Source organism: Trichosurus vulpecula, chromosome 1 (genome assembly GCF_011100635.1).
Source record: "Trichosurus vulpecula isolate mTriVul1 chromosome 1, mTriVul1.pri, whole genome shotgun sequence".
NCBI classification, from domain to species: Eukaryota; Metazoa; Chordata; class Mammalia; order Diprotodontia; family Phalangeridae; genus Trichosurus; species Trichosurus vulpecula.
The window spans coordinates 64,835,428-64,979,606 of record NC_050573.1 but is presented as its reverse complement, the minus strand read 5'-3'; the positions used below and the strand labels follow the sequence as shown (position 1 = coordinate 64,979,606).

The window sequence follows — 144,179 nt, the reverse complement described above, 5'->3', positions numbered from 1 at the left end:
TGCAATGTTTGCAGGAGTTTTTGTTCTAATGGATATAGCTGCCGTTGTGCAAGATTCCATGCATTTATCAAAGGGGGCAAAAGCTCCAACAGCAACAAAACTGAGGGAGAAAGCTCAGAATTTGGAAGAGAAACTGCAGGAGCTTTCTGAGATCTATGAGACCCTGCAGGAAATGGAGACGCAACTGACAACCTAAAAGCAGTAGGCTGGGGCAGTCTATGGACAATGGATGAGGGTGTCCTAGGAGAAGAATGAAGGAAACCCAATTTTAGATTCAGGTTTTTGAGACCAAATATCTGAATTTAGTCCTGTATCTGTATCATGCTAGCTGAAAGACTCTGAACAAGCCACTTTGGAAGCCAAGGGTTGAGAGTTGAATGGATGCTTACAGGTCAATTCCTCTAACTGCCTTATGTTACAGACCAGTTCAATTACTGTTAACTGCCTGGGGAAGGGAGGGGGCAGGGCAGTGCAGATGGAAGAAGGGAATGATTTGCCCACAATGATACTGTCACTTTATGAGCATTTTAGTTATTTAGAACGAGATTTCCCTTTTTTTAAAATTGCCACTTAGATTTTGCTATTATATCCATTGTAGTTGACTTTTGAGGGTTTGTTTTGTAACTTGCAACTTTGCTAAGAGCTATTGTCTCAATCAGTATCTTTGCTGATTCTTTAGGATTTTCCAAGTATATTGTCATATCTTCAGCAAACTGTGAAAGTTTTATGGTTACATATAAGTATATATGTGTATACATATATAGTCTCACACACATATATACATACATACACACACATACTTTGAGAGCTCTGTCAAGTGATTGTCAGGAGAGTGGGCATCCTCACTTTACTCCTTTATTTCTAGGAAAAGGTTCAAGTGCATCCCTATTACATATGATCCTAGTAGCTCTGGGATGCTCTTCATGGCATTTTTTAAAGGTTCCTCACTGAGTGAAGTGAGCAGAACCAGGAGAACACTGTACACTGTAACAGCCATATTGTTCAATGACTGCCTTTATAGATTTGACTCTTCTCAGCAATGCAAGGATCTAAGACAACTCCAAAGGACTCATGATGGAAAATACTATCCACATCCAGAGAAAGATCTACAGAGTCTGAATGCACATCGAAGCACACTATTTTCTCTCTTTTTGTTCGTTTCTTCTTTCTTGTGGTTTCTCCTGTTGGTTCTAATTCTTCTTTACAACATGACTAACGTGAAAATATGTTTAATATGAATGTATATGTAGAGCCTATATCAGATTGCATGCTGTCTCAGGGAGTTGGGAGGAAAGGGAGGGGGAGAAAATTTAGAACTCAAAACCTTATGGAAGTGAATGCATGTGAATAATTTTTTTTAAACACTTCCGCTATACCTATACTTTGTAGTGTTTTTAGCATGAATTAGTGTTGTACTTTCTCTCAATGGATGCAGAAAAAGCCTTTAACAATCATGTGGTTTTGGATGTTTTGGTTTTTAATATGATTGTTCAATATGGATTGTCTTTCAAATGTTGAACCATCCTGGCATCCCTGGTATAAATTCAACTTGGTCATAATAAATGATTTCTTGGATAAATCTCTGTAGCCTATTTGAGAGGACTTTGTTTAAAAATTTTCAATTATTATTAATGATATTGGCCTGTTATTTTTCTTCTGATCTTTGTCTTTCCTTGGTTTAAGTATTAGGACTATATTTGTCTAATGAAATGTCTTTGTTTTAATAAAATACAGAATTCTTTCTTAATTTTTGATGATAAATTGTGTAGCATGAATACAAAAAAAAGAAATGTATTTATAAAACAAAATCAAAATGAGAGTCTGGAGAAAAATTTGCTTCTGTATCAAATACATTCGCCCCTCCTTCCCCCACTCCCCAAGAGTTTCAGTCAAGCTATCAGGCAAATGATTTCTCATTTCCATTGCACATAGTCAGTCTCAGGGATCCTTCTGTTCCCTCTTTCTTTCTCTGCAGGCCTGTCTGCTTATGCTGCCACCACAACTTTCCCAGTAGCCCCTACCCTGATGCTCAAGTTCCTGGGAAGAGAAAGATGCCGGCTGCCTCAGGCAATCTCATAAGCTCCTGTACGAAAGAAAAGATAAAAACTGGAGGCAGCCCCCTCCTGGGCACAAGTTTGCTTAGGACATGCTGGCTTGTGCCAGGTTATTATGAGCCAGGCACTGGGCTAAGCACTGGGGACACAAAGAAAGGCAAAAAATGTGTCCTTGCCCCCAGGAAGTTTACATTCTTTAAAAAATTTTTTTGATTTTTAATTTATGTAATAAAATAAGCATTTCCATAACATAGTATAAATAAAAAAATTGTTGCATACAAAACTGCACATCTATTATATACAACTTGCTATTCCTCTTAAATATATAATAGTTATCATGTTAATTTCTTTTTTTCTTCCCTCTCCACCTCCCCTGTCCCCCCATGGCTACCATTAGACTCAAATGTATATATGTAAAATCATTCTATACATACTTCTATTTATCAGCTGTTTCTCTGAATGCATTTAGGATCTTCCTTCATATGTCCTTGGTAGTTAATTTGGGTATTTATAATAGTCAAAATGACTTATTCGCTCAAAACATTCTAACGGGGGAGGTATGATGTAAATAGCTAGTTATATATAACTCATTCTAAAAGGCAAGCCTTTTTACCCCTGCCTCACCACACATTAGAAGTAGACAGGAAATTCGTTGTCCTCTAAAGGCTCAAGCAATGAATCACCATGTCCTTGGAATCCTGGGAAGATTCGAGGGACCCTTCCTGGTATGGCCTCCATAGGTCCATTCAGCTTTGTTGCACCAGTATAGAGTTCATATCTCACTCTCTCGGACTCCATGCCAGTCACCCTTGCTAACGATTTTCTCTTGTGGGTGAGTTCATGTGACCTGGCCTCGTTAAGCCCATGATTTGTCTATTCATCTGACCGCATTGACCTATATGTTGCTTAGACCAAGGTCTGAGGTCACTTACTCATTAATGAATCATGTAGTCCCACAGTTAGGAAGACCTGTTACTGGGTCTTTGCCTCAAATACAGTGATGAGGAGGGTATGTTGAAGCTCGCAGGTCTGTACACTTGATCAGTCATTGTATTAAAAGGCAACAACAGTCAGGGAAGCATCTTCCCTGCTGGGAAGCTGTGATATTGGGAAGTCACCAGGGGGCAGGAGTGTCCCAGAACCTTTCACTGGAGAGGATGCCCTAGGGACACTGGGCTCAGTGCAGCTGCGCATGCTTGGAATCACATCTTGAGGAGAGGGTGGGAAAGCTGGGGTGCGAGTTTCAATAAGGCTGTAGAGTACAGGACAGGACTGGGCATGGGAGATCAGCCAAAGTAGGCTTCCTGCCTTCCCCCACCTTCACCTAGGGGTCCAATAAGATGGTGTTGGAGTTGGGGATGGGGATGAGGATGGGGATGGGGATGGGGATGGGAATGGGGATGGGGATGGGGATAAGGGTGGGTAGAGGATTGCTGGTTGACAACCTGAGCATATTAAAAAGAGTCTTAACGCCTACCCTCTGATGGAGGGGGAAGCCAGTCACTGCAAGCATTCTTGCTGGCATCAGTGGGAAGGTAGCCACGGGAGGGCTGTTGTAGGGACAGAGAAGCACGTTAATACCTGAGAGCTCCCTCTTTAGAGGAGGAAGGCAATGAGTGAAGGTGGGAGGAGGGCGTGTTAGGGCGTATTCAGTGAAAACAGTGGTTGGTGGAATTTAGGGAGAGTGTGGTAAGAGGAGTGGGGATGCGAACTTAGGGTGTGAGGCAGAGATCCAAGGGCTGGTATTCAGGTGATGAGGGGTGGGGCAAGGTGCCTAATGGGGAGAAGTCAGGGCTGGGTTGGGAGAAGCACAGATATAATAATAATAATAATAATAATAAGCCTCATTTTTAATACCTTACTGTTTATAAAGCACCTTCCTCATAATCCTTAGAGGTAAGTAGCGTAGACATTTTTACAAGTCCCATTTTACAATAAGTGTCTGAGCTGGAATTTGAACCCAAGCTCTCCAAAACTCTAAATCTGGGGTACTTTCCACTCTTTTGATGTACTTCTTCTGATACCAGAAAGTAGTTCATTTTGAGGCAGAAGAATGTGACCTAGAAAAGGCTTTTTCTTTCTGGGGAGCAGAGTCAGGTTGAGATGATGCCCATTTGTAATCCTGGCCAAGGAAGCTGGGGTGGGAGTCAATCCTAGCGAGGCAGGTTGTGGGTGTGTCCTTCAGGGGAAGGTGTGCCCTAGGTGAGCAGACTTGGGGGTGGCTGCGTAGGTTGGTGACACAGCATGGTGAGTGGAGGGGTTATAGCCTGGGGTTTGCAGTCCCAATGCTCAGTGCCCAAGTCACTGCTAGGTGGAGCAGGCAGCTTCCTAGAGCACCTTCTGACATCTCTAAAAACCCAGTCTGTCAGTTCTCCTGTGGCAGAAGGGGTGCAAGCAGGAGTTTGGTGCATTGCTGAAGAAAGAGGGGTGAGTAGGGGGAACTCTCAGAAACTAGGTGGCAGGGCTGGAGGGTAGAGATGGAGGGTGAGTCTGAGGAAGAAGGTGGCTGTGTGTGTGGAGGGAGAGGTCCAAGGCTTCCCTTCAAATGGCTTCCCCCATCCTCCAGCACACGCGTGCACACACACACACACACACACACACACACACACACACACCTCTCTACCCCTTAGTTCTCTTTCCCTTGTTGACCTGACTTTAAAGGACCAGTATCCATCCAATCTCTCACCTCCAGTCCACTAGAGATTATCCCTCAGAGGAGTGCTTCTGTAAAATCCTTTGGTGATTGGAGACAAAGGGACAGTGGGAGGAAGAGAGAGTGAAAGGACAAAGGAGGAGAAATGGGGAAAGAGAGAAAGAACTCTCCCGGTCTTGCTATGACATGTAATCTGAGAGATCTCAAGGAACCCAGGTATCACTTGTAATCAGAGAGATCTCACAGGACTCAAATATCCGCCCCCCCGCCCCCGAATCAGCTGTATCTGTACTGCAGGCCCTCTGGGCAATGGGGGTGGCCCAAGCCAAGCTAGCTGCAGGTGTCTTATGTTTGGGGTGGCTGTCTGGTGGCTGATCCAGTGATGAGGCTTGAGTGTTGAATGTGTGAGTGGATGGAATACTTACTAATGGGGGTGAGGAATGAAGGAAGGGTTGCTCAGATTGAGGAGCATACAGTCTCCTGTACTGTGGAGAAGAGGTGACCCTCTGTGACATGCATGTGGCTGGGGCTTGGGCTAGTCAGCTGATCAGTTTCAGAGAGTGAGATTTTTCCAAGTCTCTTGGGGTTCAGCCCAGACATTAACTATTAAAACCTGGCTTTAATAGCCACCAGTTAATCCAGATAGGTCAAAGTATAACTTGGTGTCCCATTCACCATGGTGGCCTCTAGAGATGCTTGTCAACTAGGGCCTATCCATTTCCTGGATAATAATAACTTACACTTCCATAGTACATTAAGGTTATGAAGCACTTTCCTCAGAACAGCCTTGTGAGGTGGGTAATATGAGTATTGTTCTCTGTTCTACATAGAAAGAAAGTGAGTCTCAGAGGACTGCACAGCTAGTATGTCTCGGAGTCAACACCCAGACTTGAACTCACACTGAGAGCCAGAGCATTGTAGCAGTTAGATGTTAGACTTGGGAGTTGGGAAGACCCCGGTTCAAATCCTGTCTCAGACACTTAGCTGTGTGATGGTGGCCAAGTCACTTAACCTCTCTGTGTCTCAGTTTCTTCAACTGTAAACTAAAGGTGTTAGGCTTGATTGCCTCTAAGGTCCCTTACATCCATGTTCCTATGTCTCTTGATTTCAAAGTTATCACTCTTTTCATTATATGACACTGCCCCTTGGTAGATTCTGCAGCCTAGCACTGGTCAGAGTGGGCCTGGAAGGTCTGAGATTGTCTTCTACCTGTTTGTATGCACCTCATTTTGGTGACTCTTGGAGAGAAGTTTGTGGGTTAAAGGAGAGGTAGTAGGAAGAGCTGCCAATGTGGATTGCACAAAGAGGCACCCCTTGGGGGCTCCAGAGAGCAGAATCTATCCATTTGGGCCATGGGATTTGATACAACTTTGGATGGTGGAGAATTGTGTCAGGGCTGGCTGGTGATCCTAAACCCCATCCCACTTCCTCTACCCATGCTACAGAGTTCAAGCCAGAGAGATTGGTTCTAGCTGGTGCCTTTGCTTATTCTCAAGGCGTATTACCTGTCTTTCTGTTGTAATACAATCATTTATGGTCTGCTGTGTGCAGATACAAGGGGAGATATGAGGTTCAGATAAGACATGACCTTGGTTCCTGCCCTCAAGGAACTTACAATCCAGTAGGATAGTAGATTTAGAATAGGATGAGATTGTAGTGCTCATTTAGCCCAACTCCTCATTTTATAGATGAAGTAACTAAAGTCCAGAGAGGTTTGATTACTTACCCAGCGTCACAGAGGTAGTATCTGAAGCAGAGTTTTGAACCTAGGTCCTCTTGACTCCAGGGCCAGTACTCTTTCCATTGTACCACAAAATAAGAGGAAGTCTTGGAGAAAGACCTTATCAACCTCAGGAGATCCATTAAAGCTTCCTAAAGAAGGTAACATTTAAGTTGGGCTTTAAATGATGGGTAAGAAGAAGCCAACACAGAGAGAAGAGGAGATTCCAGGCATAAGGAGTAGGCTTATGACATGGAATGAATGAATAAATGCTTGTAGAATGAATGAATAAATATTTGTCGAATGAATGAGTAAAAAGCACATAGCAATTTCAGTGGAAGAGAGTAATCTAGTTTGTTTTCAAGGCAGAATACATGGGGGGAGAATGTTCACTTGTCTAAGTCAGCCAATGTGTACAGAGAGTTTCCTATGTGCTCATCCTGCTGCAAGATACATTCTATGTTCTAAGGTGCCTTCTAGCTTTGACATCCTATGTTCCAAGGAACTGTGCACTTCTGACATTCTATTTTCTAAGGGTCTTATTCTATATTGTAAGGTCTATTCTACCTTTTACTTTCTATAGTGTTAAAGGTGGAGCAGGTTGAGGAGATCAGGCATAATGACAAAAAAAAGTCTAATTAATTAAGTGTCCAGAGGCATGATATAACAGACTGTGTTCAGAGGATCAGACCCCCTTGGGATCTGGCTAATGGGTGGCTAGTCACAGAAGACTTCTTGGAGGAAGAACTACTTGTATAATCTTAGAAGGCCAAGCCTCCAAATGGACCATTCTCCCAGGGCAGATGATAACTTCCCTTGGCTTCCAGACTCTCCCTTTTTCAATCCATCCTCCATACAGCTGCTGAATTTATATTCCTAAAGCTTAGGTATGACTGTACCATTTCCTTCTCAAAAAATCTTCAGTGCCTCCTTTGCCTTTAGGATCAATTACTCTGTTTGATATTTAAGGCCTTACACAATTTGGTTCCAGACTCATTTTCCAGACTTATTTCACATTATTCCTCCTCACATTCCCTGTTTTCCAGCCAAACATGCCCATTTGTCATTTCATCTCCCACCTCCATGCCTTTGCATAGGCTGTCCCCCATGTATGGAATGCACTCCCTCCTCATCTCTGTCTCATTTTAGAATTCCTAGTTTCCTTCTAGACTCATATGCAGTGCCCCCTTTCCTGATTCCCCATTAGTACTGTCCTTCTCCAGAAATTACATTGAATTAATTTTGTATATACTTTGTACTTGCTTGTCTATGTTGTTTCTCCTCTATGGAATGCAAACTTCTTGAGGACAAAGAGTATTTCATTTTTTATCTTTTCATCCCCAGCACCCAACAATGGCTTTCCCATGGTAGGTACTTAATGTTGGTTGAGCCTGGTTGGAGGTTGGATGGATGCCCTTGGTTGTTCTTTTCCACTTCATGTTGGTTCCATGATTGAATACCTCTCATGGGCCATATTTAGCCTTGGGACATGGTATTTACAGTCTTGTTAGAGGGAGGGAGAGAGAGAAAGAGAGAGAGAGACAGACAGACAGACAGAGACAGATAGAGACAGAGACAGAGACAGAGAGAGAGACAGGGAGCAGGCACTCAGCAGCTATATGCAGGAGAAAGAGAGTTGTATGTAGGGTCTAAATATTCACTTTAAATACTCAACTCTGCTGCTTGCAGCTGGTATCACCTTGGCTCGGGTACTTCCTTTCTTGGAATCTCATATTCCTCATCTGTAAAATGGGACTGATACCACCTATCTCAGAGGATTGCTTTAAGCCTTAAGTGAAATAATAAATGCAAAGCATTTTGTAAACCTTAAAGCAAAAGTAAGCTATTACTATCCTTGTTATCCAAAATTTAACCAGCAATACAAGGCAGACAATGATTACTAGCGGGGTTCAGGGAGAGAAGAGATCATGGTTGGCTTGGATTACCATTTATTAATTCACTCATAGAATGCTGGACTTGGAATCAGGAAGACCTGAGTTCAAATCCAGCCTCAGATACCTGTTAGCTGTGGTTCTCCTGGGCAAGTCACTTAACCTCTATCTGCCTTAGTGTCTACATCTATAAAATGAAACTAATAATAGTGTCTACTTCCTGGGGTTCTTGTGAGGATCAAATGAGATAATATTTGTAAAGTGTTTTGCAAACCTTAAATATAAATATAAATTCCAGCTATTGTTAACTATTACTAATCACCAACATTTCGGTATTCAAAAAAAGAACAACAAAAAAGAATTGTATATGAAATGGAATTTCTGTTCTATACAGGTAACAACTATTTATTAAATGGCTTTAGGCCCAAAGCACTGTGCTGGGTTCTGGGAGAGATACAAAGTTTGGGTAAGACGTAGTACACCTGCCCTTAGGGAGCTTACAGTTTGGTAGAGGGTTAAGGCACCAATACATATAATTAGGGCATTATTGGGATTTCCTAGAGGAACTAGGTAGTGCGTCGGGCCTTGAAGGATGGAAAAAGTTCCAATTGTGGAGAAGATGTAGGTAAAAGTATTTTTTAAGTTGGGGAACAAAATGAACAAAGGCTCTTGGAGAACATAAGCTCCTTGAGGACAGGCAGGAATGGCATTTCATCTTGTATCCCTGGTGCCTTGGAAACAGTGGGTGCTTAATAAATTTTTTTTTGTACTGGACTGAATGACTTTGCTATGAGAATGTGCAAGGAACGTATCTGGGAGAGGACCAGAGAAGTCTGATTGGAACAGAGAGGGTTTACTATAAGGCTGGGGCCTTAAATGCAGCGAAGGTTACAGGATCTTAGATCTGGAGCTGGAAGGAATTTCAGAGATCATCTAGCCCCCTTCCCACCCACTCCACCTCCATTTTAAAAATGAGGAAACCAAGAACCAAACTGTGTGTGTGTATGTGTGGTGGTAGGTGGGCGGGGGTGGGGGGAAATTGGCCTACCCAGGGAGACTGAAGTGGAAGAACTGACATTCAATCCCAGAGCTATTTTACACACCTCCTCACTGCCTTTTATTAAATAAGAAATATGCGACTCTGTGCCAGGGGACACAAGAACATTTGGAATTTCTGCTCCTTCACCTGTCTGCGTGGCTCCAAACAGCTTATACAACTGGTGTTCTTACAAGCTAAGGGACCTGACCTGCCAGACCAGATGGATCCCTCTGGGTGTTACCCTGTATCCCTAGCAAGGCTGGGTTGTTTCATCGTGCACCGGCATGCAGAATGGGCTGATAACATCAGATTCTGGGCAGGGCCCAGGGAAGAAAGGGTACTGCTGGCTAGGGGCCACATGATCCACCTAGCTTTCCCTGAGGACCTAGTCATGACAGGCCCATTCCCGGGCTGAGCCAAATGGCTTCCAATTTAGCAGCTCCTTGTAGCAGTGGAGATCTTGGTTTGGAGGTGTGGCAGGGATGGCTTGGCTCTTTGGTAACCAGTTAGTTTTGCCAGGTACCTCTTGATGGGGTGAACTGAGCGAGGGTCCTGGCAACTAAGTTGCTGGAATATTAGATGTGTATTCCAAGGGACTGAAATTCTCATTTTAGATCCCAGCTGTCTATCTACAATACCTGATGAACCCGGCTCTTGTATTTCTAGTAAACTCTCTATCTAAATCACTAATTGTTAAAGAGTTTACATTCTAATAGAAGGTGATAAAGCAAAGGGGAGATGAAAAAGCCAACGTGATAGGGAGGGGGAAAGACCAGGGAAGGAGGCTGGTCCTGGTCGGAAAGAAGACTGAGGTCTGTGAAACTGAATGGGAAAAAATGACATCTGAAGTTCAATACAATTAATTTCTTTTGTAAGCCTCTGTATTTTACTTTATGCATATAAAAGCATTACTTTGGCAAGGGGCCCATAGGCTTTATCAGTCTGCCCAAGGGACCCCTGACACTAAAAAGATTAAGAACCCCTAGTCTGGAGTACCCTGTGGCTCTCATGAGATGAGATGAGATGAAATCATTTTGGCTTTCTTTTCCGACAAACCAGAGTTCATGCCAAGGGATGGGCTCATCCCAACTTGAGGACCTAGAGGGTCACATGTGACCTCAAGACTGAAGGTTCCCCATTCCTGATAGGTACTCTGTTAGAGGGAGGAAACCAAGGCATTGAAAAGAGAGGGAGTTTGTATCTGTATGATTTTAAGATCCTGAAGAATACAGCTGGACAGTATGTGGTGGAGGGAGGCAGTACTCACTCATTGAAAGAGCTCCGGGCTTTTTTTTTTCTTTTTTGAGGAGAGAGGTAAGGCAATTGGGGTTAAGTGACTTGCCCAAGATCACACAGCTAGTAAGTGTCAAGTGTCTGAGGTCATATTTGAACTCAGGTCCTCCTCACTCCAGGGCTGGTGCTCTATCTACTTCGCCACCTAGCTGCCCCTTGAGTTTTTTATCTTAGCTCTGTGCCTACTAGCTGTGTGATATGGGGGCAAATCACTTTCTCTCTCTGAATTTGTTTCCTCTCCTACAAAATTAACATAATAATTCATGTAGACAGGATACAAAGAATTTCCTTATAATATTATTGTGAGGAAAGCATTTTGCAAATTAAGAAGGGCAATATATGCAAATATTGTCTGCTATCATGCATAATTGGGGTGAAGGAAGAAGAAGAAGGAGAAGAAGAAGAAGAAGAAGAAGAAGAAGAAGAAGAAGAAGAAGAAGAAGAAGAAGAAGAAGAAGAAGAAGAAGAAGAAGAAGAAAAGCATTTATAGATGCCTACTATGTGCCAGGCACTAGGGTCAATCCACCTGGCACCTAGGAAGCACTTAGTAATAGTTAATTGAATTAAAAGTTTACATAGCCCAGTTCCTCCCAGTTGCAGAAATGGAAGCCAGGTTTCCCTTAGCAGGGAAGGTTGACTTGGTGGTTAACTGGGGTTGGAGTCAGCATAGGTATGAGGGCCAGCTCTAATCTAAGTATTTTATGGATCCCCACCTAGATCATGGGAATTTGGTGGGCTGGTTGGCCCTGTCCCTGGAGGCTCCATAACTGTGTTCTGGGCAGCACTGCTCAGATTCTTAGGAAGAAGTGCTCGTTTTTGATTCAGCTCCACTCCTCGGAAGCAGGGCCCATGGTGTTTTTCTGGGGCCTTGGAAGCAGAAGGTGATTTCCCTACCAGAGACTGAGTCATACAAACCAAACTTGTTTTTCCAGAAGTTTGCCTGCACATATGCAACCTGCTAAGCTGCACCATTGACTACAAAGGGAACAGGCAGACTACTTGGTCATGCAGAGAGGCACCTGCTAGGGATGTGTTTGTAGGAAGCAAGGAGCAAGGCTTTGATCTTCTCATTTGCTTGCTCAGTTAGGGGTATTGAGTGGGCTTGTTTGCTTTTGACTGGACTTAGTGAATCTGTTTCCTTGTGAGTTTCCTAGAACTGACTCAGAATCACAGTAGTGCCCAATTAGAAGTGTCTTCGGAGGGCTATTTAGTCCAATCTGTGTATGAACAGAAATCTGCTCTACAAAGATCTCAACATTGGTGGGCTTGACATATTCTCCCCAATAGATTGTTTGTTTCTTGAGTGCAGGGACAGTGTTATATTTCATCACTGTGTCCCAGCCAATTAGTATAGTTGCTTAAACATGGTAGATACTTAAATTGAACAAATGCTCATTAAGCACCTACTATGTTCAGAGTGCAGTACATCAGGGGTCTCCGGTGCCAGGTGCTGTGCTTAACTCTGGGGATTCACAATGGAGGCTAGACACAATCCCAGTCCTCAGAGAGTTTGTGCTAGGGGAGGAGGGGTGGATATCCACAAACAGCTCTAAAATAAGGGAGATGACTCTAGTGGTGGGGAACAGAGCTGTAACTAGGATGGAACAATCAGGGATTTGCCCAGAGGTATGAAAATTTAGAGGGTGCTGACAGCACTTGTAATATTTTTTGGCATATAGAAATAATCGAGTTTAGCATGAATAATTAATTAAAACATGAAGCTACCAGATGGGGGGGATGTTAACCATACTCCAAGTAAACTGTCCAGCTGGGTCCTACCTTCTTCCTCCTTCAGGAGCAGTTTGATTGGTAGCAGCCTCTCAATGTTCTGGGGTCTTCACCTGAATGGTATTCTGGGGTCTCTGTTCATTTCACCCACCCCCAAAAGGCAGTATCTTTGGGTCTCTTTCCTCTAGAGAGCTTTGTGATATCCTGCATGCTCATCTGAGATTGCCTTAAAAATTGATTTGAGGGTACTTTTCATACTTCTCACCCTGGATACCTTTGGTCACTCTTGCCTCAAAATGCAGGAATAATTTGCTATGGCTCTGGTGGGAGGGGGCAGTTACATGGCACAGTGGATAGAGTACCAGGCCTGGAGTCAGGAAGACACCTCTTTTTTCTTTCCACTTAACAGTATTTTCTTTTTTCCAGTTACATGCAAAGATAGTTTTCAACATTCACTTTTACAAGATTTTGAGTTCCAATTTTTTTTCTCCCTCCCCTCCACTCTCCTCAAGATGGCATGCAATCTGAGATAGGTTATCCATATACAATCATATTAAACATATTTCCACATTAAGACTCACCTTTCTGAGTTCAAAACTGGTCTCGGACACTTACTTGTTGTGGGACCCTGGGCAAGTCACTTAACCCTATTTGTCTTGGTGTCCGTATGGAAAAGCTCAGGTCTATTCTGGGCCTTGGGCAGGTGAGCCAGAGCACCAAAAAGATATTAAGCCAGAGTCAAAGTTTCAGCAGTGTGGCTACTGGACTGAACTCTTCTGTTTACTTGTGAGGGATGCCAGTGGAATTAAAGGCGAGAACTCTCTAGTCTCTCTCTGGTTATTTATTTTCTGACTCTGCAAAGAGAATTTCTCAAGTTTAGCACCCTGTTTTCAATAAGATGGATATTTATAATATGAGATATTATCAGCTCCTAACAAGGGTTGAAGTCTGGGTTGATGAATCTCCATGGGGTACTCTCATCATCTCTCTGGACTCGGGGTACTCATGAATTAATGTGGTAGAAGATTCAGCCTGGTACAGCAAAAAGAGCATTGGACTTGCAGCTAGGAGACCTAGCTCCAGGTCACCCAGACAGTAAGTGTCACTATCAAAGGCTAGCCCCTCTTTCTCCCTTGCACCATTCTGTCTCTCAGAATAACTAGGGAAGATTAAATTAAATAACTAAGAAAGAAGTCTTGGCTTCTTGGCCAAGAGTTAGGTCCCTAAACTGAGTGGAGTTTGGGTCAGCTTGATGGCAATAGTTGGAGTGTTGAGCCTAGAGTCAGGAAGACTCGTCTTCCTGAGTTCAAATCTGGCTTCAGACACTTACTAGCTGTGTGACCCTGGGCAAGTCACCTAATTCTGTTTCTCTCAGTTTCCTCATCTGTAAAATGATTTGGAGAAGGAAATGGCAAACCACTCCAGTATCTTTGTCAAGAAAACCCCAAATGGGGTCCTGGAAACTTGGACACGACTGAAACGACTCAATAACAACGTGCATATAATAATATAAGAGAAGGGCAAAGGAATGGAAGGTTGTGGCACATTGTGGAGGGCTTTTAATACCAAGTTAAACAGTTTGAACTTTACTTGTGAGGAAATAAGGAACCATTGCTTTTTAAAATTTTTGGACCAATAGTTATTATAATCTGCCAGATGTTTTTGTTTTAAGCTGTCTGCTAGGATATCAGGGACCAGAAAGAAATGTTTTCCATGTAGCATCTTGGCTCAGCAATCTCCAGTTGAAATGACCCTGATGGCCATGGGGATAAGTACCATTTAGATAAGACATTTCTTATCATAATACCTCATGAGAGGCAGTATGGACTAATGGATAGAGAGCAGATTCTGGAATAAGGGAGACTCTAGTTCAAATCGTGCCTTCTACATGAAGTGGCTGATGACACTGGACTGATGACAGTGCTTGAGGAAATCTTTTAAGACTATAAATTACATTAAAGGTGTGGACTTGGGTTGGTAAAAGGAATTTCTCCATCTGGGAGTTCCCTATACCAATAAATCAGAGGTCTAATTCCTCTTCCTAATGACTCTCATTAATATAATGTTTTCTTGTTGTTGAAGAGCGCTTTCTTCCTAACAACCTTGTAAAAACAGCGCAAGTATTATAATCCCCACATAATAGTTGAGGCAACTATGGTCAAGAGAGGGGCTCATTACATTTCATCCTGTTTGGCCTTGGGCAAATTGCCTAACGTTTGGAGGTCCTGAGTAGCACTATAAGACTGTAAGTAGTTTGGAGGGAGGCTCCCCATCCTTAGCCACCAAAGTTCATGAAATCTTGGGTCTAGATGAAAAAGCTAAAAACAAAAAAATATTTTTCCCAATATTCCAGCCTGTTAAGATCTTTTTGGATCCTGACTCTTCATCCAACAGGTTATTGTCATCCATCAATTTGATGAGCATGCCCTGCTAGCTAAAAACCTTGTGATGCAGAGTCATAGATTTTTGGAGCTCAAAGGGACCATAGAAGCCATTGAGTCCAACACCTTCATTTTACAGATGAGGAAAGTGAGGTCTAGACAGGTTGTGTCGCTTGCCCAGGGACACACAGTTAGTAAGTGTTTGGATTTAAACTCAAGTTGCCCTGACCCCAAGTTCAGAATTCTATTGACTGTACCATGAAATTTGTCCTGGTCTTCCATTAAAGGCTTCCTGTAGATCACACATCATGGCACGGCATTGACCTAGGGCTCTTAGGATCATAGATTTAGAGCTGAAAAAGACCTTCTAGTGCAGGGGTTCTTAATCTTTTTTGCGTCATGCTCCCCTTTGGCAATCTAGTGAAACCTATGGACTCTTTCTCAGAATACCATTTTAAAATTTCTAATGGAAAACACATAATATAACTTAGGGATTGCAAAGGAAACCAAAGCTCTGTGAAGGTAAAGATTTTTTTCTTATCCAAGTTCATGGACCCTTTGAAATCTATCATCATAATCCTTGGGGGCCCAGGGTTAAAAACCTTGATTGTGCCTGGTCCCATCATTTCACGAATAAGAAGACTGAGGCCCACATAAGTGGATTGATATGCTCAAGGTCTCACAACTCAAAAGTAGTGGAGGTTATGCCAGTGGGACACAAGCTGTTGCAGGGCCCAGTAGGCAGAGAAGGCTTCAAGTACAGACCTGGAGATGGACTGAATATGTCCATTGTCCTCAGACTTTGACGCTGTGTTTTTCATTTTTGTTTCCTGAATATCTAATATAGTATATTTTTAAAAACATAGTGATTACTTTATGAATGTTGAGGAAATTGACTTGCCTAGTCAAGCATTGGAAGATTTATCACCCTAAAGTTGGCCATGAAGTGACATTTTTGGGTCCATGGCAATTCATGGAATGTGGAAGGAGCATCCAGATGGATGAACTCATGGGTCTTGAGAAACAGTGAAGTACTCACCCACAGTCCGACCTGTCTGGGTGAGGCATACATGGAACCACAGAATATTAGAGCTGGGAGAAACCTTAAATATCCACTTATCTAAGGACTCCTTTCTACAGAGAAGGAATGAAAGCTCGGGGGAGAGGGAAGTGATTTACCTAAGGTCACATAGTAAGTTACTGGAAGAGCCAGAATTGGAACTGGGGTCTCCAGACTTATAGACCAGAGCTCCTTCTCTGTGCTATATCTTTCCTTGACAGAGAAGTTGAGGCAGAGAGAAATTGATGCATGGCCCTCATACAAGTCTTAAATCTCCCCAAAGCAGGAAGGTTCTCTCCTTTCCCACTTGCTTACTGGTAATGCGATCTTTTTTTTTTTAAGTATTTTTTTCCCAGTTACATGTAAAGACAATTTTTGCATTCATTTGAAATAATTTTTGAGTTCAAATTTTTCTTCCCATGCCAAGATGGTAAGCAATTTGATATAGGTTACATATGTGAAATCATGTAAAACATTTCATATTAGTCATGTGAAAAAAAACAGAACAAAAGGAAAAAATTCATGAAAAAATAAAGAAACTAAAAATAGTATATTTTGATCTGCATTCAGGCTTTATCAGTTCTTTCTCTGGTTGTGGATAGCATTTTCCATCGTGAGTTCTTCGGAATTGTCTTGGATCTTTATAATTCCTGAGTAGAGCTAAGTCATTCATAGTTGATCATTGCATAATATTGCTGTTACTGTGTATGATGTTCTCCTGGTTCTGTTTATTTCACTTTACGTATGTTTATGTGAGACTTTCCAGGTTTTTCTGAAATCTGCCTGCTAATCATTTCTTATAACATAAAATATTCATTTCATTCATATAACACAACTTGTTCAGCCATTCCCCAATTGATGGGCATGCCCTCAAGTTCCAATTCTTTGCCACCATAGAAAGATCTGCTATAGATATTTTTATACATATAGGACCTTTTCCCTTTTTTATGAAGGTAGCAGCAATCTTGAGGTGGTAGGTTCTATCCCTGACAATGGGCTGGTGGCATTAGGGCATTAGATGAGAGAGGCAGCTAGGTGTTCCAGCAGATAGAGTTCAGGAAGTCCCGAGTTCAAATCCAACCTTGGACATTTACTAACTTTGTGATTCTAGGTATGTCAATTAACTTCTGACTGCTTCAGTTTCCTCAACTATAAAATGAGATTAGTAATAACACTTAGCTCCTGGGTTATTGTGAGAATCAAATGGATAATATTTTAAATACTTGGCGCATTTCCTGGCACAGTAAATGCTGAGCAAATGCCTATTTCCGTTTCCTACCTATTACAAGGATGCATTATTCTCATTTGAGTGCACAAATGCATGTTTACACTCATGTGTGCAGGTGTGTGTTTATATGGTACCTGTTTAAGTATATACACATGGCCAGAAGTCAATGTGGGTGGCATGAGGGTTGAGTAAAATTCCACTGAGTGGATCCTCTGTTACAGACTCCCTTTGCCCCAATGAAAACAAATCTCTCTTGTTAAACTCTCACCTCAGGCTTTCAGGTCTTAACCATTATTTGGAGTGTCTTCTCACTCCTATCCACTGTTCCCTTTTTTCTTCATTTAGGGTGTCTGCCAGGAAGATTCATCCAGGGCACAGAGAGAGGAATGCTCAGTCATTGAGTTTAGGTCCTGACCTTGACCTACAGGAGAGGGCACTGCCTTCTTTGTAGTGAGGGTATCTTGAAGAAGTCCACTTTCCCAAATTTTATTCTTTGATCTGTGGCCTTTCCTAAGCCCCACAGTAAAAGACAAACTGGGAACTTGGAAGGAGAAATGACAAACGTTGGAAATGGAAGGAATGTGGACGAAGTGGAGAGAAAGAACTGCAGATTCTCAGAGCTGGAAGAAGGCCTCAGAAGTCATCTAGTGTGGTATTTAGGGAAGGGAAAGTGCACTGGTTCTGAAGTCAAAGGACCTGGGTTCAAAGTCCAGCTCTACTGCTTCTTATATGTTGGACCTTGGGCCAGTAACTTAATAGCTCTGGACTTCAGTTTCCCCTATTGCAAAGTGAGGAGTTAGACTAGACGACCTCTGGTGTTCCTTTCAATTCCAGATACATGGTCCTCTTTGTCTAGTCCACATTCCCATCTGAAATACGTCTCTTCTGCAACACAATTGACAAGTCATTTAGTCTACTTCCTGCCATATCTGCCAGTCAACAAACATTTTTTCAGTTGTAAAGACAATGATGAAGTAATCTCTGCCTCCAAGGGGCTTACATTCTAAGAGGGAAAATATGCACATATATAAGTACATAAATAAGTATCTACAAAATGTAGAAGTTGGTTCATTTGAAAGACCTGTAGAAAAGGAGACTGGGGCAGTGGGAAGTATGATAATTTTATTTACCTGGAAGAGGGATTTGATAAGTTCAGTTTGGCCTCAGAGGGCTGTACTAGAAATGAGGTGTCTATTGCCAAGAACTTAATCTAAACTTAATGTAAAAAAACAAAATAAAAACAACCTTGGTAAGTGGAGCCATCCACAAGTCTAAGGAGCTGTTTCATGAGGGAATGGGATCTCCACTGGAAATCTTCAAGTGATGGCTGGATAAGCATTTGTAGAGAGGATTCTTGTCCATGTTTGGGTCAGACGGAATGGCTTCAGACTAACTCTGACATTTCTGTGATCTTGTTTGAAGACTTCTAGTGACAGGGGACTCACTACCTTATAAGCCAGTCTGTTTGACTTCTAGACAGCTCAAATTGATAGGAAATTTCTCCTCATTACAAATTGAGTTGAAATCAGCCCTCCCACAAGTTGCACTACCCTCTGGGGCCAAATCTAATCATCTTGACAGCCCTTCAGATAGTCATCTATGTTTGCCCAGGAGCCCTATACCTAAGAGTTGCTTGTGTAATATTCCTTGCATTGATGTGGAGGTAGTGATCAGAATCCCCTAAAAATGTTCTCTTCTTTAGGTCCAGCATCTTTAGTTTCTTTGACCAGTTTCCATGGAACATGCATTCCTTATTCTGGCTGCTCTCCTCTGAATGCTTTCTAACTCATCCTCCTGAAAATGTGGTTCCTAGAACTGACCACAAAACTCTGGTTCATTATTTTATTGACACCATTAAGTTGAATCCTGTAGTATTGTCTTATAAACTTTTTTTTTTGGCCCAGTTTGAATGCTGTGCATGGGCTCTCTGGAAGTATCTTCCTTCTGTCATCTGTAGAATGGGTATAATATTATTTATACTTGTGAGTTGTTGTGAAGAAAGTTCTTTGTAACCTAGGGGACTAATTCTTACAGTTATCAAAATATTGGAAAAAAAATTTAAAAAGGAAAGAACCAGATTCATAAACCCTAGGTTAAGAACTCCTGGGTGGGAGGAAGATCTTGGTAGGCCTAGACAAATGGGCTGAATTTTTTAACTTTTTCATCCGGTCCTGAGATTTTGTCAATGTCAGAAATTAAGGATATGGAAACTTCTTTCAAACTGTAGTCTTATAGAAGAAAGAAGAGGTTAGGTGACTTGCCCAAGGTCATTCAAAAATAACAAAGCATGATGAGGCAGTATGGTGCGGTGGTGAGACCCCTGAAGCCCTTTCCATCTCTAGATGTATGATCCCATGCTTCTGTGGAGGTCCATGAAACAGTTTCAGTCACCTGATAAAAGTGTAATAAGCACCAACTATGTGCCAGACAGTGTCTTAGAGGTAGGGGAAGATACAAAACAATGAATGACACAATCCCTTCGAACAGTCCCCCTAAAATTAGGAACCAATCTAGTCCAACCTTTTCATTTTACAGGTGAGGAAACTGAGGTTCAGAGAGGTCAAAAGTGACTTTCCCAAGGTCATACAGTTGGGAGAACCAGGACTTGAACCTTGAGCTCTGACCCTACAGCCAGCACCCTTACCAATACACCACACTGCCTACGTATCTATGGAGGTCTCTCTGAGATCAGTTCTGATCACACCACCTAGGCTTAAGAAAGGATGTTAATTGACTCCTGAAACACAAAACCTTTCAAGTTTGCAGAAATCCTTACATATGTCTGGTCTTCACAAAAAACCCTGTGACGTACACATTCCTGGGATTATTTTCCCCGTTTTACAGATGAGGAAATTGACCTCAGAGTGATTAAGTGATTCACCCTTAGGTCACTTATCTAGTAAGAGTCAGAGGTGAAATTCGAACTCAGGTTTTCCTAACTCCAAGTTTCAACACTTTATCCGCTATAGCAGAGTGCAAGTCAGTGTGGGCTGAGTTTCCCACTCCAGAGTGTGCTCTTAGCACCTGTAGGTCAATGATGCTGTTGGTCACAAAGCAGGGATAGGAAGATGACTCATGAAAGCATGTGACTTCTTTTGTGGTATTTCTACTACTAGAAACATTGAGAGTCTATCATTTTGGAGGTGGGCCAGTGTTGCTCCACATTCAGTATGCAAAGGGCAGTATGTTATTGCCTAGGTATATATTGTCCTCTTCCATCTGCTTATTTCCTTATAGGTGTGTCTGTCCTGTGACCCCATTCCATTGAATCCATGCGATGTCTATCTAACCTAGTATAGCCAGTGGGCATGAGTTATTGAGGACAACAGTGAAGGTTATTCTTCTAGATGGGAATAACTGTTCGACTCTATAGAGCTGCCCCAACCAACTCCCCTTTCCAAAACTCTAATCCCCAAGAATCATTGCCTGGGAGTAGTTTGAAATGAGAGGGAGGATGTCATAATGATAGCATCAGAGATTTAGAGCTGGCAAGAACCTCAGAGGCCGTCTAAGTCTATCTTTTCATTTCACAAGAGAGGAAACCTTGTCCCAGAGAAGTTATGAGACTTGACCAATCTTATACAGATAGTGAGTGTCAGAGGTGGGATTTGAACTCGGCTCCTTTGATGACTGGGTTTCCACTGTAGTTCCTGGGATCATGGATTTTGTGTAGGAAGAGACCTCAGAGGCCATCTATTCTAGTCATATCTCATTTTAAAGGCCGAGAAACTAAGGCCTGATGATAACATGCAAACAAATACATACAAACAAGAGATATACAAGTAAATTGGAGATAATCAACAGAGGGGTTGTGCTTTGCCCAGTGTGTTTGAGCCCAGATCCTCTGTTGCCTCTCAAGCACGCAGAATCGTCAAACTCCAGAGCTAGGAAGGACCAGAGAAACCACGAAACAAATGAAGTTCAACTTCATTTCATAGGAGACAAAACTCAGGCCCTGAGAGTGATAGGGACTTTGCCTTAGGTCGCAGGGTTGGTTAGTGGCAGACCCAGAGTCCTTGGGTCCAGCCAGGGCTTTTCCCACTAAATCAGCCCTGTGGTTCCTGCTGACAGGAATATCAGGGTACCCTACATCTCAATCCTTGCTCAGTCTGGGTGGAAAGATGATACAGATGTAGGCAAAATAGGAGAGAACAAGTTGATACTGTGTGTTTGTGTATTTGTGTAGGTGTGTGCCGGCACCTTCAACCCAGGTACTGGAAGAGAGTTTGCAATCTTGTGGATTGAGACACTTAATTCTAAACAGCAGAGCCACTACCTGGGGCATTTTTGCTGAGGGAGTGTCTAAGAGAAAGAAAGTAGGTTGGGGCAGCTAAGTGGGGCAGTGGATGGAGCACCTTGCCTGGAGGCAGGAGGACCCGAGTTCAAACCCACCCTCAGACATTTATTAACTGTGTGACCCTGGGCAAGTCACTTAATCCCAACAGCCTGGAAAAAGAAAGGAAGCAAACCATCTGTTCTATTCTAACTAATTATTCTTGCTAACCAGGTGCTAAGCTCACTTGTTTCCAGGTCTTTGAAGAATTGTAAGTGCGTGGTAGAGCAGGGAGGCGGTGGGATTAGTAATTAGAAATCTCATCATGGTGATGGGCATCATTATTATAGATTTAGAAATGGAATTGATCAACGATCATTCTAGCCCAACCTCTTTATTTTACAGATGAGGAAACTGAGGCCCATGGAGGCCATGTGACTTGCCCTGACCATACAAGTAGTAAGTGCTGTGGGTGGCATTTGAACCCAGTTCCTCTAATGCCAGAGCTTCTCCACCGCAGCACAAAGGACATTGAACTTGAAGTCAGGAGAGACCTGGATTCAGTCAGTCAGTAAAAATTTATTAAGCACCTACTATGTGCCAGGCACTAGGGATATGAATAAAGGCAAAAGATAGTCTCTGATCTTAAGGAGCTCACAGTATAATGGGGCAGGGTGGCGGGGGGAGATAACATGCAAACAAATACATATTAACAAGAGAGATACAGGTAAATTGGAGATGATCAAGAGAGGAGAGGCACCAGCATTAGTGCACTTGACCACTTGCTTGACCATGGACAGGTCACTTATGTTCTCCCTGCCGCAGGTTCTTTATTTGTAAGATGGGGATAATAATTTTATATCTACCTTTTTAAAGGTTGTTGAAAGGATCAAGTAAAATAATGCATGTTTGTAAAACCTTAAAGTGCTATCTATAACTTGTCAGCTTTTATTGGTTTCTGTGGCCAGTGCATGATAGAGGAAGTAAAGGCTTTGAGAATTCCAAAGAAATAATTCACACTTCTTGTTAGGGGGGAGAATTAGTGAAGGAAGAAGGACTGGATCTGAGCTTTGAAGGATGGACCGAACTCTTACAAGGGAAAGGTATTCAGGGGGCAAAGGGTGGGAGTAAGAATAGGTTCATAGGGAGAGCAGGAGATGATGGATTGTTCACATGTGGGAACACCACCATGTCTCCATATCTTGTAGGGCTTGCCATGCTGGCTGTCCTCCCAGGGCCCCCGAGAAATTGGGGGCTGAAGGGGCAGGTCTGTATCCTGCAGAGTTCAGAAAGCAGATGTAGGAGCCTGGGCTTGGCCAGCTGCCAGGCCGTAGTCCAGAGGTTGGACCGTCAGGTTCATACTTTAGAATGATAGGAGCTAAAAGTGGAGAGGTAGACGGGGACCAGAATGTGGGAAGCCTAAAACACTAGGCTAAAGAAGCTGGACCATGTCAATGAAATGAAATTCAGCAAACAGCTATTAAGGGCCTATTATAGGCGGGGTATTGTACTAGGTTCTGAGGACACAAAGAAAACAGCCCCTGCCCACTAAGAACTTAGAGTCTATTGTGAGGGGTTTGGGAAGGATACAAAAGGTACCCAGTCAAGTAAATACAAAATCTAGGGGATACAGGGACTGAATTCTGAGCCTGGATGTGTGATTTCATTGGTCCAGGGCAGTGGTCATCAATCTTATTTGGTCTCAGGATCCCTTTATACTCTTAAAAATCATTGAGGACCTTCCAAAGAGGTTTCAATTATTCAGGTTTTATCTGTTGATATTTACCATATGAGAAATCAAAATGTCTTAGTATTATTCTTAAAAATAGGCTTGACCTTGTGGACCCTACCTGAAAGAGTCTCAAGAACCTCAAGGGCTCTAGACCACATTTTGAGAACTACTGGACTAGGGTACTCCCAGGTGAGGAAACCTTCCGTACCAAGGCAGGGTAGTATTTTCTCTGTGTAGTCTTAAACAATTGCCTGGAGCATTGAGAAGTTGATTAACTTGGCCGGGGTCACACAGTCAGTATGGGTCAAAGGGGAGATGTTAAGCCATGTCTTTCTGGATCTGAGGCCAGATCTCTCTCTAGCTTCTATGCCAGACTTCCTTGAAGTAATCACCAGCTAATTTCTGGAGGAAGAGAGCTCTGTGTGCCCTGGGGAGCCATTGGAAATGTGCTCTAGATAGATTGTTCAGTGCTCTTTGGGGGTGAGGGGAGAGGGAAGGGAGCTGCGGAGATCTCTGAGCCCTCTTCTTGTTCAGGCTTGATCCCAAAGCTGGCTTTCCCTAATGTTGACGCCTGCTAATTCTGTGCATCCCCTGCATTTGCGTGCATCTCTCCTCCAGGATGTTACCCATCACGGATCAAGTACTGAGAGTGCTGAGGCTTGAGAAGACATCCTTCCGCACCTATGTCATCTCTGCACTGCTCCTATCCCTGCTTTTCATCTTCTTCCGCCTCCTCCTGAAGGTCATCCAGGCGTGCTATCGATTTCACATCACCTGCCAACGATTACGATGCTTTCCTCAACCTCCCCGGAGGAACTGGCTCTTGGGCCATTTGGGCATGGTAAGAGTTGGTCTTGGGATAGGGAAAGGGGATGCCCGTCCAAGAAAAATTCCTTTGCAATTTGCCCACATCTTAAGCCAAGCCCCTCCCCAGCCTCCAAATGGTATTGTTTTATTTCTGTGGCACTACCTTGACCTGGTTCAAATGAGTATCTTCATGTTTTATAACTGACCAGTCTAGCCCAGGATGACACTCCCCACCCTCTTTCTTCCCTCTAGCATAAGGGGATGAGTAGAGGTTGGGTTAGAAGATGATAATAGCAGAGTGGAATGAGCATTGGATTTGGAGCCAGAGGAATTGGGTTTCAATCCTGTTTCTCTCCTTTACTACCTTTTGGAAAGTCACTTAATCTCTTTGGACCTCATTTCTTCATTTTTAAAATGATGCAGTTGGACTAGGGGCCTCCCAGGACTCCTTCTAACTATAAATCTATCGTCCTATGACCTTTCATAAGAGGCCGTATGGAGATGGCAAATTCATCTTGGAGTCAGGAAGAGAGAATTGGGGAGAGGATGTGGGTGGGTTTCAAGTGCCACTGCTGACACCTACTGGCTGTATGGCCCCTGGAATGTCTCTCACCCTCTTAATGCCCCAGGGAAACTCTGACAGTTGCTGATATGCATTCCTGTAGAGAAATGTCTCACCCTGAGTTCAGGACCCAGGTGAAATAACAGATTCAGACCACCCCCTTGGAAAAAACCCAATTCCTCCTTTAATTTTATGCTGACCTGTTGTTGGGCAAATCCCTTTCTGTGAGCCTCAGTTTTCTTCCCTGTAAAGTGAGAAGGGGGTTGTACTACATAGTCTTTAAGGTCCCAGCCATGCCTGACATTCTGCGATGCGTGAGAAGTAATTAAGGACCTGTCTTGAAATCCAACCATCCTCCCAGCTGCAAGAACTCTACCTTCATAGATGATTTTTGTTCTCATTCTCTATACATTAGGTAGGTACTTAAACATGTCCATGTTTAAGTTCCTAAAAATAGGGCCTGTTTCATTTTTGTCTCTGTAACTCCAGTGCCCCTCAGCACAGAGTTTGGCACATAGTACATAATTAATGTTTGTTGATTGATCGCTAGGAGACCCAAGCTTTGGTACTAGGCAGAATGAGCTGGAAACATCATGAGCTTTTTATCCCTGAAGGGCCGGCTAAAGGACTAGCTTTGCTGACTGGTCTCAAGGGCCCCAGAGGGAAGGGGACTGAATTGGGGGCTGGTCTGAATCAAGGACGGGAGGCAATCTCCTCTAGGGGAGTTCAGAGAATGGATGCAGGAGACCAGCTCAGGCCTTGCCATGGCCAGCTGCCTGGAAGGGGCTAGGCAGCAGTCCAGAAGGCAGACAGCCAAGGCAAATCATTATTATGTTATTGATATTCATTATAGAGGGCATTTTAATAAAATGTACACGCGCTTTAGTAAGTGATGAATGTGCTAGTGATGAAAGTTATAATGACAGGTTATTAGACCATGGAGCTGTTAACCATTATTTCTCCGTGTTCTGGGGACTAGCGCTACAGGTTGTTGTGCTTCTGAAGTGCCTCTTCCCCCTCCTGGTCAGCGAGGACCCAAGCCCCAAGCTTGATCACATGTTGGCCTTCTCCAGTTACCTGTTTCTGAAAGCCCCTTTGTAAGTGGGTTGCTTGGAATCCCTCTTCTCAGTTCCTCTTCAATTCATCTTTCACTTAACTGCCAGTCTTTTCTTCCTACACTGCTAGACATAGATTGTCATGGCCCTCTTCTGCTCAAAACCCTACAATGCCTCCCTATTATTTACTCTTTACTCTGGCACTCAAGGCATTCTGCAACCTGGCATTACCTTACATTTCTTTTTTTTCTTTCTTCCTTTATAGTATTTTATTTTTTCCAGTTATTTCAATATTCATTTTTAGGAGATTTTTTGAGTTCCAAATTTTTCCTTCCTCCCTCCCCTCTCTTCCTCCCCAAGATGGCTTGCAATCTGATATAGGCTATACATGTACAATCATATTAAATGTATTTCCACATTAGTCATGTTGTGAAAAAGGAATCAGAAGAAAAGGAAAAAACACTAAGAAAAAAAAAAGAGAAAATAGTGTGCTTCAATCTGCATTCAGATGCCATAGTTCTTTCTCTGGAAGTGGATAGCATGTGCCAGCTTGAATCTTCTGGAATTGTCTTAGAACATTGTATTACTTCGAAGAGCAAAGTGTATCAGAGTTGGTTATGACACAGTGTTGCTGTTACTGTGCACAATGTTTTCCTGGTTTTGCCCACCTCACTCAGCATCAGTTCGTGTAAGTCTTTCCAGGTTTTTCTGAAATCTGCCTGCTCATCATTTCTTACAATAGTATTCCATAACATTCATATACCACAGCTTGTTCAGCCAACCCCCAATTGATGGGCATCCTCTCAATTTCCAATGCTTTGCCACCACAAAAAGAGCTGCTATAAATATTTTTATATGTGGGGTTCCTTTTCCCTTTTTTATGATCCATTTGGGATACAGACCTAGTAGTGGTATTTCTGGGTCAAAGGGTATACACAGTTTTATAACCTTTTGAACATAGTTCCGAATTGTTCTCCAGAATGGTTGGATCAGTTCACAACTCCACCAACAGTGCATTAGTGTTCCAATTTTCCCATATCTTCTACAACATTTATCATTTTCTTTTTTTTTCATATTAACCAATCTGATAGATATGAAGTGGTACCTCAGAGTGGTTTTAATTTGCATTTCTCTAATCAATAGTGATTTAGAGAATTTTTCATATGACTACAGGTACCTTTAATTTCTTCATCTGAAAACTGCCTGTTCATATCCTTTGACCATTTATCAATTACTACCTTATATTTCTAACCTCATCTTACCCTGTTCCTCTTCAAAATGTGTTCCTGTAATGCACAGAGATGTACTACCTCTTAAGTTGGGAAGGTATTCCCTCTCTCCTTATCTCTGCTTGTCAAAATCCTTATCTTCTTTCAAAGGTCAGCTTCAGGGGAGACAGCTCCTCCACAAGGTCTGCCCTGACCTCTCCTGGTAGAAGAATCCTCTTCCTTCACATTCTGATAAATGATAACACTTTCCTCTACATATAATAAGAGGTAGAAATGGGGGTAGGAAGGAATTTGATCAACCCTATCCCATTTAGAAAAACTCCATTTTATTGAAACATCCTGTCTAATTCTATTCAGTGGGATTCAATCACACAGATGGTAGGAGGGTGGGAGAGGGTCTTATTCATTTGGTTTTAGCTTTACAGATAAAGAAACTGAGTCACAAGTTTAGTGATTTATCCAAGGATACACATATAAAAAACCTGGAATTCAAACTAACTGTCTGATTCCAAATTCAGCACTGTTTCTTCTACATCATACTTCTTTATGATTTGGGAAAAGGAAGAAGAGTAGATATGAGGAAACCTGTTAGGAGACTATTGGAGGAGAAGATTCTGGGAAGATGGCAGAGTAGGTCAGAAAACTTTTGGTTCTTCAAATATCCTACACAAAAAAAGACAGAACATCACCTCAGAGGGAACATAGAGCAGTGAAAATAAACAAAAGTCATGTTCTCCTAAGACAACTTGAGAAGACTCCCAGGAAAGACCCAACCTCCAGGGGCTGAGGTTTGGCCCAAGTGAAATATATAGTATAAAATACCAGTATAAAATACCTGAGAGTATATCTGCCAAAACAGACACAGAAACTGTATGAACATAAACAAAAACCACTTTTTATACAAATAAACTCATCTAAATAAATGAAATAATATTTATTGTTCATGGGTAGGCAAAGCTAATATAATTAAAAATGATAATCTTACTTCACTAATCTATTTATTTAATGCCATCCCAATTAAATTACTAAAAAAAAATCTTACTGAGTCAGAAAAAAATAATAACAAAGTTCATCTGGAAGAACAGAGATTAGGAACTTCGAAGAAACCAGGGGAAAAAAAGATATAAAGGAGGCAGATTCAGTAGTATCAGACCTTAAACTATATTATAAGATGAAAGCGTTGTTGGAGTACAAAAAGTATAATTTTGATTTACTTTAAATTAAAATTTTCTTGTATAAACAAAACCCACAGCTAGGAATAGAAGGAATGCAGAAAACTGGGGAAAAAAACTTCCATAGAAAATCTCTCAGATAGGATGTGATTGGGTTGGAATATTTGCTGTGGTGTAATTTAGAAAAACATGGAAAGACTTGCATGCTATCTACCTTCAGAGAAACAGATGATAAGTAGAAATAAGTATAGTATGGTCTTACACATATATGTATATGACTATATGTATATATGTGTGTGTGTGTGTGTATTCACAGATATCTATGTATATGTGTATCTACATCTATATCTATATCTATCTATATTTATGCTTAATTGTAGCCCTCTTTGGGGCAAATGGGGGGAGGGAGGAGGAAAATAAAGTAAAAAATGCACAGCAGAGAACAAAAGAACACCTACAAGGAAGGAAAGAAAGGCTTGGTTTTCTTGAAATGGAAATTTATTGTTTTATATTGAATCTTCTCATGTTTTGCTGTGTACATGATGGTGTTTCCCCCTCATTTTTGTATTTAAGTTTAAAATAAAAATATATTTGGTTAATTAAAAAAAGGACACTATTGGAATAGTCCCGGAGACAAGTTGGAAGGAGAATTCAAATTGTTCTGCTTGGCCACAGGGGTGCTAAATAAAGAGGTAAATGGATAAGTTGCAGAGAGGAAGGTTTAGACTGACATGAAGTAGGTGTTCTTAACCTTGTGAACTGGACCCCTTTGGAAGCCCAAAGGCTATGAACCCCTTATTAGAATCATGTTTCTTTTAAAAAAAAAACAAAATTGATGGAAATGCTAAATTTCAGTTGGAGGTTAGTTAAATTACTTTCAGTTAGAGTTATTGAAAAGGAAGATGTAAATTTTTTTTTCCCATACAAGATCATGGACTCACTGAAATCTACCATGGTCCCTTGGTTAAGACCCCTTGACAGAATGGGGAAATTTCCTAACAATAAAAACTATCCAGAAGTGTAATAGGAGGGTGGTGGGCTCCCCCCCTCCCCAGAGACTGATCATTTGGTAGGCATAATGTATAGATAGAGGGGCTTCCCATTCAGGTACAGATACTTTGGGATAGATGCCAAGTCCTTCCAAAGTTGGAAATTCTCTTCCAGTTCTAAGATTCTCCAATTCCTTAATCCTACACATAGAGCAATCTAAAGTCACATCAACACACAGTCCCCACCAACAGTAAGGGAAAGAATCATTTCTTCCCTGAGTCAACGTGGCTCTGGATGAACTTTTGGATCCCAGATCTCACTGACATCTCACTGGGGTTTGGAATTGAGCCTGGTTCACTACAGGCTATGTCAGCAGCTGCCTATGCTCTGGCAGGTCCAAACTTGCCAAATGGTTTTGAGGATTGGGCTGGTGTTGAGCTTGTCACCAGAGGCTTAGTCTAGATAATTGCAGGGACGCTCAGCATCAGAAGGTTGAGCACCAGTTCATGGGTTTGGTCTTTTTTTCCAGCCACAATAACTCACCAAGACCAGCTACTAAGGTGTGAATGGGTTGTTATCAACACAGTTGGAGCAGACTGTCCACACCAATGAAATCCCAGGTCCTTGACATGAAATCTCCAAAGCAATGAACACATGAGATATAAAGGGAGGCAAATTTAGACTTGACACAAAAATGAGCTTTCTAGCAATGGATAGACAGGTTGCTTTGTTGAAGTAGAGGCAATTAGAAGGCACAATAGATAGAGAACTGGGCCTGGAGTCAAGAAGACCAGAGTTCACATGCAGCCTCAGACACTTAACAGCTGTGTGACCCTGGGTAAGTCACTTAATGTCTGCTTGTCTCAGTTTCCTTAACTATAAAATAAGTATATTAACTGTACCTACTTTGCAGGATTTTGTGAGGCTCAAATGAAATAATATTTGTAAAGTGCTTTGCACTGTGCCCGGCATGTAGGAGGGGGTAATCTAAATGTTTATTTCCTTCCTTCCCTCCTTCCTTCCTTCTTTCCTCCCTTCCTCCCTCCCTCTCTCCCTGCTTCCTTCCTTTCTTCTTTCCTTCCTTCCTTCCATTGATCCCTTTGTCACTAGAGGTTCTCAAGCTAGAGACCAGAAGACTGTCCGTCAGGGATACTGTAAGTAAGGACTGTGTATTGAGTGAGAGGCTTTATTAACTAATTTCTAAAGACCTTTTGAATTCTGTGGTTTCTATTGATAAGGGGTCTATTACAGGAAGTACAAGTGGTAGGATGCATAGTATAGTGCCAAGACTCTAGGCTTGAGAGGAGGACCTTGGTTTGGATCCCATCTCAGAGGCTTAATACCTGTATCACCTTGGACAAGTCACTTCATCTCCATCTGTTTCTGTTTCCCTGTCTATAAAATGAGGGAGTTGGCCCAGATGACCTCCGAGGTACCTTCCAGCTCTATGTCTATGATCCTGTGCTATGGGAGGAGAACCTTGTAAACTTTGTGGTAGATATGAATATCTTGATATTATCAATGAAAGTTTCATGCTGGAGATGTAATGTCTGTTGCCTCTTATCTTTCTAATGGTCAGGCACTTTTTTTTCATTCAACAAATTTTTATATACCTTGTGCAAAGTGCTAAGCAAGATGTGGGGGATGCCAAATGTGTAAGATATAGTGTCCTGCCCTCAAAGAACTTATAGTCTAGTAGGCGGTTCCTATTATTATTATTATTATTTCAATATTAAGTGGATGCTAATGATTTTCTCAGGAGCAGATGGGAGTTTTGGTCTTGTGGAGAGAATTCTAATTCAGTTCAATAAAAATTTATTAAACACTTATGTGAAAAATGCCTGACATGTTAATAGGCACTTAATACTTAATAAAAAGTTTTTTATTTAAATAGAAGCTTAAGAAATAGACTGACTATAGGGAACTCTGTTAGGTGCTAGGTGAAACATGACCCAGTCCCTACCCTCATTCCCTCAATGGGTTGAAATGATACATATTCAGATATGACAAAGGGGCTGGACTAGATGAGCTCTGAGACCCCTTCCAGTTATATATCTATGAGCCTCTGAGCCTGTGAATGTAAATTCCCTGAGAGCTGAGACTGTTATGTTTTGTCTCTTGGATCTTGAGAATTAACAAAAGCGACTAATTGTTCATCAATAACTGCCGACCTGTGTGCCTACGCTCTCATCTGCCCAAAATCTTTAAGAGAATCCATCTATAGATGAATCAAGAGTGTCCCCAATAAGAATATTAGTAGGAAGAGGCAAACCTTCAAAAGCAATAAGCAATGATAGACAACATTTTTACTATCATTTTTACTATCTCGCAATTATCTGAGAGATGTACAGAGTGTAAAATCCTGTTGTATGTATTGCTTGTTGATTTTTAAAAAGCATTTGATTCAGTAGAACCACCTTAGAGACTTAAAAAAAAAACCCTAACCTAACAAGGTGCTTCCCATCCATGCATCAAAATCAGTTCGGCTTCCTTCAAAGATGTAACAACAAAAATTATCCTGTCCAATGGCCTTTTCTAATAAATAACAGGTGAGGCATAGCAGGGAGATGGATGCTCATCAAAGGTGATGAAGGTGATCTGGCACAAAATTCAGGTCAAAGAGGGATTGCTTATCTGTGAGTGGTGTTGTCCTCTAAAATACGTTCCTATTTGCTAATGACCTTGTGGCTAAAGGCAGTAAAGCACAGGATATTGCAGTCTTCTGGAAGAGATTTGTCATTGCTCACTCAAGGGAATTTGAAGCCTGTCCATCCACACAGGATAAACAAACAAACAAACAAACAAACGAACAAACAAAAAACACCAAGTGGATAAAGAATGTCTGTTCAGATTTCACTATGCATATGGATGGACACCTCGTAGAACTTGTGTGTGTGTGTGTGTGTGTGTGTGTGTGTTTGTGCGTGCGTGTGTGTATACATATATATATATACACACACACACACACATAAAAGACAGTATTAGTAAATGATGATCTGGGTCCAAAGTTGAAAAGGAGGAGGGAAGCAGGTGGAGAGGAACAGGCTGAAATTCTTTCAGGAAGTTGCAATGTCTGTAATGGACCCCATGCTTCCCATTAAAGTATAACACAACTGCGCCACACCCAGATTTTTTTTTTTTTGTTTTTGCTGTTGCTATTGTTGTTACTGGAGAGGAAGGGTCCCATGTGTAGCTTATGTGTATATTCACATGAATTTGTCAAAAGTGCAGCTGTACAATATAATGATCCAAGACATCTCCAAAAGACTTATGTTGGAAAATGCTGTCCACATCCAGAGAAAGAACTATGGAGTGTGAATGCAGATTGAAGCAAACCATTTTCACTTTTTTTTCTTTCTTGTGGTTTTTCCCTTTTGTTCTGATTCTTCTTTCACACCATGAATAATGTAGAAATATATTTAACATGACTGTACATGTGTAACCTATGTTAGATTGCTGTCTTGGGGAGGGAGAAAAATTTGGAACTCAAAATCTTATAAAAATGATTGTTGAAAACTATCTTTACATGTAATTGGAAAAAATAAAATACTTTTAAGGGGAAAAAATAAAGCGAGGAAAAAAAGGAGCAGCCTGAGGGCTACCTGGATGCAGGAGCTTTCTTCCCTCATCAGAGAGGGGATACTGGATTAGAATTATCTCTCTCTGCCTCCCTAAATATTGCTAAACTAGGGGAAATAATTTTTAGCTTCACACCACTTTCTTGATTTTATCTCTTAACCAGAAAGGAGTTCCTCAAGCTATATCCAAAAGCTTGACACACCTCCCACCAAATGCTAGTCACACAGTATCGAAAGAATAATAGAGGATAAACCCATTTGTCAAAGACAATAGCAAACAGAAACCAGAGAAGTTATACAGATTAGAATACACCAGACAATACACAGAGTAAATGGACTTTCCTGGGGGTGAGATATTTTAGCTCAAGTTAAGAGTCTCCAATCTTACTCAAGGGGAAATTCTCCAAGATCTCTAATGTGGAAAGCTGAAGTAGGGAGATGCTCAAGGCATGTTGGCTAGGTGTTCTCTTCCTCCAGGGTCCTTTCCCTAAAGAAGACCCAAAACAGCTTATACCCTTAGAAGTCAGGAAAAAAAAACAACTCTCTTTTCCCAAGTTCTCACAAGCACCAACCTTCACACAGCCCTAGGGCTTCGAGTCATTGCTTTGAATAGTCGTTCTCTTCAGGAATATGGAGAACATCATGCAAATACCCAGGCTAGAGCACCAGGTTACAAAAATTAAAGGACTATATTTCCAATCTAACCTATTGACAATATTGCTATATGATGGTAGGATGTGGGATATCACTGTCCTGAAGTAGGTAAGATGGGCATCACCTGGAGGGCAGAGGAAGGACACATGGCAAATGAGAGCAAGTTTTGACATGACCAGCGAGGAACTCCAGAGAAGAAATGGAGTAAAGTACATTAATTAGGAGTTGGGAGACAGGAAGATACATGGGCTGGCTGCATGGCAAAGGCAGGGGAGGATAGTTGGAAAGCTAGAGCACTCCAATGGCATCCCTACAGTGTCGAGAGAAAGGAAGAAAGGTCTCCAACACATTTGGTAGCTCTCCTATGGCTGGTTTTTAGGTCAGAGTTGCACAGGATGCCAGGCAGGCATGGAATGGTTGTGACCTGTATCCAGAATTGATGATCTATTTGAATATTTGAGTATTAATTCAATTTGAGAAACATTAACTAAGTGCCTATAATATACAGAGAGCACTGTATTAGAGCCTAGGGGAAGAGAACAAGCATTTATTAAGTGCCCACTATAGGCCAGTCTTTGTGCCAAGTGCTTTACAAATACCATCTCATTTGATCATCACAACAACCCTGGGAGGCAAGTGCTATTCGTATCCCCATATTTACAGATGAAGAAACTGAGGCAGGCAGAGGTTAAGGGACTCATTCAGGGTCACAATGCTACTAAGTATCTGGGAGTGGATTTGAACTCTGGTCTTCATGCCTTCAGGCCCAGTGCTCTATTTACCACATCATGTAGGGGACGTACATGTTTACTTGCTTCAGAAATCTTGAGATCATAGAACAACAACCCTTTTTAGAGGTCATCTATTCCAATTCATTTATTTTACAGACAAGGAAACTGAAAGCCAGAAAGTTAAGCGACTTGCCCAAAGTCACACAGGGAGTAAGTGGAAAAACCCAGATTTATATTAAGGTCCTATGACTCTAAGGTCTTGGATTTATCCTGCCCTCATGGAGTCTACATTCTTGTAGAGGGATAGAACACATACATAAGTATAATACAAAATAACACAGGATGAAAATTTCCAAAAATCCAACTCCGACGCCTCATCTGGGTATGAAGGGGACACTGTCCTCTAGTTAGGCCAGCAGAGATCAAATTCTGGAAGGTTCTCCCAACCTAGAAAGCCTTTGAGGATGGGCTGGAAGGTGAACTGTATATCAGTCATCTGAGGATTAGGATGAGCTGAATTCAGAGCAGGTTCTTACTAGGAGGCTATCCACCTGATGATAGTTCCAGTGGCTCATGTCCCTTAAGGCACGGGTGTCAAACGTGTAACATGAGCTCTTCCCTCCCCTTGGCGGAAACCAGATTGAAATTTAATTGGGAAATGTTTAACAAAATAAACAAAAAGAGAAAAAAAAAACCATAGATAATGTTAAGATGTGGTTGACTGAGTCAATATGCCCTGCAGGAAGCTTTCTGTGTGGTTTACTGGCCCCGTTTCTATTTGAGTTTGGCATTTTTGCTTAAGACATGGAGAGACTGCTGTATGTATTTGTGTAGGGATGGAACCATGTGGATTAATTCACGGTTCCTGAAGTATGTGACAAATACATAAAAAAAGCATGGCCAAAGCCTGATGTGAAGTCAAGAGGGGAAAGGTCATTACCAGTTGGAGCAGGGAGCCAAATCATAGGTGATTCAATACGTTTCTATTTAGCATTGGCATTGGCATGGTGGAAGACTGCAGATGTTTAATAAATACAAACAAGAAAGGCAGGTAGTGTACAGGATAGAGTCAGGAAGGCCTGGGTTAAATCCCACTTTTGATGCTTACTTCTTGTACATCCTGGGCAAGTAACCCAGACAACTTCCCTTTTCTACTTAGTGGTTATAATCTGTGTTGTGGAGGACAGTCTCATACTAGGAGTTTCTGAAACTGACAAAATCAAAGATTCTCTGTGTACGAGGAACAGAGGAAGAGGACTTGGGTATGGTTTAGCCTGAGGGTTGGGGAGGGGACATGACACCGCTCTTAAAATATTTATAGGACTGTCATATGGAAGAAGGGATAAACATTCTCTGTAGCGCCAATGGGTAAAAGTTACTGGGAAGATTTAGGGGTAAAAGAGACCTGAGCGATCAGTTTGTGCAGTAACCCTCATTTTACAGAGAAGGAGGTTCAGAAAAGGGAAGTGAGTGAGCAAAAGTGACAGGTAGTATGGAGCCCAGATGAGATGGCACCTAGCTGCTCTGACTTCAGATTCTGTTTCAAATCACCAATCACAGTCAAGGAAGTGCTTTCTAATGGCTAAATTAACTAAATAATGGAATGAGCTGCCTGAGAGGCCTTCCTGGGTACCCAAAGTGGTTGATACCATCCCCTTGGCGGGTTGGACCAATTTAGGGGGGCCATAGTATTCTCGGCTGCAATTGGTGGGATGTTGAATACAAATAAGGGGGCAGTAGAAACATAAGGAAAGAAAAGAAGAGAAAAAAATTTTTGAAAAACTGTTCGAATATGTTTCATCTGTTGTGTAACAGAGTAAAAGTCAATTATTACATTATTTTCCAAACAAACACACAAAATGCAAGTTATAATGGATTAGTGGTCAAGAGGTCTTAACAAGCACATGTTAGCAGGCCAGTGTGTCTCGAATTGTTGGGGAGTCCAGCATGCATTGGAAGGAATATGTAATGACTTGTTTATAATACATACTACATGGTTACATGATGCAAAATTTCAATGCAGGAGAAAAAAAAACCAAATTTCCAAAAAATTATTAAATTTAAGATGCATCATTTAAAAAATATTTTATATATTTTTTGAAATGATGTAAATTTCAAAAAAAAAAAAAAGCTATTAAGGAGTTAAAGAAAGTAGATTTCCATATTTTTTTGAAAAGGGGGAAGTAGGCAAATAAAGTTGGGAACCTTTGCCGTGGACAATCCTTAAGGTCCTTTGCTGTTCTAAATTTCCACTAATTGCCATGGTTCTGTAGTGAGCTCCCATTCCTGGAAATATTCGAGGAAGGTAGGAAGGAGGAAAATAAGCATTTATTAAACATCTACTATATGCCAATCACTGTGCTGAGTATTTATAAATATTGCCTCACCTGCTCCTCACAACAACTCTGGAAAGCAGGTGGTATTATCACCCTCATTTTATAATTGAGAAAACTGAGACAAACAAGTGACATGTAAGGGTCACATGTAAATGTCTGAGGCTGGATTTGAACTCAGGTCTTCCTGACTCAGGCCCAGCACTCTATCCAATGGGCCACCTCGGTGCTTTGGGAAACTAGATGATCATATGTATGGAATTGGGTGGGAGCTTGGATTGGATGCCTTCCAAGGCCTGGTCCAATTCCAGGCTTCTCTGATGAGCTGGGGTAAGGGAGTGGGGGGATGGGAAGGGAAGGCTGGAGTTAGCCCCATTCCCCTGAGCCCTGAGGCCTGGGGGAACTGGTGGCTATCTGTGTGATTGATTGCAGTACCTGCCCAATGAGAGGGGCCTCCGAGACGAAATGCAGGTCCTCAACAAAATGCACCATGTTGTCCTTGCCTGGATAGGGCCCATCCTGCCCCTGCTGGTCCTGGTACACCCTGATTATATCAAACCCCTCCTGGGAGCTTCAGGTAAGTGCAACAACCCCTTCCCAGCAAGCTCAGAGCCAGGGCTGGGGTGGGGGTGGTGGTGGTCCTGCTCTCTTCATTCTCTAGCTTTGCAGTCTCTTCCCTTTATGCTTTCTATGACAAGCCCCCATTTCTCTAGCACAGATACTCTTCCCCTTTTCTGCATCATGGATCCTTTGGCAGTCAGTCTGATGAAGCCTATGGACTCCTTCTCAGAATAATGTCTTTAAATGCATAAAATAAAACACAAAGGATCACAAAGGAAACAAATTTTATATATTATGTATACATATATATATATAGTTAATATTGTGGTTATTCTATACAATGTTCTCTTGGTTTTGCTCATTTTGCTCTTCATTGTTTAGTGAAAATCTTTCCATGTTTTTCTAAAATCATTGGGTTCATCATTTCTTATAGCATGGTAGTATTCCATCACAGTCCTATATCGCAACTTGTTTAGCCATTCCCCAATTGATCTAATGGTAGCCATCTCTAGGGTGATGGTTGGGAGGGAGGGAAGAAGAAAAAAAGAAATTTACATAACAAATTTGTTGTATCTTTGATAGTAATAGCAAGTGGTGCACAGTGGTGCACAGTAGATTAGCAGTTTTGCGTGCAAACGTCTTTTTTTTTTTATTGTACTACGTTATGGAAATGTTTGTTTTATTCCATAAATTAAAAATAAAATTAAAAAAAGAAATAAAGATATATTTTTTTCTCCATCCAAATTCTTGTATCCCCTGAAATCTGTCTACATATCCTGGGTTACTTCCTCTAGTCTTTGCATTTTCCTAAGTGCTTTCCCCATGGCAATCCTGTGAAGGTAGGTAGCATGAGTCTGATTATCCTTATTTTACAGATGAGGAAACTGAGTCTCAGAGAGGTTCATAGATTTAGTGCTCCTAAGACACAGGCACACAGTCACACTAGTAAGTGTCAGAACTAAAATTTGAACCTAGGTTGTCCTAACAGGATGGTCTTTCAGGTTTTTCCCAGGTCCTAATCTATCATCCCACAAAGTGTATTAATGTGCCTGTCTTTTTTCTTGGTTGTATTAAGGGAGCAGCTGGGGACCTTAATAGAGTGTGAATTGGACCTGTAGGACATATTTCAGAGTTCTAGCTCATTTTATGCTTGAGGGTCTGATGTGACTCATTGGAGATAGTTTCCCATTTCTCTGAAGGTGTCATAGGGGAGGGAAGAGGCGGTATTGCCTTATTTTGCCCAGTGTTTCCTCTCAAAGGCCTGGGATCTCTATACTGCGCCCTACCCCAATCATCCACTTATCTCTTCCCTCTTATTCCCTCAACTCTGACATTCTGTTTTCTAAGGGCCCTCCCAATTCTAACATTCTATGTTCTAAGGTCCTTCTGAGCTCGAACATTGTGTGTCCTAAGGGGTCTCTCAGCACTGATATTGTGTGTTCTAAGGGCCCTCCCAGCTCTGACATTCTGGATTCTAGGGGCCCTCTTAGCCCTGACATTCTCTGTTCGAAAGAACATTTACTACTCCCTCCCTACTTTGCGCTTAACATACAAGTGCCAGAGAAGCCTCCATTGTCAAGTTGGGTTGACCTTGAACCCTGCTGGCAGAGTAGATGATGAGTTCCAGGGGCCTCTGTTCTACTAGGGCTTCTCCACCTACTAGAAGTTCTGGGCCAGGTCACAGGAAGTGTCTCAATGGTGAGCTATTGCCCAAGATGGTTGTTTTGTGTCCCATGTTGTTTAGCCACATTGTTGAGAAGGAACTCCCTTACCCCTTCCCTGGGCCCGACTGGGCAAACCACTCATTTGCTTCCTATTTCATAGGTCTGGAATCACACATTTTAGGAGAAACTAGAGCCCTTCAAGGCTCAGTTTGAGGGCCATCTCCTTTGAGAGGCTTTTTCCTAGTTGTGCTACTCCTTTCTTGGAAATTATTTTGTGTTTATATTGTACTTATCCTGTACTTCATTCCAATCTAGCTGTACCTCCATTCCCCAGCTACAGGGGAAAAAGTGAGGTGCTGTGGGCTAGAAGTAAGGAGTACGCTATTTTTTATTAGTTCTGTGACTCAGGGGTCAAATCAACCTTCTTAAAACTTTGGATTCTCATCTGTAAAATGACTGGCAATAGGATTAGATTCTCTCCCTTCCAGCTCTGACAGTCTGTATCCTAAGGCCCCCCAACCCTGATGTTCTATCTTCTAAGACCCCTCTTGGCCCTGACATGGTGGGTTCTCGTTTGTGTTTGAACATCCCTTCTGGCTCTGACATTCTCTGAGAGGAGTGTGCATAGAGGACAGGATGCTGGGTTTAAATCCTGCCTCCGACATTGTTTTCACATCCCTTCCCGTTAGAATGCAAGCTTGTGGAGAGGAAGGATTGTTTCATTCTTTCTATCTGGATCCCTAACACCTAACTCAGTGCCTGCCACCTAGTTAATAAATGCTGTTGGTCAATTTCAGCTCTGACACTGTGTATTCTTTAGCTCTGACAGTCTATGTTCTAAGGGGCCTCCCAGCCCTGACATCCTGTGTTCTAAGGGCCCTCCCAGCTCTGACATTCAGGGTTCTAAGGGCCCTCCCAGCCCTGACATCCTGTGTTCTAAGGGCCCTTCCAATTCTAATATTCTGTGTTCTAAGGTCCTTCTGAGCTCAAACATTTTCTGTTCTCAGTGCTCTCCCAGCACTGACATTGTGTGTTCTAAGGGTCCTCCCAACTCTGACATTCTGGGTTCTAGGGGTCCTCTTAGCCCTGACATTCTCTGTTCTAAAGGCCCTGCCAGCTTCAGTATTCTATATTTTCCGGTCCTTTCTGGCTCTGGCCATCTATAATCCTAATTTTGGGTCCGTGTTACCAAACTTCAGGTTCCCCTCCCCTCCACTTCATCTCCATGACACAAAACCTGATTGCACATAGCAGAAGGGGCTGAATTGAAGTCCTTCCTCAGACACTTATTGGCTATGGGGCTACTTCAAGTCATTTGATTTTTTTCAGTGCCTCACTTTCCTTATCTCCAAGTTGGAACTAAAAAAAAAAGCTTCAATTATCCTCCACTATGAGGTTGTTTTGAGGAAAGCATTTTGCAAAACTTAAAGCAGTAGATGAATACAAGTTGGGACTATTTCCCATCGGATCCTTGCAATGGACTCCTGAGAACAGCTGGGAAAGAATTCTATCTTCATTCTATTGACGAGGCTCAGAGAGATGACATTCCTTGTCCAAAGTCACAGACTAAGTCACTGCCAGAGCTAGAACTGGGCTTGCCAAGCAATTATTAAGCACCTCCTATGGACAAGACATGGCTTCTCTATACTCACTGGGCTTTTGATTACTATTTGTGCCTCACTGCTGACTCAGTGGGAATGGGTGTGTTGGGTTGAATATATTCTCAAACTGATGGAGCAATCCAGGACCAGAGAGATCTGCTGGGTGGGCCTGCTTGAAGTCCCAGTGAGTCAGCACTGGGAACAGGAATGAAGTCGGGGGGACCAGTTCAGAGGCTTTTGTGCACAGTGCCTTAGGCCTATTATGGGGCCATCTATCTAGGACCCCACCCTGGGACAGATGCTAGTCAAACAGGATCTGGGTTCACCATCATCTTCAAGACAAGTTATATTTTCTCAACTCATTGGGGACTCTGTTCTGATTTTTTTTGGTGTATTGTTATCATTTGGGATTGTCTTTAGGTCCTTTGGGCTGTATACATATATAAATGTATATGGCAGCAGGAAATATCATAGCCTGAACTTGAAAAGAAGTCTTTAGTGAAGTGCCCCAAGGATGTATGTTTGGCCCTGTGCTATTTAACATTTTCATCAATGACTTCAATGAAAGCAATTTTTAATTTATAGACCACATGGTCTATAGATAGCTTTCAAAATGTCTGTGAGCTTTTATTGGAGAAAAAAATGGTATCTTTATTTTCACTAACCTCTAACTGAAATTTGGCATTGACTTCAATTATGGAATATAGGCAATAAAATACTATTCTTAGAAGGAGTCCATAGGCTTCACCAGACGACCAAAGGGGTTCACGAAACCAAAGAAATGACAAACCCTAGGCATAGAGGTCACACTTATCACATCTGCAGATGACTAAATGCTGGGAGAGATAGCTACCATGGATGACAAGAGTCAGGATGGAAAATCTTGGAGATAAAGTTGTCCCAATCTGCTGGAAATCTGGGTCCCATGTCTCTGAGCAACTCAGGGTCCTTCCTAGAGCAGAGAGGTGAGAATTTTGAAACTTGGAATGAAACTGAATAGGGATAAATATAAAGTCCTATACCTGGGTTCAAAAAACATCTTGTCATTTCTACTTCCATGATATCTCTTGCATCTGATGCCTTCTGTCTACTCTTACAGCTGTCAGCCTAGTTTCTCTCTCTGCCAGCCTCATCTCTCACATAGGCTATTGCAACAGCTTCTTAACTAGTCTCCTGGCCTGAGGGACCTCCCCACTCCAGTCCATCCTATTGTCATTCAGTCATTTTTTCACTTTTTTGTGACCATGTTTGGGATTTTCTTGGCAAAGATACTGGAGTGGTTTGCCATTTCCTTCTCCAGCTCATTTTACAGATGAGGAAACTGAGGCAAACAGAGTGAAGTGACTTGCCCAGGGTCACACAGCTAGTAAGTGTCTGAGGCCAGATTTGAACTCAGGAAGATGGGTCTTATTGATATCAGGCTCAGTGCTCTATCCACTGTACCACCTAGCTGCCCAGTCAATCCCACATACTGCTACAAAAAGTAATTTTCCTTAAGCGTGGATATGAACAGGTGATTCCTTTATTCAGTCAACTGCCCTGGTTTCCTATTGTCTCCAGGATCAAATATAAACTCCTCTGTCTTGCCTCTAAAGTCCTTTACAATGTGGTCCCAACCTCCCTCTCCAGCCTCATTGGATGTTGCTCCCCCTCCAACATTTTGTGATTCAACTGAATTTGCCTTCTCTCTGTTGTTGTCTCCATTCCTTTGCACTGGCCATCCCTCATACCAGTAATGAGTCACCTTGTTACCTCCATCTCTTAGGAGTCTCCTTCCTTCAAGATGCAGCTCAGCCATGACTTTCTACATGAAGTCTTTTCTGATTCACTTGCTAGTATGTGGTTGTGGGTGTGTCTATGTATATAAAATACACAGTGCCTGTTTTACAGATGGCTAAAGTCTTGGAGAGGTCACAGGATCAGAGATTTCACACTCTGTACTATTTTTATTACATATATAATATATATTATGTATAACATATACATATAAATATGCACATACATATTATATATGTATCTTTCTCTCTCCTTTATGGTCTTATCCACTAGTATTGACATTCACTCTAAGCCAGGAGGGCCCAAAATACAACCATTAAGTGGAACTTGGGCAGGGACCTATTGTGGTCCAATCTATGAGTTTCAGAGTGATCTGGGTTTAAGGTTTTATGGAAAGAAAGAAAGAAAGAAAGAAGGAAAGAAAGAAAGAAAGAAAGAAAGAAAGAAAGAAAGAAAGAAAAAAGAAAGAGAGAAAGAAAGAAAGGAAAGAAAGGAAGGAAAGGAAGGGAGAGAGAGGGAGAGAGAGAGAGAGAGAGAGAGAGAGAGAGATAGAGAGAGAGAGAGAGAGAGATCTAGCCAGGAAACTCCAAGATAAGTGAGCAGCTTCTGGCCGCTAAAATTTACCTTTCTGTGGAGAGAAGAAGGGGAAGGAGAGAGGCAGAGGGAGAGGGAAAGGATGAACTGTGTTACCCAACTATCTGGGTCCCTTTTCAGGCAGCTCAGTCTACTCAAAGGTTGTGCTTGTCCTTTGTTTTCGAGGAGGACCATGACATCAGGGAAATGATGACATGACGTGCAGGTGACTTTGATGTGAGTGCTGGAGGGCTGTGCAAGGTCACCAGCCTCACTTTCTCCTCCAGAGACATCTAGGTCCAGTGTCCTGATATTCATCAGGATGCCTAGAGATGGCCCAAGATGCAACGGGAGACCCTGGTCCTTTTAAGCTAAGGCCTTTTCATGTACTCACTTAGAGTGAGGTAAGACCCATTTAGTGAATAGGCCTCTTTAAGAAGTGAGTCAAGGGATGGTCCCTTCAATTAGAAAAAAAAAATCAAGCTGGGAGGGGAGAGTAAACGTCAATGGTGACTATTTCTCTTTGGAATAGCAACCCTGATGGTCTTTCCCTTGACTTTCCCTCTTCCTCGAAAACGAAGGACAAACACAACAAGAACGATATCTGCTAGAATACAAGCTTCTTCCTAGTAGCGATTCTTTCTGTCTTTATACTTATAGTTCCAGCACCTAGCACAGTACGTGGCATGTCATAATAATGATTAGCATTGTATGGTGCTTCAAGGTTTGGCCAAGAATTTCACGAATGCCAGCTTACTTAATTATTCTCCTGGTTCTGCTCCCCTCATTCTGCATTGGTTCATACAAGTCTTCCCAGTTTTCTCTGAAACCGTCCCATGTTCCATTATATTTATAGACCACAGTTCATTTAGCCATTCCCCACTCAATGGCATCCATCCCCTTCTTTGCCTACTTCTTTGCCACCATAAAAAGGCTCCTACAAATATAAAACATTTAGAGAGCCATCATAACTATTTTGGTACATATAGGGCATTTTTCTTTCTTTGATCTCTTTGGAGGTATTGGCCTACTTGTGGTATCACTGGGTCAGAGGTTTAATAACTTTGTGGGCATAGTTCCAAATAGCTTTTCTGAATCCGTCCATTATTCTTTACTGCTGGTAGCCCCATGTGCTTAGGCCAGACTAAAGACACATTTAGTGTTACCATCAGCACTGGAAGGGAGAGGAAGCAATCCTATGGGGTTCCTGTCAGTTATTGCAAGTGTTAAATGGAAATCTGAAACATCTTCTTACCTTCCTTTGAAAAAACAAAACACTGTTTCCTAAAATGGCACCACACAGAGGTACTTTTTTTTTCTCTACCAAAGATTCACTGACTTGCATTATTTTATTTAAAATGAAAATGCTATTTTCTCATCAGAAAAACATGGCGAAAATGATATTACAGAATTTTAATAATCACTGTTCACTGTTGCATCCACTCCATTGATGAAATCAATATATAACTTCTGATTTGCAGTTCTATACACTCCATCTTGGGATCTAAAGATTCAACTGAATCTTGGGATTTGCTGGTGATCTGAGTCAAACTCATAGCTTGGATTTAAGGGAATGGATTTTTTTTTTGTTGGGAAGAAGATTGGATGAGTGGAGATTGAGGAGTCAGTCTGGAGGTGGATACAGAGACTGCTGTCAAGGAGGGGGAACCTACCTAAGCAGATCTGGCAGAGGCCACATATCTGGTGAAGATAGGGGACTTGGAAGCCACAGGATTAGGATCATAGACCTGTGGCGGAATCCTTAGACACTCCTTGTTCTTTCCCCACAGCGGCCATTGCTCCAAAGGACAAGCTCTTCTATGGCTTCCTGACACCCTGGCTGGGTGAGTAGGGGGCAGATTTAGGCCTCTGACTCAGGATATGGAGGCTGGGCTGGGGGGGAGTGGGACAATAATGAATTTTAGGGGAGGGACAGGTATGTTGACATGTTCCTGACTCAAGAGGGAGGCAGGCAAGCCTCAGGGTAGCTGAATTGCTTGACACTCCTCTGTTTTCATCACCTTCTCTCTTACCAGGGGATGGGCTGCTGCTGAGCAAAGGAGATAAATGGAGTCGGCACCGGCGCCTGTTGACCCCGGCTTTTCACTTTGATATCCTTAAGCCCTACATGAAAATCTACAACCAATGCACAGATATTATGCACGTGAGTCTTCTTCCTGTTCCTTGGGGGCAATGGGGTGTTGGATCTGAAGCCTGAGGGCCTGCGTTTGAATGTTGGCTCTGCCCCTTCCACGTGTGCAACTTTGGGTAGCTGCTTCTCACTTCTGGGTCTCAGTTTCCTACAGTGTAAAATGGAGCAGGGCCAGGTGTGTACCTGATGATTTCTTTTTAAGTTCTCTCCCAGTTCTAAATCTGTGATTCTGTGATTCCCCTTCTTCAGATCTCTTCTTTCTGCCCTCTCTTGTACCATCCCTTCCACCCTTTTTGGGTCTTGGTGGATACTGCTATGCTTTGGTTTGCTACCACGAGGCTCGGGTGCTATTGTTGGCAGGAGGCATGCCATCCCTTACCAAGGATATTGCCTTTCTCTTGGACAGGCCAAGTGGAATCGTTTGGCTGCAGGGGCCATAGTCTCTCTGGACATGTTTGAACACATCAGCCTCATGACCTTGGACAGTCTGCAGAAATGTGTTTTCAGCTATAACAGTGACTGCCAGGAGTGAGTAGTTACTTAGCTTCTGGTCTCAGCTGTCCCAGGGGGGCCTTGATGATTGGGAATCAAGACTGGTGGGGAGAAGGGAATCACCAGCAACCTGAAGCTTACTGTACCTCTTTAGGGATCCCCTTAGATGTGGGTGCAGGATTGCTCTTTCCACACTTTTACCACCCCCCCCCCCCGCCCCAGCCCCGGGCCCTGCAAGGAAGGAGGAAAATAGGATCATATATGACTCTAGAGCACAAAGGGATCTTAGAAGTCATCTAGTCCAACTCCTCCCTACTGGTCCCTCTCAGCTCTGACGCTCTGTGTTCTAAGGACCCTCTCAGCTCTGACATCCTGTGTTTTAAGGACCCTCCCAGCTCTGACATTCTATATTCCATGGTTAATTCCCAGGTTCTAATTAATTCTAATTCCCGGGTTAGAATAGGTTTAAGGCAGAATGGCCAGTTTGGGAGAGCTTAGCTCATTTCCCCCCTCATGCTTGAGGCTGCTGTTACCCATTTGTAACCTTGTGCTTCCTCTGCCCTGCAGGAAGATGAGTGACTACATCACAGCCATCATTGAGCTGAGTGCCCTGGTAGTGAAGCGCCAGTACCGTATCCACCACCATCTGGACTTCATCTACTACCGGACAGCGGATGGGCGGCGCTTTAAGGAGGCTTGTGACACTGTGCACCACTTCACTACCGAGGTCATACAGGAGAGGCGACAGGCCCTAAACAAGCAGGGGGCAGATGCCTGGCTCAAATCCAAGCAGGGCAAGACCTTGGACTTCATTGATGTGCTGTTGCTGGCCAGGGTGAGCCAAGGGCCTAAAGTCATGGTCAAAGCCTGACTTTGACTTTATGCCATTTCTCTGAACCATTCCTCACTCATCATCCCCAAGCAAATCCTCTTTCTTCTTCCTCTCCTCCCTCCATGCCTCTTCCCTTTTCCCTTCCTTTATCTTTTCTTTCCCTTCTCTTCTTCCTTTCCTCCTCATTCCTCTTCTCTTCCTCCCTTCTTCTTCTTCTTGCTCTCCTTCCATGCTACTTCTTCCCCTTTATTTTTGTCCTATATATGTGCACATTGTCCCCTATTAGAATCTAATCTGCTTGAAGTCAAGGGCTATTTTGCCCTTATCTTTGCTCATGGCCTGACACACAGTGGCTCTGAACAATTACTTGTGGATTGATTCCTACCTTCCCTTCCTTCTTCTCTGCTGTTCCTTAACTAGGCATTGGGTAGCAAGTGCCTTCTATAGCTGGTTCTAGAGGGCGGGCCAGGCATCTGCTCCTGGGATGGTCTTTGCTTCTACTAGGCAGAGGTGGGGCCAATTGCTCACAACTGGTACTCCTTCTAGGATGAAGATGGGAAGCAGCTGTCAGATGAGGACATCCGAGCAGAAGCAGACACCTTCATGTTTGAGGGTGAGGACACCAGGAAGAGAGCCAGGGTTGGGAAAGTCAAGAAAGAGGAGGAGGTTCACAGAACCTAATTGAAAGGGATACTAGAGGGCATATATTCAAGCAGAGTTCCTAGGTCAGAGGGATGGCAGACCTCAGACTGATGTTTGACCTCAGTCTGAGAATCATTTTGAGCCTAAGATTGAAACATAGTGAGGCCTCCTGTTGAGGACAGATTAGCTAAGAATTCAGGGGGATCGTGGGTTGCAGGTTTGATTTAGGGTATTCCAAGGCCTTTTTGGGCCAGCCTCTGGCCTCATCTAAATTGTGTCTAGTTTTTCCCTAACAATATTTGGGTGCATAAAGTGCTTTCTTTCCAGGATGTCTAAATGTTCCCACATTAAAAATACCAATAGCTTACAAGTCTATCCCATTTAAGGTTTATACTATACTTTGGACTCTGAGAGGCAGTGTGGTTCAGTAGACAGAGTACTGGATTTGGAGGCAGGAAGACCTGGGTTCTAATCCTGCCACAGATACTTCTTACCTGTTCAGCCTTGGGCAAATCTGAGCCTATTTTTCCATCTTCTTCAGTTATAGCACCTGTCTCTCACAGTAGGTGTGAGGACCCAATAAGCATGTAAGAATGCTTTGTAGTTTCCCGGAGAAGTGCTATATAGATGTGAACTGCTATGGTTATTTTCTTTACAACAGCCCCCTTGAGGCTGGTAGCAAGATTGTTCTCCCCACTTTACAGATGAGGAAATCGAGGCTGAGAGGCTCAATCTGGTGATCCTGTGATCCTCTGACTTGCCGAAGGCCAACTGTCGGTCGGTAGGCATCAGTGTTCAGATTCAAACCTAATTTGGCTATCCCCATTATATCTATCCATTTCACTGGGGGCATATCTTAGGTCAAGTGAACCTTTCCCATGGGGATATAGCCAGCTAGTGGTGAGGAGGAGAGTGAGAAGGGGCATAGGAAGGAAAGGGAAGAGAGGCATGGAGGGAGGAGAGAGGAAAGGATTTTTCTAGGGGTAGTGAGTGAGTGAGGGTTGCTATAGAGAAACGGCATGAAGTAAAAGTCATTGTTGGACCAAATCGAACGTGCAACCCACGAACACCCTGAATTCTTAGCGAATCAGTCCTGAACAGGAGGCCTCACTATCTTTCAACATTGTTTTCTAATCGGGTAGTTCTGTGCTCTTTATTACTGCTGTTGGATTAGGCAACTTACCTTGGTGTCAGCCTTTTTGCATTCGCAGGAGAAAGGGTGTCCAGGCAGCAAAGTGGACAGTGGACAGGGGTTTTAAGGCTGCGTGTCTTACCCACTTTTCTGGAGGCCCTGGTGTTGGATCTGGGCATCACTGGCATCCATGGAAAAGGGGTAGAGATGTTCTTTTTCACATGACCTTGTTCTTTCTTTTCTCCTCTTGTCTCCCTTCTCAACTCCCGCAGGACATGACACCACATCCAGTGGCCTCTCTTGGGTGTTATTTAACTTGGCCAGACACCCTGAATACCAGGAGAAGTGCCGAGAGGAGATCCAGGAGATTATGAGAGGGAGGGAGACTGACGAGATTGAGTGGTGAGTGCTGGATGCTTCCCTGGGCTTCCTCTCTTAGCCTGACACACCCACCAGGAAGGGATCCCACTAGGGAGGCCTTACGTGACTATTGACTTCCTTTGTAAGTGGACTGGGCAGCTGAGGCAGTAGGTGGAATGGAAAGTCATTCCTAGTGTTGCCTCTGGCACCCCTCCTGGATTTTCCTTCTGGCACCTCTCCTGGAATTTCCCTCTGGGGTTGGGTGTGGGGTGGAGGAGGTAAGATACCAGTCAGCCTGGGAGGGAAGAGAGGTTGTTTGACAATAGTGACTGAAAGGAAGGAGTGGGTGGGCCAAGGTTGTCTCAGCTCAGAGGGTTGAGGAGGAAGAGGGTGATGAAACAGTGAGCTAGAGTGAGGTTGGATGAGTTTAGATTCCCAGGGAAACGAAGGCCTTGAGTGGGAAAATGTGGCCCTGGGGTCTGAGTCAGCCTTCACTAATAGCCAGTACAGCCCTGGCGTGATGTAGGGAGGGAGGGAGGGAGACAGAGGCATTGTGGGGTGGGGTGGGGAGTGACAGATTCCCATCAGAGCTGTTAAAGCTGGAATGGACCCCAGAGATAGAGACACTGTAGTCACACCTTGAGTCAGTGGCAGAGATGGTCCTAGGGTCCCTAATACTTGGCTAGGGGACTGGACACAAAAGGTCACAGGCTTGGCTTCTCCCCAGGGATGACCTGGCCCAGATGCCCTTCATCACCATGTGCATCAAGGAGAGCCTTCGCATCTTTCCTCCTGTCACCCTCATTTCACGCCGCTGCACTGAGGACATCAAGCTGCCTGATGGGCGCGTCATCCCCAAAGGTACGAACCTGAGCCCCGGGAAAGAGACTCCTCAGGGACCCCTGTTCAAGTCAGGCTCTTGTGAGGGCCTACTCTGTGCCCATTCAGACCCAGGAACTGGATGGGGAGGTAGCATTTTATAGTCCTTATGGTATCCTGTGGGGAGATGAACCAGGCACACAGGAAATAGGTAAAGAACCATTCATGGTTAGATTGGATAAATGCCAAAATGAACTTTGGATAATGGGTGCCATTTGGAGTTCTATTTAATCCAACAAACATTTTTAAAGTAACTACTGTGTGCAGAAAAAATTAGAAAAGACACTGTTCACATCCTAATGGGGCTTATGGTTTAGAAACCCATAAACATGAACCATAATATACAATATTATATAAGAGAGTTCTAAAATGAAGTGCCATGTAAAATCTGAGGGAGAAGGTTGTTAACATTTGGGGAGAAAGGAATCAGGGAAGACTCCCTGGAGGAGATAACATTTGAGTGGGACTTTAAAGGATTGGTAGAATGGGTTAACAGTAAAAGAGAGGAAGGTGAGGGCATTCTAGGATTAGGAGAACTTAAGCAAAGGCATAGAGGTAGGAGAGTACAGAAGATGCATGGAATGGGGTGGAGTTGTTCAGTTTGGCTCAAGAATAAAGTGTTTGGGGGCAGCTAGATAGGCTCAGTGAATAGAGCACTGGCCCTGGAGTCAGTAGGACCTGAGTTCAAATCCGGCCTCAGATACTTGACACCTACTACCTGTGTGACCTTGGGCAAGTCACTTAACCCCAATTGCCCTCTCTTCCCCCCTCCAAAAAAAAAGAATAAAGTATTTGGAGGTGAGTCATAGGAGAAGAGGATGCAAAGGTAAGGGGGCACCAGGCTATGGAGACCCTCGAATGGCAGATAGAGGAGCCTGAACTATCAGATAGCAAGTGGTAATAGGGAGCCACTGAAGATTTGGGGTAGAGGAGGGCCATGACTATAGGTCTTTGTGAGGAAGATTATTTTGGCAGCAGCATGAAGGAGGAATTGAAGGGAGGTTATTTGACTATTTTTATAGAAGAGCTAATAATGGGGATGAGTAGATGGACTAAGGTTATGAAAGTCCAGAGGGTTGATAAGGAAAAGGTATAAAAGTTGTGTGTGTGAGATTGATCAAACTTAGATTCCCACTGAAGTGGAGGACATGAGTGGGATCAATATGGCCCTGGACCTGCCCAAGTGGGTGTGGGAGACCTATAAGGGGTGAGGGGGTGGAGGAGAAGGCCACAGAGAGACCCTTGAGAAACATCCATATTGAGGAGTTGAGAAGAAGATGGAGATAGAGAGGGAATTAGGGGGGTACGAGGAAAAACAAGAGTGTCAAACGTCAAGGAAGAGGAGATGAGGCATAAAACCAGGCTGCTGGATTTAGTGATTAGGAGGTTGCTGGTGACCTTAGATCAGTTTCAGAAGAATGACAAAGGAAAGAGCAGAAGCCCTACAATAAGACAAGGTTGGGGCTTCATGGAGGAAGTAGGCCTTGGGCTGGGCTCTGCAGACTGGGGAGGATCAGGGTAGTGAAGAGCAGGGAAGACATCCTGGGCAGGAGGAATAGCATGGTCAGACATGGAAAGGAGGGTGGCATGGACAGGGGTCAATGAGACCAGGCTGCCTACTGTAGACTGTTAGACATGTGTTCTGCCTAGAGAGAACAATACTCGTTGTGAAGCCAGGAAAAGCTCTTATTTTATTTTACATTCACTGTGAATGGGTAACTCCCTAAAGGAGTACACTTGCTCAGACAAATGCAAGGCTATTTATGTTCTGTTTCCAATTAGAATTTCCCTCCTTGTTCCCCGTTGGCTGAATGCAACTTCCTGAACCGCCTCTTCTATGTTCTATGTTCCATGTTCTTCTCCTAGATATGTACCCCCTCCCTTGTCATGTATTGCATGTGCATTTAAATTGTCTTGCTCTGCCCTGGGGGTGTGTTAGATAATATTAAACAGCTCGTTAAGCATGTGTACAAGCTTCTGACCTTTTTCTTGATCAGAAGCCAGGTTCTGCTAGGTCACAGCTCTGATTAGAACCAGTCACCTCTGACTTACATCTTATTGCCACTCCTGCAAAGCTGGGAGTAGTGCTAATCCTGTTGAAACAGAATTCCTTCTTTTGTTTCTCACAGGAGGGTGGAGTGGTGGGACATACCCATGGGTAGGTAGTGTAGAACCATATGATAGAAGGTCTTGAATACAAGACTGGAGTCTGTACCTTCTGTGACAGGAAATGTGGAATCATTGAAGATTTTGGAGCAAGGGAGTAACAACATTAGAGTCATTTCAGGAAGATGCTTGGACTGCCTGTATAGACAGATGGAAGGGGGCCAGAATAGAGCCATGCTGGGAGGTTGTTGCAGCAGTTTGGGTGTAAGGTGATCAGAGTCTGAACTAGGACAGGGGCCATGAGGATGGAGAAGAAAGGATGGATACAAGGGACATTTTGAAGGATAATCATCAGGACCTGGGTCGGAATCCCAGCTCTAGCACTTGCTGTCTGTGTGGCTTTAGGCAAGGTCATTTTTCTTTGGGCATCAGTTTCCTCATCTGTAAGATGAGAGGTTGGATTAAATGGCCTCTAAGGTCCCTTCCTACTTTATATCCTAGAAATGAGGAAGCTGGGACTCCAGGGAGAGGGCATGTGTCAATTCAACAGCTATTTGTTGTATACCTATCCTATAAAAGGATCTGTGTTTGTCTTTGGGAGATACAGAGATGAAAAACTACAAGAGTACCTGCCCTTAAGTATCTTATAATCTAATACGTGGGATTTGAAATCTACTCAAATAAGTGTGGCTCTGTGATCTATTCATTGTATAACCTGGGAGAAGACAAAAATTCACAACCTGAATAGTTATGTTATCCACTGCCCTCCATTTTATACATGAAGAAATTGAGACACAGAAAGGGAAGTGATTTTTTTTCAAAGCCGTATGTTATGTCAGAGCAAGGACTGATTGACTGAATGAGTGAACCTCCTGACTTAGAATTCATGAGTTTGGAGGAACTCAATGAGTCCTTTGGCTTCGTTAGTTGTTGTTGTACAGTCATGTTGGACTTTCCATGACCCCTCGTTGAAGTCAGGAATTGTTTTTCATTTAAAAAAACCTTTTTTTTTTTTGGTTGCAGTGGGTGATATAATAGAGATGGTGATATTGGCAGAGTAGAGAAACAAGTGATAACAAGACAAACAAGTGCATAGCTAAGTGCTATGAGAAATTCATTTTCACCTGGGGGTAGGGGGATGAGGAGGAATCTGGGAAGGCCTCATTGAGAAGGTGGTGCCTAGTCTGTGTCTTGAAGGAAAAGAAGGATTTCAAGAGTTAAAGAGGAGGAGGTTGACATTCTGAGCACTAGATGGTGACCTTAGAGATCCTCTAGTCCACCCCCTGCATCTTACAGATGAAGAAGATGGGGCTTTGAGAGGTGAGGTAGCTTGCCTAAAATCACATAGGAAATCATTGACAGAGTTGGGATTCAAACTCAGGTCCCTGTTCTCATCTTTGTCTCTGATGAAGAGAAGGTTCTTCTCTTGGTCAAGGTTAATGTCTTTCCTAGAGGCCTTCTCCCCAGGGGGTTTGCTCCTTAATCATCTTCCAGGTTTCCCCTCTCTAATTCTGAAGTTTTCCCTATGTAAAGATTTATTTTCTTAATGCCTATGAACATGCATAGGTCTCCTGAATGCATAAGTCTTCAAGGACCTGACCATCCCCTCAAACTAGTATCCAGTATCTCTCCTCTCATCCACAACAAAGCCCCTGGAATAAGATTTCTACCCCCTCCCCCTGCCCCCATTTCTTATCTTCTTGTAATGTTTACAGACTCCATTACTCAATTAGAACTGCTTTTTTCAAGGTTCATGGGATCTCTTAATCACCAGATCCAACTTTTTTTTTGTCATCATCCATCTTGACCTCTGCACATATTGACACTGTTGATAACAAAACTCCATAGGTTTCAGTGATACTGCTTTCTCATGGTTGTCTGTTCCTTTTTATCTCCCTTGCTGGATCCATGCCCAGTCTCCTAACCTTGGGAAGAAACCCAGGGTTCTCTCCTAGATCCTCTTTGCCTTACTTTCCATATCTTCTCTCTCGGTAATTTCTTTATCTGTCATGGGTTCAATTACTATTTGTGTGTAGATGGCTCCCTCATAGCCTAACTTCTTTACTGCTTGCTTGATGCTTTTACTGTCAAATCTGATGGTCTTTCTTAGTCATCATATGTGCCGCATGTAACCCAGTTGATCAGCTGTGTCCTGGATACTGTGTCCTTTCTGGGTTTTTGTGGCCCTATTCTTTCTTGGTTCTTCACCTACCTGAGTAACCACTCTTTCTCGGTTTCCTCTTCTGGTTTATCTCCATATCATACCCACTCACTGTGGGTACTGCCCATAACTCTGTCCTGGTCTTTCTCAAGAGGAAGCTAGGTAGCTCAGTGGATAGAGAACTGGGCCTAGAATCAGGAAGATCTGAGTTCAAATCTGGCCTTAGAGACATGCTAGCTGTGTTCACTTGACCTCTTGATTGCTTTGGTTTCCTCAACTGTAAAATGGGCATAGTAATAGCACCTATCTTCCAGGACAGCTATGAGGATTTAGTGAGATAATCTGTAAAGTGCTTAGCACAATGCCAAGCACATAGTAGGCACCTAGTAAATTCTTGTTTCCTTCCTTCCTCTTTTCTCTATACAGTCTTTCACTTGGTGATCTCATCAGCCCTCATGCGTTTATTATCTTTTCTATGCAGATGATGGATTTATATATATATTCAGGCTCTTTCTTTCCTCTGAGCTTCAGCTCTGCATTACTAACAGCCTATTGGATATTTCAGTCTGGATGCTCTGTAGATATCTCAAATTTGGCACATTCAAAATAAAAGTCATTACCTTTCCTCCTACACCCTCCTTTCCTTCCAACTTCTCTACTTTTGTCAAAGGTATCATGATCCTTTGAGTCCCCTAACCTCAGCATTAATCCCAGACTCCTCATTCTCCCTCACCCCACATACCTACCATAGTTGCTAAAGCACTTCCACCTTGATGACATTTCTCATATCTGATCCTTTCTCTCTTCTCACACAGCTGCTATTACCTTAGTTCTGGCTTTTACCACCTCTGGCTGACATCATTTCACTAACCTCACACTGGCCTCTCTGCTTCATCTCTCTCCAGTCCAAGCCATCTTCCACACTGCTGCCAAAGTGACTTTTTTAAAACAATTATTTATTTAATTTATTTAATATTTTTAGTTGTCAGCATTGATTTTTACAAGAGTTTGAATTACGAATTTTCTCCCCATTTCTACTCTCCCCCCCACTCCAAGATGGCGTATAGTCTGGTTGCCCCATTCCCCAGTCAGCTCTCCCTTCTGTCACCCCAATCCCCACCCCCGCCATCCCCTTTTCCCTTACTTTCTTGTAGGGCAAGATAAATTTTTATGCCCCATTGCCTGAATATCTTATTTCCTAGTTGCATGCAAAAACTTTTTTTTGAGCATCTGCTTATAAAACTTTGAGTTCCAAATTCTCTCCCCTCTTCCCTCCCCACCCACCCTCCCTAAGAAGGCAAGCAATTCAACATAGGCCACATGCGTATCATTATGTAAAACCCTTCCACAATACTCTTGTTGTGAAAGACTAACTATATTTCTCTCCTTCCTATCCTATCCCCCTTTATTCAGTTTTCTCCCTTGACTCTGTCCCTTTTTGAAAGTGTTTTTGATTACCTCCTCCCCCATCTGCTCTCCCTTCTATTGTCCCCCCTTTTTTTTATCTCCTTCCTCCTTCTTTCCTGTGGGGTAAGATACCCAATTGAGTGTGTATGTTATTCCCTCCTCAGGTCAAATCCAATGAGAGCAAGATTCCCTCATTCCCCCTCACCTGCCCCCTCTTCCCTTCCTACAGAATTGCTTTTTCTTGCCACTTTTATGCAAGATAATTTACTCCATTCTGTCTCTCCTTTCTCCTTCTGTCAATATATTCCTCTCTCACCCCTTCGTTTGACTTTATTTTTTAAGATATCATCTCTTCATATTCAGCTCACCCTGTGCCCTTTGTCTATATATGTACATTCCCTTCAGCTATCCTAATACTGAGGTCTCATGAATTAAACACATCATCTTTCCATGTAGGAATGTAAACAAAACAGTTCAACTTTAGTCCCTTATGATTTCTCTTTCTTGTTTACCTTTTCATGCTTCTCTTGATTCTTGTGTTTGAAAGTCAAATTTTCTATTCAGCTCTGGTCTTTTCACTGAGAAATCTTGAAAGTCCTCTATTGTATTGAAAATCCATATTTTGCCTTGGAGCATGATACTCAGTTTTGCTGGGTAGGTGATTCTTGGTTTTAATCCTAGCTCCATTGACCTCTGGAATATTGTATTCCAAGCCCTTCGATCCCTTAATGTCAAAGCTGCTAGATCTTGTGTTTCCACAATACTCAAATTGTTTCTTTCTGGCTGCTTGCAGTATTTTCTTCTTGATCTGGGAGCTCTGGAATTTGGCAACAATGTTCCTAGCAGTTTTCTTTTTGGGATCTTTTTCAGGAGGCAGTTGGTGGATTCTTTCAATTTCTATTTTCCTTCTGGCTCTAGAATATCAGGGCAGTTCTCCTTGATAATTTCTTGAAAGATGATTCCTAGGCTCTTTTTTTGATCATGGCTTGATCATTGAATAAAGGGGGATAGGATAGGAAGGAGCAAAATATAGTCCAATAATTTTAAAATTATCTCTCCTGGATCTATTTTCCAGGCAAGTGGTTTTTCCAATGAGATATTTCACATTGTCTTCCATTTTTTCATTCCTTTGGTTCTGTTTTATAACATCTTGATTTCTCATCAAGTCACTAGTTTCCACTTGCTCCAATCTAATTTTTAAGGTAGTATTTTCTTCAGTGGTCTTTTGGACCTCCTTTTCCATTTGGCTAATTCTGCCTTTCAAGGCATTCTTCTCCTCATTGGCTTTTTGGAGCTCTTTTGCCATTTGAGTTAGTCTATTTTTTAAGATGTTATCTTTTTCAGTATTTTTTTGGGTCTCATTTAGCCAGTCATTGACTTGTTTTTCATGGTTTTCTCACATCATTCTTATTTCTCTTCCCAATTTTTCCTCAACTTCTCTAACTTGCTTTTCCAAATCCTTTTTGAGCTCTTCCATGGCCTGAGACCAGTTCATGTTTTTCTTGGAGGCTTTTAATGTAGGCTCTTTGACTTTGTTGACTTCTTCCGGCTGTATGTTTTGGTCTTCTTTGTCACCAAAAAAAGATTCCAAAGTCTTAGTCTGAATCTGAGTCCGTTTTCACTGCTTGGCCATGTTCCCAGCCAACTTACTTGACCCTTGAGTTTTTTGTGGGGGTATGACTGCTTGTAGAGTAAAGAGTACTTTGTCCCAAGCTTGAGGGGCTGCACTGTTGTTGTCAGAGCTATTTCTCGCAGCAAGCTCTGCCACACCAGCACTCCTCCTCCCCCAAGAACCGCCAATCCAGACTGGACTCAAATCTAAGCTGGCTCTGCCCTCCTGTTCAGATCTGCCACTTAATTCCTCCCACTAGGTGGGCCTGGGGCCGGAAGCAACTGCAGCTGTAGTTCTGTAGCTGCACCTCCCCCATTGGCCCTGGGGCGGTGGCCGAGAGAACTCCTTTCACTTTGTCCCAGCAGCTTTTCCTACTAACCTTCTCTGTTGTTTTTGGTGTTTGTGGGTTGAGAAATCTGGTAACTGCCACAGCTCACTGATTCAGGGCACTAGGGCCTGTTCTGCCTGGTTCCTGGTCTGATTGGTCCAGGCGCGGCTCACGTTGGGCTCTGCTCCCAGTTCCGTGCGATAGATCTTACCCCACGACCATCCAGGCTGTCCTGGGCTGGAGCCCTGCTTCCCTCTGCTATTTTGTGGGTTCTGCAGTTCTAGAATTTGTTCAGAGCCATTTTAAATAGGTGTTTGGAGGGACTTGGGGGGGAGTTCACGCAAGTCCCTGCTTTCCAGCTACCATCTTGGCTTCGCCCCCCAAAGTGGTTTTCTTTAAGCACAGATCTGACCATGTTTTGGCCTATTCAATCAACTCCAGTGGCTCTCTACTGCCTGCAGAATAAAATATAAGCTCATCTGTTTAGCTTTTAAAGTCCTACACTATCTTTCCAGCCTCCTTGTACATTACTCCCTCTTGTGTACTCTTCAGTCTAGCCATACTAGCCTCTCTCTGTTCCTCACTCACAACACCCCATCTCCTCTCTTCCTGCCTTTGTAGAGTCTTTCTCTCAACCCTTAATCCTTAAACCTTTCCTACTCACTTCTAATTCATAAAGTCCTTCTCTTCCTTTTACATGAAGCCTTTTCTGAGCCCTCCTGCTGCTAATGCCCTCCCTCCCAAATTCCCTATTAATTTATTCCTATTTCTTCTGTTTATATCTCAGTGGCCCCATATTGCCTATAGAATAAAATATAAGCTCCTCTATCAATTAAGACCTTGAGCAGTCTGACCCCAGCCTGTAGTTCTAGACATTTCATAAACATTCTGTATTCCAGACAAATGGCCTACTGGATGGTCCCATACTCACCTTTCCCTGTCCTGCCTTCGTGTCTCTGAAAAGGCTAGCTCTCGAATCCAGAATACACTCCCTCCTCAACAGGGCTTCTTAGAATTCCTTGCTTCCTTTGAGACTTAGCTCATGTGCCATCTTCTTCCTTCTGAGAAGGCTTTCTTGATCACCCTCAGTTGTCAATACTCCTTCCTCAAATACCCTGCTGCTTCTATTTACTTAAATGTATTCCCGTAGTCAAACATAAACTTCTGGAAAGCATCAACTGTTCTACTTCTCATTTGTCTTTGTATTCCTAGCACTCAGGAGAGATCTTTGTATACAGTGGGTACACAAATGGTTGTTTAAAATGTTTTATTTATATTTTATATATTATATTGTATTGTATTGTATTATATTATATTGTACTATACTATACTCTACTACATTGTATTATGTCACATTGGGTCACGTCATGCCACACCACATCACATCACGTCACGCCATGCCACGCCACATCATATCATGTCACGTTATACTATGCTATACTATACTATATGATACTATACTATATATTATATTATATCATATGCTTTCATAAATTTCAAATAATGTCCTTCCCCTGTCCCCTCTCCATATAGGCATCCCTATCCCTATTCAGAGAGCCTCTCCAGTCTTGACCTTTGTACAAAGAATAAAAAAAGGGTGGAGGGGGTGGTGGAGGAGAGTAATTCGGTAAAACTGACCAACACATCAACTGTCTGACAGCATATGCAGTGTTCTGAACCTCGGCAAAGATGGGAAGGAGGTGTGTTTTCTCAACTCTTCTTTGGAGCCTCGTCTGGTCCTTATAATTGAACAGTATTCATTTGCTGGCTTTTATAGTTATAATTGTTGCTGTTTTGTTGTTCTTTCCACTTATATTGTTGCAGTCATTGTGTCTTGTTTTCCTGGTTCTGCTTATTTCACTTTGTTTCATAGAAATCTTCCATGCTTCTCCGAATTCTTCATATCATTTATTAAGGAATAATAACATTCATTATAATAATGCAATAATATTCCATTACATTTATGTCATACCATACTTTAATACCATATTACAGCCATGTAATACCATACTTTAGCCATTCCCCAGATGAAGAGTATCTACCTTGTTTCCAGTTTTTTGCTACTCCCAAAAGTGCTGCTATAAATATTTGAGCATACATGTACATGAAATATATGTATTATAGATATATGTACCTATATACATACCTACATATCCATATCTATAGCCTTTCTATCATTGACACCACCCCCATTCGTAAATGTTTGTTAAATTTAACTAAAATGAATCCCTTGGCTCCATTGTCCTCTCTATCCTATCCCCCACAAAACACTTTCCACTGTTCCAGGTTGATTTCTTGGTTCTCTCCAGTGTGGGGAGCACCATTCTGCAGGGCAGCCTCATTGAACCCAAGGTAGAGCTGCTTCCTGGAAAGCTCCCTGTGCCTTTTCACCCCATTCCCTCTGAATGACTCTGACCTCTTTCCACCTAGGGATTATTTGCCTGGTCAGCATCTATGGGACCCACCACAATCCTTCTGTGTGGCCTGATTCCAAGGTAAAGAAACAATGTGTTCTCTGTGCTTGGCCCCTTCCCTTTCTCATAGGAACTAGGAACTCTTGCCTGCTCTACCTGCCCTGGGGAGCTGCCCTTATGGAACTGAAGACCAGGCCATTTGTGGTTAGGCCTTCTGGGCTGCAGCCCAGCTAGATTAGAGCTGGCTGTCAGTGAGCCTGGAGCTGCCTCCTGATCTACTTATTCTTCAGCCCATACCATCCCCTCTTTTTCTTCCCAGCCCCACCAAACAAGACTTTAGCAGGCAATTGGTGGCCCCTTACTTGAATGACCACTATAGGTTAACCAACCAAGTTCCTATGCCCTTTCTCTATGTTGGCCTCTGCTAGAGCATCCCCTAGCCAGGCCTGTCTGGGACACTGAGCGAGGGCTCTGGGTTGGTGCCTCATTTAACCAGCATTGGCTATGACTCCCTCCAGGTATTCAACCCCTACCGCTTTGACCCTGAGAATCCCCAGCAGAGGTCACCCCTGGCCTACATTCCCTTCTCAGCTGGACCCAGGTAAGGCTTTTTGCCTCTTGCTTTCCTATCTCCAACCTTGGTTCTTGTAGCTCCTTTTTTTCTAGAAACTCTAGGATTTCCTAAGAGTCCCTATCCCCAGGGCTGGGTCTGAGAGGTAGGCAGCTCTGTTCTCTAGGGGTCTTCAACCAGTCCCTAGCATTCCTAGAATGCACATAGAAAATTCATGGACATCTCTGCAGAGCCTGGGGTCCAGGCTGGCCTTCAGCTCAGAGAATGACCTGATTGATTTTTCAGGGTGTGGGGCTGGGTGTATGTATACTCTCCGCTCTCCCTCCTTTCTTCCTTTAAGCAGTGCCTATGGCTGGGTATACGTTCTTCATACTCCTCCCTGCCCCCACTGTATTCTAGTCACACTTCTCTCCATCTCTTCTCTTTCTTTCAGGGCCTAGAACTGGGAGTATTGCTCTGTCTTGCCTCCTTCCCTCCCCTTTCCCACATCATCCAGTAGGGCTCAGGGTGGGGGGTCTTAACTTATATTCTGTGACCTTTCCTTGGACAGAAATTGCATTGGTCAGAGCTTTGCCATGTCTGAGATGAAGGTGGTTGTGGCATTGACTTTACTTCGGTTCCGGCTCACAGTAGACAGGACCAAGAAGGTGCGTCGGAAACCTGAGCTGATCCTACGGACAGAGAGCGGGATCTGGCTAAATGTGGAACCATTGTCCTCCCAGACTACTGAGACTCCTATGACTCAGCCCAAGCCATGAGCCCATTTCAGGGTGGAGACTGGAGGGAGTGGAAAGCAAGAGTGGGGAGATGGCCAGAAGTCCTGAGGCCTGGAGCTGTGTGAACCCCTCCCTTTCCCTGCTATTTCTCTCTCCTTGTGTTAGGGGTTGAGACCTGGTAACCTGGAGTGGGGTTCACCATCACCCCTGGATACCCTTGGGTATCCCTTGCCATCCCTCTTGAGAGAATAACCTTAAGGGTTGTTAGAAGTGGGGACCAGGGAGTGGGTAGCAGCTTCAACCACTCTCTACTTTTTGTGGGAGCTGTCCCACCCCCTCCTGGCTGTTGGGTTTGCTCTCTGGAAGCTGATTGGACTTCTTCAGCTATAGGATCATTCACTCTTCTCATTTTCATTTTATTTTTTAAGACAAAAGAGAAAAAAGAAAGAAAAAAGAAAATCAAAGGCCCTCATCTTGAATGTAGTTTTCCAGATCTGCCTGTACATTGCTGAAATTATGTAATTTTGTTTAATAAAACTAGTAGGATATCAGTATCTATTTACTCTGGTTCTACTCCCTCTGACATTGACAGTTGGGAAAACAAGGGAGCCAGGCACATGGTCTGGAATCCCTGCTACTGGGAAGGCTGAGGCTGATGGATCTCTTGAGTTCAGGAGTCCTGAGTCAATCAGGCTCAGCCTGCTTGGGAGTCAGAAGAAGGTTTGGCACAGGTAGGGTGATCTCCTGTGAAGAGAGGTACCACCAGCTTGCCTAAATAGAGGCAAAAAAACCCAAGTCAGAAAATGGAGCCGGTCAAAACTCCTATGCAGATAAGAGAGGGACAGGACCCATGTGTAACACCTTTACTTCTAGCCTGGGCAAGAGGTGGAGGCCAAGCCTGAAAGAAAGAGAAAGAAGGAAAGAAAGAAAAAAGAAAGGAAGGAATAAAGAAAGAAAAAGAAAGAAGGAAGGAAAGGAAGAAGAAAAAAGAGAAAAAGGAAACTGAAAATTGAGAAGTGGCAGGGGGTGGGGTGGGGGGAAAGATGAAACCTTTGAATCAGATTCAATAGATAAGATATGGCATCCCATGATATGTAGGGAATAAAGACAAATGTATATGACTGATTAATTTCTCAATAGATAAGCAGGCAAAGGAAATGAACAAAGAGTTTTCAAAAGCAGAAATGTTAACTATCCACAACCATATGAAAGATTGCTTCAGATCCTAATACTAAAAGAAATGCAAATCAAAAAAACTCTGAGGTTTCAGTTCACACCCAGAAAATTGGAAAAGATGACAAAAGACAAAGGCTAAGTAATGCATTGTAGGTAGAGCCATGACTTCAGCCAGTCCTTCTGTTACTCTGGCTACTCAAGAAGGATATTGGAGAGGCTGGTTGGGGGAGGGGCTGCACAGAGGTATAAAAGCCCCAACACTGACCCACTTCAATTCACAAAGCCTTCCTTTGTATGTGCAGGGCCTTGTTCTAGGCCCTCCCAAGAACAGACAAAAATGAAAGTTCCCCATTACTTTCTAATGAGAAGATACAACATGTAGGCAGATAAGTAAATGCCAGATAATCTGAGGAGAAAGAGAGAACTAAACAAACTGAGGTGATCAGGAAAGCCTTCTTATAGGAGGTGACCCCTGAGCTACACTTTGAAAATATTGAAGAAGGTAAGGAGGGAGGGCGTCTCAGGCCCATGGGATAGCTTTTGCAAAGGTTGGGAGATGAGAGCTGGAATGCTGAATTGGGGAACAGTCATTTGGCTGGAATGTGGAGTATGTGAAGGGGAGTAATGTGAGCTATCTGGAAATACAGGCTGAGACAGATTGTACTGGACTTTAAATGCCAAAACACAAGAGTTTCTATTTTATTCTAGAGGCCATTGGGAGACATTGAAATTTCTTGAGCAGGGTCCTAATATGGTCACAACTGTGCTTCGGGCTACAACAAAAAGTGTTGCTATCGATGTTTTTGTAAATACGGACTTTTCCCTCTTTCTTTTCTCTCTTTGAGGGTATAGGCCTGGTAGTGGCATTGCTGACTCAAAGGGTGCACATTTTGGTGACTCTTGGGGTATAGTTCCAAATTTTTAACAGAATGTCTGGACCAAGAACTATGTTCAAGCATGTCTCAACACTTATTAACTGTGTGATACCACACAAATAATTTCTGTACCTCAGTTTCCTCATTTGTAAAAGTGAGGGGGGTTGGCCTCAGTGGCTTCTAAAATTCCCTCTGGCTCCAAGGCTCTAAGTCATAATCCTATGACCAATTCACAGGTTTACCAAAAGTGCTTCAATGTGCTCATCTCCCTATAGCCCCTCCAACAATTTCATTTTTCATTTTTGTCGTGTTTGCTGATATGATGGATGTAAAGTAGAACCTCACTGTTGTTTTACTTTGAATTTCTTGAATTATTAGTGATTAGGAACTTTTTTCTTATGTGGCTATTGATAGCTTGGATTTCATTCTTTGAGGAGGGGAGATTAGGATACCATTTCACTGGGGGGTCTCACTCTCCAGGGCCCTTTGATGATGGAGGGTAGGCTCAGTTTTTTCTCCAGTACCAAGGAAGATCAAATGGGGGCATCTGGGTGTGTAAATACCTGATGATTGCCCTTCCTCTCACACTCTACTGCTGTCCTTTTGTCTCATCCCAAGTGGATTGAGGGCGGCATAATATGCAGTCAGAAGACCCCTTCTAGGCAGACCCCGGTATTGGGCCATCTGTCTGACTCCAGGAGGGTTCCTGGGTGGGAGAAGCCTGGTGTCTGAAGCTTTAGGAGACTAGTCTGTGGGCAGATGGCAAATGCTTAGCACCGTGCCTGGCACAGAGACGATCCTTAATAAATATTTATTGAATTCAATTGGATGCAGGGCAGCCAGAAGATCTGGGTGAAGGTGGATTGTGGAGGCGCTTAAATTGGGGGCCGAGGAATCATTTAAACATGTCATCACAACAGCTCCCTTTCTATATTAAAAAAGTGCTTTTACTCATAAGCCCTTGAGGCAGGGTACAAGAATCATCATGTCCCTTCTTCTACCTCTTTCTAGAGCTGAAGTTCCCTGGGAAGGTAAGTGACTAGCTTAAAGCTCATGGAATTCTAGCTCCGAGGGTAAGGTCCTCCATCTTCAGCAGCCCGCCTGACCAGAGATAGAGGGGAAAATGTCTCTTCCCACCCTGTCTGCCTTTGATCCTTTGAGTTCAGTGCTAGCGTGAATGGGGAATGTATTTTGTATCCTGGAGCTCCCTCTGCTGGAATATTTTAAGATGACAGACTATAATCAGATTTAGTGTGGGAAGGGATTTTAGGGCCACCTTGTCCAACTTCCTCATTTTACAGCTAAAGAAACAGGCTCAAGGCATAACATGGGTGGGAACTGGCAGATCCAGGATTCATACTTTTGATTTTCTCTTCTCCTTCTAATTTTCAGTGTACTCTTATCGACTGATTTCTTCCTCGTTGCCTTCAAACATGCCCACATCTAGAAAATCTTCACTTGTTCCCATAGTCTCCTCAAGCTTATACTGTATCTCTGCTTTCATTCACAGCCAAACTCCTAGGAAAAACCTTTCTATGCTTGTTGCCTGCATATTCTCACCTTTTTTCTCACTTCTTGATGCCTTGCATTTTGACCTCCACTCCTACCACCCAACAGAAACAGTTCTCTCCCAGGCAATCACTGTCAAATTCAATTCTCCCCCATGCCCTGTACCCCTCCTTTCTGACCTCTGCGCAGCATTATACACCACTAACCACTACCCCTTTCTGAACACTCTCCCTTAACTAGGCCTTCCTGGCATTGTTTATTATGCTTCTCTTTCTACATTCCTGATCAGTGGATTCTGGCAAGGCATTTGAGGAAATCTCTTATGCTATTCTTGTGATCAAAAGGGCCTAGATGATAGCACAGGTGAATTTGAGGCTAGCTGAATTATCAGTGATTGATATATGCAGCAACTCCCGAGCTCCTCTAACCTCTCAGAAGGGCTCCAGACCTGAATGATTAAGTGCCTGTTAGACATCTTCACAAACTCAATGGGAAAATACTAAACTCATCACCTTACCTTCAAAATCTGTCCCTCCTCTTAATTTTCTCACTCTGGTTAATGGCCTACCATATTCCCATAGGATCCTATCCGGAAATCTTGGAAGCATTTAAAATTTTAAAAAAAAATTATCTAGTTTTGGTTACATTTTAAGTCCCTTTCCTCCTCACCCCACGCTAGAAAAAGCCACCATTTGACACCAATATATTATGTAAAAACACTGGGACATCACTAGTTGTTTTGATTTATGTATTGCCTCTGGACTCCGATGACTGGAGGAGAGAGTGAAGCTGATGACTTTGCATAGCTCTGACTCACTTAAATCCAGTTCACTTTCAGGTAAAGATATCACCCTTCTGATGTCATTGGTCCGCTTTGAGAACAAAGGGCAAACAACAAACAGCACACTAGATATGCTTCTGTTTGTCAGTTCTTTCTCTGGAGGTGGATAGCATCTTCCTTCATGGTCCTTTGTAGTTGATTTTGTGTGAGGGAGTGAGAAAATAAAACATGAAGACTTTGCAGGGAATATATATGTATAAATATATATCTCTATCTATTCATATCTATACTTAGAAATGTTTAAAAAATCAAGAAATAGGGAAATAGGGAAGTGGAAAATTCTGAGGCCATGACAGCCTGATTTCTCAGCCTCTGGGAAAGTTTCTTTTTTTACCCTGAAACTTTTTGTTCTTTCTTCTGGTTCTGGTTTAAAGATTTGCTGAGTAAGAATAGGGTCACTGTGACCTGCTTTCCTTTATTGTAAAAGTACTGTAGAAGAATGGAGAGGGTCTCCCCCTCCCCTTATTCTCCTTCTTTAGATTTATAGATGTCACCTCAATTGTAATCATTAACTAAGGGAATGGGAATTGGAATTTCTGTGCCTTGATTTCCTGGTTCTTTGTCTAGTTTTTCATGCTCAGATTGTAAGCCCACCTCCCAGCCAACGGTGAGAAGGGTCAGAGGTGGGTGGGAATTCCCTTGCGTTAGGTATAATTATTGGTATTTTGCGCCTTGTATGGGGCCTCCCTTGCTAGATCTGTTCTGGCAGAGGATGCCCTGTTCTCATGAGAATCAAATAAAATTTTATTTGTTCCCACCCTGAGATGGCTCCTTATTAAAAATTAATTTTTTTTAATTGGTGAGGGTCTTTCATCCCACACAGTTTGAATATTTATAATACTCAGAATAACCTAGTCATTCACAGTTATTCTTTGAACAATATTGCTGTTACTATATACAATGTTCTTTTGGTTCTGCTCATTTCATTCTTCATTATTTCATGCAAGTCTTTCCCTGTTTTTCTAAAATCAATCTGTTTATCTTACAGCACAGTAGTATTCCATCACAATCATATACCATAACTTGTTTAGCTCTTCCCCAATTGGTGGGCATCCCTTCAATTTCCAGTTCTTTGTTACCACAAAGAGAGCTGCTATAAATTTTTTAGAACATATAAGTTCTTTTCCCTTTGCCCTGGTCACCTGGGGATACAGACCTAATAGCTGTCAAAGGGTGTACACAGTTTTATAACTCTGGGCATATTACCAGATTGTCTCCAAAATGGTTGGACCAGTTTATAGTTCCTCCAACAGTGTATTTGTGTCCTAATTTTCCGTGTCTTCTCCAATATTTGTTATTTTGCCCTTCTGTCACTTTAGCCAATCTGATATGCCTGAGATATCTCAAAATTGTTTTAATTTTCATTTCTCTAATTGATAATGATTTAGAACATTTTTTCATATGACTATATAGAGCTTTGATTTCTTCATCCAAAAACTACCTTTGACCATTTATTAATTGTCTTTGACTCCTGGATTTTAAATGCCTTTGACTGTTTATCAAAGTTAATAATATTCTTATAAATTAGACAAAATGATCTTTATTTTTGAGATATGAGATCTTTGCCTGATAAACTGTTTGTAAAAATCTCCCCTCCCCCTTCCCCCATTTTTTGCTTTCCTTATAATCTTGGCTACATTGTCAAGGTACAAGGTACAAACCCTTTTTAATTTAATGTAATTAAAATTATCCATTTTATTTCTCACAATGCTCTCTATCTCTTGTTTATTCATAAATTCTTCTCTTTTCCATAAATTTGATAATATGTTCCATATTCTTTTAATTTCTTATGATATCTCCCTTCATATCCAGGTCATGTATCTATTTTGATCTTATAAATGGTATAAATGGTGTCAGATATTAATCTATACCCTTTTCTGCCAGACTGCTTTCTAGATTCCCCAACAATTTTTCCAAATAATGAATTCTTATTCCAAAAGCTTAAATCATTACATTTATCAAACAAAATCATTTACTACTGTTTATCACTTGGAAGCATTTTTCTTTCTTAAATTTCCCCCTCAAGTCTCACAGAATCATAGAATTTCATAGTTGGTGATCAATGTAGTGATTAATGGATTGACATCTACATTGAGGAAGATTCTGTAATGTGATACCATATATTTTGGACTTTAACCATATTCTACTTAACATTTTTTTCACTTACTTGAAAGGACGTGTGGTGTATTTATTAAATTTTTAGATAACATGAAACTGTGACAGATAACTGTGAGGACTAGTTGAAGGACCAAACTGAGATTTCTGCCTTCCCTACTCCACAGGCTAGAATAATAGACCAAATCTAATGCAATAAAATGTTTTAAGGATAAATGTCAAGTCCTTTACTTGGGTTAAAAAAGTCAACTGCATGAGCACAGGATAGAGTAGACATTGTTATAGAAGACCTCTGGGTTTTCATGGACTGCCATGATGCTCAATATAAGTTGACAATGTGCCATAGAAGCTGATATGACCTTAGGGTGAAATAGGATATGTATAGTTTTTAGAATAAAGTAGCTGATAGTAACATTGAAAGAATAAGGAATATTTGACTTAGAGAAAAGAAGACTGAGAAAAGTACATGATAATTGTTTCTAAGTAATTGAAATGCTCACATGTAATACAGGGATTAAGATTGTTCTTGTCCCTAGAGGTCACTCTTAGGAGAAATGACTGTGAGTTAGAAGGAAGTGATTAGAACTTGATGTAAGTAAAAACTTTTTTTTTTTTGACAATTAGAATTGTCCAAAAATGGAATGGGCTCTCTTGGGAGGTGTTGGGTTCACCCTCATTGGAGATCTTCCAGGTGAGGTAGGGATGACTGCTTAGTAGGGCTTCTGCAGAAATTTCCATTCTGGAAAGGTGTAGATCATGGGAATCATGGAGGTGGGTGAACTGGGAGATCGGTGTGTTTGAGGGCCCACCAATATGATATTTAAGGGAGGGTTTGGGGTGAAAATAAAGACTATGAGAACTTCTACAGAAAGGGAATACTTTGGGGGCTGACAGAATACTATAATTAAGACCTAGAGAAGGCTATGTAAACAGATGAAGTGAACCTTCAAGAAGTGCTGAGGATCTAGAAGAGACTATGAGGAGCACGAAATATGTGTTCTCCCCCTTTTGGGCAGTGGGGCCATGAATAATGTATACCTAGTAATGTAGAGGGTTCAGGGATGTAGTGTCTTGCAAAAGAGAGATAGGAGAAGTAGTCAGAGACATGGGAGGGTATCTGTAAGAATATAGTGTCATGGAAGTCAAGGAAGGAGAGACAATATAAAAGAAGTCAATGTTTTGGCATATAAAAGAGTGTGATTCCAAATAAATGAAACTTACTCTGTTAAGCACCAAAACTTAAAAACAATGAAGTTAACAATAGCTATCATTTATATCACATGTGCTAAGTATATTATAATTTATAATCTCATTTGATCCTTACAACTATCCTGGGAGGTAGGTGCTTTATTCTTTCTATTTTATACTTGAGGAAAATGAGGTTAAGTGACTTTGCCAAGGGCACACAGCTAATAATTATGTGAGTCAGAATTTGAACTCAGGTCTTACTGACTCCAGGTCCAGCTCTCTATCCATTGTGCCTTCTAGCGGGTATGACCATTTTCAACCTTTTTAAAGTGCATTACATATGATCAACAAAGTAGTAGAGTATTTTTTTTGTAGAAAAAAATGGTTTTGTACATGGGGTATAACATTATAAACTCAAGACAACTCATAGACAAAAAGGTCCCACAGCTACCACCCATCTCTGCAAAAAGTTTATATGGAGCACCTGTCCAGTCAAAACCGCCGCTCTCTCCCTTGAAATGTCATCCAGGTTTGTCCAAGACACCCACAGAAGGCTCCGTCAGTGATTAGATGACAGGAGAAAATCCCCAGTGTCCGTCCACATGGCAGGGGAAAAGAGAAGGGGGGAAGCTATTCAAAGTTCATCTCTTTTCCTTGTGGCTTGTTGTCTCCTCCTTCTCCTCTGCCTCCTTGGAAGCCACCCTGACCTCCAATGCTTCCTCAGCTTCTGCTTCCAAAGCCCCCTCGGCCTCTTCTGCCACCGCCTCAGCCCCCTCAGCCTCCCCAGCCACCGCCACAGCCACTTTGGCCACCCCCTCAGCCTCCAAAGCCACTAGGCTTGGCCCAGTCCAGAGTTACTTTGTTTCCATCGATCTCTCCATCCTCCATGGCCTCTTTTGCAGCTTTGGCATCTTCCTCTGAGTTGAAGTTGACAAAACCGAATCCTTTTGAAGACTCTATCTCCCTGTCTGTGACTATCCTGGCACCCACAGAGCCTTGAAAGGAATTTTTCAATGTTTCTTCCACCGTGTCTTCAAACAGGCCTTTGACAAACAAGGTTTTGTAGGAGTGGCTCCTTGGGGCTGCATTGGCAGCCTTCTGTCCCTTCAGCTCCAGCTGCATGGCTCTGCCTTCAATCTCTTTATTGTTACAAGAATTCAAAGCTTCTTTCACATCTTCCACTGAGGCAAATTCAATGAACACATAACCTTTGCGTTGGCCTCGGTTGTTCTGGGGCAAGCTGATGGATGTGTCCTTCTCAAACACTTCCTACAAGCTCTCCTCGGTGGCGCTGTAGGCCAGGTTGTTCAGCACCAGGGTCTTGGAGTCTGTCGGCCTGTTGTTGCTCCCACCCCAGGAGTTATTCTTCCCTCTCGAGTTCTCCTGTCCTTGGCTCTTCTCCCCTGTGTAGTCCAGAATGAGCGCTCGGCCATCGATCTTAGCGCCCTGCTTCTCTTCCAAGGCCTTGTCCACGTCTGCTTTGGTCTTAAAATCAGCATAGGCCCCATCCTTGTTGGAGACCAGTCTGACCTCAATAGTGTCTTCAAACACTTCCTTGAGCTCCTCTTATAAGGCAGATTCTTGACAAAGAGTGTCCTTGCATTTCAGTCTTTCTTGTTTTCTTTTGCTTTTTCCAGCTTAATTTCAGAGCCAAGCACTTTGGAGCCACTGAGTTCTAGAGCCTTTCCGATGTCTTCAGCAGACTCGAATTCCACATAGCCAAACTTCCTGGTGGCACCAATATGGACATCCACAACTGTAAGGTCCTTTTTTGCAAAGAAGTCTGTGATGCCAGTTTTAAGCTCAGAAGCAGTTTTGTTGAAGTTCAGGTTACCAGCAAAGAGATAGAAATTTGTAGACCTTCAGTGTCTAGTTTCTGTTTCTTGGCTTTGGGGGCTTTCTGTTTGCCCATTTCCTTTTTCCTTTCTCCAGGTTCTTCTTTCACGGGCATGTCCTCCTCTTCTTCTTCCTCCTCCTCCTCATCTTCATCATCTTCCTCCTGTTCCTTTCCATCATCTTCTTCCTCCTCTGATTCTTTGGCCTTCCCAGCTTTCACAGCAGCAGCCTTTCCTTTGGCAGGTGTGGTGTCTATGGCTTCTTCTTCAGAGTCATCCTCATCTTCTTCATCCTCATCACTGTCCTCCTCCTCTTCCTCCCATCTTTGTGGCTTTGGGAAGCTCAAATTCTTCATCCTCCTCATCTTCACTGTCGTCTTCAGACTCACTCTCCTCCTTCTTGGAATTCTTTCCATTTTTTGCCCCTTTTGGCTGGGGGCACTGCTGCTTTTGCCAGGGTCGCAGCTGGCTTAGCTGAAGTGGCTCCCTTCTTGCCTGATTTGACAGCAGCTTTGGTGAGGGTGGCTGCCCTCTTGGCAGGGACTGGGGTGGCCGCCTTCTTACCAGGAGTCACAGCTGCTTTCTTGGCTGGCGTGGTGGCAACAACAGCTTTTTTGGTTGGCGGTACCTTCTTTGTTGGTGTGGCCACAGCCTTTTTGCCCTTCTTCTGAGGAACTACAACCTCTTCTCCACTGCTTTCTTCATCTTCTGACATGTCCTCATCTTCACTATTTTCTACCTCCTTTGGGGGAGGGGTCATTTTCTTTGGCTCACCCTGATTTTTAGCAACCTTCCCTAGCTTCACCACTGTGGAGGTGCGTGACTAAGGCATGGAGAGTGCAGATCCCTCAGCCGAGGCCCAGGCAATGTTGGTGTTAGCAGAGAGAGCGTGGGTAGGAGTCTGTCCGCAAGCCGAGACTGAGATGAAAGACTCCAGAGTATTTTTCTTTTTAACCTTAACTCACCCAACCTAACAAGATCAAAATATACAGTAATTAAATCTGTATCAACGAGATAAAAATATACAAGCAGTACTCAGGGTAAACACCTTATGAAATAACACTGGAGAGCTCCCATTTACTCTTCTAACCCATGTAAGCTCTGGGGCATTGTTATCCCAACAAGTTGTGGAGGAAAGGTAAGGGACCTTGAACGACTGTATACGGGATGGGGAGCAAGCTAAACATGCACCCTCCCTCCCTACACTACTGATTCAGCCCTTTTGTTACATCCTCACCTTTGTTCCAGTTAGATATCTAGAAATTTTCACCTCCAGTTACCTCCAACCCCCAACCTTTGGCCTCATTTTGTGCTCTCAACTCTTCTGCCTATTTATCCTAGGTATTTTCCACTGAAGCCTTAGGCATTGGGGTGTGTCACTTTGATCCATTACCATTTTCTAATCTACGTGTGTCAAGATCACATTCTGGCACTTGTTTGCTTGTTTGATAAATATTTGGTAATGTCTACTCTGTGCCAACCTCAGGACTGCAGAAGAGAGGGAGGCTAAGAAAACAGTGCCTGAGAATGGGATCCAGATTTCTGGACAATGGCCAGGCCAGATGTGGAGTCTGCCTAACAAAAACTGGTCAGAATATTTTTGCCAGGTGTCTTGCAGAACTAATCAGGGCATTAAATGAATAGGATGCTGGGCATAGACCCATATCTTATACTGCATGCCAAAATAAAGTCAAAATGGGTTCATGATTTAGGAATAAAGGCTGATACTATAAGCAATTTGGGAGAGCAAGGAATAGTTTACCTATCAGATTTATGGGAAAGCAAAGAATTCATGACACAACAAGAGATAGAAAGCATTACAAAATGCAAAATGGATAATTTTGATTATGTTAAATTGAAAAGTTTTTGTACAAACAAACCCAATGCAATAAAGATTAGGAGGGAAGCAGAAAATTGGGAGGAAATCTTTACAACTAGTGTCTCTGATAAAGGCCTCATCTCTAAAATATACAGGGAACGGAGCAAAATTTATAGGAATACAAGTCATTCCCCAACTGAGAAATGGTCAAAGGATATGAACAGGCAGTTTTCAGAGGAAGAAATTAAAGATATCCATAGGCATATGAAAAAATGCTCGAAATCACTACTGATTAGAGAAATGCAAATCAAAACAACTCTAAGGTATAACATCTCTGCTGTCAGATTGGCTAAAGACAAAACAGGAAAATGATAAATGCTGAAGAATATGTGGGAAAATTGGAACACTGTTACATTGCTGGTGGAGTTGTGAAATGATCCAACCATTCTGGAGAGCAATTTGGAACTATGCCCAAAGGGCTATAAAAATGTTCATACCCTTTGACCCAGCAATACCACTTCTAGTGTTGTATCTCGAAGAGATCACACAAGTGGGAAAAGGACCCATGTGTACAAAAATATTTATAGTGGCTCTTTTTGTAGTAGCAAAGAGTTGGAAATCAAGGAGATGCCCATCAATTGCGGAATGGCTGAACAAGTTGTGGTATATGAATGTGATGGAATACTATTGCGCTATAAGAAATGGAGATGATACGGACTTCATAATAACCTGGAAAAACATGATATAATGCTGAGTGAGCAGAGCAGGACTAGGAGAACATTATACACATCCACAGATATATTGATTCTGTGATGACTAACCCTGATAGACTTCACTCTTCTCAGCAATAGAAAGTTCAAAGACAACTCCAAAGGACTCATGATAGATAGAGCTTTCTACATCCAGAGAAAGAACTATGGAGTCTGAATGCAGATTGAAGTAAACTATTTGCTCTCCTTTTTATTTCTTTTCTCTTTTGTTTTTGTTTTTGTTTTTGTTTCTTCTTTCTCATGATTCATTCCATTGGTCATAATTTTTCTTTACGACTTTTATTTATTAAGAAACAGGTGCCCTGCTAAGCACTGGAGCCATCTACTCTCTTTTTGCTAAAAGCAGAGCAGATAATAAATATTTCCCTTGCCTTAGTGACAGTCAGAGGAACAAACAAAGAGAAAGTCTATTCTCAATCTCTTTCAAAACAACAGGGGAGAAATGGCTGCTGGGATGGAAATGATGGGGACCCCTGGAAAAGTATAGCACTCTATCTTAGAGTTTATGTTAGAAGGGGCATCTGGGTATAGTCTGACATGTATTCTAGATTTTGGAAAAGTAGGTTTCAAAAGGTTCATAGGATAGACAGGTAGGATCCCACAGACTAAAATGCTTCAGGGGAAATTAGTCCAGAAAGGATGAAATATGCTTAAGAATATTCTGAAGACACAAATAGAAACTATTCTGATGGGAAGGAAAAGTGGGATTTATCTGAAGAGACTGGTTTAGATATACTTTTAATGTGCCAATCAATTTAGATTTTTTTTAAGGAAAGAAATGGACAGGTGATGGAAACAAGACTAGGTATAGTCCTATGAAAATTGTGTTGGGAATACTAAAATTAAAAATGAACTGAAGCTGGTGAAGGAAGCTAAGGAAAATTTTTTAAAAGTTTATATATATATATATGTGTATGTATACACACACACACACACACACACACACACACACACACACATATATATGAATAAAATGGAAGATCAAAAAAGGGATAGGACCTTTGCTTCAGGTGGATGGGACAGTAATAATTTACAGTAGAGACAAAATGATGTTGCTCAATTGTTTTATTTTGTTTCTGGTTTCCATGAGGAGAATTGCTGTTCCATTGGAAATGATGAAATAAAAAAATGACTAGCAAGGAATTGATAGCCAGGAGAAAAAAGGAGATGTTAAAAAAGCACTTACTCCCTCTTTGAACAATTCAAATCACTTGGCCCAGAGGAACAGCATTCTTGGCTCCTGAAAGAACTTGCGGCTATGATTTTTGAGTGACAGACTGTGGCAAACAGGAGAGGCACCATAAGATTGGAGAAGGGCAAATGGTACCCTTTTCAAAGAGGCACAAGAACAGAGCCTATAGCATCTAGGCCATTCTTGAAAAAAGTCTAGAATCCATCACAAAAGAGCTGATTGTTGGCCATCTAGATAGGGGAAGCAGGTAAAGGGAAAGCATTTCCTGATAAAGAATCATCATCACTTCATCAAGAACAGGTCATACCAGAACAACCTCATATCCTTTTTTTTTGTCAGGATTACAAAACTAGTATATGAAAAGAATGCAGTGGACATAATTTATCTAGATTTTAGCAAGATTTTATAAAGTATCTCAAAGTATTCTTGTGGAGAAGATGGAAAGATATGAGTTACCAGAGTAGGGGTTCTTTGGACTCATTCTCCCAGAGCAAGGCTAGAGCCATCAGGGTTTGAGAGGTATCCTTGAGGGGTTGTAGGCATCTTTGACTAATTCTATTGGCTTAAGCAAGCCCTCATGTTGGTATTTCCCAAACTGTTAGCTGTTAGTGATTTGTGTCCCATATCCATTTAATGAACATCAGTAAACTTTGCTAAAGGGATATTTACTTTCATCACAAGGCAAAAACAAAAGTAAAAACATTTTTCCCAACACTACGGGGCATACTGTTTTCTATACCACTTCAGTCTCTGCAGAGAATGGGGTTAAACTTACCACAGTTTCAACACAGCATTTGCCCTCACCCCATTCACTTCCAAGTACATGTGTTTCGGGTAGCTCTGGGCTGCATCCCTCAGCTCATTCCTCAGGATCTTGATGCTGGGATGCCTGGCACAAAATATGCCATGTACTTCAGCTCCCAGACTTTTGGGAACTTTTGAGGGTCATAAGGCCACAGCTGTCTCCAATACTTTACCTAAAAACAAGACAGAAGACAAGCAATAGAGGGTCATATGCATGGATGATGGCTTCAGATAGTGAGGGCCTATCATTGCCTCTTTGTCAAATTCATAATTGTTGCCAACTGGGAGGGGTAGATAACACTATGGATGAAACAATAAAAAACCAAGAACATCTTGAACATTGGAATGAATCTAACTAGGTGAAATTTAATAAGGATAAATTTAAAGTTTTTCCCTTGTGTCCAGAAAAATCAGCTTCACAAGTATAAGATCGGGTTAGACATCGATTATTCTGAAAAATATCTGGAGATTTTGGCTCAGTATGAGCCAGCTATGTGATGTGGCAGCCAACAAAGCTGATGTGATTTTGGTTTGAATAAAAGGGGTATTTCTTCCAAGAACAGGGAGGTCTCAGTCCCACCCTACTTTACCCTCATTAGACCACATCTGGAGTATTGTGCTCAATTCTGGGCCCCATAGTTCAAGCTGGAGAGTATTCAGAGCATAGTTATTAGTATAGTGAAGGGTATTAAATCCTTTGTTTGAGAATTGGTGGAAGGAACTAGTGATGTCTAGCCTTCAGAAGCGAGGACTCAAGGTGAACATGAGAGCTGTCCTCAAGTATCTGAAGGGCCGTTATGTGGGGAAGGATTCAATTTGTTCTGTTCATCTTCAGAGAGCAGAACCAACAGCCATGGGTAGAAGTTGCAAAGGGAGCAATCAGCTGTGCAGTACAATTAGCAACATTTTAGGCACTACCATTTCAGTCATAGAGTCAGTCAAATTTATTAAGCACTTACTATGTGCCAGGCACCTTGCTAAGTGCTGGTGTTACAAAGAAAGGCAAAAAGGTTCCTGACCTCAAGGCTTACATTCTAATGGAGGAGACAATGTATAAATAAATAAGACAATTGTAAATAATAGGTACATACAAGATCCATGCAGAGTAGATGGAAGATAATCAGAGAAGGGAAGGCACTAGTATCAGGGGGGAACTAGGAAAGACCTCTTGCAAAAGGTGGGAAGGGTGAGCATTCCAGCCAGTGAAAATGTATGGAGGTGAGAGATGAGGTGTCATTTGTGATGAACATCCAGTAGACCAGTATGGTTGGATCACAGTTTATGGAAGGGACAAAAGTACAAGAAGATTGGAAAGGGAGGAAGGGGCTAGGTTATGAAGAACTTTGCCAAACAAAGAAGGTCATAGAGTAATAGGGAGTCACTAGAGCTCAGTGAGCAGGGTGGGTGACATGGTCAGATCTATGCTTTAGAAAAGTCACCTTGGTAGTCCTATGTGAGTGGAGAGAAGGGGGCATGTAGGAGAGTTGTGATGGAATAGAAACAACAAGATTTGACAATGGATTAGATTTGTGGGGTGAAAGTTAGTGAATATTTGAGGATGAAACACATTGAGGTCATAAACCTGGAAGGACAGCTAGGACCTTAATAATAACAGAAAAATTCAGGAGCAAGGAAAGATGTTTCAAGAAAGATAATGAATTTTGTCTTGGACACATTGTGTTTGGGATGCTTATGGGACATTCAGTTTGAGATGACTGGAAATTATTTGGTGATGGGTGACTGTAGTTCAGGAGAGAGGTTAAGGCTGGATATATAGATCTGGGCAGGGGTATGCTGGCAAATATTTAACCATTGGTTGTCTTCCCCCCAAAATAAATATATGACATACTTCTAAGTTTAATCTGAATTATTAACATTCCTCCCCCCATCTTTCTTAAGATTAGACAATGAACAAAACATAAAGTCAATCTCTGACTTGTAACATATGCCAATTTTTGAGGTGTAAATGTTCATACTGAAAATTCAACAACTGGCTCCTGGAAGCCAGTTCAGCACATGCATGGGTATGGGAATCATTTGCATAGAGATGATAGCTGAACACATTAGAGCTGATGAGATCACTAAATGAGATAGTATAGAGAAAAAAGAGCATGGGGTCCAGGAAAGAGCCTTGGGGTTACCCCATTATCAGGGATGATATGGATGAGGAACCAGCAACGGAGACTGAAAAGACATTAGACAGATAGAAAGGGAACAAAGAAGGTAGTATCCTCTGCCCTAGAGAGAAGACCAAGAATATCCATATGGAAAAGGTGATTGAGAGAGTCAAAAGCTGTAGAGAGGTCAAGAAGGAGGAGGACAAGATCTATGCCCCAAATCAAAGAAAGAAAATGACCCATAGGTACAAAAATATTTATAGCAGCTCTTTTTGTGGTGGCAAAGATTTGGAAACAGAGGGGATGCCCATCGGTTGGGGAATCGCTGAACAACTTATGTTCTATATGTGAGATAATACTGTTATGTTCTAAGAAATGATGAAGGGATTGGTTTTAGGGAAACTTGGGAAGACGTGTCTGAACTGTTGTAATGTAAATGAACAGAACCAAAAGAACAGTTCATAGAAAACAAAAATATTGTAAAGACAAACAACTTGGAAAAATTTGGGAACTCTAATCAGCACAATGACCAACCACAATTCCAGAGGACTCATGATAAAATATGCTGCCCACCTCCTGAGAGAGAGATGATGGAGCCAGAGCGCAGATTGAGACAAACATTTTTTGGACATGGCCAATGTCAAGATTTATTTTGCTTGTTCATACATTTTTGTAACAAAGTTTTTTTTTCTTGCTTTCTCAGTAGGGGTAAGAAGTAGGGAGAAGGAAGGTAGAAGGAATAGGAGAATCTCAGTTTGGAAATACAATAGAGTTTAATTTAAAAAAAAGAATCTTAGCATTAAAAAGCAACAACAAAAGATGAGGTTTGAGAAAAGGCCATTATATTTAGCAACTAAAAGATCATTAGCAATTTTGGGAAAGAGAAGTTTCAGTTAAATGATGAAGTCATAAGTACAGAGGATTCAGAGAAGAGTGAGAGAAGAGGACATAGCAAAGGAAAACGCTGGGATCTCAAGTTGTAGATAGCTTTGAAGACAGCTATAAGATGCTGGCTGAGATGGAAGCATTAAGCAAGAGTTCTTAAGAATGGGGGAGATATGAATATTTCATTCACAGTTCTGCGTAATTCCTTGTGACTCCTCTTCTTCCCTTCCCTCCAATCCCCTCCTCCCACTGCATTTCTTGTCACCAGCTGGTGCTATCTAGGAGGAAAGCACAGGCCATGCAAAGTAGAAGCCTGGTCTAAGCAGGTGATACACTAGGTGGATGGTAAGTCCAATTAGAAGCTTGCCGTAATTTCCTAGGAGAGAAGTGATATAGATCTGAACAAGGGTGAAAGTTAGGGAATGAAAACAATGGGACAGATGTAGAGGAGGAATCAACAGGATTTGGTGATTCTGGATATTGACCAAATGGGTGGACTCTGCCTTCCAGAAGGAGGCTAATTAATGCCAGAGGCAGTTGGGTGCCAGGAATTCCCCAAACTGCAGGTGTCCCTTACACTTTGGCTATTTCCTGGTGTCTGTTTTTCTCTTTTTAATTTGAGGAAAATTGGAAAGGGATAGGAAGGTGACAAAATAGCATAATAAGTAGTATTTATATAGTGCTTTAAAGTTTTCAAAGTTCTTTACAAATCGTATCTCATTTTATCCTCACAAGAACTGTGGGAGATTAATGGTATTATTATCATTCCCATCTTACAGGCGAGGAAAGTAAAGTATACAGAGGCTAAAAGACTTGCTCAGAATCAAGTAACTAGTAAACATCTGGAGTTGAATTTGAACTCAGATTTTTTTGATTTCAGGTCCAGCTATCTATGCACTGTACCACCTAGAACAAAGGAGTGAAAAAGAGATGAGAGTGGAAAGGGAAGGTGAAATAGGGAGCACCATAATGGGTCAGTTGGGATGAAGGATCTTGGCTTTGGGAGAAGGGTTGCATTTATCTCTCTAACCAGCACAGGGTAGTTGGGAAAGGTAACAGAAGGGGAGGAGCAGGAAGGTAGCTCTTACTGTAGGGAATCAGCTTTGGAGCCTGGCTTCTAATCTTTCATGCCATTTCACCTACTCCTAATCTGTATTCACAGAACAAGGACAAAGTCTTTTCTGGCCTCTATCTCTAGCTCCCCTCCCTGCCCTACCTTCTGTCCTGGTTCCAGTCTGGTTCAGTGACCCTCTCTCACCTCTTGCCTGTGGGGGGTGGAGTCTGAGGTGTGGTCTACAGGCTCTGTGGATCCGGCTTTGGATAAAAGTGAGGAGAAGGTGGCATCTACACAACAGAAGGGGAGTGGTTTTCCAGAGCTACAGAGAGCAGAGACCGAACACAGGTACTTGAAAAAAAGGCTGATATCCAAGCCTAGAGCTCCAGAGGGAGCTGTTCTAGGCTGTAGGAGGCAGGATAAGAGTGGGCATGGATATGGGTACAGGAAGCTGGGATGAGGAGAAGATAGAGGTGAGCCCAGAAAGAGACTGGAGAGGAGGCTGGGAAAAAACAGGAATTGGAGAGAGCTTGGACATTGGACAAAGCTGGACACACAGAGTTTTCACTGCAAACAGACTTGACTGGGAGTTGGGCTGGTTGAATAGTCCTCAGTTATCTTGTCTTCATGTGTTAAAGTGTATTCTCTCCTCTCTCATTGTCATGGTTCAGCTCTGCTGAAAGAGACTAGTAGACAGATATTAGGGAGAGATCCTATGTCTTTTTCAGAAGAAAAATAACCTCTCTAGGACTAGTATTTCTGGGCATCGATGGCTGTTATTGTTAATGGTAAGGTCTTTCTGTAACATTGGTTCACCTTCAGGTCACATTGGCTGGAAAATTGAGTAGGAGCTCCATGCTCCTTGGAGGGCTCTGGAGACAGTGAATTGGGGGTAGAGAGATGGATGCCTAAGCTTAGGGAATGGATGTTGGAATTGGGTATAGAAAAGAGGGGAAAGATGGATACTGTGCAGGTTGGGGCCTAGGAGGATGTCCATTGGAAGTCAAGATGGCAGGCAGAGAGAAGGATCATGGTCATTGAGGGAAGCAGGGATAATAGCCCTGGGAATCAGTCCAAAGAAGAGGCCTGGAGGCCCAAGGCCATTTGGGGCCTTTGAAAAAAGAGGAGAAAATTGAAGCTAGTCAGCTGGAGGCTGACCAAATTTCACTTGGGTTTTGGCACACTTTCTCTTTTGTACTCTACTATATCTCTGTGTTCAACATTTCATTGTCTCCAAGTCTGTCATATTCTTCCTCTTTCCTACTGCCATGAGCACATGCCCAAGTATTTTAAACTGAAAATTTATTAAACTTTTGAATAGAAGTGAATTCTAGGCTGAAGGTAAGAGATGAGCCCCCAGGAATGTGGCTGAGGAAGGGCCTTTTCCTGGATGAAGAATATAGAACCCATTCTTTGGGTCATGGCCCTGGCAAAAAATGCAAACCAATAGTATCTAAGTTCACTGGCACCAAGAACTCATTTCAGTGTTTTCTGAATGCTTTCCCCCCTTTAACAGAGGGAAGAATGTGAAGGGTAGAGATTACAAATCACTGATATATGCCATTTTTTAAAAGAAATTAATTAATTTTAAGTTTAGTAGTATTTTGTTTTTTCCCCCAGTTGTACATCAAGAAAATTTTTAATATTAATTTTTTACAAGATTTTGAGTTCCAAATTTTCTCCCTTCCTCCCTTTCCTCCCCTTTTCTGAAAATGATAGTCAGTTCAATATAATTCATACATGTGCTATCATGTAAAACATATTTCCATATTATTCACAGCTGTGAAACAAGAAAAACTATGAGAAAGAATAAAATAAATTAAAAAATGCTTTGATCTGTATTCAGAGTCCATCAGTTCTCTATCTGGTTATGGATAGCATTTTCTTTCATGAGTCCTTTGTACTTGTCTTTTACTATCATTGTGTTGCTGAGAGGAGTTGTCTTTTGTAGTTGATCATCACACATTGTTGCTGATATGTGTACAGTGTTTTCTTGGTTCTGCTCATTTCACTTTGCATCAGTTCCTAAGATCTTTCCAGGATTTTCTGAAATCTCGCTGTTCATCATTTCTTATAGCACAATAGCATTCCATTACATTCATATACCACAGCTTGTTCAGCCATTCCCCAATTGATGGGCATCCCCTCAATTTACAATATTTTACCACCATGAAAAGGGCTGCTATAAATATTTTTGCACATGTATGTCCTTTCATTTTTTTTATAGTCTCTTTGGGATACAGACCAAGTAACGGTATTGCCGGATCAAAGAGTATGCACAGCTTGATTGCCTTTTGGGCATAGTTCCAAATTGTTCTCCAGAATGGTTTGGATCAGTTCACAACTCTATCAACATTGTATCAGGATCTCAATTTTCCCAAATTCTCTCCAACATTGTCATTTTCCTTTTTTTGTCATATTAGCCAATCTGATATGACGTGGTATCTCAGAGCTGTTTTAGTTTATATTTCTCTTATCAAAAGTGACTTAGAGCACTTCTTTATAGGCCTATAGATAGCTTTGATTTCCTCATCTGAAAACTGTTTGTTCATATCCTTTGACCATTTATCAATTGGAAAATGGCATGGCTTGTCTTGAGAACAGTGCCCCTTCCTCTGGAACCCTGAAGGAGTCCTTGGTGGTTGATGAATTGTCTAGATAGTGGGGTATTGCCCCTATGAAGCTAGTTTTTGAATAAAAAGTCATGTTTTATCAGTATACTTCTTTGGTATATCTGAGGTACATTCTCTTTAGTGGGAAGCTGAGGGGGGAAAGCCCATAAAAAAATGAAGTCTTTTGTTTTGGCATCAAATAACTCGGTCTGATAATCCATTTAAGGCTTACCCCTCAGGGAGGGCCACAGAATGTTCTTGGATTTCTTTTTGGGTAACTTAAGGGATTTTTCAAAATACTAGATCAGTCTCAAATGCTATTGCCACTGAACTGGCCATTACAGAAGACAAAGACTCAACTGCTTTGATATATTCGAGACATACTTCTTTTTAGGAGGAATCAAGGTCATCTTGCTTGACAGCCAGGGCTCAAGCAAGAAGTAGGGATTAGCAAAAGAGTGAAGATAATACCAAAGCCTTTGTTGCCCTCTGCAGTTCAATCAAGGAGTGAGCTTGTCCAAGTCTAATTTTGCATAGGGTATTGATGATTCTGAATTTTATTTTTTCTCAATCAACCAAAATCTGTCTTCTCTCTCACTTCTCCCAACTGAAAAAAGGAAGAAAAACAAAGCCCTTTAAAACAAATGTGGATAGTTAAGCAAAATTTCTGAATATATACACAGATGGCATGAAGAGCTTTGTTGAGCAGAAGTTGTTGCGTCTTTCTTACTTAATAGGATCATATGGTCTCACACCTACCACAGCATAACATCTTCCCTGTATCTAGATTGATGATGGAGTCAGTCCTTAATCTCTGCATCAACTCTCAAGGGCATCAACCGGATCATTTAATTCAACAGAGGGCATGTGATGTCTCTAATGGGAACTAATGTACCTTATAAACAACTGTATGTGGTAGGAGGCAAAAATAAAATTCTTCTACTAGTTCCAGCATTAAAGAAGAGAGCCTTTAATTGTTTAGTGCTGTTCTCTCCAGGCTGAGACCACTTAGCCAGACCCTAGTCACTACTCAGGAATCAGTATAAATACAAATCTTATCTTTTTCCATTCTGTCCCTCAAGGCTCTCACATACTGGCCATGCAGCTTGTAGATTGGCCCACTAGGAGGACCTGCCAGAATCCCTCTGTCACTCTAGCAATAGCTGGGGTTCACTTGTGTATACTTCTCTCATAACAGGTAGAACCACCAGTGAACCACACAAAATGGTGCTCTCCAAGACTTAAGTCCTTGTTGGTGGAGGCACATTGGGCTAGTGGAGAGGTCAAAGCAGTGAAACTGGGACTGGAGGTCTCAGCCTATGTACATGCTATTTGTGAAGGGGCTAACATCAGAGAAGCTTGGACAAACCTGATCTTGAATGTACTATTTCCAGTGAAAGATGGAAGCCTTCCATGACTTACTCATCTTGTTAGAGGAGTCATCTTGCATCACTCCACTCATAATAAGCAACTTTGGATGGGGGGCAAAGGTATGGTCATTCAGTAGCAACAAGGGCCCCATAACAAGCAAGCAATTCATTTTCAAGGTGGTATAGAATGGCTATTTTGGGAACTTATGAATCCAGAGGTCTGATGATTGTTTAATATGGCCAAACCTTGGGAGTCTACTAAATGTTCCACTTGGCCTGATCCTTATGGACAGTGACATACAAGACTGTAGGCTCCAAGAATCAATCAGGAGGAGACAATGCTGGGTAGCTCACTTTAGGTCTTTTAAAGCTATAGCCTATTCCAAATACCACTCAAAAGAAGGGATTGGTGAGTGACTTGGTAAATAGGGACCATCAAAATACTCAAGTGGGAATGTTGATTTTCTAGAACCTAAAGAGTCCAATTAGTCTCTAAACTTCCTTATTTGACTTTAGATCATTATATATACATCCAGAATTGGTGAGGTTCTTCTCATCTTCTGCATTCCATTTTATATCTCTTACTTTATTTCAAATACCCTTGTAGTCTTTGCTACCAAGGCATTTTCTTTCCCAAGGTCCTGCTTTTAGTTGTTGTGGAGTCATTCTTTTATTCTAGGTTTTCCTCTTGGATCATTCTTAATCCACAATATTTCTTCCTAGTGTTCAGTATCTTATGTTTCTTAAAACCTCTAGCCTCAGTTTTTGATTTAGGACCTAGTGCTAGGGCCAGACTTGACCCTCTGCTATGTTCTTGGATGAGGTGACCAACTGTATTTGATTCTGATCTCTATTCCCTGGGTTCCCTTCTCTGAGTGTGGTTCCCTATTCTCCACTCAGAGGGATGACAGATTTCAGTGCCCTGTGTCAGAGTGCTTCAGTTGTCTGTCTGATCAGGGTACTGGGTAGTCTTCTTATCCCCTTGGGACATTTCCAATTGGAATCATCTCCACTGTCCCCTCTGAAGCTTGTTTTATCAGCACACAGTGTATCTTCTGTGTCCTTTGGGGGCTTTCTTGATCCTAGTTCTGGGTCATCTTTCATTCTCCATCTGGGGTTTCTTGCTTAGTCACTGCCACTTCCATCCACCTCTCCCTGGGGTTTCTCATGTCAGGACCCTGGGTGATCCCTGCCCCCCAGAGTTTATTCAGGGGTAAATTCCTTGGCAAAACAGAAGACACCTGATCCAAGTGATTGGACCTAACTTAAGGGAACGTACTAGTCCACAGTTAAAAAAACAAGCAAACAAACCTCAAATAGTGGCCTAAATGACTGTTTTCTCTCAGGACAAGCCAGATGAAGAACAGAAAATGTATTTCCTCCAGTGATCATATTACATTATCAGGCCTCTGAAATGACCGATTTTTACCTACACCAGTGACCTATGCCATACTTTATAATTTGCTTCTCTTGAGAAAAAACAACTGGTTAAACGACAAGCTTTGTAAGTTACTCAATGTTTGATGTTCTAAAGGTCAGACTTTCCAAATTTGATTTATAGAGGCAGATAGGTGGGGGCAGTGGCTAGATTGTTGGATCTGGAATCAGGAAAATCCAACTTCAAATCTGGCCTCAGACATTTAACTAGCTGTAGGACCCTGGGCAAGTCACTTAATCTTGGTCACCCTCAGTTTCCTTATCTGTAAAATAGGAATAATAATAGCATCTGCCTCTTGGGTTGTTGTGAGGACCAAAGAATATAAAATATTTGTTAAGTGCTTTGTTGTTGTTCCTCCTTTGTTTTCTAGGAGGCCCATGACATCAGGGAAATGATGACGTGACATGCAGTAGATTTTGATTTGAGTGAGGGAGGGCTGTGCAAGGTCACCAGCCTCACTTTCTCTTCCAGAGCCATCTGGGTCCAGTGACCAGATATTCATCAGGGTGACTGGAGATGACCCAAGATCTAATGGGAGACCCTGGCCCTTTTAGGCTAAGGCCTTTTCATGTACTCACTTAGAGTGAGGTAAGGCCCATTCAGTGAATAGGCCTCTTTAAGAAGTGAGTCAAGGGGAGCAGCTGAGTAGAGCACCAGCCCTGGAGTCAGCAGGACCTGAGTTCAAATCTGGCCTCAGACACTTGACACACTAGCTGTGTGATCTTGGGCAAGTCATTTAATCCCAATTGCCCTGCCTTCCCCCCTCCAAAAAAAAGAATGAAAGAGTGAGTCAAGGGATGGCCCCTTTAATTAGGAAAAAAAAAGATTAAAAAAAAATCAAGCTGGAAGGAGAAGACCCTCAGGGTTGCTGTTCCAAAAAGAAACAGTTACCATTGACATTTACTCTAAGGTAGGAGGGCCCAAAATATAGCCATTAAGTGGAGTTTGGGTAGGGACCTATTGTGGTCCAATCTATGAGCTTCAGAGTGAACTGGGTTTAAGGTTTTGTGAGAGAAAGAAAAGAGAGAGAGAGAGAGAGAGAGAGAGAGAGAGAGACAGAGAGAGACAGACAGAGAGAGAGAGAGAGAGAGAGACACTAGAGAAGGAAACAGCAAACCACTCCAGTATCTTTGCCATGAAATTCCAAATAGAGTCACAGTCAGACACAACTTAAAAAGACTGAAAAACAAAAAACCTTCTGACTGACTCTAGGATAAAACATTAACTGCTCTGTTAAAACCCACCACAGTATAATTTCAGCCTATCTTTACAAGTTGATTTTTTTTAAATGATGGGGGAAAAGGTTTTGAAATCACCTACAGCTTGGATCTTTCTGCAACAGAGAGGAAAAGCCTCAGATTTTTGCTTTCTTCCCTGAACCCCTATAATGTGCTGCTAATTCTAGCTAGATGGGTGCAAATTCCAGTGGGAGCCAATTTGCAGAGGTCCTAGCTTGGGCTCTAGGGAAGTACAAGGTTTGGTGAGTGACTCATGTATACACCAGCCAGAAGTGGGCTTTGCAGACATTCAACTAATCCTAGAAGATAGTCACCTGGTCTTTTCTGCCTCAAAAAGTTGGGAATGATCTACAAATAATCACTTATAAACCCATTGTTCCAGTGAGCCCATCCCTTTAACCACACATGTCCCATCAAGCCCAGTGTCTGGAGCTGTTACTCTCTTCCAGCCCCTCTTCAGTGATTTTGAGACATCTTGTCACCTCTTGGTGGGCAGGCAATATGTAATCAACTTGTAAAGACAAGCTGAAATTAAGTGCTTGGCAAACCCTAAAGCATTATGTAAATGCCAGCTATGATGATGATGATGTTGCCAAAGTCAAGGTATTCTTTCTATATTTTACATTTGAAGGTATACTTTTGCAAAAGACTGTAATCAGGGCATTTGAAAACAAAAGTGAGATCATGGTAACTTTAGATAGAGCTTTCACTTGAGTGATGTGGCCAAAAGCCAGATCCACAGAGAGTTTAGAAGAGAGTGAGAACAGAGAAAGTGGAGGCAGAGAGTGTAGATGGCTCATACAAAGAATTTGGCTGAGAAAGGGAGACAAGAGAAAGGACAATAGTTTGTGAGAATGGTAAGTAAGGTCTACTGAAGTTTTTTTTTCAAAGGCTGGGTGGCAGTTGTATTTGAGGACAGTAGGAAAAGAACCAGTAGAGAGGAATGAGGGAGAGGATGAATCAAAGTCAAACTCACTGGCCTAGAGTTTGACATCTCCTTTCATCATTCAAAAATCAGGCCCTACAGGTAGGTCCTCTTCATTCCCTCAGATCATTCATTCAAAGTGCAGCTAGAGATGCGCAGTGTTTCCATTTCCCAGTTCTTTCAGTGTGCTAGGTAGTTTTGCGTAGGTCTGGAGACTTGAATCTATTGAGGGAAGTTGGATGGCCCTTTACACACTCTCTCTGTCTCTGTCTCTCTCTGTCTCTTTGTCTCTGTCTCTGTCTCTGTTTCTGTCTCTCTTTGGCTCTGTCTCTCTCTGTCTCCTCTTCACCAGATCATCATTTCTGGCTCACCATTCTCTGCTCTGTCTTTCTCAGTTCAGAGACAGCAGAAGCAAAATGAGGGTTGGAGAGTTCATCTCATTCACCATTGTAAGAAACGAGGGGAGGAATTTTGTTTCCATAGAGTTGAAGGTGTCCATCTCCCCCTCCCCCACCCCAGCTTTAGCAGAAACCAGGCCTCAGGTCAGTTGGGTGAAAGGTCAGAGGCTTGTACACATGATTAAACGAGTCATTTGAGGAGGGCATGATGTAGGCAGTCAGGGGGTTGCATCTGGCCAATGAAGAACCTGGCGGGAGAAGTCAATAAAAGGACTGGTGTCCATCTGGGTCCTTTGTACTCTCCTGTACTTCGTTTGGGGGATGTGCCCATTTATTTAGACTGAATAAATGTAAAATGTAATTAGAATGCCCAGCTTGGGTGGCATCCTTTCTCATGAGAAAGAAATAAAATTCCTTTCTACCTTCTACCTTGAGAAGCCTCTGAATTTAATTTGGGTAAGAGTTACTGTCCCACACAAGCCTAACAATTTACACACTAGAAAAAGCCAAATTTCCTTCTCCCAACTTCAGTTTTCTTTCTCCTGCAGCCTGACAGAGAGCTTTTGTTTTGCCAATTAACTCTACTTTTAACCTTGGGAGAGCTGCTCCCAGGATCAAAAATTTCCCAAAAGTTTCACTCACTGCATTTCAGACTTCCCATTATAAAACATAAAACATTTTTCAAACACACAGACAAGACATTAGACAAAACATTTGACAAGACAGTGTACACCAATTTAGAATTCGAATTCAAACCTATCTTAAGCATTAAATTAAAAGTAACACATTACATGCTTCTCATCTCCAAATCACCTCTCAGCTGTGTACTCCCACACAAACCTTCTTCTTTATGTGAGGCAGTGAATGTTTTTTTTTAATTTATTTTTTATTTTTAGTTTACAACACTCAGTTCCACAAGTTTTTGAATTCCAAATTTTCTCTCCCTCCCTCCCCTCCTCCCTCCCCACCCAAGATAGCATGTAATCCGATATAGGTTCTACATATACCTTACATTAAACTTGTTTACTTATTGACTTATAGTCAAGTTGTAAAGAAGAATTATAACCAATGGAATGAATCATGCGAAAGAAGAAATGAAACCAAAAAAGAAGGAAAAAAAAGAGAGCAAATAGTATGCCTCAATATGCATTCAGACTCCACAATTCTTTCACTGAATGTGCATAGCCTTTTCCATTATGAGCCTTTTGAAGCTGTCTTTGAACATTGCATTGATGAGAAGAGCCAATTTATCAAAGTTAGTCATCACAGATACCATGGGTCTGTAATCAAGTATAATGTTCTCCTGGTTCTACTCCCCTCACTCAGCATCAGTTCGTGTAAGTCTTTCCAGGTTATGATGAAGTCTGTCTGCTCCTCATTTCTTATAGCACAATAGTTTTCCATTACCTTCATGTGCCACAATTTGTTTAGCCATTCCCCAACTGAGAGGCATCTCCTTGATTTCCAATTCTTTGCCACCACAAAAAGAGCTGCTATAAATATTGTTGTACATACTGGCCCATTTCTCACTTGTGTGATCTCTTTGGGATAGAGCTCTAGAAGTGGTATTGCTGGGTGAAAGGTATGAACATTTTTATAGCCCTTTGGACATAGTTCCAAATTGCTCTCCAGAATGGCTGGATCAGTTCACAATTCCAACAACAATGTAACAATGTTCCAATTTTCCCACATCCTCTCCAGCATTTATTATTTTCCTGTTTTGTCATGTTAGTCAATCTGACAGGAGAGATGTGATACCTAAGAGTTGTTTTGATTTGCATTGTTCTAATCTATAGTGATTTAGAGCATTTTTTTCCTATGACTATAGATATCTTTAATTTCTTCCTCTGAAAACTGCCTATTCATATCCTTTGACCATTTCTCAATTGGAGAATGACTTGTATTCCTATAAATTTGATTCAGTTTCCTGTATATTTTAGATATGAGGCCTTTATCAGAGGCACTGGTTGTAAAGATTCTTTCCCAATTTTCTACTTCCCTCCTAATCTTTGTTGCATTGGCTTTGTTTGTACAAAAACTTTTCGATTTAACATAATCAAAATTAACCATTTTGCATTTTGTACTGCTCTCTATCTCTTGTTTGGTCATGAATTCTTCCCTTCTCCATAAATCTGACAGGTAAACTATTTCTTGCTCTCCCAAATTGCTTATAGTATCAGCCTTTATTCCTAAATCATGAACCTATTTTGACTTTATTTTGGTATATGGTGTAAGATATTGGTTTATGCCCAGTTCAGTGACTGGTTTTAAATGCAAATCAATCTACCTCTCCCTGATCTGCAAGGAAGTTTCCCTGCTTTCTTTTTTGTCTCTCTCCATATTCAAATCTTTTTTGGAGATAGAATGGAGAGAGAGAAAGAGAGAGAGAGAGAGAGAGAGAGAGAGAGAGAGAGAGAGAGAGAGGGAGAGAGAGAATTTTTACCACCCCAAAATTTCAAAATGTTTTTCCTGGCTTAACCCACTTTTTTTCTCAGTTAGCCAGCATTTTTCCTAACAGGCTATGTGGAAGAATGCTTGGAGGATGCCTTTCACACTCCCCAGGTAACTTTTATTTTGCGAGCTCCCTTATACCATTCTAGGCAAACCTTACTTCTCAACCCAGAATCCCAAACATGACAAAGCAGTACTTAGATCCTGAATTATTCCTGCTGTTGCTCAGGAACCTTACTTACACTGTCTCTGGCCATTTAGTTTCACTTTTTCTCTTTATTCATGTTCCTGGCTTCCCAAGGATTCCAGAAAAATAGTCCCTGAAAGTTAGCAGTCTGAAGAAAGGAAACTCTGACCTGAGGATATTCGGGCCTACTGGGGAAACCAGTGGGGGCACCTCTCTTTTTCCACAGTGAATTTTTCCTTTTTCTGATGCCATATTAATCCTGGATGAGCCCCCAATTGTTAGAATACTTAGTGTAAGAATAAACAATACTCGTTGGAAAGCCAGGAAGATTTTAATTATATTTTACACCTATTCTTTCTAAATAAATGGGCACATCCCCTGAATGGAGTACAGGAGAGTACAAGGACTCAGACAAGTGCTAGTCCTTTTATTGGCTCCCACTTCAAATCTCCTGCCTGGCCAGATGCAACCCCCTGAACTGCCCATGTCATGTCCCCCTCAAACAGCTGGTTAAACATGCATACAAGCTTCTAACCTTTCACCTGATCAGAAGGCTATTTCTGCTAGATCACAGCTCTGATTAGAACCAGTCCCCTCTGGCTTACAATCTGTTATCACTATCCTGTGGAAACAAAACTCCTTCCATCATTTCCAATTATTTCCCACAACCTGATCCTATATCACCTGTCCCCTCATTTCTAATGCCCATTTTGAGTTGTTTCTACCCTGTACCAACTTGGACCACACCAGGGTCAGATTTTCAAGAATACAGCCCACGCCTCTCTCTGCCTAGCCCCTTACCCATAAAACTTGAGAAAACTCATTTTACCCCATTCCCATCCCCATTCCTAATCCCCTAAGCCCCTAAGTCCCTAACCCCATACTTTTTCCCTTCTCTCCCCCAATCCTCACTCACTTTACTTGGTAGGCCTCTCTAGGAAGGAAATTGAAATGTCCCTGGTTCTGGGAATAAACTTTGGAAACCAGAAATTCCTGTTATCTTACTCCTGATAGTCCCTCTGTCCTCCCCTCCTTCCCATCTCCAAAACAGGAAGTTCTGAGTCCTGGGGAACTATCAATTGCTGGGAAAATAGCCTTTTGTCTGTAAACTTAATATAAAACAATACTGTTACCTGCCAACAAAAAAGGCTAATAATGAAGGCTTAGGCTGAATAAGAGAGGCAGGTTAGTGTTCAGAACTAGGGAAGGGATGGTGCCATTGTGTTCTGCTCTTTCCAGTCCAGTCAAGAAGTATTTGTATCCAGTTCTGCCCTCCATCTTTTAGGATGGACATTGATAAGCACCAAAGGATGGTAGCCAGGATGGTGAAGGGCCTTAAGTTCATGCTACATGAGGTTTGTTTGAAGGAACAAAGACTATACAACCTGGAGAAGAAATGACTCTGGGGCACATGACAGCTGGCTCCTAGGATCTGGAGGCTGCCAATGGCACAGGAATTAGCTTCATTCTGTTTGACCCCAGAAGGCAGGGCCAAGAGTATTTTAATGGATGGGAGTGGCAAAGAGATGGACTAAAATTTTTTGTGATGAGCAGAATGGGCTTCCTAGGAAGGTAGTGCATTTCCTATCACTGGAGGTCTTCAAACAAAGGTTGGATGCCTGCTTGTTATGTGTGTTCTATCTGTTTCTAGGGGTGGTGGCAACCCTGAAATTCAGGGGTAAAAGGCATGGGTCCTGCCTCAAAAGAATTGCACTCAAGGCTTCTTTCGGTCAGAGACAAGGTTTATTAAAGCATCTGTTGGGGTGGGTGAGATTCCTAGTGAGTCTGTGTTATTGGCCACATTTTAAGAATCTGACCAATTTGGTAGATGAGATTGACCTTTTTTATAGGGAAAAGATCTGTGGGAAGATTTGGATGGGAGTGAATAAGTAGTCTGGGCTGACTGGGAGGTTACAGAGAAGGGGTCTAGATGGAATTAAGGGTGGGAAGTGCCTGGGGTGATCCAGAGAATGAAGGGCTGAGCTCAGTTAGAGGTTACAGAGAAATGGAGGTTTGGGCATTGGGTCACAATGAAAGGACAATTGAAAGGATTACTGGGATTGGTGATGCTTCAGGTGAACATCAGGGACTAGCCCCTGTGGGAAAATCCAGGGGCTTTTCCTTTTTGGGGTCCAGACCCCAAAGTCATGGTTTTTTCCTTTTAGGGGTTCAGATCCCATCTCCATCACTACCAACCAACCAATCAACGGACAAACATATATATTTAGTACATTTTCTTTTCTTCCTTCCTTTCCCTCTTTCCTGGATTTTTGTTCACTTGAGATAAAGAAAAGACATAAGAAGGAGAAAGACAGTTAAGGGTTTTGCAAGCTTGCCTAGGTAGGACATATTTTTTGCAGCCATGTGGAGACTGGAGAGAAGATAAGAGAAATCACTCTTTAATCAGTCAGTCAACAAGCGTTTACTAAGTATTTACTATGTGACAAGTACTGTGCTTGAAAATAGTCTACAAGTTTCTCTGAAAGAAAGGAAGAGAGAAGTGGAGGGATGGTCCATCCCTTGAGTACATACATTTAATCATCAGTTCTTCTAGCTTGAACAATTATTAGCAGACTTCATCATCTAACTAGCTACTTAGCTGGCAAAGGGGGTGGTGAAGGATTCCTTGTCCAGAGAGAGATATACCTCTTTTTTCCCTTTAGAAACCTGAGATTCTGGGACTAGGAATTAAGCCAGGAAGAGGCCCAACCTTGAGAGAGGGAAGTATAGAGAGGTAACATGAACCAGTCCCACTGTTATAGCTGCTCACAAAGGACTCTGAGTCCCAAGCCTAAGAAGGGAGCCTGGAGGAGACTGATAGGAACCTAAAATTAGGGGCACATTCCTCTGACAGTGCTCCTGGGGACTCAAGACAACCCTTTCCTACTGTTTACTTCACTTTTGCCTCCCACTTCTCCCACTATAGGATGCTGCCCAGTTTTGAGTGGCTGTCTCACCAGCTGGGCCTGCCAAGACTGGAGTTGAGAGTTTCTTCAGTCTTTGTCCTGATCTTCCTGACATTTAGCACCTGGTTCCTGGGAAAAGCCCTGATCTTTCTCCACCAATTCTATATCAAGACCCGCAAGCTTCGATGCTTCCCTGAACCCCCCTTACGGAGCTGGTTTAAGGGCCATGCAGGACTGGTGAGTGGGGACATCTGGGTTAAGGACTAGCGTAGGAGTGGGGGCCTCAGAGGATAGAGAGGCTGTAGGCTTCAGTGGGTAGAGGGTCTGAGCTTCTCAGTGGGAAGAAGGGCTGGGAGGACTGGGGGCACACAGCACCTGAGGGCACTAAAGGGCCAAGAGCCTGAGGGGATGACAGGAACTGAACATTTGAGCCTAGCATGGGGAACTGAGAGCCTGAGAAGCTGGGGAATGGTGAACTGAGGGCTCAGTTTCTCTGATGTCTCTGGTGGTGCTAATATAGCAAGAGTCTCCCTCTAGTTACTCCCTGGAGTTATTCTTCATCAATAACCTCCAAGAGGAGAAGGAGAAAGCTTTTGCTTTTTCACTGGGATGGGGATATAAGAAGAAGGCAAAAAGCCCATGTAGAATCTGGGAGCCATCACAGGATGAAGGGGAGTTTGACTTAGTCGTTATAAGGGGCATAGGTCCCTCAAAGACTGTTTGAAGTTGTCTCTCCTGTCTCCTCCACCTTAGGCACCCCTTTGATTGGGTCCCTGACCAAGACATAGCCTCCATCTCCCTACCCAGTTGATCCCCTGTGCCCAAGACAGCAGGCCTTTTACAATGTGGTTGAGCCTTCCATGGGCAGATAGGAGCCCTCCCCTTTCTTTCATCACTTGAGCTCTTTTCTCTCCTTACTTCCTCTTCCTCCTTCTTGGACCCTTGGTACCTCACATGTACCTACTGTGTTGTTGGACTTTGATATACTTCAAGTTGAAAATTTCTGTGTGGTCTGAACCAATGCCTATTGGAGAATCAGAGAATTTCAGAGTCGGACTGGAACTCAGAGGGTATCTAACCAGAGCGAGAACCCACTCTATTCTCAACAAATGGTCATCTAAACTTCAGTGGAAGACTCCTAGTGACAGTGAACTCACTACTGCCTGAAGAGGCCCTTTTCACTCATTGATGGCTCTAATGGTTAGGAAGACATTCTGTACATCAGCCCTTAATTAGTCTCTCTGCAGCTTCCTTTGATTGCTCCTAGTTTTGTTCTCCAGGAGGCAGGCAGAACAAGTTCGCTTTTTGTTCCAGCTATCCAGACGGCTCCTGTTTTTCCCGAGTCTTTTCTGCTCCAGACTAGGCATTCCAAGTTCCTTCAGCTGATTCCCCTATGGCATGGTGTACAGTCTCTTAACCATACTGGACCCTTTCTCTGTACATTCTCTAGATGGTCAATGTCTTTTCTAAAATGTGGCGCCCCAAATAGAACTCAGTACTCCAGATGTAGCCTGACTTGGACCAAGGACAGTCAGACTATCTTCCTTGTTCTTTGATGATATACTCCTCTTAGTGTTGCCTGTGATCACTGTAAGCTCCATTGATTATCGTGTTTTAGAATTTTGTTAGGAACCAAAATCAATCTTACTGGCCTAGATTTGGGAGACTCTATCTTCCTTCCTGTCATAGTGGATAGAGCACTGGACTTAGAGTTGGGATAACCTGAATCCTGTCTCCTGATTTACTTTTTGTGATGCTGGACAAGCAATTGAAACTCTCTCAGCCTTAGTTTCCTCATATGCAAAAGAGGAATCATAGCACCTACTTCAAATGGTCGTTGTGAGCAACAAATTAGAAAAAAAAATGTAAATTATTTCACAAACCTTAGTTTATAAATATTAGCTATTGTTATTGTTGGCATTATTATGGTTATAATTTTTTTCTTCAGTCACGTGACACTTCTCCCACCTCCATGATCTTCACAACAATGGTTTAGCAATCACTTCTTCTAGTTCTTTCAAGCCAGGGAGGTGTCCTCGTCTGCTCTTGCTAGACAATGACCTACGGTTAGGTGTTCTAGTATTTCCCTACTCATCTGTACTCATCACCAAGTCTTCCCACTAGCTATTTTCTTCTGTCTTTTCTAGTCTAATGCTCACTCTTCTTGGAAGAAAAAACAGACACAGAAGGAAGTTCAGTAATTAGGCCTTCTCACTGTCATCAGTTATCATTATCCCTTATTACCATTATTGCTAAGCAACAGTCCTATCCTGGGCAGGTAGGCCATGGAGTGACTAGAGGGCTGGGCGTGACCTTAGGAAGACTTGGTTTCAAATCCTTCCTCATACCTTTACTAGCTGTGTAACCTTGGGCAAGTCATTTAACCTCTGTTTGCCTCAGTTTCAACTTTAAAATGGGGTTAATAATATAACCTACCTCCCAGGGTTGTTGTGAGGATCATATGAGCTAATATTTGTAATAGTACTTAGCATAGTGCCTGGTACATAGTTGGCACTATATAAATGCTTAATACTAGTTCTACTACTACTATTACTACTAGTACTACCACTACCACTATTACTATTACGACCACTACTAGTGCTAGTACTACTAGTACTGGTACTACTAGTAGCTATTCCTTCTTTGGTCTTTCCTTTCTTCCCAGCATAGCTACAATAACTCTTATGTTGTTTTTAGCATTTACTACCAGCTAGATTCTCAGCTCATTCTGAACTTGTGTTCCTGATACTACTCTTACAGACTGTAGCATTCCTTTGTATTCATTCTCTGTTATCTGCCTTTGTTTTCACGTTCTATTCAGATGCTGCCAGCGGATGAGTCACCATTAGCCCTGAAAAGATTTAGGTTCATGTTTATGTGTGTGTGAGGGCATTTTAATAATAAGAATAGTAACTATCATTATATAACACTTTAAGATTTGCAAAGCACTTTATATATTTTATCACTTTTGATCCTCACAAGAACTCTGAGAGGTAGGAGTTATTATCATCCCTATTTTACAGATGAGGAAACTAAGGCAAACAGAGGTTAGGTGATTTGCCCAGGGTTACACAGCTACTCAGTGTTTGAGGCTGGATTTGAATTCAGGTCTTCCTGACTCCAAGTTCAAAACTCTATCCCCTCCATCACCTACCTGTCTCATTATATTTTCTGATAGCCCTGTTGCCTTTACCATCCTTTTTTTTTATACTGCCATTTCTGTCTCTTCTATAAACATATTTAGGACTGCTATGTTAGAGTCCAAGTATGGTGGTTCTGTTCTTCATGGTAAAATGTCTTTTTTCTTAAAATTTTTATGAAAATCCTTCCAAATCTTTTCCATATTTCTTTTGACTGTTATCTTCTTTCCAGTTTTACCTTTAAATGCTTTGGAATGACTTTGCTTAGTTGGGCTTCTCACCAACTTTCTTTAAATTCGTTTGACTCTATTATTTCTCTCTTTTATGATGTCAGACTATTCATAAATTACCACCCTATGCAGTAAAATTTTATAGACAAGTTAATATTCTAAACCTGTGTTACCTATGGCTCCCTTGCCTTTCAACCTTGCATGTAAGTCAAGTATTTGGGTTCTAAGGTGATCTTTATGCTTTTTGTTCTCCTTTTATCACTATTGGTTTCCATAAATTATATTTCTGTGTGAAATTATTATAATTGAGACATGTGATTGCAAAAATTACATAGTCGTGGTGATCTGGTATGGACTCCAAGGTAAAGAGTGATCTCCTAAAGATGCTAATATTTGCAGAAGTCATCATGCTGGTTTCATCAAGCACTGAAACATTGTAGTTCTCCTGGAAGAGATCCATAACCATTCTAAAAGATTTGGCCCAACCATTCACTTAGGAAAAACCAAATGAATGAAGAATGCCTGCTGTCCAGATTATAACATGCAGTTAGCTGTATGATCTAATGAGCTTATATGTATGTATATATATGTATAAATATGTACATACATATAGTTATATCTATCTAATCTATAACTATTTCTTTGAGAGACACTGCAGATAGAAAATGATTTAGATCCAGAATTAAGCAGCAAGATGAGAGAGGTTGTATTCCCTTTGGGAAATGGCAAACTTTGCTCAATGACTCTAAATTCCCAGAAACAAAGATCCATCTTTTAATATGAATGTTATGAGTGTTATGTTGCTATAGTTTCTAAGAATTAAAAATTAGTATCATTCTGAGGGCAATAGAGAAGCACACCGTGGGTATGAGTAGGCTACAAAATATTACAAAGAAGAACTGGAGAAAATGAAACTTAAAAAATTTACGATAGAAAAGAAGATGAGATAGTCATTTGGAAAGAGTAAGACATAGATTGCTTGTGTGTTCCTCTGGTATCTTTTCAATGGCAGGAGAGAGCAAGGAAGGCTCCCAGCATGTTGGTAGACCCTTGGGGCAAACTCAGGGGAGGACATGGACAGGAGTGGCACAGAATGAACAGGTACGGATTAATTGTGATTTGTACAATTAGAAGGAACACTCAAATTGATGAAATCACCAAATCACTTGATTATTTGAGGATTTTCTAGTAAGTGAACTCGGTGTGGTTCGAGCCCCATTCTAGCGTGGAAGGATGGATCTCTAAAATCAGCATGGTCTAGATATTTAATTAATACTGTTAACAGGAACCGAGGCAAACGACAGCATGGCATCAGCAAAAGCATTTAATTGGTATAGAAAGTGATCGTTTGGAATACAAAAGTAACTAATGGAAATCTCAACAGCTGTTTGCTAAAATGAGCATGTTTCCACTTTCCTTTTGTCTATCATAGCCTGATAAGAAGCTCTCTCCACTTGTTGCTTCCTCCCATCCCCCTATTCCTACTTTCAAGCTTGAGAAAACAGGCTAAGCCTTCCCTTCCTGCCCCTGATGGATCTCCCAGCTGGTTGCAGCTCTCCTTTTGGCTTAGGTATTGAGATATACTGGTTGTTTCAACCTGGGCAAGTCACAACCTCCATGAGCCAGTTAATAACAACAGTAAAATAACCACAACAATAATAACAATAATCTCTCCCCACCCTTCCTTTAAGCCAAAAGACCAGTAATTTGGGTAGTTGAGCCAGCAGGGGGCACTGTGACCCAACCCATGACATCTGAATTTGAACAGGGTAGAGGCAGGGAGTGCATGCTGCCATCATATGGGACTGAAAGCTTGGGGAAGCAGCTTGCATCATATAATAGTCAATCTGCAGTTGCTCCTGGTAATGGGTCTTTCTGAGCTGCAGACCAACCTCCCTGACTCAGAATCTCTACTGTTGTCAGCTGTCCCACTTCTGCATCACTCCCCTGAATCCTGGCAATCTGAGGAGCCCTAACTCTTGCTCTGACCTGATCTTCAGGATTTCACCCTGTCCAACCCCTCACTTCCCCATCCCTGTGATTGCCAATTAATGGCAGACATCTGTCTCTTGTAGGTTAGTAGCCTTTCAGCTCCAATGTTCTCTGGTCTAAACTCCTTCTAGTTTGGATTTCATTTCTGTTTATGTCCTAAGATATTTGTATCACCAAGTGCTGAGCACATATTAAAGGTGATTAAGGCACTTATCAAATATTTGACTGATTGACTAAAGTCTAGCCGGTTTCTGATATTCCATGTTCTAAGGTCCTTTTTACTTCTTAATGTCTGTGTTGGCCATTCTAAGCTTTCTTCTAGCAGTGACATTCTGGATCCCTTCCAGTTCTCATGTCCTGAGTCCAAAAGTCTATGATTCCATAGGATCAAATTATAAATAGGTTAGGTAATCACAAGGGTGTGGTGAGGCAAGCTATGGAGGTGGTCTCCTACTGGTTCACTCATTTGATTGTTCTGGCCCTCCAGCTACTTCCCTGAGCTTCCTACTCCCATTTCCTACTTTTTCACCCTCCTCTCTTTACATCTTTTGCTGCCATCCTTCTGGACTCTGTCTTTTCTCTCAATCGATTAATCAATTAATGAAAAATATTAAAGTGCTTGCTTAAGTCACTAGGCTAGTCATTGGGGATGCAAAAACAAAAATAAAATACTCCCTGCCCTCAAAGTACCTACATATTAACAAATAATAATAATAAGTATTTATATAGTTGCTATTATATGCCAGATACCACCTAAGTACTTTACAAATAGTATCTCATTTGATCCTCATGATAACCCAAGGTTACATAGCTAGTAAGTGTCTGAGGCAGGCTTTGAACTTTGGTCTTCCTGACTCCAGGCCCAGAGCTTCTATCTTCTGTGCCAGGTGCCTGGCTCAGATGAAATAACATATATGTATACAAGACATATGCAAACCATATACAGGTATATATTTTACACACAGAAAATACATATGGTAGTATTTTTGGAGTAGAGTCAGTGGCAGCTGGGGGTATGGAAGAATCAAGAGAAACTTCATGTAGATGGTGACACAAGCTTCGAAGGAAGCCAAGGATTCTAAGAAGGAGAGATGAGGAGGGAGTGTATCAGGCATGAGGGACAGCCAGTGCAAAGGCACGGAGGTAGGAGATGTTTGAAGTACAATAAGAAGGCTACTTTGATTCATTTATATAGCATGTAGCAAATAGTAAAGTGCAATTTCCTGGAAATGTAAGTTGGGGCCTGGTTGCAAAGAGCTTTATAATCCAAACAGAGGTAATAGGGAGCTACTAGAAGTTATTGAGTAGGGGGGTGATATGGTTTGACCTGTGTGGGCCTCTTATTCCTCATTGCTCCTAGAATAGAAGGTAAATTCTCATTTAACATGTAAAAGAGCTTCATAATCTGATAGACAGTGTGGTGTAGTAGATAGGGAGGACTCATAATCAGGAAGACCTGTGTTCAAGACTCAGCTTTGACCCATGCTGGCTATGTAACTCTGGCAAGACCTCCCCCCCCGCAGGGCAAAGAGGCAGAGACACTGCTCCCCTGGGATGGGCAATCCGGGGGCACCATCAACTGTCTTTAGCTCTAAGACAAGCAACAAGTTGGTCCACTCTTCCCACCTCCCCTTCCCCAATTTCCCCAATTCAAGAGTGGAAGGCAATGGGGCTGGTGGGCCAGGGAAATCTGGGTATTTGCTTAGTCTAATAAGCAATGAGAAATGAGAGCAGGGACCCAGGAACCTTAACTCTAACCATGCCATAGCAAGCAAGTGGCCAGGGATCTGGGGACTATCAGATGGATTTAGCCTTCATGAGTCCTAGGGGCTGGGGACAGGTACCACTTAAACCAGTTCTCACCAACTCACAGTTTTCTTTACCTCTCAGCACCCCAGGCATTCCCAGACCAGAAACTGGTGATTTGCATTGGCAGGAGGAGATTCCTCTCTTAGAGTTTCCTGCTTGAATTCAATCACAGGTTCATAGGACCAGCCTTAACACTCTTCTCCCTCCCAAAAAAATCCCCAAGCCCCAAAACCTGGCATTAGACTGATTTCATCTCACTCTCCTTCACTCATTCTATGTTCCAGCTAAACTTGCTTAATTATTGCAGACCTTGGCATCCCAGTTCCTGCTTTTGTACTGTCCACCTCCCATCTGCTTTTAGCTATCCTTAATGTCCTTCAGGGCTCTACTCACAGGCCACTTTCTAGGGGAAGCCTTTTCTGCCGTTAGTGCATTCTTCCTCCTTAAATTATCTTGTTTTCCTTTATCTCTGTATATGCCTTAATAGTCTGGATGCTCCTTGAGGACAGGGACTGTTTCTGTTTTGGTTTTGCATGTCTAGTGCTTAGCATGGTGTCTAGATGTCGTAGGTGGTTGTTGTGCAGTTGTTTCAGTCATGTCCCACTCTTCCTGACCTCATTTGAAGTTTTCTTGGACATTTCCTTCTCCATCTCATTTTTCAGATGAGGAAACTGAGGTAAGCAAAGTTAAATCACTTGCCTGGGGGCATACAGCTAGTTAGTGTCTGAGGTAGGATTTGAACTCAGGAAGATGCTTCTCCCTGCCTCCAGGGTCCACTGCACCACCTAGCTGCCTTATGTCATAGATGTTTCATAAAATTGCATGTAAAAAGAATTTTTAATATTCTTTTTAAAAAATTTTGAGTTCCAAATTCCTTCCCTTCCTTCCTCCACTCCCCCCTCCCTGAGACAATAAACTATTTTGATATAGGTTATACATGTGCAATCATGCAAAACATATTTCTGTATTAATAATATTGTGAATAAAAATACAGACCAAAAAACCCCCATGAAAAATAAAGTGAAAAATAGTATGCTTTGATCTGCATTCAGATTCTATCAATTCTTTCTCTGGAGGTGGATAGCATTTTCCATCATTAGTGTTTGGAATTGTCTTAGATCACTGTATTGCTGAGAAGAGCTAAGCCATTTGCAGTTGATCATCATACAATGTTGCTCTTGCTGCATATGATATTCTCCTGATTCTGCTCACTTCACTTTGTATCAGTTCATCTAAGTCTTTTCAGGTTTTTCTGAAGTCATCCTGTTCACCATTTCTTATAGCACAATAATATTCCATTACAATCATATACCACAACTTGTTCAACCATTCCCCAAATAATGAGCCTCCCCTCAATTTCCGATTCTTAGTCATCACGAAAGAGTTGCTATATGTATTTTTGTACACATAGGTCCTTTTCCTCTTTTAAAAAAATTTCTCTGGGATACAGACCTAGTAGTGACATTGCTGGGTCGAAGAGTATACACATTTTATAGCCCTTTGGTCATAGTTTCAAACTGTTTTCCAGGATGGTTGAATCAGTTCACAACTGCACCAACAGTGCATCATTACCCCAATTTTCCCATATCCCCTCCAACATCTGTCAATTTCCTCAAAAAGAACTCTTTGCACAGTATATCCAACCTATGGTCATCCACCTGGCATGGGAAGAATATTCCCACTGAGCTCTGTAAAATCTACTGGTGAAGGAAGTAGCAAACCACTCTAGCATCTTTGCCAAGAAAACCCCAAATGGGGTCACAAAGAGTTGGACACAATTGAAATAACTGAACAACAACAAATAATTGCTTATTTCCTTACTATTTCTCCTAATGTCCCTTCTAGCTCTAAATCTATGATCATAAATCATGGGACTTATTCCCATTAAATATATTATTAGATTCAGCCCAACATTCTAGCCTATGACCTTTTGAAATACTGACTTTCCAATTAATAATAATAATAGCTGGCATTTATAGAGTACTTTAAGGGTATGCAAATTGCTGTCCATGTATTATCTCATTGTATCCTCACAGCAGCCTTGTGAAGTAGGTGCTGGTATAATCTCCATTTTACAGATGAGGAAACTAAGTCTGAGAAAGGTTAAGTGACTTTCCTGGGGTCATACAGCTTGTAAGTGTCTGAAATGGGATTTGAACTCACTCCAGGGCTCTTACCCATTGCACCACCTAGAATTGTTATTTCCTGCAAATAATTAAACTGGTTGCAACTATGGACCCTGAGGAAATATGGCTGTTTGCAGAGAGAGATAGAGACTTAAGTAAGCCTCTACGAATCAGGAATGTTGTCACCGTGCTGTTTGCAAAATTTTCCCTCTGTGTCTTTCCTGGTATAATTCTTAGAATAGTGTGTTTGTCCTTCCCCTCACTTACCTGGTGTGCTGTGGCTCCACCTGGTAGCTCCTCTGTGATTGGAGACTCTCATTCTAATATACGCTGTTCTCTAGTAGTAAAGACTGTTCTTAAGCAGCCTCTAAGGCATCTCTGAAAAGATAATTGCCCAAGACTTGCATCAGTCCCTTCTGGTTGTGTTTGAGAGTTTCAAATATAATAAGGAACAATGAGGGCAGGAAGAAAGCATTGAGAGACTTTTTATTTCTTGGCATCCCTGCTGATGCTGGCAGGCCCCTGTCTTTGAAGCCTCAGCTAAAATCCCACCTTCTACAGGAAGACTTTCCCAGTCCCTCTTGGTTCTAGTGCCTTTCCTCTCTTGATTATGTCCTATTTACCCTGTATATAGCATATCCCCACATTGTTGTTTGCATGCTGTCTCCCTCATTAGATTGTGAGCTCCTTGAGAGCTGGTACTGTCTTTTATCTTTCTTTGTATCCCCAGTCTTGGCAGAGTGCCTGGCACATAGTAGGTACTTAGTAAATGTTTACTGAAAGTTTTGGTTTAACCTGACCTAGCCTGGGTGTTGGGGTTTGATGTTATGTTAGAGTGTCTTCTTTCTCAACTCCAAGGTGGGGCTTCTCAGAGAAGCTAAGTGTCCATCTCATCAGCCACAAGTTGGGTGGGATGGTATTAACTGCCACATATGCCTCTAGAGGTCCTTGGAGCTTTAGCTTCAGGTTAAGTAGAAACAGGACTCATTATGTAACTCTGTGGCTTCCTCCTCAGCTGCTAAATCTTTTCAAGTGACTGGGGGTGTCACTTTCCTCATCCCCTGTCAGAATGTTGGTGTTTTGCTGGTGTTTGGTCCAAAGGAGGGTTCTTAGTTTTGGAAGGGCATCTTAGCTTTATTCCCATGTAATCAGGATAAGGCCACTCCTCCATTCCATTGACACCACTTATTCTTGCCCTTAAGTTCTGGCCATTGTGGGACCTTGTTGGACACTACAGGCTACAGAGTTCTAGCTCCTCTTCTCCTCTCCAGTGTCTGGAATGTTTCAAGGATTTGATTTCCCTTAATAATGGGGAAATACACAGAGAAAGTCGAAAGTAAGGTAGGCCAGTGATTTGGGTTCATCCTCTTCACAGTGATCTTCTCCCCCAAGAAACACTGGAGTACCTGTTGGGGATTTCCTTTCCCTTTCCTTTCCCTTCTCTCCACCCCATCCCATGCCACCAATCAACTCTGACCAAGTGACTCAGAACTTCTGAACCTCTGGAACTCACAGGTAGTTTCTTAGGATAGAGTGGGGCACATTCATTTAGGTATTGATGCTTATTCACCTAAGACTATGAGAACATAAATACAAAAGAGGCAGCTCCAAAGTCCAGGCTCACACTTGCTCAAGTTCTCCACCTTCCCCAACAGGGTGATGTCCAATGAGACCTCCAACTGAGGGTGGCAGGACATGTGTTTTAGCTGCCATGAGCTGTGGTCCCATGGTGGTCAAGGGGGTAGAAAAGAGTGAGATGAAATTTGACCTACAATCTTCACAGGAAGTCCCAGAGCTGCATGATGCCAGCTCAAGGGTCACAGGAAGACAGATCAAGAGAGGCAGAGTCATTGTCCTTTTCAAGATCCATTATTCTGTTGGCTTTTCTGGCTCAGTGGCCAATGTCAATTCTCTTCAGCACTGAGTCACTCACATGTGGACAGTTAGAAGCAGAAAGTGAATCTTTGCACGTGCTCTGGGTAACCTCCATTATATATGGAATAGGATCACACACATATAGGACTTTCCTTCCTTCCTTCCTTCTTTCCTTCCTTCTTTCCTTCCTTCCTTCCTTCCTTCCTTCCTTCCTTCCTTCCTTCCTTCCTTCCTTCCTTCCTTCCTTTCTTCCGCCCTTCGTTCTACCCCTCTCCCTCTCTCTCTCTCTCTCTCTCTCTCTCTCTCTCTCTCTCTCTCTCTCTCTCTCTCCCCGTTCCTGTGTCTATAATCAGGATAAGTAGGTCAAAGAGTATGGACTACTCAGTAACTTTTCTTAGATAATTATAAACTGTTTAGACGGATTGAATCAATTCACAATTCTGCCAAGAGTGTATTATTGTTCCTGTCTTCCCACAGCATTGAATGCATTTGGTATCATCATTTCCATGTTGATAAGTGAAACTCCAGAATTTTAAACCTGCATTTCTCTTATTAGTGATTTCGGAGAGTTTTTCATATATTTGTTGATTATCTTCATTTCTTCTAAAAACTGTTGGTATCTTTTGACCACTTATTTACTGGGGGAATGGCTCTTAGTTCTACATGTTTGTGTCAGTTCTTTATATATCTTGAATATCATGTGTTTATCTGGGTAATTGGCTGCAAAGATTTTTTTTAATCTAGGAGTTACTGTCTTCAATTATTGAAGGAAACCATGGAAGAGAAATTAGAATTGTCCCACTTGATCACAGTGGGCAGAACTTGGAGTAATGGATGGAAAGTATAGAGAGACTTATTTAGTCTTGAAGTTAGGAAAAACTTCCTATCAATAATGGCTGTCTGAAAATGGGGTGAACTCTCTTGAGAAAGTAGGAGTTTCTCTCTCACTGGAGGTCTTCAAGAAGAAACACAAGAGCTACTTGTTGAGTATGTTGTCCAGTAGATTCTTGTTTGGCTGTGTTAGTTTAGATGGCTTCTGGAGTCCCTTCAATTCTGGGACTCTGTACTAGGCTTGGACTATTTCTATGATGCCATAATCCTGTCATGCTGGTTGCATGAGGGAGATGGCCCTTAGAAAAGCCCATACGTTTGTAGCCCTTTGGGAATCTTCAGCTTTTTCCTGACCACTAGAGGTTTGGCATTTTCTTAAAGATTGTTTGAAAGTGCTGACTCTTTTTGTTGCTTTGTTTTCAGATCTCACCCTCTGAGGAAGGCATAAAGAATGTTATTAAATTTGTGAACATGTTCAGGGAGGTCTTTTTATTATGGGGTGGACCCTTCCGCTCAATTATTTTCATCTGTCACCCGGACTACCTCAGGCCTATTACCTCAGCTTCAGGTGTGTAAACCATAAGGGTCATTGTTACCATGGCAACATCTATCCCTGCCTGTCCCCTCAATTTTTCATTACCCCTCTTACTCACATATGTGATCATAGAACACCTTATACAGTGAGAAAAATCAATAGTTGTTGCCTTCAAGGCCTTACCTTCTCCTTGGGACAGGGTGAAATAAAAGCTGCTAAATGTAAAAAGAAGGAATAGGGAAGGGTTGAGGAATGGAAATGTGATGGAAGGGGAAGAAGAGGGAGAGAATGATGGGAGAAGAAAAGGAGGAACAAAACAGGAGGGGATGACAGAGGAGAAAGATAGAAGCTAGGAGTGAGAGAGAAGTAGAAAGTAGGAAAGAAAACAGTGATGAGGGATTCAGTGTTGGGAAGTTCCAACCAATACGCAGAGTGTCCAGGATGCAGAGGAAAGTCAGGAATCAGTTAGTAATCAACATTTGTCAAGCACCTAATATGTGCTAGGCAGTGTGCTAAGCACTGAATGTTCAAAGAAAGGTGAAAGACAGTTCCTGTTATATATCTATGTCTCTGTCTATAACTATAGCTATGTCCATATCTATATCTAACCCTATATTGATATCCACATCTATCCATATCTATATAGGTATCTATGTCCATATCTATATCTATACCTATACCTATACCCACATCTATATCTATATCTATGTATATCCATCTCTGAATCTATAGTAGATATACACCCATATCAGTATCTATCTATAGCTGTATCTCTATCCACATCTATGTCTACCTGTACCCATATCCATATCTATATCTATATCCATGCCCATATCTATATCCATCTTTGTATCTATATCTAGCTATATCCGTGTCTATATCTTTATACATATCTATCTCTATCCCTATCTTTTTTTTGTGTTTCCTGTTTTTTTATTTTTAGTTTACAACACATGGTTCTACATAATTTTGAGTTCCAGGTTTTCTTCCCTCCCTCCCCGCCTCCCTCCGCAAGATGGCATGGAATCCCATATAACTTCCATGTATAACTCCACATTGAATTAATTTACACACTAGTGAAGTTGTGGAGAAGAATTATGACCAATGGAATGAATCATGAGAAAGAAGAAACAGAACCAAAAAAACCCCCAAAAACAAAAACAAAAGAGAGAAAAAAAAGGGGGAGAAAAAGGTGAGCCTGAAGTGTGCCTCAATCTGCATTCATACTTCATAGTTCTTTCTCTGGATGTAGATGGCATTCTCCATCGTGAGTCCTTTGGAGTTGTCTTTGCACATTGTGTTGCTGAGAAGAGCAAAGTCTGTCGGGGTTAGTCCTCACAGAATTCATATATCTGTCGTTGTGTATAATGTTCTGGCTCTGCTCTGCTCACTCAGCATTATGTCGTGTAGGTTTTTCCAGGTTGTTATGATGTCTGTATCATCCCCATTTCTTATAGCACAATAGGATTCCATTACCTTCATATACCACAGCTATCTCTATCTTAAACCTGTATCTATATCTATATTCATCTCTGTATGTATAGCTATATATCAATACCTATATTCATATATATTCATCTCCGTATGTATATCCGTATCTATATCTATCTCTGTATCTACCTCTCTTATATCTGTATCCATATTTATATAGATATATTCATCTTTATTCATTCTGTATCTATATCCATATCTACATCTATATCCATCTCTACATCTATATCCATTTGTATCTCTATCAGTTTCTATATTTATATACATCTCTGTATCTATGTCCATCTCTATATCTATATCTATAATAAATTGGTACCAATGAGCCTGGGAATGCACAAGAATTCAAGTGGCCTGGGAAATACTTCCTGAAGAAGGTGAGATTTTAGCTGGGACTTAAAAGAAGCCAGTGAAGCCCCAAGGTGGAGATGAAGATGGAGAGCATTTTAGGGATGGGAGACAGCCAATGAAAAGGCCTGATGCTGTCTAAGGTACAGCAAAGTGGATAGTGTCAATGAACTGCCATTACAAGGAGAAGAGTAAGGTGAAAGAAAACTGCTAAGACAGCGGCGAGGCATCTTGTGAAGAGGTTTGAATGTCAAGCAGAGGGTTTTATGTGCTCTATTCAAAGAAGGCAAGGGGAACCCCTGAGTGTTCCTCCCCTTTCACGCACTACCTGATCTTTGGTTCCTACCTCCTCCCCTACCCAGGGGAAGATGGCCTAGGGCTGGAAGAATCTTAGCACTGGACAAGAGCAGAGCCACCAAACACAGTCTCCACTATAGTCCAGGTTAGCTTCTCTGGGGGTCATGCTGTGGATGGACAATCAATACAGTAAAACATAAAATAGAAGCAAAAGAAAAATCTGCATTTCCTATTGGTAAATTGTGTAGTGCTTTCAAAGACTTCAGGCTTTTCCCTGAAAATAAAACTCATTTTTTAAAGAATAATATTCTGTCAGGACAGCACTGTACACATTAACAACCACAGTCTGTGATGACTGATTTTGATAGACTTAGCCCTTCTCAGCAATGCAAGGACCTAAAACAATTCCAAAGGACTCATGATGGAAAATGGCCATCCACATCCAGAGAAAGAACTATGGAGCCTGAATGCAGAGCAAAGCAGACTATTTTTTTGCTTTGTTATGTTTTTTCTTTCTCATGGTTTCTCCCATTCATTATAATTCTTCTATACAATGTAAGTAATGTGAAAATATGTTTAATAGGAATGTATATGTAGAGTCTATATCAGATTGCAGGATGTCTTGGGGAGGTGGGAAGGGAGGGGGGGAAATTTAAACCTTATGGAAGTAAATGTTGAAAAGTAAAAATAAATAAATTAACTTAAAAAAGAATAAAATTCTGCTGGTGGTACCATGTAGCCATGAATCATAGAACACCATAATCAAATGCCACCACTGTACTGAGTGAATACAAATACAAGCAATGCCTTATCCTCCCTGCCCCCAAATCCTCCAAACAAATCACAGTCCCTTCCTTTAAGGAGCTGATATTTTAATGAGAGAAAAGGGGAGAGAAAGGTGAGGGAAAGGAGATTCAAAAGCTAGGCTGGGAGAGGAATGAAGGATGGAAGGCCTGGGCCCTTCTTCAAAATGGAGACCCCAGAAATCAGTCATGGGAGAAGGGGGGCCACAGAGGTAGAGGAATGTTAGAGGGTGAGAAAGTTACAGGGGGTGAAGGAAGTTTCAGTGTGACAGGGCATCTGAGGCATGGTGGAGAAGTCAAACATACCTGGGAGAATAACCAGGAGTTCTTAAGTAAGACAGGTAGGAATATGGGAAATGTTGGAAAATGAAGTTTTCCTTCTTGATCATCTATGAGGCCATGTCTGGGCCCATGTCTGAGTGGTATCTGAGGAATAAGAGGCCAGCTTATGCTTTGGCTATTCCCAGAGTTCTCTGGGCCAAGCTTGGGGCCTTCTCTGGGGCACGTAAGGCTTTGTCTGGTTGTTCTTCCACATCAAGTCTCCTGTTCTTGCCCCCCCACCCTGCCCCCACCTTATTTGCTTTTCACTCTGATCTCTGCTGTCCTCCTCTTCCTTTCTCTCTCCTTTCTGTGTTGAGCTTAGGAGGAGGTTGTTTTGGGGTTGGGGGTAGGTAATGGCAAAGGAAAGGAAGCTCCAACCCCCTATTTCCCAGCTTGAGACTGAGTTCCCCTCCCTTCTCTTCCCCCTTGGCTATTTTGTGACACATTCCTTCCCCTGTCTTCACCACAAGGTCTTTACACCACCCATTGAAACAACACATATGTCTCCACAGCCAATATTGTACCCAAGGACAAGCTTTTCTATGGATTCTTCGAGCGTTGGCTGGGTGAGTGATAGTGAGGGACAGAAGCACTAGGAATTGAGAAGACACCTGTGGAGAAAATGCTCAGGATGCTTTTGAGCAAGGAGCTCATTGAACTAAAGGATTGAGTATTAATGGACCAAGGGGAAATAGAATCCTGGGAGGGTTTGGGGACAGGTTGAGGGCTAGTGGTTGTGGGTGAGAGATTTAGGGATAGGGATAAATAAAGGATTGGTATGGGGCCTAGATTGAGGGGAGGACACATGATCTGTGTGTGGGGTAAGGGTCCTGAGTCATTCATTATTATGATTTGGGCCTGGGCTTCTCCCATCATCTTTCTTCTAGGAGATGGGCTGCTTGTGAGCAAAGGAGAGAAATGGTTCCAGCACCGGCGCCTGCTGACCCCAGCTTTTCACTTTGACATCCTCAAACCCTACATAAAGATCTTCAACAAGACCGCAGACATCATGCATGTAAGACTGGAAAAGCTGTGGGTAGATGAGAGTTGACCCCAAGAGGCCAGGAGCCTACATGGAGTGAATTCTCTGTTAGACCACCTTGTATAGCAACAGGTGTGATGGTGGCCATGGCTACAGCAAAGTTAACAAGGCTTTTTCCCTGGGGGGGGGGGAAGAAATTAGGGATTTCTGTAGTGCTTTGGTAGGGAATAAACAGAGTTTAGGATGTAGTTAGTAAGAATAATCAGTTAAGGGAGGAAGCCAACAAAGGCAGACTTGGGGAAGCTCTGGCCATGCCTGCTCTGTGCCCTCACTCCCAAACTGTACCTTAGTTTTACACATGTGTGTCTCCCCTGATCCTCAAATATGGTGCATTTAGTCCACCTTGCCTCAGTCATCATTTGTGATTGGTATTAGTGGTACAAAAGTGCCTTGTTATGGCTCTCAGCTGTCCCACCAGCCTCTTTCCCTGAATTTAGCCCGAGGGGGTTGAAGTGGTAGAGCAGAGCCCACGGTCACCATCACATGTGAGTCTTCTCCAGTACTTATCCTTTCAGCTCAGCTTTGTGTCCAGGATCTCTTCTCCTCCCAGCATCCTATGAGACAGAGTGGTCAGTATTAATCATCCCCATTATTACAGAAGAGGAAGGAAGGTGAGGCCCAGAGAAATAAAATGATGGGCTAAGGTTACACAACGTAGTTCGCACAGTGACGTAGCTTGGATTGGACCTCAGTTCTCCTGACTCCTAGCCAATGACTCCCTCTCACCCTAAGGAGAGCTCTGAATGTGATCTTTAGTGCCCACTTGGTTCCCCATGACAAAAAGAGTCCTTCTCTTGTTTTTTTTCCTGGCATTTTGCAGGGGTTCAGGACAAAGGTTCAGCTCCTGAGAGGAGTACAGACTCACACTTGTGATTTCTTTCTTGGGCAGATGAAATGGCAGCATCAGTGTGTTGGGGGCAGCTTCCGCCTGAACGTGTTTGAACACATCAGCTTGATGACACTGGACAGCTTGCAGAAATGTGTCTTCAGCCATGACAGCCGTTGTCAGGAGTGAGTCCCTGCCCAGCTCTTGACTTTGAGGCCTCAGAAACTAGAAGCAACATAGTCACAGGGTGCAGTGGCAGGAAGACCCTATTGAAGTGAAGTGTTCACTGTTAGGGATGAGATCTAGGATGGTGAAGGAAGAGGGGTAGATCAAAACTAAAGTAGGCATAAGGGACTCAGAGCCTAGAAGGAAGAAGACTAATCAGTAGTCCAGTAATTCAGGTAAAAAAGACTAGGATTTAACTGTCGTGTTGACAAATATGAGTGGAGGGGCCCTGATGAGAGATGAGGAAGTAGAATCAGTAGGAGCTGACAATTGAATATAATGTGGGTGGGTGAGGGAGATTACAGAATTAAAGATGACTGAAGTTTCAAGTCTGGGGAGGGGAGAGCAGAGATTGCTTTCAATAGAAACATTGAAAAGGTTTTGTGTGGGGGGGTCAGGCTCTGATATATATATATATATATATATATATATATATATATATATATATATATATATATATATATATATATATATACATATGAGATGCTGAGCTGAATTTTAGAATTTTGCATGGAGGTGAGTCAGGATCTCCTGTGAAATGGGAGGGCTGTAGTGAGCAGTGAATTTCTATTTTTACAATTTTAAAAAATAAAACATGCAAATTCCATTATAGAAAAGATCATTTAGATAATTATCCGGTAGCCAGTTGGGGGTTATGTGCAAAGAAGTTCTTTATGAAGATTGATTTGAGAACAGGAGCTGTGCAGGATGAATTGGAAATAGAGTAGTTAGAAAGCATCTACCCTAGTCCAGTCATGAAGGAGTAACGGACCTGGGAAGAGATTAAGCATTTATAAAGAGACTACTACCATGTGCCAGGCACTGTGCTAAGCACTTCACTAATATGACCTCATTTGATCCTCACAAACAACCCTTTGTGGAAGGCACTGTCATCACCCTCCTTTTACAGTTGAGGAAATTGAGGCAAACAGAGGTTAAGTGACTTGCCCAGGGTCACACAGCTAGTAAGTGCCTGAGACCAGATTTGAACTCAAGTCTTCCTGCCTCCACTTGCAGAGCTTCATCCACTGTGCCACCTAGCTGACACTTAGTCTAGTTTTCAAAAAGTGTACCATGAGTTTTTGGTAGGCATGCCTTGAATTGTATTGGCTTCATATTTGCAATTGTATATACACATGCAAGTCCTTTGATTCTCCAGTTATGTGCCAAAATTCTATCTGGCAAAAAAATAATACTACGCTGTGATAAAAAAGGCTGCATGTCACTGGCCCAGATATTAGCACAATCAAAGCCGTTCTGTTCTGTTGGTCAGGAAGGCAGTATCTATTGCCATTCACTCTTCCCATCTGAAGTTGTCCGTCATTTCCTAGATTTATCATTATTTACTTTAGAGGGCAGACTAGGTCTAATTAGTGGAAGTTGGAGAGAGGCAATTTGAGGTTTGATATACAGGGGAAAAACCCTCTTCCCAATAATTAGAATTGTCAAAAAGCTGAAAATTTGCTTCTTTGGAAAGAGGCATGTTTTCCATCACTGGAGGTCTTCAAGTAGATGCCTGGGCTCCATTAAGGATACTATAGAGGGAATTCTCATTCAGAAGTCTGGGCCTGTTTTGTCTACAGTAATTGGGATATTACAGAGCTAACTAGATTGAGAAGAAACCAAGAAATTCTGGTGAGACCTCTGTGTGGGAGAGTAGGAAAGCCCTACCTAGTAGTTTTTGTTGTGCATCCATCTTTCAATTTCTTTGTGTTCTGTGCACCCTTGGTAGTCTCATTCAAAGAGTTGTATTCAAGCAACTGGAGAGGTTAAGCACAACATAAACCAAAGAGACGGGCAGAGATGGTCAAGCACAGCCTTTTTTTTAAACGTATCTTCTCAGTCTTTCCCTCTTTTCTGGGGACAAATCTGGGTCAGAAGTGATGGGACTATGATAATCAAAGGTTAACATTTACCATATGGTAGTTTAGGGTAAAGCTGTGGGGATAGAAAGGGAGGTAGAAAAGGCCACATCTGCAAGTATTGTGTTCGGTACTGGATGCCCTATTTCAAACATCCGTACCGTCCAGAGAAGGATTAATAGAATTGTGAAGAGACTGGAGAGCATGCCATACCAGAAGGAACTGGAAATGTTTTATTCTTGAGAAAAGACTCCCTGGGGAGGGGGTGGGGTGGAGGGAGGTGATTTGTTGTTCACTGATGTCTGACTGTGATGGCTTTTCAGGGTGTTCTTGGCAAAGGTAATGGAGTGGAACATTTCCTCCTCCAGCTCACTTTACACATAAAGAACTGAGGCAAACAGGGTTAAATGACTTGCCCAGGGTCCCACAGCTTGTAAATGTTTGAGGGTAGATTTGACCTCAGAAAGATGAGTCTTTCTGACTCCAGGCAGGGTGCTATATCCATTGGATGTGCCACCTGGCCGGCCCAACAGAAGTGATAGCTGTGTTTAGGTGTAAGGTTTTCTTATGTGAATGATTTATTTTCTGAAAAATGAAACAAAACTGCATCCGTGTGAAAAAAAAACACGTAGCAAAATGGTTTGAAGAAACACAAATAGTTTGGGGTTCTTAGAGAAAACAGACTTTCAAATAAAAGTGCTAAGAAAGTGTGTTTGAAAGCAACTCACATACAAAAGAATGGAGTGAGGTTAGAGATCATTGCAACACATTGTTTTCCAGCAGCTAATCTGAATCTTAATATTTTCAGAACTTTATCAATGAACAGCTCTGCATTGCAGAACTCTTTTGGGGAGTATGGGATTTTAGTCTAATAACGATTTGTGCTACACTTTATAGAAACATGGACTTCAGGTTTTTCAATTTAAACATCACTCATGACAAGACCCTGCTTTGAGGCATTAAAAGGCAGAGAATAGAAATTGAGAGTAGAAGCCGATTGAGAAGGGAAGGTCAGAGAAGCTCCAGACAGAAGCAAGAAGCACAGAAGTCAGAGAAAGCATTAGGAAAAAAAGAGTAGGTGAATCAAAACCTGAGTAAAGAGTTTAGAGCCTGCACTACCCCACTGTCCAGTTTGGGTGTGTGTGGTGGGGGAGTGGAGCGTGTGTGGAGAAATGTTTTCTGTCTGTAGTTGATTAGAGAAAAGGAGACTTCTCTGCTCTAACTGAAGAGCTATCCCGGCTGTTTTGCCTTGGAACGAAATAGTTTTAAAGGAGATTGAAAACAAGGCAGGGTCTGTAGCTGCCCTGGGAGCTGCTTTGTTTGGAAGAGAACTCATGCTAGAAGCTGACTGGAGGAAAGCAGAATCCTCTGTGGTTTAAAGGTCTTGTTGGGATTGTCTTCTTATGTAATGCCATCTACAGCTTGAGACAAGAAAAACCCCTTAGGGACATGCCCGCATTGCCCTCTACTGGCATTTCTATATGAGGAGGTAGGCACTCTTCATAGCTTAGAGCACAGACTGATAAATCTCTACAGATTCCATACTTATAGGAACTGCTTGTCATGGAAAGGACATAACAAATGTTGTTTACTGAAGGAGCTTAATGGTGCTTCCATGGCCCAGGAGTACCAGAGAAGGGTCTTCGTTCAACAGGAGAGTCTAGAGAAGTGCAATAGGAGTGGTCATGCTAAGTACATGACAGCAGCGCAGACTGTTATCTAAAAAGGACATTAAGACCTGGACATGGATTTCCTGCTCTTTCTTCACTGCTAGGTTTCCATAAGTTTGTACCCACTCTCCCCATCCTTGTAACCCAGTAGAAGAGTATGACCCATTGTTTATGGGTGGACTGTTATGTTCTGGTTCTTTTTGCTTTTGTCTTCTGTTGAACAATGATGTGATTGCTTTTGCTTTTCCCTTTGCAACTAGCAAATGTTTCATGTTTTAGAGTTACTGGCATCCTTGTGACTTTATAAATGGGAAACATGGGCAAGAGGCTCAGAGTGAGTGTAGCAGCATGGCTGACTATGGCCAGGGGTACTTCTGGGAATGAGCTGCCATCCCAGCCACCTGGACCTGCCTCCCTTCTTCCTCTTCCCCATCCCAGGGCGGCCAATATGAGGGCTGTTTACAGTGAGGGAGCCAGCCCAGACAGCGAGAGAAAGGAAATGTGGGTGCCACGTCATGCTGTTGTAATACCCCACAGAGTTCACAAGTATTTGAAGTATTTGAATCTTTGGGTCCCTGAGAGGGATTAGATTTATTATTATTTACTTTAGAGGGCAGAGCTAGGTCTAATTAGTGGAAATTGTAGAGAGGCAGTTTGAGGTTTGATATAAAGGGGGAAAGAACCCACTTCTCAATAATTAGAACTGTCAAAAAGCTGAAAATTTGCTTCTTTGGAAAGAGGCATGTCTTCCATCCCTGGAGGTCTCCAAGTAGATGCTGGGTCCCATTAAGGACACTATAGAGGAAATCCTTATTCAGGTTCTGGTTGGCCTTCATGACCTCTGAGATCTTTTCTAACTGAGATTCTGTGATTATGTGTCATGGAGGAAGAACAGATGGGATTTGTGGCCAAGAGAGGTTTTGAGCCTGGGCGACAGACTGGGGAGAGGTCATGTCAGTGACTAGGGCAGGCAAGTTGGGAGGGGGCTACTTTTGAAGGACATTTAAGGAGCTTGGTCTGAGCTGTGTGGAGTCTGAAGGTCTGGGGTTCTCTCAGGGTCCTCATGTGGCCTGACCCCTGACCCTGGCCCCCATACTTTGCACAGGAAACCAAGTCCCTACATCTCTGCCATCTTGGAATTAAGTGGCCTCCTGTCAAAACGCAACATGCACCCACTCCTATACTTTGATGCTATATACTTCCGCACCAGCCAGGGGAGGCAGTTTGCTAGGGCTTGTGAAGTTGTACATAGCTTCACAGATGCTGTCATCCAATCCCGGCGCCAAGTCCTTGCTGAACAAGGTACTGAGGCCTTCATCAAAAATAAGACCAAAGGAAAGACCATGGACTTCATAGATGTTCTGCTGCTGGCCAAGGTGAGCATCAGAGCTACAAGGAGAAGTGGGAAGGGAGGGAGTCTTCCAGAAGCCCTGAGGGACCATGGGGAAGTGGGGGAGGACAGCCAGGGGAAATCGAAGGGCTTGATTGCCAAAGGGAAGTTTCATGGTTCCATAATATATGCCCCAGGGCTGAGTCACATACAATATTGTATATTGGAAAAGTGTCCCTTTACTTTCCTCCCATGGGTGGGGTGAAATAGCTGCCCCTAACCTGTTCTAGGTATATGAAAGGAGTAATCTGGGTTTTAAGTATAGTTAGCTATATTCTAGCTGGAATATGTCTGGAATCTATTAACTACCCTACGATACCTAGAAATAATCTCAAACTATATCCCCTGAGGTTATTTCTAGGTATACCAGGGTAGTTAATAGGATTCTAGGCATATTCACAAATGTGTATGTGGTTCTAGGTAAATCAAGGGTAATTTCCTACATTATAGATTTATCTAGGAGTGCCATTAAGGCTGCTTCTAGCTATATCAAAGGAGACACTAGGGTATGTTGGAAATATCTAGAATTTTTAGGGTACAAATGTGCATGAGAGAGAGTATTAAAGAGGAAGGGACCAGACTCAGAGGGTAAAGTGCCTATCAAAGAATCCTGATACCCCCAGGGTATGCCATAGCTAGGAATAAGTCTTTGGCTTCAGAAGGGATTCATGGTAAGAGTTCCTTCTAAATCCAAGTTCCTATTATTCTAGGTGTGTCTTCCAGCAGTATCTGATTCTGGGCAGTCCTCAGTGTGTTTCTAATGGTTTTGAACATGTCAGGTGACTTTCATGGTGTCGTTCTATAAGTGCAGTAGGAGTCCAGAGGACAGTTTCAGGTGCTTTAGAAAGGTATTGGGGTATGAGTTATGCTGAGGATTTGGACTAGGTCTCAAGGATTCTAGGTATGATACCTGACACCATCAGTAGTGCCTGGGGGTAGTGGGATGCTGTTGAGGGGATCCCAAGTAGAGCTACTCATGGGAAGGAAGGAGGCCAAGAACCCACAGATATCTACTATTCCAGGATGAAGATGGGAAGACTTTGTCAGACAAGGACATTCGGGCTGAGGCTGACACCTTCATGTTTGAGGGTAAGGGAGCAGATGGAGTGGTAAGGTATAAGGGTAAAGGTGCTGGGGATTTAAAGGACATTTTCCCTTAAGAAGCCCATTCATTTCATATTTCTGATGTCAGCCTCAGTGATTCCTGCTTTGATCAGGGCTAGCCTAGAAGGAGCTGTCCCCTCAGAGCCTGTGCTGATTTCAGTGTGGTCATGATGTTTCTTCTCACTCCACAGTTCACTAATAGAAACCTCCTCACCCCCATACCAATTCTCTGGATTCTTTTCTCTTCCTCCCAGGCCATGACACAACAGCAAGTGGCCTCTCCTGGGCCCTCTACAACCTGGCCCACCACCAAGAATACCAAGACCGCTGTCGTCAGGAAATACAGGAGCTCCTGAGGGGTCGTCAGCCAGAGGAGATTGAATGGTCAGTGTGGAATGAGACTGGGAGGATTCCTATAGGACAGATGATTAGGAGCTCATCCCCTGGATCACCCTAGCCATAGCTAAGGACATTCCCCAAAAGAAACATCCCCAAGCCTCACACTGACGTGGCTAGAGCTACGCCTCTGTAGATGACAGTGCTTGCCTGTCTAAACAACTCTCCCCTAGCAGACAGGAGGTTTCTTGGCCATTTAATGGTTTTCTGGATAACTCTCCACAGATACAACTCAGGGCTAACAGGTAGGGAGATTTCTGTGCCAGAGACTCCATTCCACATCCTGGCCTTTCTTATTCTCTCTTCTTTGATCACATCTCTGTCAGCATCCCCAACTTTCTCCACCCCCGTCTCTGGAGACTCCTTGATCCTGTCACATTGCCTTCTCTCTGTGTGGGATTGGGTGTCTGAGGCCCCTTCCCGCAGGATGACAGGTCTGCTCTCTCCAGGGATGACCTGTCCCAGATGCCTTTCCTGACCATGTGTATCAAGGAGAGCCTGAGGCTGCATCCACCAGTTGTTGTTATTGCTCGTCAGTGCACCAAGGACATCCAACTACCTGATGGGCGCATCATCCCCGAAGGTAGCTTTCCCCAGTCATATGTGGCACAGTAAGGGGAAGGCAAGGCATACAGAGGCTGCATTTGGGTGTGCAGTGCGGGAGAAGGGAGAGAGCAGGTGCCAGGTTTTCTTCAGGAAGTGGCTGAGTAATGATACTTAGAAAGATGGTGGGGGAGGAGTGGGGTTGAGGGAGAACATTGATGGGTGCATGTATTGAATTTGCAGGCCATGTCGGGCTCTCTATTTTTTCTTTCTTAACAGGGTGTACTTGTTCGCTCAGCATTTTTGGAATCCACCACAATCCATCTGTGTGGCCCAACCCTGAGGTACCTACTCCCATTCTTCTCATGTTATCTGGCCAGACCTAGAGGTCAAGGACACTCATGGCAAAGGGTTGAGCCTTTGCCTAGGATGAATATAGAAGAAGTCCCAATTTGTCTCTAAGGAGCAGAGGCAGGAAGGCAAGAGACTGCAACGCTGATCTCCTCACAGGGGATGGTCTGTTGCCTTAAAGGTAGTTTCCTTGCCTCCCTGGTAGAAGTCTGCTTGCCTGGTATGGCCCTGGACCATCCCTACCATCCTTCATCTGTACCTCTCCCTCAGGTCTATGACCCATACCGCTTTGAGCCAGAAAAAATCCAGAAGATGTCACCTCTGGCATTTATCCCATTCTCAGCTGGACCCAGGTAAGGCCATGGCACCTGCTTTCCTATTTGCCTCTCTGAGGTCCTGGGGAAATGTCCTCACCCTTTTGGGTCATTGTGTTTTTCTCCAAATCCTCAAGAGAGACCAGCTCTATCCCTGGGAGACAGAGAGGCCCCATGCTATCTATGTGTGTGTTTGTGTGTGTGTGTGAGAGTGTTTCCATGTACATGTGCATGTGCATGTACGCATGAGTGGTGGTGGGAGGACAGAGTAAGGCTGGGAATTAGCAGACCCTCCCCTTGAACAGGAACTGCATTGGCCAGAACTTTGCCATGTATGAGATGAAGGTTGTGCTGGCCCTCACTCTACTGCGATTCCGAATCCTCCCTGATGACCAACCAGTCAAAAGGAAGCTAGAAGTGATCCTCAGAACAGAGGATGGGATGTTCCTGAGGGCAGAGCCACTGCAGACGCACTTCCCAGAAGCCCCCAAGAAGTGATGGATGAGAATTTCCTCAGGCTTGGGACATGAAGGCCTGGAGTCTGCCAGTCCTTCAGTTACTCTTGTCTTGTTTGTGAATCTTCTGAATAAAAGGAATTTAACTTGCAAATTGGTTTTGCTTTGTGCCTTTATACCATGAGGTAGAGGCTGGTGAGAGAAGATAGGAATCCCTATTCCTCCATTCCAGGAAGAAACATTAGGAGCACGGGAGTGTGAGGGAGAGGGGGAAATGGGAACCACAATTGTCTAGAAACATCTTGTTCGACTGATCTCCCATCCACCTGATAGCCTAATAGTAGAAAGTCTGCAACCACAACCAAAGGAGAAACAAGCTATAACAAACTATGCAAGAACATGGTGAAATGGTTGGTCTCATTTCCTGATGTCTTTGATATTGCAGTTTTTTGTCTTCCTTTTTTAAAGTTTTTTTTTTTTAGGTGGGCGTTATGGTGTTTTTTTTTTTTTTTTTACAGCTTTCAGAGTTGTGTATTTTTACGGTGGTGTGAAAATCACTGTCTTTGCTGCTGGCAATATAATGTTGAAAAGGTACATAGGCCTCAAGTTGCTTAGCAGGGATGGGGAACCTGTGTCCTCAAGGCCACATGTAGCCCTCTAGATCCTCAAGTGTGGCCCTTTGACTGAATCCAAATTTCAGAGAACAAATCCCCTTAATAAAAGGATTTGTTCTATTGTTGTACCAGAAGCGAGCAAGACACACCACAGAGTATAAGTTTTAAGTGGAGAATTTATTAGCCAGCGGCCATTGGGGTACGGCACCACAAATCAATGGCAAATGTGTTGGGGTGATGGTTTGGCTTATATAGGATATGGGGGTACAGAGTGGGGGGGAATAGGAACAAAGGTCCTGGCTGATCAAAAGATTCAGTCAGGTTATCGTACTAGTGGGATAATCTCATTTACATTCCTTGGTGGAGTCATGGAGCCCCAGGGATATCTGCTAGAAAGGATCTGCCAGGTTATCCTTCAGTGGGATGGTCCTATCTATTGAGATTCCTTGGTGGAGTCATGGAGTCCCAGGGGGTTTGCTAAATGCCAAAGATATCTGAGTCCATTCTTTCTGGGGGTGCTTGTCAGTAGCTAGGGGTTTCTCAGGGGTTCCTAATTTTCCTTGTATAACATTCCCCACTTTTTTCTCATGGGGGGTTTCAAATCCTTGAAAAAGGAACGACCTGATGGGGCATAGCAATAAAAATTAGGAGGCCAACCAAAAACGCTAAGCAAGGGTGACAATAAAAAGAACTCTAGGTCGTTGGCCCCAGGGGAAGGCCAGACCTAGTTGGAAGACTTAAGGAGAGTCCAAGGAGCCTCCCCAGGTACTGCACTCCAGAAATTTAAAAAAAATGGTATAAAACATTCCACCTTTCCTCCTTTTTGGTCAAAGGCAAACTGAAAGTTTCGCCTAAGGACCAATTAATCCAATAATAAAATCCCTATCTAGGTGGAGTCAGGTTTTCCCTTTTCTGTATTTGGACATCCCCAGGGATGGGCAGAAATTGTAAACTAATTGTAAGTAAGCAGAGGGAACATAATAAAAATTCAGGAAAAACAGTCTTGGGAACACAAGGACACAGAAGGGAAAAAAAGCAGGTCTTTGCTCAGGTTCTGGCTCTGGATCCCATGAGAAAGCCGTCTGTGTCTGGTGCTGTCCCTCTCAGGCTCTTGGAACCGCAGGGCGAGGCTCCTATAGGCTCAGATGTCCACTCCTCACACGGGGTTCCCAGAACACATGTAATTTGATGATTAAGAAAGAAGCACAACATAGGTCCCAGCCACGCAGGGTTAAGTTCTGCCTCTCTGGTTCAGATCTAGAAATTCTCAGACAATTTTAACTTACTATAACTTACAGATATTTTACAAAGGGGATATATTTCACTCGTACCATTATCTTATACAATTTTCTTGTATTATCATCCAAATTTAAGATCTTATTACCAAAACACACTTATCAGCTCGAATTTCCAGAACTGATAAATTTTTAGAGCCAATCATACACATCTGTACATAATTCTTAGGGGAATCAATCTGATCCTATTGCATTTTTCAAAATTCACTATCCCTTCCTTTTATTAGACATTTATCACATTACATCTTTGCCTTATTTGCTTTGCCTAATCATTTTCCCTTTTTGGAGGATGTTATCCCTATATTATTTCAATGTTTTATTTGGTCATGAACATAGGTTAAAATTGTAAGCTATTCATACCTGTATCCTATTATAATAACTCAGAGATATTTCAATACTCATCTATTACCTAACAGATTTAGCATAGTGCTTACAAAATTTCTTGTTAATATAAATTTGCTATGAAAGAAACAAGGGACTATGTCATATATCTTAACAGAAGGAAGGAACTTCCTTAGCTCTGTTTGATTCCAGGCATGAGTCATATCTGATAGCCAATCTTATAGTCACCAGGTGCTGAAAGCAGGGCTTAGGAGTAACCAGGTGGGGACTTTCCTTTTCAGAAAGGAAATAGCAGAGTTGGGAAATAAAGTCAGGAAGATCCTACCTAGGCTGTGACCAAGGTCGTCTTCACGACTGCTCCCAGGCAGATCCACCTCAAATTCTCAGCTTGCAATGCCTGCCATGCCATTACTGGCTTCATGTGACCTAGTCCTGTAATCAGAGCTTAAGACAATATTAAATTGTAGTCCTATAAACTCTTAAATAGCAAATAAATATCCTTCAGATAAGACTGCCCAAATTTTATTGAGCTAATAATTATCAAATCAAGCTACATAACTTTTCCATCTTCTAAATACTTCCTCACACTCATCTCCAACTTACTTTGACCTTCTAAAACTATCATTCTCGGGACAGGAGAGGCTTAGCTAACTCCCATTTGTCCCCAAACTTTCTTATCTGCCTTTCCTATTTTCCCTCAACCTTAATTTACCTTTCCAAATCTTTCAAACCTAGTACTCAGTCTTCCTTTACATTTCAACCATAAGACAAAACAATTCATAAGTTAGTACTTTCATTGTCATAACTGTGTATACTGGAATCGCATTCCAGCTTCTTAAACACACAAAGACACAAAAAGGGGATTTGTTTTTTTTTTTTGTGATAACTCATTCTAAAAAAGGGAACACTTATTAAAAAGATCTGCCATTTCATCTCCCCCTGAGGGTGGGTTCTTCTCCATCAGATGGCAGACTTCACTAATTAAACTACCAGGCCAAACCCATCTCAAGTCTTAGTCTAATCTTATCAGTGTTTTAAAAGCCAGGTTGGAGGCTTCTTGGCCCCTACAGTCCTCTTATTGCTGCCCCTCCCCTTTCCTTCCCTTCTGACAGGTGGGTTAAGGTGAAATTCTTTTCTTCTTATCTAAACTAAGGGTGGGGAAGAGTAAGGAATTCAGACTGTTGTCTGGAACCTCCTTACTCAAAAAAACTTGAATAAGACATCAAATGGGCCTTCAACCTACCTCTCAAGGCTTCTATAGATAAGCATTAATTCTAATAATTCTAATAAGGTTCTCACCCAGAAACTCTGAGAACTCACAATAGGTTTGAACTGCAACCAATTGGCTTACAGGTGGAAATTCAGCAAGCCTTCTAAAATTATACAAAAAGATTTTCCAAAAGTATTTTCCCTTCTTAAAGCAAAATAACCTTTAAACGTTTGGATTCATTCACAAATTAGTCCATAAACCTCCAGATTAACATACATAAATACATCTTTAGATGATATAGGCTTGAAAATCATACCCCTATATTTTTCAAGGTATTATAGCAACTCAATTCTTTGTTATTACAGAATTTCTACATATCACAAAAGCCTCCAAAATGTTGTACCAGAAGCGAGCGAGACACACCACAGAGTATAAGTTTTAAGTGGAGAATTTATTAGCCGGCGGCCATTGGGGTACGGCACCATAAATCAATGGCAAGTGTGTTGGGGTGATGGCTTGGCTTATATAGGATATGGGGGTACAGAGTGGGGGGGAACAGGAACAAAGGTCCTGGCTGATCAAAAGATTCAGTCAGGTTATCGTACTAGTGGGATAATCTCATTTACATTCCTTGGTGGAGTCATGGAGCCCCAGGGATATCTGCTAGAAAGGATCTGCCAGGTTATCCTTCAGTGGGATGGTCCTATCTATTGAGATTCCTTGGTGGAGTCATGGAGTCCCAGGGGGTTTGCTAAATGCCAAAGATATCTGAGTCCATTCTTTCTGGGGGTGCTTGTCAGTAGCTAGGGGTTTCTCAGGGGTTCCTAATTTTCCTTGTATTACACTATAAAACGTGGACTCAGTCAAAAGACCACAACCAAGGACCTGGAAGGCTGCATGTGGCCTGGAGGCTGCAGATTCCCCATCCCTGGCTTAGAGTTTAGTGGAGTTGGGTTGGGTATGATACATGTATACCAATTATTATAATACCAAGCAGAACATGGTAGGAGCAAACAAATAAGAATCAGAAAAATGAGGATGCAGGGGATCACCTCAAACTGCAGGAACAAGAAAAGCTTCACGAAGGAAGTGATACATAGTTGTGCGTTGAAGGAAGGGTTTTATCAGGTGGAGATAGTAGGCAAGGAAGGTCAGAGATGGGATCATTCTAGGCTAGAATGTGCAGGAAAAGATCTAGTAATCTAGTTTGGCTCAACATAGAGTATGTGAAGGGGGAGAAATGTAAAATCGGGTTAGAAAGGTAAATGGAAACTTAGCTATGGAGACTCTTGAATTCCAGGCTAAGGGTTTCTATTTTGCTCTCTAAGCAATAAAGAGCCACTTAAAAGTTGGAGTGATGGGGTATTGTGGCTAGATCTGTGCACCTGAAAGATTACTTTCTTAGCATGTGATGTAGGAATTAGAGACAAAGCCTTGAAGGACTAAGACCAGTTGAGAGGCTAACCCAATAGTCCTGTAGTCCAGGTCATGTATGGCCAGGCTTTAGCTGGGATGTTGACACTGTGAGCAGAGAGAAAGAAACAGGTATGAGAGACCCAGAAATCAGATCTATAGGGGTTAGCAACTAATTTAACGTGGGGAGTGGGTGAGTGAGAAGGGAAGTCAAAGATTTCAAGCCTAGATGTCTTAAGAGTAAACACATTTGGAGGGAGGGACAGATTCTGAGACATATTGGAAGCAGAGTTCAGTTTTGCAATTTGGCAAGGAAGAGAGCTACTTCCTATTAAATGAGGCTGAAGAGTTATGGTTAACAATATGCTATGCAAACTGAATGATGGAAACATGAAATATTTATAATAATAATCTTCTGGTCAATGGAGACTTACTGTCACTCCCAGCTTGTGACTATAGCAAAGAGTCATTTCTGAGGATTACTTGTCCTCAGGATCTTTGTAGGATGAACTAGAGGCCGGAAATAAATTAAGAGGTGATTGACACAGTCTAGCAATGAGGTACTGAGTGGCTTGGATGAGCAGTTTACAAGGGTTTGCCATAAATTTTCTCTAGATGTGTCACAGATGGTAACTGTTGTAATTTTGTGCCCTTGCACAAGTCTCTCAGATCTCCTGTAGTGTGCTGTATTTCTCCATGGCAAAGAATGACACTATGTTGTGAGCAAAGCATGTTTGGCCTAGATATTAGCACAGTCATCCAAGGTGGTTTTTGGACCTGCTGAGTAGGAAGGCAGCTGCTGCTGCCAACAATCTGATGAGCCAGTCGTGGCTCAGCCAGATCTAGAAGTTTGGGCTTCTTTTTTCTAAATTCGATGGAATATTACAGAGCTGAATGTGTTGACTTGAGAGCTAGGAAGCCTGGCAAAATCTCTCTGTGTGAGGGAAGAACAGCAATGGGAGGGACCAGGTTACCTGAGTGGATTTCATTGTGTATCTGTGCTGACATTTCCCTGTGTTATATCTGATACTGAGGAGTGTCTAATGCAGTCTTACATGTTCTTCAGGTTAATGGAGAAGTAGTGAGATGGCACACACAAATGGATGAGGAGAAATCACAGTGCCACCTAATGGAGAACAGCTATTCCAATAAAAATAGTTCCTGAGCCATTTTCTGTTTCTTTGGGCAAATCTGTGCCAGAGGTAACAGGACATTATCTTAGTATAAAGTGTGAGATGTTGGTCTATGCCTATTTTCTGCCAATCTGCTTTCAAGTTTTTTCCAGCAATTTTTGCCAAATGTTTAGTTCTCACCCAAAAGCTTGGATCTTTGGGTTTATCAAACACTAGATTACTATGGTCACTTGCCACTGTGTATTGTGTACCTAATCTATCCCACTGACCCACCACTCTAATTCTTAGTATCAGATTGTTTGGATGATCTTCTCTTTGTAATATCGTTTGAAATCCAGAACTACAAGGCTGCCTTCCTTAACATTTTTCCATTGATTCCCTTGAAATTCTTGTCATTTTGCTCGTTCAGATGAATTTTATTACAATGTTTTGTTACAATTATTCTATAAAGTAATCCTTTTGTAGTTTGAGTGCTATAGTACTGAATAAGCAAATAAATTTTTGTAGAATTGTAATTTTTATTATATCGACTTGGCTTGTAGCTGTTCAATTGCTTAGTCATGTCCAACTCTACATGAACCCATGGACTTTGTTCATGGGATTTTGTTGGCAAAGATATTGGAGTGGTCTTCCATTTCCTAATCCAGTGTGTCCTCATTTTACAGAAGAGGAAATGTTGCAATTGGGGTTAAGTGACTTACTGAGAGTCACACAGCTAATAAACATTGGAGGCTGGATTTCAACTCAGATCTTTTTTTTTTTCTAGGCCTGGTGCTCTATCTACTGCACCACCTAGCTGCCCCTATGGTGTGGCTTACCCATGATCAATTCATATTACTCTAATTATTTAGATCTCTTATTTGTGTGAAAAATGTTTTGTAGTTGTGTTGATATAATCCCTGGTCTTGTCCTGGTAGGCAAACTCCCACATATTTTACATTGTCTACAGTCATTTTAGATGGATTTCTCTTCCTGTATCTTGCTGCAGAGTTTTGTTGGTAGTGCATAGAAATGCTGACGATTTATGTGGATTTATTTTATAGCCTACAACTTTGCTGAAGCTGCTAATTGCTTCACCTAGTTTTTGAGTTGATTCTCTGGGTTCTCTAAATATATCATCATATCATCAGCGAAGAGTGAAAGTTTTGTTTCCTCAGTGCCTATTTTTATTTTTTCAATTTCTTTTTCTTATCTTATTGCTATAGCTAGACTTTATAATACAATATTGAATAATAATGTTGGTAATGGACATCCTTGCTTCACTCCTTATCTAACTGGGAAGGCTTCAAGTTTATCCCTATTACAGATAATGTTTGCTCTTGGTTTTAGATAGACACTATGTAAAATTATTAATTTAAGAAAGAATCCACTGATTTCTATGCTTTCTAGTGTTTTTTTTTAAATAAGAATGGGTGTTGTATTTTGTCAAAAATTTTGCATTTATTGTTATAATTATATGACTTTTATTGGTTTTGTTATTGATATATTCACCCTGCATTCCTGGTATAAATCATATCTGGTCATAGTGTTTGATCTTTGTGATATTGCTAAAATCTATGATATACCTGGATTTCAATGAGGTGTTGGTCAAGGACTTACATGATGTTATTGGTGAAATGTGCTCTAGTGGAAAAATACTATATTTGGAGTCTGAGCATCTGCTCCTCCATGAGCTTGGATATGTAATTTGACCTCTCTAGGCCTTAGTTTTCTCAGATATATATACATATATATATATATTCATATCTCCATATATCTATGTATGCATATATTTTATATATATGTAATGATGAGAATATATTCAAGTTTGGATGGGTAATTTCTAAAGTCCCTTCCAAGTGTAAATCTTCTGTTCTAGTGGTATACATAAGGATTCCTCTAGGTAGCAGATTGACTTAGAAAACCACAGATTAACATTATCTGTTTTCTATTGCATTTCTATCCAGTTTGCTAAGTATTTCCCAATTTCATTTTAGTCTGATGCCAACTGTATTTAGGAATGCTAGCTGCATGTTTGACACCTGTGTTCTGGATTGTATAGACTAGATCACAGTATAGTTAGATGCATTTGGAACTTGTTTGTCTGAGAAAGATCTGGGGATTTTATTGGAGCCAGGAGTCAACATTGTACCATGGTGGCCAAGAAAGCCAATATGACTTCAGGTAACATAAACAGACTCATGCTATCCCCAGCAAGCGAAGTGAGAGCCATGTTGTCCCTTGCTCGTCAGGGTGGGGTGGGGAGCACACTGGGAGTCCAGAGCACTGTGTTCAGTTCTGGGCACCCATTCAACATGAGCTCTTGCCTTCCTTGTGTCTCCACATCACACTGAAAAATCAGCCACCTTCTCTGTGTCCCTTTTAAGCATTTTCTCAGCATGAATAACTTCAAGAGGGACCCTTTCTCTATTTGTACCACCCAGGACTTCTGGAAGGCAGGATGCCCTGGTTACCTTTTCCCTGTGAAGGTCTGCTCAGGTTCTTGTCCTTTTCCTTTCCCACTCTAATTTCTTAACTGCTCCTTAGCCCACCTCGATCCCCTGAAATATTTAGTCCATTCAGCTCCCTAGTTCATCTCCCCACTGAGCTCCCCAGCTCTTGGCCCAAGATTCCCCATTTACCATCCCCAGGTGGCCAATGAACCAGTTCTGAAGGGTAGGGGAAGCATTGAAAATACTGGCAGATGGTGTAGTATCTATAGACAAAAGACAAGACCTGGGTCAGGATCCATGTGCCAAGTGTCAAGAAGCATAGGAGCAGGCCTGAGGAAACTCTAGAGCTCAGCTCTTCTAGGCCCAGTTGGTGAGACAACCGCTTAGACCCAGGCAACATCCTGCAGGGAGAGAGCAAAAACGAGGACTTAGTGGGGATAAACAGGATGGGAAGTCAGTTGTGCTGGAGCCAGCTGGGAGAACTCTTGAGCCAATTGTCCAGTTTTCAGAGTGAGCATTTACATCTTGGAAATTGTCAAACGAGACAAATTAGGACTTGATTTATTGTTTTGTTGTTGTTTCAACTTAAGAAAATGATGGAAAAATGTTGATGATGCAGATTAAATTTAATAATATGTCATGTGTACTCCCCCCACCCCAGAAAGCCAGTTGTAAAACATTTACCAGCACATCCCTGCATGTAACTGATAAAAGGTGAGAGACAGGAAGGAAGGCAAAGGAGAAGAAATATAGGGAGGGATGTGGGAGAAAAGGCACAAGAGGAAGAGATAGAAGTTGGAATACAGAAGAGATATTTATAGGAAGGGGGAGCAATAGCCTAAGTAGGGTTTGAAAAGGGAGGGAGGATATCAGAGCTGGGAAATCATGAGGAAAGGAAAGAAACGGAGTAAGAGGACAGTTGTGGAGAAATAGTGATGCCCAGTTTCCAGGCCGCGTTTGCTGTGACCAGTTCTTAGCCTCTCTTACCTTCATTGTCCTCCAGGTTCCCTGCCCCTGTGCTCCTAAAGAGGCAAGTGAAGCAAGGTTTGGGGTAGGGACTTCCTTGAATTCCGATTAAATGCACACTCAGAGGAGAGTCTCTAGTGTCACATCACCTCTATCACAATGTCTGTTCATGATATATACAATGTAAATAGAAAGTAATTTCACAGTGAGGACATTAGCAGTGAGCTAGTCCAGGAAAAGGGACAACTAGGTGGTATAGTGGATAGAGCATCAGGCCTGCAATAAAAAAGACTGGAGTTCAAATCCAGCCTCAGACACTTACTAGCTGTTTGACACTAAGCTAGTTGCTTAACCCCTATTTGCCTCAGTTCCTCATCTGTAAAATGGGGACACTGTAGAAGGAAATGGTAAACCATTCCAATATCTTTGCTGAGAAAAGCCCGTGAAAAAATCCATGGCTTTATGTAGAGTCGGAAGGACTAAAGAACAAGATGTATGTGTGTGTGTGTGTGTGTGTGTGTGTGTGTGTGTCTGTGTGTGTCTACATAAGTGCTATCTATTATTTTTATATTAATTATCATTTCATTCCTCAAAAGGTAGAGGTAATGACAAGAAAAATTTCTTATCTGGGCCTGATTTTGATGAGTGAGGAAGAAGTGGTGGCTGAAGTAGAAATAATGGGAACTTTGGGGGAAAATAATGGAAGGAAATCATGGAAGGAAAGGTAAGGTAGGAAGTGTCCACTACATAATCGAGACTTTGAGAGAGTGAATTACAAAGGATTAGGGGAAAACATCAGTAGGATCCAATTACCTAATATTCTGGATTAGAATTGGTTTATGAAGGGGAAGGTAAAGCTCTCAATAATCACATTCTGAAGACACAAACAGGAATTACTCTGATGAAAGTAGCCTTCTAGAGAACTTATCAACCATCTCAGATTTTTTTAAAGTGGTGGGTAGAAAAGAGAAGCCAGGTTAAGTCACTGGGTATGGTTTCAAAAGTGTGGCACTGAACTATGAAAATGGTGTCAGGAGTAATGAATCCCAGAATGAACTGAGGCTTATGCTGGATGGTAAAAATAATTAAAAGAGACTTTTTAGTTATGTTGGAGGCAAAAGGAGGATAAAAGAAGGGCTAAAATCACTGTTCAGGGGATGTGGGATGATAATGGTGAGATAGATTAACTATGTAGCCTTTATTGTTGCTGCTTCTGTCTTACATTTCAAAGAAATTAATTGTTGGACTGAGAAGGATAAAGCAAAAATACTTAAGAAGGAATGGAAATCCCAGAGATACAGAGATAAGAATGTCTAATTGTCTTCAATAAGTTAGTCATCAGGTTAGAATAAATCATATCCTAAAGGGCTGAATGTACTGGGAGCTTTTATTATTAAGTTACTACTAAGGATTTGAAGGATTTTGAGAATAGTAGAGGAGCTAGAGGAGATAACTTTCTTTTTAAAAAATTGTTATTTTTTTATAATAAGATTTTTTATTTTTAATTTGCAATGCTCAGTTCCACATAATTTTGAGTTCCAGATTTTCTTCCCCACCTCCCCAACACAGTATGGAATCCGATATATCTTCTACATATAACTTTGCATTGAACTTATTTACACAAGAGTCAAGTTGTAAAGAAGAATTATGATCAATGGAATGAATCAGGAGAAAGAAGAAACAAAACAAAAAAAACCCAAAACCAAACAAAAGAGAAGAAAACAAAGGGAAAAAAGGAGAGCAAACAGTGTGCCTCAATCTGCATTCATACTTCATAGATCTTTCTCTGGATGTGGATAGCTTTCTCCATCATGAGTCCTTTGGAGTTGTCTTTGCCCCTTGTATTACTGAGAAGAGCAAAGTCTATCAGGGTTAGTCCTCACAGAATCCATATATCTGTGGTTGTGTATAATGTTTTCCTGGTTCTGCTCTGCTCAATCAGCATTATATCATGTAGGTTTTTCCAGGTTGTTACAATGTCCGTATCATCCCCATTTCTTATAGCACAATAGTATTCCAGTACCTTCGTATACCACAACTTGTTCAGCCATTCCCCAATTGATGGGCATCCCCTTGTTTTCCAATTCTTTGCTACTACAAAAAGAGCCGCTATAAATATTTTTGTACATATGGGTCTTTTCCCACTCGTGTGATCTTTTTGAGATACAACCCTAGAAGTGGTATTGCTGGGAAAAAGGGTATGAACATTTTTATAGCCCTTTGGGCATAGTTCCAAATTGCTCTCCAGAATGGCTGGATCAGTTCGCAACTCTACCAGCAATGTAATAATGTTCCAATTTTCCCACATCCTCTCCAGCATTTATCATTTTCCTGTTTTGTCATGTTAGCCAATCTGACAGGAGACATGTGATACCTAAGAGTTGTTTTGATTTGCATTTCTCTAATCAGTAGTGATTTCGAGCATTTTTTCATATGCCTATAGATATCTTTAATTTCTTCCTCTGAAAACTGCCTGTTCATATCCTTTGACCATTTCTCAAATGGGGAATGACTTGTATTCCTATAAATTTGGCTCAGTTCCCTGTATATTTTAGAGATGAGGCCTTTATCAGAGCTACTAGTTGTAAAGATTTTCTCCGAATTTTCTGCTTCCCTCCTAATCTTTGTTGCATTGGGTTTGTTTATACAAAAACTTTTCAATTTAACATAATCAAAATTATCCATTTTGCATTTTGTAATGCTCTCTATCTCTTGTTGTGTCATGAATTCTTTGCTTTTCAATAAATCTGATAGGTAAACTATTCCTTGCTCTCCCAAATTGCTTATAGTATCAGCCTTTATTCCTAAATCATCAACCCATTTTGACTTTATTTTGATATATGGTGTAAGATATTGGTCTATGCCCAGTTTCTGCCCTACCATTTTCCAATTTTCCTTGCAGTTTTTGTGAAATAGTGAATTCTTAGCCCAGAAGCTGGCCTCTTTGGGTTTATCAAAGAGTAGATTGCTATAGTCATTGACTTCTCTATCTTGTGTACCTATCCTATTCCCCTGATCTACCACTCTGTTTCTTAGCCAGTACCAGGTAGTTTTCATGACTGCTGCTTTATAGTACAGTTTAATATCTGGTATGGTTAGGCCACCTTCCCTAGCATTTCTTTTCCTTAATGCCATAGATATTCTAGACCTCTTGTTCTTCCAGATGAATTTTGTCACTATTTTATCCAGCTCTGTAAAAAAGTTTTTGGTAGTTTGATTGGTATGGCACTGAACAGATACATTAATTTAGGTAAAATTGCCATTTTTATTATATAACCTCAGCTTAACCATGAGCAACTGATATTTTTCCATTTACTTAGATATGACTTTTTTCATGTGAAAAGTGTTTCATAATTATGTTCATATAGGCCCTGGGTTTGTCTTGGCAGATAGACTACCAAATATTTTATAGGATCTACAGTAACTTTGAATAGAATTTCTCTTTCTATCTCTTGCTGTTGGGCTTTGCTAGTAATGTATAGGAATGCTGAGGATTTACATGGGTTTATTTTATATCCTGCAACTTTGCTAAAGTTGTTTATTATTTCAAGTAGTTTTTTACTTGATTCTCTAGGTTTCTTTAAGTAAGTCATCATATCATCTGCAAAAAGTGATAATTTAGTTTCTTCTTTGCCTATTCTAATTCCTTCAATTTCTTTTTCTTCTCTTATTGCTGCAGCTAACATTTCTAGTACCAAACTGAATAGTAGGGGTGATAATGGACATCCTTCTTTCACCCTTAGTCTTATTAGGAGTGCATCTAGCTTATCCCCATTACAAATAATGCTTGTTGATGGTTTTAGGTAGATGCTATTTACAATTTTAAGGAAGGCTCCATTTATTCCTGTGCTTTCTAGTGTTTTTAATAGGAATGGGTGTTGTATTTTGTCAAAGGCTTTTCTGCATCTATTGAGATGATCATATGGTTTCTGCTAGTTTTGTTGTTTATATGATCAATTATGCTGATGGTTTTCCTAATATTGAACCAGCCTTGCATTCCTGGAATAAATCCTATGTAGTGTATCATTCTAGTGATATGCTGCTGCAATCTTTTTGCTAATATTTGATTTAAAAATTTTGCATCAGTATTCATTAGGAGAATTGGTCTATAACTTTCCTTCTCTGTTTTGACTCTTCCTGGTTTGGGTGTTAGCACCATATTTGTGTCACAAAAAGAATTTGGTAGGACTCCTTCACCTATTTTCCCAAATAGTCTATAAATTGTAGGAATTAATTGTTCTTTAAATGTCTGATAAAATTCACATATAAAACCATCTGGCCTTGGAGATTTTTTCCTAGGGAGTTCATTGTTGGCTTTCTCAATTTCTTTTTTGGAGATGGGGTTATTTAAGAATTTTATTTCCTCTTCTGTTAATGTGGGCAATTTATATTTTTGTAGATATTCATCCATATCCTTAAGGTTGTCAAATTTATGGGCATACAATTGGGCAAAATAATGCCTAATTATTGTTTTGATTTCCTCTTCATTGGAGGTGTATTCACTCTTTTCATTTTTGATACTGGTAATTTTATTTTCTTCTTTCTTTTTTTTTTAAATGAAATTGACCAAAGGTTTATCAATTTTATTGGTTTTTTCATAAAACCAGCTCTTTGTTTTATTTATTAATTCAATAGTTTTCTTGATTTTAATTTTATTAATCTCTACTTTGATTTTCAGCATTTCTAATTTGCTATTTAATTGGGGATTTTCAATTTGTTCTTTTTCTAGCTTTTTCAGTTGCATGCCCAATTCATTGATCTCCTTTTTCTCTATTTTATTCATGTAAGTATTTAGAGATATAAAACTGCTTCTCCTGCATCCCATAAGTTTTGGTATGTTGTCTCATTATTGTCATTCTCTCGAATGAAGTTATGATTTGTTCTTTGGCCCACTTATTCTTTAGAATTAGATTATTTAGTTTCCAATTAGTTTTTAGCTTATTTTTCCATGATTCTTTATGACAAATAATTTTTATTGCATCATGAGCTGAAAAGTATGCTTTGACTACATCTCCTTTTCTGCACTGGATTGTGAGGTTTTTATGCCCTAGTCCATGGTCAATTTTTGAGTATGTGCCATGCACCGCTGAGAAAAAAGTATATTCCCTTTTATCCCCCTTCAGTTTTCTCCAGAGGTCTATCATATTTGCCTTTTCTAAAATTCTCTTCACCTCTTCAACTTCTTCTTGTTTATTTTGAGGTTAGATTTATCAAGTTCAGAGAGGGGGAAGTTGAGGTCTCCCATTATTACAGTTTTGCTGTCTTTCTTCCTGTAACTCCCTTAACCTCTCCTCTAAGAATTTGCATGCCATACCACTCGGTGCATATATGTTAAACAATGATATTGCTTCATTGTTTATGGTGCCTTTTAGCAGTATGTAGTGTCCTTTCTTATCTCTTTTAATTAGATCTATTTTTACTTTTGCTTTGTCTGAGATTAGGATTGCTACACCTGTTTTTTTTACTTTAGCTGAAGTGCAACATATTTTACTCCAGCCTTTTACCTTTACCCTGTGTGTATCCTCCTGTTTCAAATGTATTTCTTGTTAACAGCATATTGTAGGATTATAGTTTTTAATCCATTCTACTATCCACTTCCGTTTTATGGGAAAGGTCATCCCATTCACATACACAGTTATGATTACTATCTGTGTCTTTTTCTCCATCTTATTTCCCATCTGTTTATGCTTTTATTTATCCCTTTCCCTGTCCACTCCTCAACAAAGTTTTGCTTTTGACTGCTGCCTTCCTCAGTTTACACTCCCTCTTTATTCCCCTTCCTTGTCTTACTGTTTCCCACTTGCTACTTCTCCCTTCCCTTCTGACCACCCCCCTCCCTTTTTCCCCCTTTCTCCTCCTATTGCGTGTAGGACAAGTTAGATTTCTGTACTTATCAGGCTATGTTTTTCTCTTCTTGAAGGAAATACAATGAGAGTAAAGCTCAAATACTGTTCTTCTCCCTCCTTTCTTTCCCTCTACTATAATGTGTTTTTGTACCTCTTAATTTGGTGTAATTTACCCTTTTCTACTACCTCCTTACCTCTTCTCCCAGAACCCTCCCTTTACATCTCTTAATTATGTTTTTTATTCTTATATCAGTTATTTTATACAGACATCCACAGTCTATGTGTATACCTTTCAACTGTCATAATAACTGTACTATTCTCAAGACTGACATCTATATATATAACATACATAAATGATATAATCCTATATGAAGATTCAAATAATTTGCCTTTATTGATTAACAAGGTCTGTGGGGGTTCCCCCCCCATTTATTTTTTTATATCTCTCTTGAGTTTTGTATTTGAAGATCAAATTTTCCGTTGAGTTCTGGCCTTTTCATCAGGAAGGTCTGGAATTCACTTATTTCATTGAATGTCCATCTCCTTGCCTGAAAAATTATGCTCAGTTTTGCTGGGTAGTTGATCCTTGGTTGTAGTCCCAGCTCCTTTGCCCTTCAGAATATCATATTCCGATTTCTCCTGCCATTTAATGTGGAAGCTGAAATATCCTGTGTGATCCTGATAATAGTTCCACGACATTTGAATTTTTTCTTTTTGGCTGCTTGCAGTATTTTCTCTTTCACTTTGTCAATCTGAAATTTGGCTATAATATTTCTTGGAGTTTTCAATTTGGGATCTCTTTCAGGGGGTGATTGGTCGATTCTTTCGATGACTATTTTACCCTCTGGTTGTAGGACCTCCGGGCAGTTATCTTTGATAATTTCTTTGAAGATACTGTCAAGGCTCTTTTTTTCATTGTGAATTCCCAATAGACCAATAATTCTTAAATTGTATCTCCTGGATCTGTTTTCCAGGTCAGTTGTTTTTCCAATCAGATATTTTGTATTTTCTTCTATTTTTTCATTCTTTACATTTTGTTTTACTACTTCTTGATGCCTCACAGAGTCATCAGCTTCCACTCGCTCAATTTTAATTTTTAATGAGTTGCTGTCTTCATTTTGCTTTTGGGTATCCTTTGATTGGTTGATTTCACCTTTCAGGGTGTCATTTTTTCTATTTAGATTCTGAATCTCCATAGCCATTTCGCTGATCTTATTTTTTTTTTTATAAATTTCTTTATTTATTTTTAGTTTACCACACACGGTTCTACATAGTTTTGAGTTCCAGTTTTTCTCCCCTCCCTCCCCCTTCCCTCCCCAAGACGGCATGGAGTCTCATATAACTGTCATGTATAACTTCGCATTGAATTAATTTATGTACTAGTCAAGTCATGGAGAAGAATTTTGACCAATGGAATGAATCATGAGAAAGAAGAAACAGAACCAAAAAAAAAAAAAACCAACCCAAAAACAAAAAGAAAAGAGTAGCAAAAAAGGCGAGCATGTAGTGTGCCTCAGTCTGTATTCAAACTTCGCAGTTCTTTGTCTCGATGAAGATAGCATTCTCCATCGTGAGTCCCCTGGAGTTGTCCTTGCCCCTTAGGTTGCTGAGAAAAGCGCAGTATGTCAGGGTTGGTCCTCACAGAATCCATATATCTGTGGCTGTGCACAACATTCTCCTGGCTCTGCTCCGCTCACTCAGCATTATGTCATGTAGGTTTTTCCAGGTTGTTATGAAGTCTGCATCATCCCCATTTCTTATGGCACAATAGTATTCCATCACCTTCATGTACCACAGCTTGTTCAGCCATTCCCCAATTGATGGGCATCCCTTTGATTTCCAATTCTTGGCTACCACAAAGAGAGCTGCTATAAATATTTTTGTACATATGGGTCCTTTTCCCGCTTGTGTGATTTCTTTGGGATACAACCCTAGAAGTGGTATTGCTGGGTCAAAGGGTATGAACATTTTTATAGCCCTTTGGGCATAGTTCCAAATTGCTCTCCAAAATGGCTGGATCAGCTCACAACTCCACCAGCAATGCAACAATGTTCCAATTTCCCCACATCCTTTCCAGCATTTATCATTTTCCTGTTTCGTTATTTTAGCCAATCTGACAGGAGAGATGTGGTATCTAAGAGTTGTTTTGATTTGCATTTCTCTAATCAGTAGTGATCCAGAGCATTTTTCCATATGCCTGTAGATAGCTTTAATTTCTTCCTCTGAAAACTGCCTGTTCATATCCTTTGACCATTTCTCAATTGGGGAATGGCTTGTATTCCTATATATTTGGCTCAGCTCCCTGTATATTTTAGAGATGAGGCCTTTATCAGAGATACTAGTTGCAAAGATTTTCTCCCAATTTTCTGCTTCCCTCCTAATTCTTGTTGCATTGGCTTTTTTTGTACAAAAACATTTCAATTTGACATAATCAAAATTATCCATTTTGCATTTTGTAATGCTCTCTATCTCTTGTTGGGTCATGAATTCTTTACTTTTCCACATCTGATAAGTAAACTATTCCTTGCTTTCCCAAATTACTTAGAGTATCAACTTTTACTCCTAAATCATGAACCCATTTTGACTTTATTTTGGTATATGGTGTAAGATATTGGTCTATGCCCAGTTTTTGCCCTACCATTTTCCAATTTTCCCAACAGTTTTTGTGAAATAGTGAATTATTAGCCCAGAAACTGGCCTCTTTGGGTTTATCAAAGAGTAGATTGCTAAGCTTGTTGATTTCACCTACTTGTGTACCTATCCTATTCCACTGATCCACACCCCTGTTTCTTAACCAGTACCAGGCAGTTTTGATGACTGCTGCTGTGTAGTACAGTTTAATATCTGGTGTGGTTAAGCCACCATCTCTAGCATGTCTTTTCATTAATATCCTAGATACTCTAGACCTCTTGTTTTTCCAAATGAATTTTGTTATTATTTTGTCCAGCTCAGTAAAAAAATTTTTTGGTAGTTCGATTGGTATGGCACTGAATAGATAGATTAATTTAGGTAAAATTGTCATTTTTATTATATTAGCTCGGCTTAACCATGAGCAACTGATATTTCTCCATTTATTTAGATCTGATTTTATTCGCGTGAAAAGTGTTTCATAGTTATGTTCATATAGGCCCTGGGTTTGTCTTGGCAAATAGACTCCCAAATATTTTATAGTGCCTTCAGTAACTTTGAATGGAATTTCTCTTTCTATCTCTTGCTGTTGGGCTTTGTCAGTAATGTATAGGAATGCTGAGGATTTATGTGGGTTTATTTTATATCCTGCAACTTTGCTAAAGTTGTTTATTATTTCAAGTAGTTTTTTACTTGATTCTCTAGATAAATCATCACATCATTTGCAAAAAGTGATAATTTAGTTTCTTCTTTTCCTATTCTAATTCCTTCAATTTCTTTTTCTTCTCTTATTGCTACAGCTAATGTTTCTAGTACCAAATTGAATAATAGGGGTGATAATGGACATCCTTGTTTCACCCCTGATCTTATTGGGAATGCATCTAGTTTATCCCCATTACAAATAATGCTTGTTGATGGTTTTAGGTAGATGCTATTTATAATTTTGAGGAAGGTTCCCCTTATTCCTATGCTTTCTAGTGTTTTTAATAGGAATGGGTGTTGTACTTTGTCAAAGGCTTTTTCTGCGTCTATTGAGATGATCATATGGTTTCTGCTAGTTTTGTTGTTGATATGGTCAATTATGCTAATAGTTTTCCTAATATTGAACCAGCTTTGCATTCCTGGAATAAATCCTACCTGGTCATAGTGTATTATTCTCGTAATGAGTTGCTGCAATCTTTTTGCTAATATTTTATTTAAAATTTTTCCATCAATATTCATTAGAGAAATTGGTCTATAATTCACTTCTAATGAAGAGGAAATGAAAACAATAATTAGGAATTATTTTGCCCAATTGTATGCCCTCAAATTTGACAACCTTAGGGATATGGATGAATATCTACAAAAACATAAATTACCCAGGTTAACCAAAGAGGAAGTAAAATTCCTAAATAACCCATCTCAGAAAAAGAAATTGGGGGTGGGGGGCGGAGCCAAGATGGCCGCGTGAAGGCAGTGTCTTACCGGAGCTCTCTCACAAGGTCTGTCAGATTCCTATAAAGAGGTGAATTTGAGCAGATTTGAGAGAGTCAGAAACCGCGAGCAGTCTGCGTGGGGCAAGTTTCCAAGCTGGGAGAGTCTGAAAGGCTGAAGACACGATCCTGTAGGCTCGGAGAGTGCTCGGCTGAGGAGCTGCTCCAGACCAAAGCAGAAGCAGCCAGCCGGGAAATCCACGTGGGAGACGGGCTGGGAGAAAGCTGGGTGCCCGAAACCAGCGGAGATCCCCAGGACTCCCAACACAGGATGGCAGTCTGTGGGAGCGACGAGAGGCAGCACAACATGAAGAAGAACACAAAAAGACCGAGGACAATAGATTCTTTTTATGGAGACAGGCAGGATCAAAATATCAACATAGAAGAGGATAGCAATGACACGGTAGATACATCAGATACCTCAAAAGGTAATATGAACTGGTCTCCAGCCCAAAAAGCATTGCTGGAAGAGCTAAAGGAGGATTTTAAAAACCAAATTAGGGAGCTAAAAGAAAATATGGAAAAAATGGAAAAAAGGGAGAAAAAATCCACTGATGAAATCAAGTCCCTAAAGAATAAGATTGGCGAAATGGCTACGGAGATTCAGAATCTAGAGAGAGAAAAGGACACTCTGAGACGCGAAATCAACCAACTGAAAATGGAGGCTCAAAAGCAAAATGTAAACACTAACTCATTCAAAATTAGACTTGAGCAAGTGGAAGCTAATGAATCTATGAGGCATCAAGAAGTAATAAAACAAAACATAAAGAATGAAAAAATAGAAAAAAATGTGAAATATCTGATTGGCAAAACAACTGACCTGGAAAATAGATCCAGGAGAGACAATTTGAGAGTTATTGGTCTACCGGAAATCCACGATGAAAAAAGGAGCCTGGACAGTATCTTCGAAGAAATTATCAAAGACAACTGCCCAGAGGTCCTAGAACCAGAGGGCAAAATAGTCATTGAAAGAATTCACCGATCACCCCCTGAAAGAGATCCCAAACTGAAAACACCAAGAAATATTATAGCCAAATTTCAGAGCTATAAACTCAAGGAGAAAATACTGCAAGCAGCCAAAAAGAAGCAATTCAAATATCGTGGAACTACAGTCAGGATCACGCAGGATCTCTCAGCTTCCACATTAAAAGACCGGAGAAATTGGAATATGATATTCTGAAGGGCAAAGGAGCTGGGACTACAACCAAAGATCAACTACCCAGCAAAACTAAGCATAATTTTCCAGGCAAGGCGATGGACATTCAATGAAATAAGGGAATTCCAGACCTTCCTGATGAAAAGGCCAGAACTCAATGGAAAATTTGATCTCCAAATACAAAACTCAAGAGAGACATAAAAAAGTAACCAGGGGGAAAAACCCCACAAACCTTATTAACCAATAAGGGCAGGTTGTTTACATCTTTATGTGGGATTATATCATCTTATGTATGTTTTTCATGTATGTATATATATATATATATATATATATATATATATATATATATATATATATATATATATACATATAAATATATGTCATTCTTGTGAATGGTACAACTATTATGACAAATGAAAGGGATATACATAGGTTGTGAATGCCTGTATAAATTAACTGATGTAAAGAAATAAAATATAAATAAGAGATATAAAGGGAGGGCTATGAGGGAAGTGGTAAGGAGGTAGTAGAAAAGGGTAAATTACACCAAAGGAAGTGGCACAAAAACATATTATAGTAGAGGGAAAGAAGGGAGGGAGAAGAGCAGTATTTGAGCTTTACTGTCATCTGATCTAGTTCAAGAAGGGAATAACATACTCTGATAAGTTTAGAAATCTAACTTGTCCTACGGGAAGTGGGAGGGTAAGGGCGGAAAAAGGGAGGGGGGTGGGCAGAAGGAAGAGGAGAAGTAGCAAGTGGGTAATGGTAAGATAAGGGAGGGGAATAAAGAGGGAGGGTTAACTGAGGAAAGCGGCGGTCAAAAGCAAAACTTTGTTGAGGAGGAGAAGGGGAAAGGGAGAAATAAAAGCATAAACAGGGGGAATTAGGATGGAGAAAAAGACACAGATAGAAATCATAACTCTGAACGTGCAGGGGATGAACATTCTCACAAAACAGAAGCAGATAGCAGAATGGATTAAAAACCATAATCCTACAATATGCTGTTTACAAGAAACGCATCTGAAACAGGGGGATACACATAGGGTTAAGGTAAAAGGCTGGAGTAAAATATATTGTGCCTCAGCTAAAGTAAAAAAAGCAGGTGTAGCAATCCTAATCTCAGACAAAGCAAAAGTAAAGATAGATCTAATTAAAAGAGAGAAGGAAGGACATTATATGCTGCTAAAAGGCACCATAAACAATGAAGCAATATCATTGTTTAACATATATGCACCAAGTGATAAGGCATACAGATTCTTAGAGGAGAGGTTAAGGGAGTTACAGGAAGAAATAGACAGCAAAACTATAATATTGGGAGACCTCAACCTCCCCCTTTCTGAACTTGATAAATCTAACCTCAAAATAAATAAGAAAAAAGTTAAGGAGGTAAACAGAATTTTAGAAAAGGCACATATGATAGACCTCTGGAGAAAACTGAATGGGGATAAAAAGGAATATACTTTCTTCTCAAAAGTACATGGCACATACTCAAAAATTGACCATGTACTAGGGCATAAAAACCTCACAATCCAGTGCAGAAAAGCAGAAGTAGTCAATGCATCCTTTTCAGATCATGATGCAATAAGAATCATTTTTAATAAAGTACCATGGAAAAATAAGCTAAAAACTAATTGGAAACTAAATAATTTAATTCTAAAGAGTGAGTGGGCCAAAGAACAAATCAGAGAAACAATTAATAATTTCATTCAAGAGAATGACAATAATGAAACAACATACCAAAACTTATGGGATGCAGCAAAAGCAGTTCTTAGGGGAAGTTTTATATCTCTAAATGCCTACATGAATAAAATAGGGAAAGAGGAGATCAATGATCTGGGCATACAGCTGAAAAAGCTAGAAAAAGAGCAAATTGAAAACCCCCAATTAAATACCAAATTAGAAATACTGAAAATCAAAGTAGAGATTAACAAAATTAAAATCAAGAAAACTATTGAATTAATAAATAAAACAAAGAGCTGGTTTTATGAAAAAACCAATAAAATTGATAAACCTTTGGCCAATTTGATTAAAAAAAAGAAAGAAGAAAATCAAATTACCAGTATAAAAAATGAAAAGGGTGAGGTCACCTCTAATGAAGAGGAAATCAAAACAATAATTAGGAATTATTTTGCCCAACTGTATGCCCATAAATTTGACAACCTTAGAGATATGGATGAATATCTACAAAAACATAAACTGCCCAGACTAACAGAGAAGGAAGTGAAATTTCTTAATGACCCCATATCAGAAAAAGAAATTGAACAGGCCATCAACGAACTCCCTAGGAAAAAATCTCCAGGGCCAGATGGTTTTACATGTGAATTCTATCAAACATTTAAAGAACAACTAATTCCAATACTTTGTAGACTATTTGGGAAAATAGGTGAAGAAGGAGTCCTACCAAATTCTTTTTATGACACAAATATTGTACTAATACCCAAACCAGGTAGAGTTAAAACAGAGATGATCTTATTTTTTAAAGACTTGATTTCATCAGTGGTTTTTTCCCCCATTTTTTCTTTTACCTCCCTAATTTGGTTTTTAAAATCCTCCTTTAGCTCGTTCAGTAATGCTTTTTGGGCTTGAGACCAGTTCACATTGCCTTTTGAGGTAGCAGATGTGGGTACAGTGTCAATGCTACCCTCTTCCGAATTGGTATTTTGGTCATCCGTGTCTCCATAAAAAGAATCAATGGTCCTCAGTTTTTTCGTGTTCTTCTTCATGTTGGTTAGATTTTTCCTGGCTTTACGGTGGATTTCTGCTTTTGGGGTTCAGGGATCTCTGCCCCAGGTTTCTTGTTCTAGAGATTGTAAGTCTAGTTACTGGCTTTGTGTATTATGTAGCCTTCAGTTTCCTGAGGTGTGGGGGAGGGGTCTGGCTTCCTGAAGTCTCCTTTTCCCCTGGGGCTGCTCTCCAGCACTGTTGCTCTTCAGCAATGGTCTCAGCTGTTTGTTGTCTGTGCTGGTGTCTGCTACTTCTCCTGGCTGTGCAAAGGTACGTCTGGGCTGCTGGTGTTGACTTCTGCTGGCTCTGCCCCTCTGGGACTCAGGAGCTCCCACTGCTTCGCCACTGAAGCCCCACTTCTCTCTCCTCTATTCAAGCCTGGCCATAAAGTCTCCCAGAAGTTCACGAAGGTGCATTTCAAACCTCTGGGCTGCAAGCCTCAGGAGTAGTTGTCTCATGGCAGGAGGTGTTGTGCTGCTGCCTCTCGTTGCTTTGACAGACTCCCATCTCATGTTGAGAGGCCCAGGGATCTGTGCAGGTTTCGGGTGCCCAGTTTTCTCCCAGCCTGGATTGCTGGCTGGTTTCTGCAGGTGCTTCAGCTTTGGTGCTGTCTGGTGCAGCTGTGTACAACAAGCACTCTCCCAGCCTACAGATTCATCCCCTTGACCTTTAGAGCTCTCCTGGCTTGGAAATTCGCTCCACTCAGACTGCTAGTGGCTTCTAACTCTCTCAGATCTGCTCAGATACACTTTTTTAGAGGTATCTGACAGAACTTGTGAGAGAGCAACGGTAAGACGCTGCTTTCACGCGGCCATCTTGAGGGCCTACTCTGTGTGCCCAGTCAGACCCAGGAACTTGATGGGGAGCTAGCATTTTATAGTCCTCATGGTATCCTGTGGGGAGATGAACCAGACACACAGGAAATAGGTAAAGAAACATTCATGGCTAGATTGGGTAAATGCCAAATTGAACTTTGGATAATGGGTGCCATTTGGAGTTCTATTTAATCCAACAAACATTTTTAAAGTACCTACTGTGTGTAGAAAAAAATTAGAAAAGACACTGTTCATGTCCTTATGGAGCTTATGGTTTAGAAAGTTATAAGACACATAAACATGAACCATAATATACAATATTATATAAGGACACTAGAGAGTTCTAAAATGAAGTGCCATGTAAAGTCTGAGGCAGAAGGTTGTTAACATTTGGGGAGAAAGGAATCAGGGAAGACTCCCTGGAGGAGATAACATTTGAGTGGGACTTTAAAGGATTGGTAGAATGGGTTAACAGTAAAAGAGAGGAAGGTGAGGGCATTCTGGGATTAGGAGAACTTAAGCAAAGGCACAGAGGTAGGAGAGTATAGAAGATGCATGGAATGGGGTGGAGTTGTTCAGTTTGGGTCAAGAATAAAGTGTTTGTGGGCAGCTAGATAGGCGCAGTGAATAGAGCACTGGCCCTGGAGTCAGTAGGACCTGAGTTCAAATCCGACCTCAGATACTTGATACACTTACTAACTGTGTGACCTTGGGCAAGTCACTTAACCCCAACTGCCTTCTCTTCCTCCCTTCAAAAAAAAGAATAAAGTGTTTGGAGGTGAGTAATAGGAGAAGAGGATGCAAAGGTAAGGGGGCACCAGGCTATGGAGACCTTTGAATGGCAGATAGAAGAGTCTGAACTATCAGACAGCAAGTGGTAATAGGGAGCCACTGAAGATTTGGGGCAGAGGAGGGCCATGACTATAGGTCTTTGTGAGGAAGATTATTCTGGCAGCAGCATGAAGGAGGAAATGAAGGGAGGTTATTGGACTACTTTTAAAGAAGAGCTAATAATGGGGATGAGTAGATGGGCTAAGGTTATGAAAGTCCAGAGGTTTGATAAGGAAAAGGTATAAAAGTTGTGTGTGTGTGTGAGATTGATCAAAGTTAGATTCCCACTGAAGTGGAGGACATGAGTGGGATCAATATGGCCCTGGACCTGCCCAAGTGGGTGTGGGAGACCTATAAGGGGTGAGGGAGTGGAGGAGAAGGCCACAGAGAGACCCTTGAGAAACATCCACATTGAGGAGTTGAGAAGAAGATGGAGATAGAGAGGGAATTAGGGAGGTATGAGGAGAAACAAGAGTGGCAAATGTCAAGGAAGATGAGATGAGACTGGTGACCTTAGATCAGTTTCAGAAGAATGACAAGGGAAAGGGCAGAAGCCCTATGATAAGACAAGGTTGGGGCTTCATGGAGGAAGTGGGCCTTGGGCTGGGCCCTGCAAGCTATGGAGGATTGGGATAGTGAAGAGCAGGGAAGGCATCCTGGGCAGGAGGAATAGCATGGTCAGACATGGAAAGGAGGATGGCATGGACAGGGGTCAATGAGACCAGGCTGCCTAGTGTGGACTGTTAGAAATGTGTACTGCCTAGAGAGAACAATACTTGTTGTGAAGCCAGGAAAAGCTCTTATTTTATTTTACATTCACTGTGAATGGGTCATTCCCTACAGGAGCACGCTTGCTCAGACAAATACAAGGCTATTTATGTCCTGTTTCCAATTAGAATTTCCCTCTTTGTTCCGTATTGGCTGAATGCAACTTCCTGAACTGCCTCTTCTATGTTCTATGTTCTTCTCCTAGATATGTACCCACTCCCTTGTCATGTATTGCATGTGCATTTAAAATGTCTTGCTCTGCCCTGGGGGTGTGTTGAATAATATTAAGCAGCTCGTTAAGCATGTGTACAAGCTTCTGACCTTTTCCTTGATCAGAAGCCAGGTTCTGCTAGGTCACAGCTCTGATTAGAACCAGTCACCTCTGACTTACATGGTATTGCCACTCCTGCAAAGCTGGGAGTAGTGCTAATCCTGTTGAAACAGAATTCCTTCTTTTGTTTCTCACAGGAGGGTCAAGTAGTGGGAGATACCCATGGGTAGGTAGTGTAGAACCATATGATAGAAGGTCTTGACTGGAGTCTGTACCTTCTGTGACAGGAAATGTGGAATCATTGAAGATTTTGGAGCAAGGGAGTAACAACATTAGAGTCATTTCAGGAAGATGCTTGGACTGCCTGTATAGACAGATTGGAGGGGGCCAGAGTGGAGCCGTGCTGGGAGGTTATTGCAGCAGTTTGGGTGTAAGGTTATCA

At 41.7% G+C, this 144,179-nt stretch overlaps 3 protein-coding genes and 2 pseudogenes across 3 annotated transcripts in view; 4 read left to right on the top strand and 1 right to left on the bottom strand.

The window, feature by feature from the left end:
• LOC118842774 overlaps window positions 1-196 on the top strand; it is a 757-nt pseudogene extending 561 nt beyond the window's left edge.
• A 23,476-nt stretch (window positions 197-23,672) lies between these two features.
• LOC118850704 (cytochrome P450 4F22) lies at window positions 23,673-60,663 on the top strand. The gene is made up of 12 exons (XM_036760296.1): window positions 23,673-23,894; window positions 36,597-36,741; window positions 44,130-44,183; window positions 44,376-44,503; window positions 44,898-45,019; window positions 45,551-45,818; window positions 46,362-46,428; window positions 47,862-47,991; window positions 48,677-48,810; window positions 58,873-58,937; window positions 59,375-59,457; window positions 59,978-60,663. The coding sequence occupies exons 1-12, from the start codon at window positions 23,673-23,675 to the stop codon at window positions 60,183-60,185; spliced, it is 1,626 nt and encodes a 541-aa protein (XP_036616191.1). The 3' UTR covers window positions 60,186-60,663.
• Window positions 60,664-68,477: 7,814 nt separating this feature from the next.
• LOC118829277 lies at window positions 68,478-74,288 on the bottom strand (annotated as a pseudogene).
• Window positions 74,289-78,600: 4,312 nt separating this feature from the next.
• LOC118849643 (cytochrome P450 4F2-like) lies at window positions 78,601-117,975 on the top strand. The gene is made up of 13 exons (XM_036758965.1): window positions 78,601-78,671; window positions 91,869-92,085; window positions 104,275-104,419; window positions 108,156-108,209; window positions 108,531-108,658; window positions 109,575-109,696; window positions 114,374-114,644; window positions 115,681-115,747; window positions 116,017-116,146; window positions 116,608-116,741; window positions 116,981-117,045; window positions 117,323-117,405; window positions 117,672-117,975. Exons 2-13 carry the CDS (start codon window positions 91,870-91,872, stop codon window positions 117,862-117,864), a joined length of 1,608 nt encoding a protein of 535 aa, XP_036614860.1. The 5' UTR covers window positions 78,601-78,671; window position 91,869; the 3' UTR covers window positions 117,865-117,975.
• Window positions 117,976-142,999: 25,024 nt separating this feature from the next.
• Window positions 143,000-144,179, top strand: part of LOC118829195 (arginine-hydroxylase NDUFAF5, mitochondrial-like) — a 12,086-nt gene continuing 10,906 nt past the window's right edge. The window contains exon 1 of the mRNA XM_036736206.1: window positions 143,000-143,058. Within this exon, the coding sequence (XP_036592101.1) occupies window positions 143,000-143,058 (59 nt within the window). The remainder of the gene's footprint in view (window positions 143,059-144,179) is intronic.

Excerpts from the sequence above, each read along its gene's own strand:
- LOC118850704 (XM_036760296.1), top strand. The coding sequence starts at position 23,673 with ATGTTACCCATCACGGATCAAGTACTGAGAGTGCTGAGGCTTGAGAAG. Across the intron at positions 46,429-47,861 it reads AGACACCTTCATGTTTGAGG|GACATGACACCACATCCAGT; the intron begins GTGAGGACACCA and ends CAACTCCCGCAG. Across the intron at positions 48,811-58,872 it reads TGGGCGCGTCATCCCCAAAG|GGATTATTTGCCTGGTCAGC; the intron begins GTACGAACCTGA and ends CTTTCCACCTAG.
- LOC118849643 (XM_036758965.1), top strand. The coding sequence starts at position 91,870 with ATGCTGCCCAGTTTTGAGTGGCTGTCTCACCAGCTGGGCCTGCCAAGA. Across the intron at positions 104,420-108,155 it reads GCCTATTACCTCAGCTTCAG|CCAATATTGTACCCAAGGAC; the intron begins GTGTGTAAACCA and ends ATGTCTCCACAG. Across the intron at positions 117,046-117,322 it reads CTGTGTGGCCCAACCCTGAG|GTCTATGACCCATACCGCTT; the intron begins GTACCTACTCCC and ends CCTCTCCCTCAG.